This window comes from Leuresthes tenuis, unplaced genomic scaffold (assembly GCF_036924035.1).
Source record: "Leuresthes tenuis unplaced genomic scaffold, fLeuTen1.0.hap1 SCAF_1, whole genome shotgun sequence".
In the NCBI taxonomy this organism is placed as follows: domain Eukaryota; kingdom Metazoa; phylum Chordata; class Actinopteri; order Atheriniformes; family Atherinopsidae; genus Leuresthes; species Leuresthes tenuis.
In genome coordinates, this window is record NW_027325355.1 from 29,195,741 (window position 1) to 29,320,853 (window position 125,113).

At 45.6% G+C, this 125,113-nt stretch overlaps 6 protein-coding genes and 1 pseudogene across 11 annotated transcripts in view; 3 read left to right on the forward strand and 4 right to left on the reverse strand.

Annotated features, from left to right (window-relative positions):
• The window catches only part of ptprnb (protein tyrosine phosphatase receptor type Nb), a 39,180-nt gene extending 39,102 nt beyond the window's left edge, over positions 1-78 (forward strand). For all 4 annotated transcript variants that reach the window (XM_072378009.1, XM_072378012.1, XM_072378082.1 and 1 more), the window contains one exon: positions 1-78. This exon is cut by the window's left edge and continues 577 nt beyond it. The gene's annotated coding sequence lies outside the window, so the exon portion shown is untranslated.
• Positions 79-1,046: 968 nt separating this feature from the next.
• On the reverse strand, positions 1,047-4,183 carry LOC140284497 (tubulin alpha chain-like). Its single transcript, XM_072378401.1, has 4 exons — positions 4,089-4,183; positions 2,728-2,950; positions 2,342-2,490; positions 1,047-2,265 (listed from the first exon to the last, which is right to left on the reverse strand). The coding sequence occupies exons 1-4, from the start codon at positions 4,089-4,091 to the stop codon at positions 1,291-1,293; spliced, it is 1,350 nt and encodes a 449-aa protein (XP_072234502.1). The 5' UTR covers positions 4,092-4,183; the 3' UTR covers positions 1,047-1,290.
• A 6,965-nt stretch (positions 4,184-11,148) lies between these two features.
• On the reverse strand, positions 11,149-40,799 carry bin1b (bridging integrator 1b). Of its 2 annotated transcripts, XM_072377838.1 has the most exons (14): positions 40,380-40,799; positions 24,025-24,105; positions 23,887-23,941; positions 22,268-22,362; positions 20,910-21,005; positions 18,787-18,894; positions 16,866-16,951; positions 16,706-16,781; positions 16,571-16,626; positions 16,443-16,487; positions 15,911-15,953; positions 12,753-12,806; positions 12,564-12,665; positions 11,149-11,593 (listed from the first exon to the last, which is right to left on the reverse strand). In XM_072377838.1, exons 1-14 carry the CDS (start codon positions 40,458-40,460, stop codon positions 11,492-11,494), a joined length of 1,080 nt encoding a protein of 359 aa, XP_072233939.1. In that variant the 5' UTR covers positions 40,461-40,799; the 3' UTR covers positions 11,149-11,491. The 2 variants fall into 2 exon arrangements, with proteins under 2 accessions (XP_072233939.1, XP_072234018.1); XM_072377917.1 differs by lacking the exon at positions 16,443-16,487 and having other exon boundaries at positions 40,380-40,798.
• Positions 40,800-44,247: 3,448 nt separating this feature from the next.
• LOC140283258 (indian hedgehog B protein-like) lies at positions 44,248-64,078 on the reverse strand. Its single transcript, XM_072378005.1, has 3 exons — positions 63,005-64,078; positions 55,241-55,502; positions 44,248-45,893 (listed from the first exon to the last, which is right to left on the reverse strand). The coding sequence occupies exons 1-3, from the start codon at positions 63,302-63,304 to the stop codon at positions 45,214-45,216; spliced, it is 1,242 nt and encodes a 413-aa protein (XP_072234106.1). The 5' UTR covers positions 63,305-64,078; the 3' UTR covers positions 44,248-45,213.
• A 1,327-nt stretch (positions 64,079-65,405) lies between these two features.
• On the reverse strand, positions 65,406-98,961 carry nhej1 (nonhomologous end-joining factor 1). 2 transcript variants are annotated; one of them, XM_072378778.1, is made up of 8 exons: positions 98,887-98,961; positions 97,092-97,315; positions 96,797-97,006; positions 96,587-96,725; positions 95,268-95,326; positions 68,835-69,012; positions 66,549-66,640; positions 65,406-65,702 (listed from the first exon to the last, which is right to left on the reverse strand). In XM_072378778.1, exons 2-8 carry the CDS (start codon positions 97,278-97,280, stop codon positions 65,625-65,627), a joined length of 945 nt encoding a protein of 314 aa, XP_072234879.1. In that variant the 5' UTR covers positions 97,281-97,315; positions 98,887-98,961; the 3' UTR covers positions 65,406-65,624. The 2 variants fall into 2 exon arrangements, with proteins under 2 accessions (XP_072234879.1, XP_072234804.1); XM_072378703.1 differs by having other exon boundaries at positions 97,092-97,318; positions 98,887-98,955.
• Positions 98,945-102,963, forward strand: LOC140284929 (tyrosyl-DNA phosphodiesterase 2-like; annotated as a pseudogene).
• Positions 102,964-104,437: 1,474 nt separating this feature from the next.
• rpgrb (retinitis pigmentosa GTPase regulator b) lies at positions 104,438-118,215 on the forward strand. The gene is made up of 14 exons (XM_072378007.1): positions 104,438-104,545; positions 105,786-105,911; positions 109,307-109,399; positions 109,689-109,751; positions 109,822-109,980; positions 110,442-110,591; positions 112,307-112,465; positions 112,706-112,861; positions 112,936-113,060; positions 113,761-113,952; positions 114,034-114,217; positions 114,449-114,543; positions 114,646-114,705; positions 115,649-118,215. Exons 1-14 carry the CDS (start codon positions 104,515-104,517, stop codon positions 118,112-118,114), a joined length of 4,059 nt encoding a protein of 1,352 aa, XP_072234108.1. The 5' UTR covers positions 104,438-104,514; the 3' UTR covers positions 118,115-118,215.
• Positions 118,216-125,113: the final 6,898 nt, after the last annotated feature.

Here is a 125,113-nt window from a genome sequence, read left to right on the forward strand (position 1 = left end):
TGTGAAAAAAAAGAAAAAAAAAAGAAAGAAATAAATCTTTTGGTGTTTAAGTGCTGCAACAACTCGGTGACTTCTGTGACTTCCTGTGCTTTAAAGACCTGGTTTCAGTGCTGATGGGTATGAGCCTGATGCCAGGATTTCTCCAGAGTCGAGACGCATTTACAGCGTTTTCACATCACTGTAACCTGAATAAAGCTCATAATCGTGCACCTTAAAGGGGAACTCCAGTGTTTTTAGACCTTATTTCTGGCATGAAATACGTTCATCTGCTCACTGAGAACAGTTTGGTGAAAGTCTGCGTCCTTCGGGAGATATTTAGATAACTGGAGATCCATATAACTGAGTGAACGGGGCAGAAATCCCTCCGTTAGCTCTCCTTTAGCTGCAAGTAGCCACATAACAGCAGCTATGAGCTAACAGCAGCTATGAGCTAACAGAGCTATAGCACACGTTCATTCATTCATTCTTCTTAAAGTATTGGTGAAATAAAGACAGATAATGCCTTATTTAGAGGCTGCATCCTCTAAGCCCCGTTCACTCCGTTATATGGATCTCCAGTTATCTAAATATCTTCCGAAGGACGCCGACTTTCACCAAACTGTTCTCAGTGAGCAGATGAACGTATTTCATGCCAGAAATAAGGCTTAAAATGAGTTCCCCTTTAACATCCTACTGGGCTCTAAAGATCTGGTTGCTCCAGCCTTTTCCTTAACTTCAGGACTCCGGTTGGTGCCGAGCAGGAAGAAAGAAGGCAGCTTATCGTTAACTGAGCCATTCCCAACGCATCAGAAGTAGAATAGCGTTGCTGCTCATGTAAATACAGCCAAAGTTAGTGAAATTAAGCTTCTGTGAAGTGCTGTTTAGTTACCAGCTGAGGGCCAGAGACATTTAAGATCAGCCTGTTTTAGGAGTTTAAATAAGTTTAATCCTTCTGAAAGGATCCTTTAATGGAGAAATATACTGATTTAAAGCTTATTTTAATATGCTGACCAAGACAAATTCATACGGTTTTAGTCAGAACTCCAGAGAAAAAGAGTAGAAATGACTTCTGGTGACAGATTTATTCAAACAGACATGAAGACAAAGCAGAAACGCCCGAGTCGGTCAGGTTTACAGGCTAATGACAGTTTGCCTTCAGCATGATCTCAGCAAATACAAAATGTCCCCAGCCGCCGGGAGCTAAGATGGAGACAGAAACGACTGTAGGAAACAACACAAACATGGAGCTGCAGGGAGAAGGCCAACACTTCTTTGATTTGATGGAGCTACACTGCAGACAGAGGTTCAGACTCAGTACTCCTCGCCTTCATCCTCCTCTCCCAGGCTGTCGGTTCCCACCTCCTCGTAATCCTTCTCCAGAGCAGCCATGTCTTCTCTGGCCTCTGAGAACTCGCCCTCCTCCATCCCCTCCCCCACATACCAGTGGACGAAGGCCCTCTTGGCGTACATCAGGTCGAACTTATGGTCCAGACGGGCCCAGGCCTCGGCGATGGCGGTGGTGTTGCTCAGCATGCACACGGCCCTCTGCACCTTGGCCAGGTCTCCTCCAGGAACCACCGTGGGGGGCTGGTAGTTGATGCCCACCTTGAAGCCAGTGGGGCACCAGTCCACAAACTGGATGCTGCGCTTGGTCTTGATGGTGGCGATGGCGGAGTTGACGTCTTTGGGCACCACGTCTCCTCTGTACAGCAGGCAGCACGCCATGTACTTGCCGTGGCGAGGGTCACATTTCACCATCTGATTGGCTGGCTCAAAGCAGGCATTGGTGATGTCTGCCACGGATAGCTGCTCATGGTAGGCCTTCTCTGCCGAGATCACCGGGGCGTAGGTGGCCAGAGGGAAGTGGATGCGGGGGTAGGGCACCAGATTGGTCTGGAACTCCGTCAGGTCCACGTTCAAGGCGCCGTCAAAGCGCAGGGAGGCGGTGATGGACGACACGATCTGGCCAATCAGCCGGTTGAGATTGGTGTAGGTGGGGCGGTCGATGTCCAGGTTCCTGCGGCAGATGTCGTAGATGGCCTCGTTGTCCACCATGAAGGCGCAGTCCGAGTGCTCCAGGGTGGTGTGGGTGGTCAGGATGGAGTTGTAGGGCTCCACCACAGCTGTGGACACCTGGGGAGCTGGATAAACTGCAAACTCCAGCTTGGACTTCTTGCCGTAGTCCACAGAGAGACGCTCCATCAGCAGGGAGGTGAAGCCGGAGCCAGTTCCTCCGCCAAAGGAGTGGAAGATGAGGAAACCCTGCAGCCCTGTGCACTGGTCAGCCTGGATGGGACAGAACTTTGTTAAAGCTCAGCCTGGTTTAAAAGAGCTGCAGAACCCACTGTGCAAGTCAGCTCACCAGTTTACGGGTCCTGTCCAGAACCAGGTCGATGATCTCCTTGCCGACGGTGTAGTGGCCGCGGGCGTAGTTGTTGGCTGCGTCCTCTTTGCCGGTGATCAGCTGCTCAGGGTGGAAGAGCTGTCGGTAGGTTCCTGTACGGACTTCATCTGAGGAGGGAGCAGATTCAGCATCGTCAGGTGCAGCTCTTTATAGTCTTTCCACATTTCAATCAAAGTTCCTGCTTTATTCACTGAAAGATGCAGAAACTCTAAACTAACTGGAAACCCTGAGATTTCCCCACCTCCATGTCAGGTGTGGGAAACCGCTACTGGACCGCAAAACCCAATACAGTCGAGTTATCGCGCCTAAAGCACCAGAACCGGAGTTTCTAGAGTAGAACTTACCAATGACGGTGGGCTCCAGGTCCACAAAGACGGCTCTGGGAACATGTTTTCCAGCTCCGGTCTCACTGAAGAAGGTGTTGAAGGAGTCGTCTCCCCCACCGATCGTCTTGCCACTGGGCATCTGCCCGTCCGGCTGGATGCCGTGCTCCAAGCAGTAGAGCTCCCAGCATGCATTGCCCATCTGGGCGCCGGCCTGGCCGACATGCATAGAAATACACTCACGCTGCAGAGAGGGAAAAAAAAGAAAAACACATGGGTTGGACACGGCCTTGAAGCCCAGTATGTGCAGCTGTTTATGTGTACAGCTGCATTATCCAACAACGGCACCATGAGATCATAATGAAGGCATTTCCACAGCCACTCACTTCATTCCAGCTCATTCTGTAGGTAAAGAGCAGTCTGGACTGATGGGAGCTCGTTTAATAGTTCAGTGAAACTCATTAACATTACAGCAAACATTTCAGCTTTATTCAATAAGAGCTCAAAGGAGATGAAAACGTAACATCTATGATGTCACTGGTTTCATTTAATAGATTCTAGTCTTGTGGCATTATCTGCAGTTGTTTAGGAGTCATGTGCTCTTGGTTCAAGTCATTTAATTGCAAAAAAGGTTTATTTTTCCCACTGAAAGTACTGCGTTTTAAGCCCTCACGGCGTCCCGATGCGTTTCCAGGACATCTTGGCGGGTTATACCGGCAGACACGTTTTGCAGACCTGATGAATCATGCCCTTTCAGTCACGTGGCAGCTCGCGCCTCCCATCAGCGGATCAGTGGAAAATACACCAACCAGGGAGGAGATTATAGAAGAATGTGACCGCACACAGGAAGCGGAGCTCCTCCCCGCCCCCAGCTTTGTAACGTTCAGAGGCAGCGCCTTATCCAACGGCGCCTTCCAGCTCGCTCATTATTACTTTTAAATTCATTTTCAGTCCCACAACATACATTACGGTCCGTCACGCGTTCAGATGCGCAGCTGCGATTATCGTTAATTCCGTTAATATGCAAGTGGTGCGTCACAATGTTTAAAACGCAGTCATGTACGCTGTGAAATTGGGATTTTTCGCCGCATTTTTTATTTCAAACTGCGCCAGAAGCTCGGCCTTGTTCGACGCAGTCAGTTCACCTCGACACAAAACGAACCACGGTCAGCCAACAAAAAGCAGAGGCAACAAAACCCAATGCTATTTTCACTGCGTTTAACTTACATTATATATAATTGACGTTAACATTAAATATTTATTCACACAAAAATGAAAGTTCCCATAAAAATCTTCCTCTTTTTAAAACGGCAGTAAAATCCCGCATCTTCGTGTTAATGTTTTTCGATCTCGAACACAGCTACTCGGCCCTCGTTACTCACCATTTTTCTTGCAGTTTTTCCTCCTTTTTTCCCGACGTTGAAGTATCGGTTTCCGGAAGCAGTTTGATGAGGAAGCAGCGCAGCCGGTGCCTTTTATAGTTGCTGTTGTGGGGGCGGGGCTAACGGCGGTTTGAATTTCCTGTTGGCGGGAGCGAACGTTAAGTGGTGATGCGTTCAGGTCAGGCTCGAAATAATTAAATATATCTGTTCATCATGACAGTTCAACTACTTTTTCTCGAAACTAAGCCACGGGGCAACATTTATGTTCAATTTGAGCTTTTAACTTGTCACCATTGTCAATTTGCATTGTAGATGATATTCAGCTAACAAAATGTAATAAATACACGAGTCTAAAGTTTGATAAATGGGATGCAAAATGTTTGAAATTTGGACACTAAGTTTTAATGGTGGCTGATTACATATGGGGCTGTGGAAATATCAGGCCATTTAAAAAGCAGTATAATTCAAATGAATACAGTGGTTGCTCTATGTGAAGCCTTCCACTTACTGTGACAGTAACAACACATTCATTCATTCAGTTTCCCTTTTTACCTGTCAAATACCCCTCATTAAAAACCAAGATGGCGGCAAAGTATACCCTCTCATTAACGAAGACTGAAAACACACAAGGCAAAGCCTGATCCTGAGCTATTTCTGATGTAAGACTTACATATTTGTGGCTTGTCAAAGAGGAGAAGCGAGTTCACGAAGCATGAGATGTGCAGTGTGATCAGATACTGAGAAGGTCATCAGAAATGTGAGATGAGTTCATTGGTTCAAACAAAGACACAGCAAAGGAAATAACCCTGAAAACAGCAGACTATGAGGCAAAGCACAAGCTTTTGCTGTTATTTTCATGTTGTTACAGAGGTTACAGGAAATATTCACTGACACCTAACTGAGCCAAGCTGAATTTAAACTGCGCTGAATCTACATTTAAACAGGATGTGTGTTCACATTTGGTTGTAGTAACTTTTGAAAAAATGCTAAAAACTGTCCAAAAGCTGATCCTAATGAATCCCTTTTTTTTACCCGGAGTAGATAAAATGCTGCTCTAAGTTTAATTACCTTTATCACAAATCATCTGTGTAACTAAAAGCCAAACAAGCGTAGATTCTATCAGAATCTAAACTATAACAAAGCCTTCCTCACCATGTTTCTGCTGCTTGAAGGAGTGAATGGTGCCTGCCCTTCAGTTTTTACATGCTTGACTCAAGTAGTTTCAGCTGAAGCTGAAGACTCTTCAGCTATTTGAACTGCAGAAACATTTATTTGGCCACGGATCAAACTTAAATGGTGGTATTCAAATTAAAACTGGGTCATGATAACATGGTGCATTTGCAGCCTGAGTTCTTTAACCTCCCCAGTGTGAGCTGAATGGCCCTTTGTCACATATCACTGTTGCATCATCGCTTTGGTGAGGGTTAATTTCCAATGCAAAGTCTTCCAGCAGGCTGAAACATTGATGAATGAGCACAAAAAATGGATCAACTGGACTCATGCAGTATTCAAAGCAGGAGATTACCAAAGGATTATGATTACCCCTGAGGAATTCTCAGTCCTGATTGACTTAAAATCGTAACTATGAATGCATGACCTGAATATTTAGAAAGCCGGAAAACCTAAAAATTAGCAGAGTGACGAGCACAGTGGCTGTGGGCTGAGCCTTAACTCTGGTTAATCTCTTTCTCTCTTCATTCATGAATATTTGAGCGATCACCTTAAACCCTGATGTGGTGTCCATTGTTATGGTTGGAGCCTGAGCCGTAACATAATAATGTCCATTCATCGCTGGGTTTCTACCTGGTTATTCTGAGAGCAGTTTTTAGCTTTTCCCGGTTGAGGCTGGGGGGGCACCTGGTAGCATACGAGTGCATTAAGAGTTTCATGCTTGTGTGGATTTGTTTTCGTGGTCTGCAGTGGTGTTGCTAAGCGTGCACACAACACCTTCTTTGTGTTTTTACTCGTTGCCGATGGTGACGTGGGCAAAGTTGTTTTCCTTCCCAGTAATCTTGAATTGTTCCTTTCAGCCAATCTTGTAAATTGTATTAGCGAGAATCTACAGAAATGTGCTCATGTGCAGGCATGCTCTGCCACACACCAATAGCTGTTGGTCCTGCCCAAAGCTAATGTGTAACCCTGAGTCCGTACGACAGGCGGGTGACAAATATGTCCCATCTCCATGGAGATCCTGTTCTGTTGTGTTTTCTCTGTGACCTCCTGTTGTTTCAGAGCAATTCAAGGTCACATTACTGCTGCCGATGGAGCTAAAGAATAACTACTCTGCCACCTGGGTGTTAAATAAAGAGAAACCAGTTTAAAACTAAACTGGTTTCTACTGAGAGTAAAACTCCCTTTTTTGGGTGATGGCCGTTAAAGCTGCAGTTAAAACTCGCTGCCATTTCAGTTTGCTGTAACAAACAACTCAAAAGGACAAAACTGAAGAAAGGCCCAGAAGCTGGTGACATGAGGAAAAAACCCATGATGCAACAGTGAAGACAAAAGAGTGAATCAACACCTTTAACTTTGAGCAGGAAGCTACCGTATTAAGGTTTATTGGTCAAAAGTGTGAAAGGTAGGTACCAGTTCCATAAGAACACAGATATGGAAAGATTACAGGACCAAACAGTCTGTTTCCTCCTCCCCTTTAAATCTGAATGCATTCTTCCACTTCCTGTTTGTCAGTCCGGCCGGTCAGCTGGATTATTTTGGATAGGAGCTCCATAGTTTTTGGTAACTGCACTCACACTGCGCTGTGACATCATCCCTCGGACCATCCTGATATAAATACAGTACAAGTGACAGTCAGTGATGGTGATTAGCACGATGCTCGTGTGATCCCCCTCCATCTGTTTAAAAAGGATTTGGTTTGTTGGAAATAACAGATGTTTCTTTATGATACTTGGTTGAATAAGACTTTTCATATGAACATACATCAGTGAATTCAGTCATGAGTCTCGATCCCTCAACCTTTGAACTTCAGAGCCTTCTCCCAACAGTCTGAACTGTTCTTCCAGACGCCTGCAGGCGCTGTCTTAAAGCTTTTAACTCTGTACTGTGACGTGCCTTCTGACCAGTGTCCCGTGTAATGCACAACTTTAAATTTACAAATGGGCTTCTGCAAAAACATACCGATGTCTGTCCTTTGAGTGCAGGTGTGTAGAACCAGAGAAATAAAGCATGTAGATGGATGAAAGTCAGTTCCCATATCTCCGTAATCCTTCCCCAGGGTTGCCATGTCCCCTGTTGTGCATCAGGCCAAAGTTGTGGTCTGGTCAGGCTCAGGATATTCATTTATTGAAGGAATGATTGGAACTCTCTCTGGTCCCCTTCTTAAAATGTGAACCACCACCCTGGTCTGCCACCCCACAGGTGTTGTCCCAAACCTCCATGAGGCATTGAAGAGCCATCCAGAGCCTTCAGCATCTTGAACTCAGCCACCTCTGCTAAGATGATGGATGAGTCTCCTCCTGAGTCCTCAGACCCTCCCCAGTGGTGGAAATCCTGACCCAATTGTAAGTGCTAGTTAAGCAGTAATAATTTAAGTTAAAAACCGTTAAATATTAATGATGATAATTTCATTGTAATTCTATAGGTTTAGAGTATGTTGGTTTAAAATACACAATTAGTAATGTGTAAAAGGTTAAAAAATGTTTCTATGCTCTAATTTCTATGATGTGACGTCATTATATAACGTTAACTACGGTAGGCTAATTGACTTTAGTCTTTTGAGTCAGAACATGGTGGAAGCAACGCAGTCTTCTGGCCGTGCGTCAGATCTTGTAATTTGCTTTGTTGGTTTTAAGTAAACATTTTAAAAGACAAAGGAAGTTGTCGTGTCTCGTTTCTTTTTGACTGACTCGAGAAGAAGAAGAAAAGAAGAAATAAAGGAGGAAATAAAGGAGCGCCTTTACACCAATCAAAGTGCTCCTTATCCTGAGTTTGGGTCAACAGTTCTCCAGGCCAAGCACAACCCGTAATGGACCCTGCTTTCCCTTTCTGGGTTGTCAAATAGTTCACCAGAACCCGAGTTTTAGCTTCTGCAGCCTGGTACCAGTTCCATTTATGAATCACCTTATGCTCAAACATGGTGTTTTGTAACCACTCAGGTTGAGATCAGGGAGGCCGTCCCCCACAATCACACCCCTTTGGGTCACTCCATCATTGCCCACATTGGCACTGTGTCACAGTCGGCTATAGAAGTTTATGTTATGTCACAGTTTGTTTAATTATGGTTTCAGTTATGTTCTAGTCCTGTTTTTCCTGCCACCTCAGGTCACTCAGGTCGCCTGGTTAATTGTTCACAGCTGCACCTCATTCACTGATCACTCCCTCCACAGTATTTAGTCTTCTGGTTTCCTTTCAGTCACTGCAGAATCCTCACTATCCCTTCATGCTTCCACGTCATGCCGAGTCACAGAAAGATAAGTCTGGTTTTGCTTCATAGTCCTGTTCCTTTGTTTTTTCACAGTCTTGTTTCATAGTTAAGTATTTTTGATCCGGCTCTGCCGCGCTTTATGTTTTTGTCTTGTTTTATTTGGAATAAACCTTGTTTTGGAAGTTAAAAAACTGCATCTGGGTCCCTTCTCGCACCATGCATCGTGACACACTGAAATCCCCAGGGAGCACCGCCTCCAGCACATCCCCCAGAGATTTAAGAGGGGTGAGTAATCTGAGCTGCTGTTTGCTGCAGACACTCAAACAGTCAGAACTTCCCTCCTGCTGTTTGCAACCGCAGCAAGGAGAACGTCTGGCTCACCGGGGAGAGCTCCAGCATCTTGTCCATCAACCAGTTCAAACATGGTTAGCATCAGCAATGACCCTGCAGTGCCTGCCATCCCCTCAGTTTCTGCATGTTAGACTCAAGTTGTTTCACTGGGCTTCAAACAGGTAGAAGACATTTGTTTTCCCAATGATCAAACTTAGATGGTGCTATTCAAACTATTTAAAACTCGGTCATGATAACACGGTGCATCTACAGCCTGAGTTCAGGGCAAAGAAAACAGGCTTTTGTCACAAATCAGTGTTGCATCATCGCTTTGGTTAAGGTTCATTTGCAATGCAAAGGTGGACGACTGTCTGGGGAAATGCTGCAGAGGGGATGTGAGGTCAGTGGTTGTCTTCTAGCAGGTTGAAACACTGATGACTGAGCACAAAAGAAGGAGAACTGGGCATTTTTTAATAGGTTTACGACTCAGTAAGTCCTTATTAGTCTTGATATCCTGTGATGCTTCCAGCAGCAGTTGGTTCCAGGTCCACAGACGGCTCTGGGAACATGTTTTCCAGCTCCAGTCTCACTGAAGTGGGCACTGAAGGAGTGTTGGCATCTGTCCATAAAGCTGGATGCTGAGCTCCCAGCATGCACTGCCCACCTGGAATAGCATGTGTTAACTGACTGAAATCTTTAACTGTTCTTTTCAACAAATCTTTTGCATTAGTTTGTTTGTATGAATGTGAGAAGATTAGATCTCCTGCTGGTAATGTTTTGGATTTACAGAAGAAATCTGCCGTCAGGGTGTCGGTGAAGACTTCCTCTAAACTCTACATTAACAGAGCTTAGTTATTGATAAAAGAAACCTGGGTTATGCAGAGCGTAGAAGCCAAGCCATGTGCAGGCATGCCCTGCCAAACACCAATAACTCCTCGTCCTGCCCGAACGTAAAGTGTCGCCCTGGGTCCAGGCAACAGAGCACACAGTGGAGCGTTTCAGTGTTTGTGCAGCACAGAGGAATGAACTCAAGGCTCCAAAGATGTCACGTCTCCATGGAGATCCACCAAGGACCAACTCAAGGATGTTCAATGACTTTCCCAAATATTTGCTTCCAGACTCATTTTTGTAAAGCTGTGTCACAGCTCCTTTGTAGAAGTTCCAAGAATAGAAGGGGAATAAGTAGCTTTACTGAGAAAAAAGCTCACATAGAAACAGTTTATATTGTTTGTCAACTGATGATCGTGAAAGCTCATTTCAGTTTGCTGAATCAACAACTCCAGAGGAAAAAGAGCCCTTAAAAGACTGCCAAGTTGAAGTTAAGCAACAGAAAGAAATCGACAGGACAAATGACGTCTCATTCATCTTTAATGACACTGATTTGATCCAGCAGATGGTGCATTAGTTACATTAACCGGTTTCCTTTTAATCCACTTCACACAGTGTAAAAATATCCCATGCATGTTTAACTCTGGTTTCTTCAGCTTACAGGGAAAACAGGCTCGTTTCTACCTGAAGAAAAGGAGGCGAAACATTTCAAATATCAGCTGTCCGGTGCTGGCTGCAGTCAAAGCCTGATCCTATTTCTTTTCCAACTGGAAAAACTGCAGAAAGCTCATCTATGCAGCAGAAGAATCAGACTTAAAAACGTACTGTAAGGAGATGAAGTAAAGTCTGACAGGGAGGTTTAGCATTGCATCCCTCGAGGAGTAGAAGAGAAAAATGAAAACAAAACCAAGATTATCAGAAAATGTAAAAGCCACACATCGTGTCCTCAGAATGGCCAAAGACAGAAGTGAAAGGCTACTGTTCCCTCTGAACCAACAACAAACTGTTTGTAACTGCAGCGTTCACAGGGCTGCAGTCCAGCACGCCTGCATCTTCCCTCTCAGAACCACAGCCTCGTTTCACAGGTCAGCACCACTGCGGTTGCTGTGGCAACAGCGTGAGAAGCTTTGTGCAAACACTACTTTTAAAAAACAGAAAAACTCACCCATGACTTGCTATTCTTGTTTGAGGATGTGGTTTTGAGTTTATCGACATGATTACACCTCGTTTCCGTGTCCATGAATGTTCAGTCCAGGCTGCCATACGGCAAGCTTTTATTTTCAGAGGAAGAGGGGCTTGTTTTTAGCAGGTTCTTTCCATCCAGATTTATGCAGCGCTGCGTGGAATTACAGAGACAGAATAAAACTCACACTGAAGGGGAGAAAAGGTCTGCATTTATGCTGTTCACACACAAACATGCATGCAGTCTGTAGGCCAGCGTCAGATGTCTGTTGAAAGTGTGTCATCAGTTCGACTGTAAAGGTGGTTTTTCCACCTTTTCTGTGTATACGGAGCAGAAAGAAGCGGAAGCCAGAGTTTCACACACCGAAGGGTTGCCATAGGAATACATAAGTGGAAACGAGGTGTTGATTCTGGAATAACAAAGCAAAGCAAATACATTTGTGTGTTTTTATTTATTTTCTATTTTGGGTGCACAACTCGACCACAGTAAAACCAAATTCTTTCTAACTTTGCATCATTGCTAACAGGCACAGTTTTCAATCATTCGGTATCACTGGAGATGTGATGTTTCAGCGCACATTTATGGGTCTAATCATGGCGTTTGTAGGTAGACAGAAATCTGAGTCAGTCCCTGTTGACATGTCCGAGGAGTCTGGAGCGGAGGCGAGGGTTAGAATCTGGGACCTCAAACCTTCTGAGTGAAATTCTCAGGGAAAACGCCTTTGGTTGAAGTGTCTTTCTTCTGCATCCAGTCCGACTCCTTCAGTCCCAGGAGCCAGCCGTCATCCTGCACACAGACAGAGGAAAACATCTGGGTTCAACTATTACTCAGGAACGGAGGCTGCATCTGAAACATCTGGAAGGGAACAAATGATGCTCAGATTTATCGCCATCTGACATGTGACAGAGACCAGCTCTGAATGACGTGAAGCTGGAAGTTCAGCTTTTGGTTCATTAGCTGCTGTTACATGCGTCTCTGTGTCAGGGTGCTGCTCGTCTCACTTTGTTGTCTCTCGTCTTGTATTTTTCTATCCAGTTTTAGTTCTTTCAGGTTAGTTTTGGGTGATTCAGGTCAGCCCAAATCTGAAAAGCTCTCGCTTTTATCCAGCGCTCCAGCTCCCTGATGGACTCGGTTTGCATCAAACTTCCTTTGAAACATGGAACTTTACAGTGGTTCTGTATGTTATGGGTCCTTTGAGGCCAGATTTATGTCCATGCAAAGTGAAGCTGGTTGAGCTCACATCCATGCAGAGAAGAAGTGAGACACACCAACTGCGTTTACAAGCAGTCAGAAAGGATTTTTACACTGAGTGAGACTCTAAGAAGGTTCTTAATGAAGCTACAGTCTCCTCTTTACTCTCTCTCAGTTACAGACTTTATAACTGTGAATTCTAACAGAACACGAGCAAAGCTTTTAAACTTTAAAGCCCCAAATTTAAAAGTTAAACACGGTCTTTCACAGGAGTCCCAACCCTGCAGGAGGGGAGGGATTCATTTACTCCACTGGGGTAAAGTGGATCAGCCCAGGTCAGCCCAAATCTGAAAAGCTCTCGCTTTTATCCAGCGCTCCAGCTCCCTGATGGACTCGGTTTGCATCAAACTTCCTTTGAAACATGGAACCTTTACCGTGGTTCTGTATGTTATGGGTCCTCTGAGGCCAGGTTTATTTTAGGGACTGTAAAAGCTGCCTGTGTGTGGCCACATTAACACACACAGCATACAATCAAGGGGACATCTCAGTCCTTTGTGATGCTGACCTGCTCATCTGGGTTTTCAACGGCCAAAACCAGCACCGAGTCTCCAACCTTCAGCTCCAGTTCGTCGCCGTCAGTGGCAGTGTACTCATGTATCGCCTTTACCTGGAGCATCAAAGCAGAACTTCATTTACAGATGTGCACAAACTGGGGTCTCTGATGCCTGCTTTAATCAACATGAAGCGGACTCACTTTGTAGAGGAACCCTGGGGGGAGTTCGTCGTCCGAGCCATTGGTCACGGAGCTCTGTAGCAGGGAATGAACAGAGAAGCCCAGGTGTGTTAGTAAAGAAGTCTGATTATTAAAGAAACAGGGGGAGGAAATGTGGGTAAAGGAAGGAAAGTTCAGAAAGGGGGGTCTTGGTGTTTTTCCACCAAATTTAGAGGAATCCTGGTCTATTAAAGACCCGACTGAGACACCACCTGCATCTTCTATCCGTTCAACTCTACCTCCTCATTGGCCCAACCACCCGGTCCCACATCCATGCTGTCCTCCTCCCAGTTGGGTTCGGTGTACGACTGGGCCGTGTCGCCTGGGTCGTTGTTCCAGGCCTCCGGACCCTCAGCCGTGTCGGCATCATCCCAGCTGGGCTCAGCGCAGCTCTGCGTGTTGCTTTCACTGAGATCCCAGCCGCTTTGGGCCTCTTCTGAGTACTGGTCCTCATCCTGCTGGGGCACCTGCTCTGTGGTGGGCTGATCTTGCTACAAGGTCAAAGGTCGGGGAGCATCACAAGAGGAAGGGCGGAGGGGTTCGTGGGAGCAGCCATAGGAGCATTTGGGTTGAATGGAATAATAAAGGTCGAGACCAAGGGTTGCACAGGGCATTGAAAAGCCAAAGAAAGGAGGCTGGAGTTTATTTCTCTGTCCATAAGAATGGAAACAAGATAAGAAGAAGTGCCGACGTGGTTTTCTGGAGAGGCCAACTGTAATAAAACACGAAGCCATGCTTACCCACGAGTCCCACAATGGTTCCTACAACGAAGCGTCAGGGAACAAGATGAAAAGCCTCAGTGAGATTTACTCAACAGCAAACGTGGACATTTATCTGGTTTACAGGGACATTTGGTTTCTTTCAAATGATAATCAAGATCATTTAGGTTCTTTGCTTCTCATTTGTTCATTTAAAAGTTAAGAGTCAACGTGAGGATCAGAAAGAGTCAAAACTTTGCCTGCTTGTCCATGCAAAGTGAAGCTGGTTGAGCTCACATCCATGCAGAGAAGAAGTGAGACAGACACACAGCAACTGTGTTTACAAGCTGTCAGAAAGGATTTTTACACCGAGTGAGACTCAAAGAAGGTTCTTAATGAAGCTACAGTCTCCTCTTTACTCTCTCTCAGTTACAGACTTTATAACTGTGAATTCTGACAGACCACGAGCAAAGCTTTTAAACTTTAAAGCCCCAAATTTAAAAGTTAAACACGGTCTTTCACAGGAGTCCCAACCCTGCAGGAGGGGAGGGATTCATTTACTCCACTGGGGTGAAATTAGATTGGCCCACTCATAAAAGTGCTTGTAAACACAGTCGCTTCTGACAAAAATCCAGCAACGTGCACAGCAACGTGCACAGCAACGTGCACAGCAACGTGCACACACCCACCTTGGGTACTGGAAATGTAATGGGCTGTAATACCTCCACATCCCAGTCCAGCAGGTTCACCCCTGACTCACACTGCTTCACACACACATGCTAACGTTCAGAGGGTTCACTACTGAGACAAACATCTGCTGAATAAAACCTTCTTATAAATAACCCCCCCCCCCAGTGTTGTGATAAAACTGTCTGACAAATTAACTTTTACATATAAAGTTGTCAGTGACAGTAAATCTAAGATAACAGGGATTTTAAACCTATGGAGTTCCACAGGGTTCAATCCCCAGACCTCTTTTTTTCAACCACTTCCAGTTCAGATGAAACAAAACTGCTAAATATATTCTCAGCATTATGTTCGCATTAAACTCAGATGTGTCAAAATGTCACAAGATTTAACTTACGGATCAATCACTTTAACAAAACACTAGTCAGACTTTTATTTTGTAGGAATTAGCCACATTAGTGCAGAAGGTTCTGTATGGTCAGTCTGACCTGTGGCGTTATGCTAGTAGCATCTGTGTTAGCAACACCGTCCTCGAACAGGTGGACTTGCTCTGGCCTTGGATCCGGGGACGGTGTCAGTCTGGGCGGAGGCCGACTGGGTGGAGGACCAGGCTTCTGCACCACGAGCAGCGTTTAAGCCACAGCACACACGTGCACGCATGCAGACGAGGCAAGGAAGACAGAGATGTGTTAGTATTTACAGGAGAGCCACTGCTAGGCTGCTAGGTTAGATAACAGCTTCATACTTTTGTTCAGACATGGCAATGAGCTGTTGTTTCGAGTGGGGCAGCATCCACATCCATCATCATAATGATAAATGAACTCGAACCATGCGTTTCAACTCTTAACCCCAAACTATTCACAACTGAGCGTGAAGTAGAAAAGAAAAAGGCTGTCGGAGGCATTTAAGACGGATCCCGCTTGTGTGAGAGTCGGCCGGTCGTCCTCCAGCCTTCGCCGCCCATAAGGAAGCAAATCCACAGCGTGCAGCAGCGCGTCTTCATGGGAAGATGATGCAGCAGCGTCGTCACACAGTGACATCATTGTGTTGGGTGATGAACTGGTGCAACAAGGCTTTGCCAAACAGAAACGAGTGTAGAACAAAGACAATAAATGTCCTTTATTACGTCTTAGAGCGAGGGAAATATGACCTCAGGTCAACACATGACCGATTAGATGGAGTTATAGAAGCCGTGTGAATAAACTAAGTGAACCCTCACTGCTTCCTCAGGCAATAAGAGGGTCAGAAGCAGCCAGGAGATGCTGATCAAACATAACTGATCGTCAGTTAGTGTGAGCTCCTCTATAAAAGCTGAGGTGTTGTAACACGATGCCAAGGAGGAAAGACATCAGCTATGATCTGACAGATAAGACTGCTAACGTCACACAGAAAACCTCTACGTCACTTACTGCTGCTAACGTGCTTCTCCAAGCTGCGGGATCAGGGGTTCACTTAGTTTTTCCACACACTGCTTCAGTGTTTTTCACTGTTTTTGTTCATTAAAATAAAACCCAAAGTAACATTTCATGTGTGAATCTGAGGCTCTATTTTCCTAATATTAAAATCCCTGTGGCCACCAGCCTGATCCGTGCACTCTCCTGTGCAGGTTTAGTGCACGTTCAGATGGAATGAACACGTCTTTGTTTGTCTCTAAACACCTCAAGTTGCTCCAAACGACGTGATGAGCACGTTATTGAAGAGCCTGAACGTTTACATTTGATTCCTGTCCAAATCCTGAGGAAATGTTCTGTTTACCTTTGGTGCTGGACCGCCTGTTTCGCTGTGGTTGGCTTCCTCACTGAGAGGAGAGAGGGAGAAGAAATGAAGGAGGGAAGACAAAAAAAAGCGGATGAGATGAGAAAAAGATATGCAGGACACAAAGTAACCAGCAGTTCTCTGCTCCGTCCACATGGGGGCGCCAACAAGCTTCAAACAAACACCAGCGGACTGATACGGGCCAGGCGTTTCAACGCAAACAGGCACACAAAAACGGACCCACAACAAGTAGTCCGTCAAGAGATTAATATGAAGCTGATCTGTTTTCACATTTATTGATAGTTTGCGTCAATTGCCAAGCATAAATGAAAAAAAACCCACAAATTTATTGAGAAAACCACAAGGTTCAGTAACTCGACAACTTAGAAGAAAGTTTGGATCTTCTCAAGCGTGTTAAAGAAAAAAAAAGATTAATTATTAGTCACACAATCTGTGTGTCCAAACAAAAGTTATCAGTAATGCATTTAAAAAACGGAGTCCCTGCAGGCTGTGAACATGCAGCAGGTTGTACCTCTTCGCACCGTCGCCCGTCTTTGACGCCGCAGTTGCGTCTTTTCTGCAGCAGGAGGCGTCGTGAAGGACATTAGTTTCATTTGCTCTGCATGTTCATGCATCTTTAAAGAGTCTGACTGAACTTACTTGAACTGCCGCTGCTCCTCCAGCTTGGTCATGATGTCGTTCAGGTTTTGGCTGAGCTGCGGAGCGAGATGCAGACGTTACGCACGGATCCACGAATCTTTGTTTGATCGATTTTTAGTGATCGGTTTGACTTACTTTGCTCATTTCTTTGTGGAACTTCTCCTGATGACCCGCCAGGCTCTGGAATGTGTTAACATAGACGCCAACACGCCTGCACGCACGCACGCACGCACACAAACACACGCATTAACCGTCTGAGCGGCACCGGGCGCTCGGAGCACAGTTGGATTCTCACCTGTCCCACAGCGCCGGCAGCTCGTCTTGCAACTCCACGTTCAGCTCCTCAAATATCTTCTGAGCTCGGCCCAGATCCTCCTCTGCCTGCAAAACACAAGAATTCATGATACTCTTCTGAGATCAAATGTTCAGGTGAGACACGCGCACACAAGAATGCAGCCAACACGCAGGGTCTCACACTACAGGCTACAGGGACGGAGGGGCACTGTGACTGGGATCAAACTGGCTCTGCAAACACGATCAGCTGCGGAGGCGCGTGGTGGAGGCGGGTGATGGAAGCGGTTGGTGGAGGCGCGCGATGGAGGTAGGTGATGTGATGGAGGCGCGTGATGTGATGGAAGCGGGTGATGGAGGCGGGTGATGTGATGGAGGGTGGTGGGGGCGGGGTAACAGGTCGAGAAAGCACCACAAATAAGTAAGTATTGAAATATAAAGTGAAATATGAATGTGAAAGTAGATGAGAAACCGGTCTGCCCCCCCCCAGCTTTGTCCTGTTTTATTTGGACGGAGACAGCAGGATGGTGTTTGGGAGCAGAGCTGCTGAAATGAAGGAAAGTTTTCCTCTCGTCTCTACCGTACTATTCACAGAAAGTTTGAAAACGCTGATAATTTCCTTTCAGGAGAGTCCAAATGAAGCATTTGTAAAGCCACAGAACGCAGTGCGTTACCCGGGTTACCTGCAGCCTTTTACCTGGGCTGTACAGGACAGGATAGGTTGGTCAGAGATGATCCTGGGTTGGTTAATGGCAGCGTTACATACTGAGAGTCCTGATCCCTGTGCAGGAAACGGTTCCTTCCCTCTCGTTTTACCCTGGCTGTACATTAAATGAAGCTCTGAAGCTCTGAAGCTCCGAGGCTCTGAAGCTCTGAGGCTCTGAAGCTCTGAAGCTCTGAGGCATGTGTTGAGTGTGAGGAGAAGCTTCAGATGAGAAGGTTTGCATCATGTGAGCCCAACACATGGATTTCTGTTGCTACCTTTGCCCCAAGAATTTACTTTAAACCAATATTTCATTTGTAAACAGAGTTAGTGTTTTCATGATTTCAACTGAAATGGGTGCAAAAAGGAGGAAATATTCATAAATGAAGCTGAAATTAAATCAGTTACAGGGCGTTTGATGCTGATCATTTATCCTGCTTCAGGTTTGAAAAAGAAATGAATTTTAACCTCAAAAACTAAAAGCTGCAACCGAAATGTAGAGCAGGAGAAGACTGTATTTGTGAAATCACTACACCTCTCAGAGCGGAGCTGCTTCACGGTTTTTTGAGGGTGAGGAAGGGGAGATGGACCAGAGTGTCACCTGGTTGTAGGAGAGGTTAGTCTGAGCCACCTGGTGGGCTGATATCAAACCCTGAGCCCAGCTGGGAGCCGCCATCTCCAACAGGGCTGCTGGCTAACCACACACACCATGCAGGAGAAGAAGAAGAAGAAGAAGAAGAAGAAGAAGAGAGGAGGAGAAACAGCAAGACAGGAAGCAAACAGGAACAATTCAAGACAGATGCAAACACGTTCATTAGCATTTCAATGACTTTTTAAATCAATTAGCAGCAAATTAATGTCAAACTGTTCAGATAGTTTGATTTAAGGTGGTAATAAAAAGTCTCAGGACATTCAACATGTACGAAGAACAGATTCAACCTCAGTATTTGTGTCCAAAAAGGTTGTAAAAAGGAGTAAAAAGGAAATAAAAACGCAACGATCTAAAAAAACTAACGTTTTATTCACAACACAACTTAGAAAAGGTGCTGGAGGGAAGTCATTTAATCATTTAATGAACTTATTATTACCACAATAATGACTTAATGAGTGCTGTTTAGAATGACAGCACCGCCCATACCACCTTAAGTCAAACACTACCCTTTAAACCTGTATGAAACATGCTGAAACACGCTGCCAGTAAAACGCACACACGGCCGGTTACCTTGGCGATCTTGGCCTCGTCCTTCTTCTTGCCTTTCTGTAAGGAGCCGAAGTGATGGCGAGCGCTGTCAAAGTCCACCATCTTTCTGTCGCGCTTCGCTATACGAGCCTGTTTCACATCACAGCAACCACACGTGTTCACGTGCACATACATGTTCTGAAGTCTACTTATTCAGCACAAAAACAGTTGTTCCAAAATGGTAAACTTCAGGTTCACTAATCATTTAAAACACTGTAAGTTAACTCAGGATGAGTCCAAGGAAAGGAGAGGAAAGTTTGTGGTCTATATGTGTCTGTTTGTGTTCTTTTTGTGTCTGTTTGTGGTCTTTATGTGTCTGTTTGTGGTCTTTATGAGTCTGTTTGTGGTCTTTATGTGTCTGTTTGTGGTCTTTATGTGTCTGTTTGTGGTCTTTATGTGTCTGTTTGTGGTCTATATGCGTCTGTTTGTGGTCTTTATGCGTCTGTTTGTGGTCTTTATGTGTCTGTTTGTGGTCTTTTTGTGTCTGTTTGTGGTCTATATGTGTCTGTTTGTGGTCTTTATGTGTCTGTTTGTGGTCATTATGTGTCTGTTTGTGGTCTTTTTGTGTCTGTTTGTGGTCTTTATGTGTCTGTTTGTGGTCTCTATGTGTCTGTTTGTGTTCTTTATGTGTCTGTTTGTGTTCTTTATGTGTCTGTTTGTGGTCATTATGTGTCTGTTTGTGGTCTTTATGTGTCTGTTTGTGGTCTTTATGAGTCTGTTTGTGGTCTTTATGTGTCTGTTTGTGGTCTTTATGTGTCTGTTTGTGGTCTTTATGTGTCTGTTTGTGGTCTATATGCGTCTGTTTGTGGTCTTTATGCGTCTGTTTGTGGTCTTTATGTGTCTGTTTGTGGTCTTTTTGTGTCTGTTTGTGGTCATTATGTGTCTGTTTGTGGTCTTTATGTGTCTGTTTGTGGTCTTTATGTGTCTGTTTGTGGTCTATATGTGTCTGTTTGTGGTCTTTATGTGTCTGTTTGTGGTCATTATGTGTCTGTTTGTGGTCTTTTTGTGTCTGTTTGTGGTCTTTTTGTGTCTGTTTGTGGCGTTTATGTGTCTGTTTGTGGCGTTTATGTGTCTGTTTGTGGTCTTTTTGTGTCTGTTTGTGGCGTTTATGTGTCTGTTTGTGGTCTTTTTGTGTCTGTTTGTGGTCTATATGTGTCTGTTTGTGGTCTTTTTGTGTCTGTTTGTGGTCTATATGTGTCTGTTTGTGTTCTTTTTGTGTCTGTTTGTGGTCGTTATGTGTCTGTTTTGGTTCTTTATGTGTCTGTTTGTGGTCTTTATGTGTCTGTTTGTGGCGTTTATGTGTCTGTTTGTGGTCTTTTTGTGTCTGTTTGTGGTCTTTATGTGTCTATTTGTGGTCTTTATGTGTCTGTTTGTGGTCTTTATGTGTCTATTTGTGGTCTTTATGTGCCTGTTTTTGTTCTTTATGTGTCTGTTTGTGGTCTTTTTGTGTCTGTTTGTGGTCTTTATGTGTCTATTTGTGGTCTTTATGTGCCTGTTTTTGTTCTTTTTGTGTCTGTTTGTGGTCTTTTTGTGTCTGTTTGTGGTCTTTATGTGTCTGTTTGTGGCGTTTATGTGTCTGTTTGTGGTCTTTTTGTGTCTGTTTGTGGTCTCTATGTGTCTGTTTGTGTTCTTTATGTGTCTGTTTGTGGTCTTTATGTGTCTGTTTGTGGTCGTTATGTGTCTGTTTTGGTTCTTTATGTGTCTGTTTGTGGTCTGTTTGTGGTCTTTATGTGTCTGTTTGTGGTCTTTATGTGTCTTTTTTGGTTCTTTATGTGTCTGTTTGTGTTCTTTTTGTGTCTGTTTGTGGTCTTTATGTGTCTTTTTTGGTTCTTTATGTGTCTGTTTGTGTTCTTTTTGTGTCTGTTTGTGGTCTTTATGTGTCTTTTTTGGTTCTTTATGCGTCTGTTTGTGTTCTTTATGTGTCTTCTTTGGTTCTTTATGTGTCTGTTTGTGGCTGTTTGTGGTCTCTATGTGTCTGTTTGTGTTCTTTATGTGTCTTTTTTGGTTCTTTATGTGTCTGTTTGTGGTCATTTTGTGTCTTGATGAAAGTCTTTTATTTTGAAAAGCCGATGCCTGTGCTGTCTTTCCTGTGCCTGAGTTCTCACCTTGATTTCAGGGAACTGAGTCAGGTAGGTGTCCACGGTGAGCAGGGATTTGTCGGTGATGTTCTGGTCGTAGTCCAGCCACAGCGTGTCCGTGTCCTGAAACACACGATTTGACACATTTACCCATAAACACAGATGGAACTTCCCCAGTGAAACCTTTGAGTTTTCACACTGCCAGTTTCTGCCTCTTGTTTCGTCGCTTCTCTTGTTTATGGCCAATGATTGTTCTGAGGAACCTCCCCTTTAAGGTGAGACCTGAACCTGAACCTTTCTGAGCCGCTGATCCTTCTGTGCTGAGCTGCTTTAGATTTGGTGTCGCCTGGTGTTTCCTTCCCAGTAGCTCGGTGGTATTTTCTGTGGCTGTTTTATCTCATCTTGTGTTCATTTCCTATTGTTCTTTGTGTCTTTGTCTTAACATCTTTCCTTGTTTGCCGCCCTTTCGTGTTGCCTGACTCTTTGTGGTGGTTCTGCATCTCATCCTCACTTTGTGCATCTGTGCTTGTTGTGTGTCTCACTTTTGTCTCTTTAAGACATTTTATGTTCATTTGAGTTAGGTTTGCATACATCTGCAGTGGTTTTGTGCCTCTTTGGGGTAATGTTAAGCTATTTTTGCTGTCTTTAATGATATAAATGCAAAGGAAATAAGCTCCAGTGCCTCCTTTATTATCTCCTTTAACATAAGAAACACTTTTCCTTTGGAAAAGAAAGTAGATTAAATTTAATCTCAGACCTCTTTGTGGCCTTAACTTCATGCAACAATTTTCCTTTAATTATGTCGTGTATTTTATCTTTAACTGATATGACATCATTTCCATGTAACAATGACATCAGAGTGCAATGGACAAAGCATCTTCAGCACTTTTTGAAGAACACTTGTTGAACATTTGCAGACCCACATCCCAGCTTGGTCCTTCCCTTCAGCCCATGCCGGTGTGAACGGTGTTAATGCCCCACATAACTGCCCCACACCCTGTTCTGCCCTGCAGCTGCCTGTCGTCTGCAGAGAAAAGACGCTGGAAGCTCGTCAAACTGAACTAAGATCAACTCTCCTGACTGGCAGTGTGAAAATGAGCCGATAGCGACTCAGACAGCGTCCGACCCGCTGTTCTGCAGAGCTGCATCAGTGCGTCCCACGGCTGATCCGATCAGTGGGACACACTGAAGGCTTTCTGCACTTTACCTCCAGGTTATAGTCCAACTCCTTCTCTATCATCTCCTTCAGGGTGAAGCAAGACAGAAGCATGCGATTAGAGAAGAAACAGAGAGTCAGAAACAGAAGGAAAGCTCTGCAGAATGAGACAAACTCAGAGGACTCATTTGAACATGCAGCCATGCGCTCAGACCACACGCTGGATCACCTCGGCGAGCGCGTCCATCTCCTCCTTTCCAAACCAGTCGGGCTCGTACATGTCAGCGAGACAGTCCTGCAGCCGCCGTGACGCGTCGTGCATCGCTGCGACACAGAAACACAGTCAGAACCAGCGCCGTCAGACAGACCTGCTCAGAGCCGTGATTTACAGCAGAGTCTCTGTCTTCTGCTGCTTCTTTTTGCTGTTTTTCTCTCTAATTTTTGCTATTTTTTTTGTATATTTGTTGTCTTTTAGTTACTTTTCTTAAAATGTTGCCTCTTTTGTGCCCATCCAGCGGTTTCATGAGGTCACTTTTCTGTCTTTGCAGTCATTTTACACCTCAGCGTCTGTATCTTTTCGGGTCATTTTTGTCCCGTGATTATTTTTTAGTCATTTGTTCCTTGTCTCTTTTATACTTCTTTGCTTCTTCTTATGGTTAGTTTTACTCTCCTTGTTGCTGTTGTGGGTTTCTTTACAGTTCAGTTGTGTAACCTCAGGATTATGGGGACCAGAATCACTTTTACAAGCTGTTCAGACTCCCCCAGGACGGCACCTCGTCACGGATCCTGTTTGTGCCGTCAGGGAACAGGACGGGGAGCTGCTGTTTGGCTGTGACCTCAGGGTTACATCTCTGCGTTTTGCAGATGATTTGGTTCTGTTGACCTTCAGCTGCACGGAGCGGTTCATGAAAGTCGGCTCTTTATAATCCGAGGCCGTGGTTATCAACCAGGAAAAGGTGGCGCTCCCTCCAGGTTGAGTCTCTGATGGAGACGGACAGACGGCTTTGTGATAGTTAGCATTCATGGTCTCTCTGTGTTATTGAGTGTCTTTGTGCTGGTGTCAAAGAACAAAAGTTACTTGTTTCAGATATGTGTTATCCAGCTGTGCAGCCTCCTCAGAGGATAAGATAAACAGCTGAGCTGTAACACAAACAGAGTTATCTCCACACCGAAGTGTTCAGCATAAACCTGAGCGCTCACACTTCCATCAGCTGCTGCTGCTCCAGCTGCTGCAACAGCTGCTGCTAAAGCTGCTGCACCAGCTGTTGCCACAGCTGCTGCTACAGCTGCTGCTGCAGCTGCTGCTAAAGCTGCTGCTGCTCCAGCTGCTGCTCCAGCTGCTGCTAAAGCTGCTGCTCCAGCTGTTGCCACAGCTGCTGCTCCAGCTGCTGCTAAAGCTGCTGCTCCAGCTGTTGCCACAGCTGCTGCTCCAGCTGTTGCCACAGCTGCTGCTCCAGCTGCTGCTGCTACAGCTGCTGCTCCAGCTGCTGCTCCAGCTGCTGCTCCAGCTGCTGCTAAAGCTGCTGCTAAAGCTCCAGCTGCTGCTAAAGCTGCTGCTGCAACAGCTGCTGCTAAAGCTGCTGCTCCAGCTGCTGCTGCTACAGCTGCTGCTCCAGCTGTTGCCACAGCTGCTGCTCCAGCTGCTGCTAAAGCTGCTGCTCCAGCTGTTGCCACAGCTGCTGCTCCAGCTGCTGCTGCTACAGCTGCTGCTAAAACTGCTGCTACAGCTGCTACTAAAGCTGCTGCTAAAGCTGCTGCTACAGCTGCTACTAAAGCTGCTGCTAAAGCTGCTGCTCCAGCTGCTGCTGCACTTTGGAACCAACTTCACAATGACACAGGTGCACATACTTTTCACTGCTGTCAGGTAGGTCTTCAGGTCTTTCTGCAGTTTGGTTCCTTCTGCCTGAAACAGCAAACACAGCGAGTGAGGAAGCTGAGCAACAACACCGCAGCGAGGATTCGTGCAACTTCACAAAGGCTGCCGACCATCTGCTTGTTGAAGTTGGCCACCATCTCCTCAAAGGCGGCGTCCCGCGTCTCGTCTGCTTTACCGAGCTTCTGCAAGACCTGCGGGAAGGACCAGAGAAGGGCGTCACCATCACCTCATTTATCCGTCAAATCATCGCCTCATTTATCCGTCAAATCATCGCCTCATTTATCCGTCAAATCATCGCCTCATTTATCCGTCAAATCATCGCCTCATTTATCCGTCAAATCATCGCCTCATTTATCCGTCAAATCATCACCTCATCCACCCATCTGCAGTCACTCCAGATCTGTGTTGTTTACACACAGCTGACTATGAACCGGTTTGAGCATTCAAAATAGGCTTCAGGGTTCAGGTTCGAGTCCATTTGGGTTTGGATCAAGACCAGAGTTTGAAATGTTGTCATTTTACAAGGAACAGGAGCACCAGGGGCCAAGAGTCCGCCCAATCAACCCCCAACAGAACGCTCCTCTGTTTCTTCATCAGGACGAGCTGGAGGTCAGAGGTTAAGGCCTCTGTGACCAGATGACACATATTTCCTGCTTTACCCAAATCTTCACTCGTCTCCCATAATATTCTGTCTCAGATCTGATCCAGTAACTTCTTAAGACGGTTTTTTACGAGTCTAAACTGTTTAAATGAGTTTACAGAGAAAAAAAAAGTGACTCTGTCGCATCTAAAGGGTGCGTCAGAGTCTAAATAAAGCGGAACAACTCCAGAAAATCAGGACGTTTGTGTCTTTTTTACTGTTATTTTCTAACTTTTGTTGACATTTCAAATCTTTTAATATAAATATAGTGTTTTATTGATATTTTCTGCTACATTTTAGTGAGTTTTCAGGGTTTTTTGGTGTCTTGATGCTTCATTTTTATTTCCATCCATCGTAACTAATCATTAAAGTTTTGTGTTATTCTGTGACATTAATAACTATATATTTCTAACATGGTTTTTAGTCCTGATTTGTCTTTTAAACAATCTTTTTAATAGATTCACTTTGTTTCCAGAGCATCTTTATTCATCTTTTTTTTATCTCTTATTTGAAACAACTTTAGATTTTAAACTTTAAACTTAAATATTTTCTGCTTTCTTATTTATCTTTTATATTCTTTTGATCTTATTGTTTTATTTCTTCATTTTTCCAGAATATTGTCTTGTTTAAACTGTTACTTTTTTTTAAAATTAATTTTAACTTTACTTTTTATTTTTTATTAAATCAATTAATTTGAAATTATTCTCCGCACTATATTTTTTTTGTTGTTTTCACATTTATTTTGACAAAATTTCCAATATTATTTCCTTTTGAAGCGTAGTTAATTGAAATTATTTCATCATTTTAGTGTTTTTTTAATACTTTTCAAAGAATTATTTAAATTAAACAGTGAACTTTACATCAGAGGGTTTCTGGTTTGGTTGATTTATTTGATTAGAAAAAGATAAAAGATCAAATTAAAATACATGAGTAGTTTTGTTCAGACATTAGTTCACGTTTGGCCTCCATCTTTCTGATTTTACCTGCAGAAAATGGAGGTGAGGATGGGTCATAGACTGTCTCTTCTGTTGTTGTTAGCTGAATGAGGTCAGCAGCTAATCTGATCAGAAGACTGACTGCGAGCACATGGACGAGCCTCCACCTCCTCCACCTCCACCACCTGCCGTCCTAATCCTCTGATGGACACACAAACCAGTGACAACCCGACGGAGGGAACTTCCCCTCCGCTGCAGCCAGCGTTTGTTCATAACTCCTCACATTCAGATGAGATTTATGGACAAGTTTTACATCTTTACTATCGTTCAGCCGGCAGAAAACTGCTGCTGTTTGAAGGAAATCAGATCCACAGCTATTCCAGGACAACACAACTGTTGTATCAGTCACACAAATGTGCTGTGGTGTGTTCAGGGCACAGTGGGACGTTCTAGCACTATAAAGTCGGTGTAATGAAACTGTAACTGTGTGTGTGTGCTTGCTCTGGGTGAGGACCTGAGAGATTTCAGTGGGATATGAGGACGTCCTCACAAAGACAGAAGAACAAATATGTATCATAGCCATCGGTGTTCAGTTTCAACTCCCCCAAAAATACACCCAGGCAGTTTGTGGGGTATTAAGGGAGACGAGGAGGAGGTCTGCGGGGGTAAAAATAGATGCACACCCTCCTCTAAGCCCCGCCCTCAGCAGTGAGGCATGCTGGGAGTCAGTCCTGGGAAGAAGGGAGGGACAGGTGCTGAAGCCAAGAAGGGAAACTGGAAGGTTTGAGCCAACAGATTTAAAGTTTCCAAAGAAATGCACAAGTTTTTAAACAAAGCCTGAATGGGTTTAGATATCTGACCTTTGACTTGTGTCTGCTGTATTCAATGATCGTTATATTTCCTGAAAACACCTTAAATTATGGGACATGAGCTATATTTCGTCTCAGGGTTTGAATGAACCATCGTTCGCGTTTACTGATAAATCAGCCGAGGAAAACGAATAAACTTGTTCTCAGTCGTCATGGTGATTTGAACCGACTTTAACATCTGAGTTAACGTTACGTTGCTGTTCGGACAAAATACATCATAACAAGTTTATCAGGATTCTTTTTATGGAACGTGTGCTGGTTTAAAGGCTCTTAAACAGTCTATTTTTGCCCTTTTTTACATGTCTTCGTTGGCATGGATGGAAACGTGATGAGGTCAAGGAAAGATGGTGGAGGGATCGATAAGGACTTGCTCTACGGTCCATTTGCCTCAGAAGCTGAAGCTGGAAATCATCCCTAAGTTGACAAAATGCACGTCATCAGCTGCAGATCCAGTAGGATTTGTTCATTCTCAGCTATTAAAGGCAGTCCAGGTTAGTACCGACTCATGAAGCTGTGCACAAAACCAGCAGTAACATGTTCACTGATAAAGGTAAACCAGCAGTAACATGTTCACTGATAAAGGTAAACCAGCAGTAACATGTTCACTGATAAAGGTAAACCAGCAGTAACATGTTCACTGATAAAGGTAAACCAGCAGTAACATGTTCACTGATAAAGGTAAACCAGCAGTAACATGTTCACTAATAAAGGTAAACCAGCAGAAACATGTTCACTGATAAAGGTAAACCAGCAGTAACATGTTCACTAATAAAGGTAAACCAGCAGTAACATGTTCACTAATAAAGGTAAACCAGCAGTAACATGTTCACTGATAAAGGTAAACCAGCAGTAACATGTTCACCGATAAAGGTAAACCAGCAGTAACATGTTCACTAATAAAGGTAAACCAGCAGTAACATGTTCACTGATAAAGGTAAACCAGCAGTAACATGTTCACTAATAAAGGTAAACCAGCAGTAACATGTTCACCGATAAAGGTAAACCAGCAGTAACATGTTCACTGATAAAGGTAAACCAGCAGTAACATGTTCACTGATAAAGGTAAACCAGCAGTAACATGTTCACTAATAAAGGTAAACCAGCAGAAACATGTTCACTGATAAAGGTAAACCAGCAGTAACATGTTCACTAATAAAGGTAAACCAGCAGTAACATGTTCACTGATAAAGGTAAACCAGCAGTAACATGTTCACTAATAAAGGTAAACCAGCAGAAACATGTTCACTGATAAAGGTAAACCAGCAGTAACATGTTCACTAATAAAGGTAAACCAGCAGTAACATGTTCACTGATAAAGGTAAACCAGCAGTAACATGTTCACTAATAAAGGTAAACCAGCAGAAACATGTTCACTGATAAAGGTAAACCAGCAGTAACATGTTCACTAATAAAGGTAAACCAGCAGTAACATGTTCACTGATAAAGGTAAACCAGCAGTAACATGTTCACTAATAAAGGTAAACCAGCAGTAACATGTTCACTGATAAAGGTAAACCAGCAGTAACATGTTCACTGATAAAGGTAAACCAGCAGTAACATGTTCACTGATAAAGGTAAACCAGCAGTAACATGTTCACTAATAAAGGTAAACCAGCAGTAACATGTTCACCGATAAAGGTAAACCAGCAGTAACATGTTCACCGATAAAGGTAAACCAGCAGTAACATGTTCACTAATAAAGGTAAACCAGCAGTAACATGTTCACCGATAAAGGTAAACCAGCAGTAACATGTTCACTGATAAAGGTAAACCAGCAGTAACATGTTCACTAATAAAGGTAAACCAGCAGTAACATGTTCACTGATAAAGGTAAACCAGCAGTAACATGTTCACTGATAAAGGTAAACCAGCAGTAACATGTTCACTGATAAAGGTAAACCAGCAGTAACATGTTCACTGATAAAGGTAAACCAGCAGTAACATGTTCACTGATAAAGGTAAACCAGCAGTAACATGTTCACTAATAAAGGTAAACCAGCAGTAACATGTTCACTGATAAAGGTAAACCAGCAGTAACATGTTCACTGATAAAGGTAAACCAGCAGTAACATGTTCACTGATAAAGGTAAACCAGCAGTAACATGTTCACTGATAAAGGTAAACCAGCAGTAACATGTTCACTGATAAAGGTAAACCAGCAGTAACATGTTCACTAATAAAGGTAAACCAGCAGTAACATGTTCACTGATAAAGGTAAACCAGCAGTAACATGTTCACTGATAAAGGTAAACCAGCAGTAACATGTTCACTGATAAAGGTAAACCAGCAGTAACATGTTCACTAATAAAGGTAAACCAGCAGTAACATGTTCACTGATAAAGGTAAACCAGCAGTAACATGTTCACTGATAAAGGTAAACCAGCAGTAACATGTTCACTGATAAAGGTAAACCAGCAGTAACATGTTCACTGATAAAGGTAAACCAGCAGTAACATGTTCACCGATAAAGATAAACCAGCAGTAACATGTTCACTGATAAAGGTAAACCAGCAGTAACATGTTCACTAATAAAGGTAAACCAGCAGTAACATGTTCACTGGTAAAGGTAAACCAGCAGTAACATGTTCACTGATAAAGGTTAGTTAGGATCATGTGTGCCGCTGATTTGAGAGGACACAAGCTGACAAAAAGAGAAAAACAGCTTGTGCTGCACAGCCATGTTGGTCAGGGCTTCACTGACTGCCAAGTGGGAACTACTGGGAACTTCTGGGAACTACTGGGAACTAGTAGGAACTACTGGGAACTACTGGGAACTACTGGGAACTACTGGGAACTAGTAGGAACTACTGGGAAGTAGTAGGAACTACTGGGGACTACTGGGAACTACTGGGAAGTAGTAGGAACTACTGGAAATGACTGTGAACCACTGGGAACTACTAGGAACTACTGGGAACTTCTGGGAACTACTGGGAACTAGTAGGAACTACTGGGGACTACTGGGAACTTCTGGGAACTACTGGGAACTACTGGGAACTACTGGGAACTACTGGGAACTACTGGGAACTACGAAATCGTACAAATGGAGAGTGTGATTAGTAAAAGTGAGCTGAGGTGGGAGACGTACACAAAGGAGTGATTCTGACCCAAAGCTGGACTGAAGTGAACTCATCAGGCCTCGTACCGTGCTGCTTCCTGCAGGAAGTATAAATCCAAGCAACTCGGGGAAGACTGATTTAAAACTAACTGAACTGCCGCTGACCTTCACTTTGTGGGGTGCAGCTGCAAAGTTTGACATGAAGAAGGGTCACAACTTGCAGTTCTATGCAGTAATGCTGGTATTTCTGTTATTTCTGCACTGTCCCCTCTACTGTTTAACATCGAGTTTCACGGTTCCTACTATCATCTCCAATGATCCAACAACCACACAGTTACTGACCCTGCAACTACGATGCAGCCCAGTTTCACGGCTCAATAATCTATTCTTCCTCATAACTGAGAACCTGTAGCAGCGCTGTAACCCTCTGCTAAAGGATCACACTGGACCTTAAAGCACAAACAGGAGCAGTTTACGGCTTTATTAGACACTAAAGGTGTGTAATGCTCTGAAAACACCTGCAGAGCGAGTAAGAGCTGAGAGTTCCCCCGGGAACAGGGAAATAAACTGTAAAACACAGCACACACGTCCTCTGATATCTGTATTTTGGTATGTTGAGGAAGTTTATACCCCATAATAAGATAAAAAATGAGTTTAAACTCCTATATACTTCTTATTCTGCCGCTGTGGGGCAGGTTGGTTATCTGGTGGCTTTAGAACGGTTGTTACAGGACGGATTCAGGTGGGGCTGAAGGTGTGGTGGTGATGGGGGGGGGGTCCTGCCTCTTTGACTTCCTCACCTCACCGGGTCTCCGGCTGCCTTATAAAGGGCACCTCCCGATCCAAAGTCATCCTGATTCATCTGAGGGGAATTACCCAGCATGTTCTCCATAGCACAGCTGACTGGGTGACATTACATCACTATGGCAACCCCTTTGACACCCAGGAGAGTGGCGGTGTTGTGGTGTCAGCTGGTCCGAATCAAATGATTCCTTTCTTGATGAACAAGCACTATGAAGACAGACCTTAAAGCTGCTCACTCTAATCAGGTTTAGTCACTTTCAGCTCACTAATTACAGCTGTTTGTGGATATAAAGTCATCTCATTGTGCTACTGCTGAAGCAGAAAATATGTCCTCTGGTTTCAGTTGTGCTGTCTTTGCAGGAGTCTTTGTTTTGTGTTTAAACTCCTTTTTTTGTGTCAAATCGTATGTCCTGCAACAGAGGAGACAAACCAGCTACTGTAAGTGGTTGTGTAGCATGGCTAAATGTAGCATGGCTAAATGTAGCATGGCTACACAACGTTGTATTCCTGCTAGCTAAGATCCGACAGGTGTCTCCTGTTTGCCTGAATTAAATGTTCTTATCCAAGTGGAATATAATTCCTGGCGAAAAGCATCATGGTTGCAAATACCAACCCTTAAAAAAGTGCTACAGCCATCCTAATAACAGCTGGAGTTTGAATTGTTGAGCCTGAAAACTGTAGAAACATTTAAAGAGGTGGTTTACAGGACCTGGAGACACCTAGTGGCAAAGTTGCAGAGTGCAATCAGAGGGGAGCAGCTGTAATTAAGCTAGTTGTGGTCGCTAATCATGAGAAAAACCTGGGGGAAGATTATGCAAACGAAGCCAGTCTCTTTCACCAAGAAAAAGCTTTTTTTTGTGTGTGAAATAATGGACTTTTTCTCATTTTAAAGCCTAATTGTGGAACAAAATAAACCAAATAGTTTAGCTTTAATAAAAAACTAAGATGGAGTCACATCTTATGATGAAAGACTTTTTATGAGCGCCATAAAACCTACAAAGGCAGGTCAACCCGAGCACGCTCAGAGCAGCTTTCTGTCCTCTCCTTTTAGCATTTGTGGGTATGTTTAGATTTTTGTGATATTTTCAACAACCTCCTGTGAAGCTGACGGTGTGGAGCTGGCTGGGTTGAGGGGTGGAGGGCAGCCTGCCAGCAGACAGACAGCTGAAGCCAGCGACACCCCCTCCTTCTGCACCTCAGCTGGCCTTCGGAGGGAAGATGATACTCTGACCTTCCTCTTTTTACTCCCAGAGCCACAAGCCTGTCAGACTGGCCACAGCACGACTCTGCTCTGGGTTTCATCTCATCCATTCAGCTGCTTTTATAAAGATCTAAAGTGTAAAAGAAATCCTGGAGTTGGTCCTGGAGTTCAAGGCTTCCACACACATTTCAGTGTCTATTTTGGTAACACAACTGTAAGCTAACCTCCTAGCAACTTAAATTCCTGAAACATGTGCTGTGAATCACAGAATATTTGGGTGAATCTCTGTATACTCGAGATATAAATGGACAATTTGAAGTTTTAAGGAAGCAAAAAGACTAATTAGAAGAAATTTCCTTGAATATTTCAGTGAAAGACCTAATATTCTTCTTGAGATCCTCTTCCTTTATGTGTAATTTATGGAGTATATTTGTTAGAAAGCCCTTATCTTTGGGTTTCACATTGATCTAAGCAACCGTTTTAATACTTTAATACAAAACAAACAACTATACCTGGATTCTTTATCTTATTTTAACAAAGTCACATTTGAAAATCATCACTGTTTTTGCTAAATTGTTATGAATACTGATGACTGCTTTATGAATTAATGATCAAATACATAATTTCCCTAAACCCAACCCTGATTAACCCTAATAAACCTCAGTCTATAATACTCTTATGCTCAGGTTTTCTGGTAAATAGCCACAGATGTGGATTTGTTCTTCTCATCATCAGCGGTCTTTGACGAGCCAAATCAAGTCACCTTTAATCATATTTAAAAGGGCTTAAAGGAATAAAAATTCATCAAATAAAGCAACAACAAATACGTCAGAAACATAACAGTAAAATCTACTTTCAAAAGAAAAGCAGAGAAGAAGAGCAGCCACTGAAAAAGCTCCTCCACAAAAAGCCAGCGCTGAATATTCCCGTGAAGGTGATCCTCGTTCACACAAACATTCACTTTGTTCCCATAATCCAACAAGTTTAATGAAAACCCTTTTTCCAGTTCTAGGGAAATCTTAACAGACTGAACTGATAACGTTCGGCATCATTCTCTCTTCTGACAGATTCTGAACCTCTTTAACTGAGTTCTGAAAGTCGGCAGAAGAAGGAGATTCATCAAGTTTCCTTTGCATCCGAACTGCTCCTAAACAATCTGTAAAACACTGGGAACAGCGGCAGCTTAAAGGTCAGAATCCCCCTGATCAGGGGATTTCAGATCCCTCAGCTATTAGACAGATTGGCTTAATCTGAATCCACGTATTCATTCCTCTGGACCCAAAATTAACTTTAAATTCAGCACCATTAATATGGGCTCAGACAAGCAGCAGCTGGTTCTCCAAAGATGATATTCCTTTTTTCACGGTATGCGATACAACCGATAAAAAGAGGCCCAGCTGTTATACTCCCATTGCTCAGATGTGCTCCTTTCACAGAAGTGACAAAATGCTGAGTCATGCTGTGGGATGGAAAAAGGCCTTTTATCTGGTTAGGGCTCTGGACTGTCCTAAACTATACCTAAAACCCATTAAACATATAGTCACATTGGCTTCAGCTCCCTTAAACTACTGTATTCTCCGCACTATAAGGCTCACCTGATAATAAGGCGCACCTGATAATAAGGCTCACCTGATTATAAGGCTCACCTGATTATAAGGCTCACCTGATTATAAGGCTCATCTGATTATAAGGCTCACCTGATTATAAGGATCACCTGATTATAAGGCTCACCTGATTCTAAGGCTCACCTGATTATAAGGCTCACCCGATTATAAGGATCACCTGATTATAAGGCTCACCTGATTATAAGGCGCACCTGATTATAAGGATCACCTGATTATAAGGCTCATCTGATTATAAGGCTCATCTGATTATAAGGCTCATCTGATTATAAGGCTCATCTGATTATAAGGCGCACCTGATTATAAGGCTCAACTGATTATAAGGCTCACCTGATTATAAGGCTCACCCGATTATAAGGCTCACCCGATTATAAGGATCACCTGATTATAAGGCTCACCTGATTATAAGGCGCACCTGATTATAAGGATCACCTGATTATAAGGCTCATCTGATTATAAGGCTCATCTGATTATAAGGCTCACCTGATTATAAGGCTCACCTGATTATAAGGCTCACCTGATTATAAGGCTCACCTGATTATAAGGCTCAACTGATCATAAGGTGCACCTGATTATAAGGCTCACCTGATTATAAGGCGCACCTGATTATAAGGTGCACCTGATTATAAGGCTCACCTGATTATAAGGCGCACCTGATTATAAGGTGCACCTGATTATAAGGTGCACCTGATTATAAGGCTCACCTGATTATAAGGCGCACCTGATTATAAGGCGCACCTGATTATAAGGCTCACCTGATTATAAGGCTCATCTGATTATAAGGCTCACCTGATTATAAGGCTTACCTAATTATAAGGCTCAACTGATCATAAGGTGCACCTGATTATAAGGCTCACCTGATTATAAGGCGCACCTGATTATAAGGTGCACCTGATTATAAGGCGCACCTGATTATAAGGCGCACCTGATTATAAGGCTTACCTAATTATAAGGCTCAACTGATCATAAGGTGCACCTGATTATAAGGCTCACCTGATTATAAGGCGCACCTGATTATAAGGCGCACCTGATTATAAGGCTCACCTGATTATAAGGCTCATCTGATTATAAGTCTCACCTGATTATAAGGCTTACCTAATTATAAGGCTCAACTGATCATAAGGTGCACCTGATTATAAGGCGCACCTGATTATAAGGCGCACCTGATTATAAGGTGCACCTGATTATAAGGCGCACCTGATTATAAGGCTCATCTGATTATAAGGCTCATCTGATTATAAGGCGCACCTGATTATAAGGCTCATCTGATTATAAGGCTCACCTGATTATAAGGCTTACCTAATTATAAGGCTCATCTGATTATAAGGCGCACCTGATTATAAGGCTCATCTGATTATAAGGCGCACCTGATTATAAGGCTCACCTGATTATAAGGATCACCTGATTATAAGGCTCACCTGATTCTAAGGCTCACCTGATTATAAGGCTCACCCGATTATAAGGCTCACCCGATTATAAGGATCACCTGATTATAAGGCTCACCCGATTATAAGGATCACCTGATTATAAGGCTCACCTGATTATAAGGCGCACCTGATTATAAGGATCACCTGATTATAAGGCTCATCTGATTATAAGGCTCATCTGATTATAAGGCTCATCTGATTATAAGGCTCATCTGATTATAAGGCGCACCTGATTATAAGGCTCAACTGATTATAAGGCTCACCTGATTATAAGGCTCACCCGATTATAAGGCTCACCCGATTATAAGGATCACCTGATTATAAGGCTCACCTGATTATAAGGCGCACCTGATTATAAGGATCACCTGATTATAAGGCTCATCTGATTATAAGGCTCATCTGATTATAAGGCTCACCTGATTATAAGGCTCACCTGATTATAAGGCTCACCTGATTATAAGGCTCACCTGATTATAAGGCTCAACTGATCATAAGGTGCACCTGATTATAAGGCTCACCTGATTATAAGGCGCACCTGATTATAAGGTGCACCTGATTATAAGGCTCACCTGATTATAAGGCGCACCTGATTATAAGGTGCACCTGATTATAAGGTGCACCTGATTATAAGGCTCACCTGATTATAAGGCGCACCTGATTATAAGGCGCACCTGATTATAAGGCTCACCTGATTATAAGGCTCATCTGATTATAAGGCTCACCTGATTATAAGGCTTACCTAATTATAAGGCTCAACTGATCATAAGGTGCACCTGATTATAAGGCTCACCTGATTATAAGGCGCACCTGATTATAAGGTGCACCTGATTATAAGGCGCACCTGATTATAAGGCGCACCTGATTATAAGGCTTACCTAATTATAAGGCTCAACTGATCATAAGGTGCACCTGATTATAAGGCTCACCTGATTATAAGGCGCACCTGATTATAAGGCGCACCTGATTATAAGGCTCACCTGATTATAAGGCTCATCTGATTATAAGTCTCACCTGATTATAAGGCTTACCTAATTATAAGGCTCAACTGATCATAAGGTGCACCTGATTATAAGGCGCACCTGATTATAAGGCGCACCTGATTATAAGGTGCACCTGATTATAAGGCGCACCTGATTATAAGGCTCATCTGATTATAAGGCTCATCTGATTATAAGGCGCACCTGATTATAAGGCTCATCTGATTATAAGGCTCACCTGATTATAAGGCTTACCTAATTATAAGGCTCATCTGATTATAAGGCGCACCTGATTATAAGGCTCATCTGATTATAAGGCGCACCTGATTATAAGGCTCACCTGATTATAAGGCTCATCTGATTATAAGGCTCACCTGATTATAAGGCTTACCTAATTATAAGGCTCATCTGATTATAAGGCGCACCTGATTATAAGGCGCACCTGATTATAAGGCGCACCTGATTATAAGGCTCACCTGATTATAAGGCTCACCTGATTATAAGGCTCATCTGATTATAAGGCTCACCTGATTATAAGGCTTACCTTATTATAAGGCTCAACTGATCATAAGGTGCACCTGATTATAAGGCTCACCTGATTATAAGGCGCACCTGATTATAAGGCGCACCTGATTATAAGGCGCACCTGATTATAAGGCTTACCTAATTATAAGGCTCAACTGATCATAAGGTGCACCTGATTATAAGGCTCACCTGATTATAAGGCGCACCTGATTATAAGGCGCACCTGATTATAAGGCTCACCTGATTATAAGGCTCATCTGATTATAAGTCTCACCTGATTATAAGGCTTACCTAATTATAAGGCTCAACTGATCATAAGGTGCACCTGATTATAAGGCGCACCTGATTATAAGGCGCACCTGATTATAAGGTGCACCTGATTATAAGGCGCACCTGATTATAAGGCTCATCTGATTATAAGGCTCATCTGATTATAAGGCGCACCTGATTATAAGGCTCATCTGATTATAAGGCTCACCTGATTATAAGGCTTACCTAATTATAAGGCTCATCTGATTATAAGGCGCACCTGATTATAAGGCGCACCTGATTATAAGGCGCACCTGATTATAAGGCTCACCTGATTATAAGGCTCAACTGATCATAAGGTGCACCTGATTATAAGGCTCACCTGATTATAAGGCTTACCTAATTATAAGGCTCATCTGATTATAAGGCGCACCTGATTATAAGGCGCACCTGATTATAAGGCGCACCTGATTATAAGGCTCACCTGATTATAAGGCTCACCTGATTATAAGGCTCATCTGATTATAAGGCTCACCTGATTATAAGGCTTACCTAATTATAAGGCTCAACTGATCATAAGGTGCACCTGATTATAAGGCTCACCTGATTATAAGGCGCACCTGATTATAAGGCGCACCTGATTATAAGGCGCACCTGATTATAAGGCTTACCTAATTATAAGGCTCAACTGATCATAAGGTGCACCTGATTATAAGGCTCACCTGATTATAAGGCGCACCTGATTATAAGGCGCACCTGATTATAAGGCTCACCTGATTATAAGGCTCATCTGATTATAAGTCTCACCTGATTATAAGGCTTACCTAATTATAAGGCTCAACTGATCATAAGGTGCACCTGATTATAAGGCGCACCTGATTATAAGGCGCACCTGATTATAAGGTGCACCTGATTATAAGGCGCACCTGATTATAAGGCTCATCTGATTATAAGGCTCATCTGATTATAAGGCGCACCTGATTATAAGGCTCATCTGATTATAAGGCTCACCTGATTATAAGGCTTACCTAATTATAAGGCTCATCTGATTATAAGGCGCACCTGATTATAAGGCGCACCTGATTATAAGGCGCACCTGATTATAAGGCTCACCTGATTATAAGGCTCAACTGATCATAAGGTGCACCTGATTATAAGGCTCACCTGATTATAAGGCGCACCTGATTATAAGGCGCACCTAATTATAAGGCGCACCTGATTATAAGGCTCACCTGATTATAAGGCGCACCTGATTATAAGGCGCACCTAATTATAAGGTGCACCTGATTATAAGGCGCACCTGATTATAAGGCGCACCTGATTATAAGGCTCACCTGATTATAAGGCGCACCTGATTATAAGGCGCACCTAATTATAAGGTGCACCTGATTATAAGGCTCACCTGATTATAAGGCGCACCTGATTATAAGGCGCACCTAATTATAAGGCGCACCTGATTATAAGGCGCACCTGATTATAAGGCTCACCTGATTATAAGGCTCAACTGATCATAAGGTGCACCTGATTATAAGGCTCACCTGATTATAAGGCTTACCTAATTATAAGGCTCATCTGATTATAAGGCGCACCTGATTATAAGGCGCACCTGATTATAAGGCGCACCTGATTATAAGGCTCACCTGATAATAAGGCGCACCTGATTATAAGGCGCATCTGATTATAAGGCGCACCTGATTATAAGGCGCACCTGATTATAAGGCGCATCTGATTATAAGGCGCACCTGATTATAAGGCGCACCTGATTATAAGGCTCACCTGATTATAAGGCGCACCTGATTATAAGGCGCACCTAATTATAAGGTGCACCTGATTATAAGGCTCACCTGATTATAAGGCGCACCTGATTATAAGGCGCACCTAATTATAAGGCGCACCTGATTATAAGGCGCACCTGATTATAAGGCTCACCTGATTATAAGGCTCAACTGATCATAAGGTGCACCTGATTATAAGGCTCACCTGATTATAAGGCGCACCTGATTATAAGGCGCACCTAATTATAAGGTGCACCTGATTATAAGGCTCACCTGATCATAAGGCTCACATGATAATAAGGCGCATGCTAAAACATGGTCGTTTTTACACTTTATAAACTTATAAACTGCACATCGGTCTGCTTCACCCATCTCAGACTGAAGAACAGACTCTCACTGGGACATGAGCAGAAGCTTTAATGATGACACGATTCAATCGCTGAGTACCAGCTCCATACAATCTTCACCCCATTCAGAGTGAATGGCTCGGATCCGCCTGGATTCACACCGAACGCAAAGCGAGCGACGGAAGTGGCCAGTTTCCATTAATTTCCAATGTACAGAGCGAAGAGGCGGCTAAAGTGAACGTGGCGGTGAGCGGCGAGAAAGGAGAGCGGTGAGTGATGCAGAGGGGGCTTAATGCCCCGATGAATGCTCGGTGGTAAATTCAAAATGGCGGTATCCATGACACACATAAAGCGCACCGGATTATATGGTGCACGGCCGATTTTTGTGAAAATTTAAGGCTTTTAAGAGCCATTTCAACTGGATGGCGTCCAAACTGTTTGAACTGTTTGAATGGGGACTGTAGTGGTTTGATTGCCACCCTTCATGTGGGAAATCTGGGTTCAAATCCCCTGCATGAAAGGTACTGTCTCCAGTAGGGGTCCTTAGGCAAGACCCCCCCCCCCCCCTTACCCTATCTGCCTATCTGTAAGTCGCTTTGGATAAAAGCATAAACATAATCTATTGAAACGACTACTTACAGATATAAATCCTTAAGTGGAAGCTTTCTGAAACTCTGACAAAAGGAGCAGCAGATATTCACTTCTAAGTGGAAGAAAAAGCAGAAGCGAGAACAGGAGTAAGTGGTGAAAACTCTCTGTGCTGACGGAGTGACAGCACTCCTGGTGTGGCACCGAGGTGATTAGAGGGTAAAACCTCAGCAGGCTTAAGCAAGAAGAGTGATTAGTACGGACAATAATAACTCAGAGCCAAACACAGACCGATCTGGTTTCTTTTGGCCACTTTTAGGCCATTTTCTCCCCTGAACTCCTCTGAAAACATAAAAAAAATCCACCAAACTGGACAAGAATTCCACTCTCAATAACTTCCATTAGTTCAGGCATATCGCCTTAAACCCAAAGCACCTCCAGACTTCTGACTGCTACAGTGTCAAAGACCTTATTTCTTATTGAAGCACATGACTTTTCCCTTAGTTTCCACCACAACCGTGAGGAGCTTGTGCAACAAAAGGGCCTGTGGCCATAACCCTAACCTCCACAGGTCTAAAAGAGTTTCTATTACGTATTCCTAAAACAATCTATTAAAGGTACAGTATTTAAACTTAGAACAATGACTGAAGTTAAGGCTAAAATGGTGAAAAGCACCACTGAATTTCCCTGTAAACCACCTACAAACTACACATAAAACACTTCAGAGTTATTCCTTAAAATCCCCTTAAACAGGCCCTCGACCTGTTAAAGTATCTTAATACACGTGTCAAGTCTAGGATTTGAAAGTTATCCCCAAAACAAAAGCCATGACCCCCGAAACCAAACAAAAACAACAAGTTTCTACTTCAAATTAAACTTTAATTAATGGCTTCTTTGACCCCCCTTCAAAACTCCCCAAATGATCCTGAAAGGTACATAAAGGTGAAATAAGGGAGAGAACAACAAAGGAACCACATGACTCCTTTAATTTGCCTTAATGACCTATTTTGAGCAAAATGTTGGCTGAATTTAACATTAAACTGTACAGAAAATACCTTGAACAATGTCTCACTGCATTACATTTCTTAAATGAAAAGACTGGTATAAGTTTAAGGTACTTTAAGGTTTAAAGCAGCTCCAAAGCGGTCCAAAAACCATGGAAAATATCTCTGAGTTTAGACTTAAAGACACTGGATATTGGTCAAAAACCTCAACAGTCAGTCAGGTTTTTCAGAGGATTTTGTTGTATATTTCAACCCTTAAATCGGAACTCAGGGTTTATTTGTTCAGCTTCGTGTTGACACGCTTCTGGATGAAGAGGAGGACACTTTATTTCACATTGTGCTGTGACAGCCTCAGCTTCTACAGCCAAGTTAAAAGCACAAGTGCAGCTATCGGACGATACAAAGTGAAGGGCTCCAGTTTCACAGCAGAACACGCGAGCCTCCTACCTTTTCCTGCGCCCTGGTAAGTCTCTTCTGAACATTGATGGCCAGTTTCCCGGCGGTGACCCCTTTCCCCATCTCGGCCATGTCGCGCGGCGTGGAGGGCTCCCCAGTGAGGCGGTGTCAGGACCGGTGAAGAAGAGGAAAAGAAGAGGGACGAGGAGAGGCACAGGAAGAAATGTCGCTGAGGGATACAGACGGTGCGTAAAACCACTCCGGTGCGCGACCTGGCTCGCTGCGCGTAACTCTAATCCCGTTGACAGCTCCTTAAAGGCGCAATGCGTAATTTAATCCGGGTTAAGTGTGTGAGACGAAAAAGCGACAATAAGATGGTGGATTTCGGTGAACGGAGGAGAGCGACAGACTCAGATGTCCTCCCGTTATCGACTCTTTATGTTAATTGACGCAAACTTGCGCTCAATATGGAGAGATATTGGGTTTCCCCTCACTCATCTTCTTAAAGGGGCAGTGGGTTGTTATTATTAGCCGACAGCTGTTGCATTCATGCAACTGGTGCGCTACTGTCTTCACGCGCAGCCTTATTTATGCGCATAGCACCCTTTTGCTGTCAGATGTGAGGGCTAAATCAGTCCTGAATCCAGTCAGCGACACACAGAGCAGCGCTCACCTGCTCTCACCACGCAACAGCAGCAGGTGTCAGTAAAGGCTCGTGCACGGCAGGTAAAAATCCACCTTCATCATGTGACACACCTGACCTGTTTGAAAGAGGCGCAGCGCAGTGACGCACTCCGGGGGAGCCTCCAGCTGCGTCATGCAGACGTTTGGGTTGTTGTTTTATGTCACTTTGTGATTATTTTCTGTCTTTGGGTTCTCAGTTGGGTCATCACTTGTGTTTTTGATGATTTACTTCTCGTTGTGGTCATTTTGCTTAATTTTGTCACTTTAAACTTTTGGTGAATTCGTCTCTTTGAAGTCATTTAGCGTCACTAGCTTTTTAAAAAAAATCCTTCTTTGTGGCCAGTTTGCGTTATTCTGCCAATTTTTGCAGTCAAATCGAGTGATTTGGTCTCTTTTTGATCTCTTTGTAGGTATTTCATGTCATTGAAACTCACTTTGTGGTCATTTGTCCACTCTTTGTAGGTATTTCCTGTCATTGAAACTCACTTTGTGGTCATTTGTCCACTCTTTGTAGGTATTTCATGACATTGAAACTCACTTTGTGGTCATTTGTCCACTCTTTGTAGGTATTTCATGTCATTGAAACTCACTTTGTGGTCATTTGTCCACTCTTTGTAGGTATTTCATGTCATTGAAACTCACTTTGTGGTCATTTGTCCACTCTTTGTAGGTATTTCATGTCACTGAAACTCACTTTGTGGTCATTTGTCCACTCTTTGTAGGTATTTCATGTCATTGAAACTCACTTTGTGGTCATTTGTCCACTCTTTGTAGGTATTTCATGTCACTGAAACTCACTTTGTGGTCATTTGTCCACTCTTTGTAGGTATTTCCTGTCATTGAAACTCACTTTGTGGTCATTTGTCCACTCTTTGTAGGTATTTCCTGTCATTGAAACTCACTTTGTGGTCATTTGTTCACTCTTTGTAGGTATTTCCTGTCATTGAAACTCACTTTGTGGTCATTTGTCCACTCTTTGTAGGTATTTCATGCCATTGAAACTCACTTTGTGGTCTTTTGTCCACTCTTTGTAGGTATTTCATGTCATTGAAACTCACTTTGTGGTCATTTGTCCACTCTTTGTAGGTATTTCATGTCATTGAAACTCACTTTGTGGTCATTTATCCACTCTTTGTAGGTATTTCATGTCATTGAAACTCACTTTGTGGTCATTTGTCCACTCTTTGTAGGTATTTCATGTCATTGAAACTCACTTTGTGGTCATTTGTCCACTCTTTGTAGGTATTTCATGTCATTGAAACTCACTTTGTGGTCATTTGTCCACTCTTTGTAGGTATTTCATGTCACTGAAACTCACTTTGTGGTCATTTGTCCACTCTTTGTAGGTATTTCATGTCATTGAAACTCACTTTGTGGTCATTTGTCCACTCTTTGTAGGTATTTCCTGTCATTGAAACTCACTTTGTGGTCATTTGTCCACTCTTTGTAGGTATTTCCTGTCATTGAAACTCACTTTGTGGTCATTTGTCCACTCTTTGTAGGTATTTCATGTCACTGAAACTCACTTTGTGGTCATTTGTCCACTCTTTGTAGGTATTTCCTGTCATTGAAACTCACTTTGTGGTCATTTGTCCACTCTTTGTAGGTATTTCATGTCACTGAAACTCACTTTGTGGTCATTTGTCCACTCTTTGTAGGTATTTCATGTCATTGAAACTCACTTTGTGGTCATTTGTCCACTCTTTGTAGGTATTTCATGTCACTGAAACTCACTTTGTGGTCATTTGTCCACTCTTTGTAGGTATTTCATGTCATTGAAACTCACTTTGTGGTCATTTGTCCACTCTTTGTAGGTATTTCATGTCATTGAAACTCACTTTGTGGTCATTTGTCCACTCTTTGTAGGTATTTCATGTCATTGAAACTCACTTTGTGGTCATTTGTCCACTCTTTGTAGGTATTTCCTGTCATTGAAACTCACTTTGTGGTCATTTGTCCACTCTTTGTAGGTATTTCCTGTCATTGAAACTCACTTTGTGGTCATTTGTCCACTCTTTGTAGGTATTTCATGTCATTGAAACTCACTTTGTGGTCATTTGTCCACCCTTTGTAGGTATTTCATGTCATTGAAACTCACTTTGTGGTCATTTGTCCACTCTTTGTAGGTATTTCATGTCATTGAAACTCACTTTGTGGTCATTTGTCCACTCTTTGTAGGTATTTCATGTCATTGAAACTCACTTTGTGGTCATTTGTCCACTCTTTGTAGGTATTTCCTGTCATTGAAACTCACTTTGTGGTCATTTGTCCACTCTTTGTAGGTATTTCATGTCACTGAAACTCACTTTGTGGTCATTTGTCCACTCTTTGTAGGTATTTCCTGTCATTGAAACTCACTTTGTGGTCATTTGTCCACTCTTTGTAGGTATTTCCTGTCATTGAAACTCACTTTGTGGTCATTTGTCCACTCTTTGTAGGTATTTCATGTGATTGAAACTCACTTTGTGGTCATTTGTCCACTCTTTGTAGGTATTTCATGTCATTGAAACTCACTTTGTGGTCATTTGTCCACTCTTTGTAGGTATTTCCTGTCATTGAAACTCACTTTGTGGTCATTTGTCCACTCTTTGTAGGTATTTCCTGTCATTGAAACTCACTTTGTGGTCATTTGTCCACTCTTTGTAGGTATTTCATGTCATTGAAACTCACTTTGTGGTCATTTGTCCACTCTTTGTAGGTATTTCATGTCATTGAAACTCACTTTGTGGTCATTTGTCCACTCTTTGTAGGTATTTCATGACATTGAAACTCACTTTGTGGTCATTTGTCCACTCTTTGTAGGTATTTAATGTAATTGAAACTCACTTTGTGGTCATTTGTCCACTCTTTGTGGGTATTTCATGTCATTGAAACTCACTTTGTGGTCATTTGTCCACTCTTTGTAGGTATTTCATGACATTGAAACTCACTTTGTGGTCATTTGTCCACTCTTTGTAGGTATTTCATGACATTGAAACTCACTTTGTGCTCATTTGTCCACTCTTTGTGGGTATTTCATGACATTGAAACTCACTTTGTGGTCATTTGTCCACTCTTTGTAGGTATTTCATGTCATTGAAACTCACTTTGTGGTCATTTGTCCACTCTTTGTAGGTATTTCATGTCATTGAAACTCACTTTGTGGTCTTTTGTCCACTCTTTGTAGATCTTTCAGCGTCGCATGTTAAACTCTCTTCAACACAAACATGATGCAGTGACAAGCAGCTCGTTTCCATATAATTTAATTTAAAAAATAAATCTTTGTAATATCTCTTCACCCATAACAATAATAACTGCAGAAACATTGCTGGATCTTCTGTAAACAAACAATACACTTAAATACAATATCATTTATTCTAAAATCTCTGTATTAAAGCAGAAAGTCAAAGAACTTTTACAAACGGCACGACATCTGGATGGAGTTCAGTGTGAAACTAAACCCTCAAAGTCACTCCTTAAATCTCCACTTTACTGATGGTGGAATAGACTCGAATGTGTAAATGAATGATTTTGGCTCAGGTGCACATTGACTTTTGAATGGTGGCAAACCAAGATACCAATTAATTAATCATTTTATGTTGAACTCTGACTTTAAGTCCACCCTTTCTTTGCAGTATACCCTTAAAATGATGGTTTTCACACTGTAAATATTAAGGCAAATCTATTAATTCTATCTAATTAAAACTATTTATGTGTTATAAACCATTAAAGTAACCACTTAGAATCATCTTGAAACTTAAAATACGTTAAAAGTGCCTTAACTTTTCTCAAAGGGTAAAAAAAGCTGTTGTCTCGCAGCTTCATGTCTAATCTATGAAATGAGGCTCATTCCATTAATTTAGAACAAACGTGGCAGGAGTCTGATAAATACCAGAGTTAATATATATAAACGTGTTGCGGCCTGATATAAAACCACTCCTCAAAGCAACAGAAATGTATGATCAAGTGAAAATCCCATTCCATTTCAAACCGGCTTCATCTCTTTGTGAAAGTTTTAAAATGAAGGCGTTTTCAGACTGAATCGTGGAGTTTTTAAGGGATTATTGCTTCAGAGCGTTTTAAATATCACCATAAAAACATCTGTGTGTCTGCACAGTTTGTTGAACTCAAACATCTGGGCAGGACGTCCATCGTGGTCCCGTTCAGCTCTGCCTCTTTGGATTTGAGAGTTCAGGTTCGTTTGTTTTCCTTTGCTCCTTCCTCACCTGGCGCCCTGAGCCACGCCCAGTGGGTGGAGCCGTCCTGAGTCCAGCAGCTTCCTCCCCAGCCACAGTAAAAGCCGTGAGTACCAGTGCATCCCGTCACTGTGGCCTCCAGCGTTCCCAGTCCAGCTGTGCATCAGCCTCAGGGGGGCGAAGGCCCAGTGAGCCAGCCAGTGCTGGTCCACCACGGCGTAGCAGGACGCCACCACCCCGTCCACCACCACTGTCCCCCGCCAGGTCAGCGGTGCAAACGCCCCACGTCTCATATTCACGCTGACCCGGCTGATGCGAGACAGACGCCCCACTTTACCCTCTGACACCAGCAAACACTGTCCCGGCTCGGCTTGGCTGGCGTACACAGTTCTGAGGGCGCCGTGGGCTGGCTCCGCCCCCTCAGAGCAGTTCCCCTCTGACACAAAGATCAGGTGGGCGGCGGTGAGCGAGAGCTGTGCCCCGGCTTCAGTCTGCAGGGTGTAGAAGAGCCTCTGGGTGGTGGGGTCTCGGTCCAGGAAGGTCAGGACTTCGCTGAACACCAGCTCTCCGCCGCCGTCGCTGCCCGACGAGGCCAGGACCCGCTCGCCGGGGCGCAAGGCACTGATGGACTTCTGAACGCCGCTCTCCAACGTCACCGATGCGTTGCCGGGGAAACAGCCTCCAGACTTTGCTGCCACTGAGTGGTCTGAGGACGGAGACAAAGAGGAACAGGAGGGTGAAATAAGTTAGTAATCCATGTCAATTTTGATATTAAATCTCTTCAAATGTGATCATTATAACTCGTAAAGCTGATTTTAAATGGTTAAAACAAGACTCTTAAAGCTGATTTTAAACGGTTAAAACAAGACTCTTAAAGCTGATTTTAAATGGTTAAAACAAGACTCTTAAAGCTGATTTTAAATGGTTAAAACAAGACTCGTAAAGCTGATTTTAAACGGTTAAAACAAGACTCTTAAAGCTGATTTTAAACGGTTAAAACAAGACTCTTAAAGCTGATTTTAAACGGTTAAAACAAGACTCTTAAAGCTGATTTTAAATGGTTAAAACAAGACTCGTAAAGCTGATTTTAAACGGTTAAAACAAGACTCTTAAAGCTGATTTTAAATGGTTAAAACAAGACTCGTAAAGCTGATTTTAAACGGTTAAAACAAGACTCGTAAAGCTGATTTTAAACGGTTAAAACGAGACTCTTAAAGCTGATTTTAAACGGTTAAAACAAGACTCTTAAAGCTGATTTTAAATGGTTAAAACAAGACTCGTAAAGCTGATTTTAAACGGTTAAAACAAGACTCGTAAAGCTGATTTTAAACGGTTAAAACAAGACTCTTAAAGCTGATTTTAAACGGTTAAAACAAGACTCTTAAAGCTGATTTTAAACGGTTAAAACAAGACTCTTAAAGCTGATTTTAAATGGTTAAAACAAGACTCGTAAAGCTGATTTTAAACGGTTAAAACAAGACTCGTAAAGCTGATTTTAAACGGTTAAAACAAGACTCTTAAAGCTGATTTTAAACGGTTAAAACAAGACTCTTAAAGCTGATTTTAAACGGCAAAAACGAGACTCGTAAAGCTGATTTTAAACGGTAAAATCGAGACTCGTAAAGCTGATTTTAAACGGTAAAATCGAGACTCGTAAAGCTGATTTTAAACGTTAAAACGAGACTCGTAAAGCTGATTTTAAACGGTTAAAACGAGACTCGTAAAGCTGATTTTAAACGGTTAAAACGAGACTCGTAAAGCTGATTTTAAACGGTTAAAACGAGACTCGTAAAGCTGATTTTAAACGGTTAAAACGAGACTCGTAAAGCTGATTTTAAACGGTAAAAACGAGACTCGTAAAGCTGATTTTAAACGGTAAAAACGAGACTCGTAAAGCTGATTTTAAACGGTAAAAACGAGACTCGTAAAGCTGATTTTAAACGGTTAAAACGAGACTCGTAAAGCTGATTTTAAACGGTTAAAACGAGACTCTTAAAGCTGATTTTAAACGGTAAAAACGAGACTCGTAAAGCTGATTTTAAACGGTTAAAACGAGACTCGTAAAGCTGATTTTAAACGGTTAAAACAAGACTCGTAAAGCTGATTTTAAACGGTTAAAACGAGACTCTTAAAGCTGATTTTAAACGGCAAAAACGAGACTCGTAAAGCTGATTTTAAACGGTAAAATCGAGACTCGTAAAGCTGATTTTAAACGGTAAAATCGAGACTCGTAAAGCTGATTTTAAACGTTAAAACGAGACTCGTAAAGCTGATTTTAAACGGTTAAAACGAGACTCGTAAAGCTGATTTTAAACGGTTAAAACGAGACTCGTAAAGCTGATTTTAAACGGTTAAAACGAGACTCGTAAAGCTGATTTTAAACGGTTAAAACGAGACTCGTAAAGCTGATTTTAAACGGTAAAAACGAGACTCGTAAAGCTGATTTTAAACGGTAAAAACGAGACTCGTAAAGCTGATTTTAAACGGTAAAAACGAGACTCGTAAAGCTGATTTTAAACGGTAAAAACGAGACTCGTAAAGCTGATTTTAAACGGTTAAAACGAGACTCGTAAAGCTGATTTTAAACGGTTAAAACGAGACTCGTAAAGCTGATTTTAAACGGTTAAAACGAGACTCGTAAAGCTGATTTTAAACGGTTAAAACGAGACTCGTAAAGCTGATTTTAAACGGTTAAAACGAGACTCGTAAAGCTGATTTTAAACGGTTAAAACGAGACTCGTAAAGCTGATTTTAAACGGTTAAAACGAGACTCGTAAAGCTGATTTTAAACGGTTAAAACGAGACTCGTAAAGCTGATTTTAAACGGTTAAAACGAGACTCGTAAAGCTGATTTTAAACGGTTAAAACGAGACTCGTAAAGCTGATTTTAAACGGTTAAAACGAGACTCGTAAAGCTGATTTTAAACGGTTAAAACGAGACTCGTAAAGCTGATTTTAAACGGTTAAAACGTGACTCGTAAAGCTGATTTTAAACGGTTAAAACGAGACTCGTAAAGCTGATTTTAAACGGTTAAAACGAGACTCGTAAAGCTGATTTTAAACGGTTAAAACGAGACTCGTAAAGCTGATTTTAAACGGTTAAAACGAGACTCTTAAAGCTGATTTTAAACGGTTAAAACGAGACTCGTAAAGCTGATTTTAAACGGTTAAAACGAGACTCGTAAAGCTGATTTTAAACGGTTAAAACGAGACTCTTAAAGCTGATTTTAAACGGTTAAAACGAGACTCTTAAAGCTGATTTTAAACGGTTAAAACGAGACTCGTAAAGCTGATTTTAAACGGTTAAAACGAGACTCGTAAAGCTGATTTTAAACGGTTAAAACGAGACTCGTAAAGCTGATTTTAAACGGTTAAAACGAGACTCGTAAAGCTGATTTTAAACAGTTAAAACAGAGAACCGTTTTAAAGCACTTCAGCACTTCGAGTCAACATTTAGATTTAGAACGTAATGTGTGAATTGGGAGGCAGTGGAGGGAACCAGTGGAAACATGATTAACCTAAATGCTACAAACATTATCTCCTGCCAGCTCCCTGTTCAAAAGGTTCTGGCTGTCTGCAGCCAGCTGATGGTTTTGGGTGAAGAATTGGCGCCACCTGCAGTTAGTTTAGGTGAAACTGCTCATTCATCACAAACCATCAGCAGAAGGAAGCAGATTTACTAAACTTTGATGGAACACCAGCTAATGCTAATGCTAATCGGTGAGATAATGCTAAGGCTTATCTCACTGATTTTATTTGTCATTGTTCAGGATCTGAACAGGTCAGAATGAGATGAACGTTTGTATTTCATTGCTGCATTTAATCATGAGAGTTCATGTACTCCTGGCAGGACTAAAGTCGCTCCAACTCCCTTTCACTCAACACTTTTGAGTTTTCCCATTCGACTCTGGACTCGAAGAACAATAACCGCCAGATAAAGGCTTCTGTCTGCAGCCACGAACCAACGGGTTTACTCTGGTTCGCTCTGGCCGGTTTGACTCTGTGGCAATGAGTTCACGCACTTGAAAGTGACACTTGAGGAGGTCTCAAGGATAAACATTTGGAGGAGGGTAAGAAAGCCAAGGACAGGTGATAAGACACCTGAAGGAAGAGGGAGAAGAGCGGGAAAGTCAGCAGGTGGGTTAATCCTCGGACAGGAAGGGCCTCGATTGGCTGCAGAAACCTGCTTTGCTTTGAGTTTACTGGTCTGGTGTTGATCATAATCTGGTTCCATCAGGATCCAGATAAGAGCTGCACATTGCTATTGGACGATAGTTTACTCCTTCCTGGGTGCAGAGACGCCGCTCAGCATCATCTCTGCGAGTCACAGACTTCAGGTGGAAGGAAACGTGCAGCTGTGCTTTAACTCTACAGGTGTGCTTTAACGCTGCAGGTGTGCTTTAACACTGCAGCTGTGCTTTAACACTGCAGGTGTGCTTTAACACTGCAGGTGTGCTTTAACTCTACAGGTGTGCTTTAACACTTCAGGTGTGCTTTAACACTTCAGGTGTGCTTTAACACTACAGCTGTGCTTTAACACTGCAGGTGTGCTTTAACACTGCAGGTGTGCTTTAACACTGCAGGTGTGCTTTAACACTGCAGGTGTGCTTTAACACTACAGGTGTGCTTTAACACTGCAGGTGTGCTTTAACACTACAGGTGTGCTTTAACACTGCAGGTGTGCTTTAACACTTCAGGTGTGCTTTAACTCTGCAGGTGTGCTTTAACGCTGCAGGTGTGCTTTAACGCTGCAGGTGTGCTTTAACGCTGCAGGTGTGCTTTAACGCTGCAGGTGTGCTTTAACACTACAGGTGTGCTTTAACACTGCAGGTGTGCTTTAACACTACAGGTGTGCTTTAACGCTGCAGGTGTGCTTTAACGCTGCAGGTGTGCTTTAACACTACAGGTGTGCTTTAACACTGCAGGTGTGCTTTAACACTACAGGTGTGCTTTAACACTGCAGGTGTGCTTTAACACTTCAGGTGTGCTTTAACTCTACAGGTGTGCTTTAACGCTGCAGCTGTGCTTTAACACTGCAGGTGTGCTTTAACACTACAGGTGTGCTTTAACACTACAGGTGTGCTTTAACACTTCAGGTGTGCTTTAACACTACAGGTGTGCTTTAACACTACAGGTGTGCTTTAACTCTACAGGTGTGCTTTAACGCTACAGGTGTGCTTTAACACTGCAGGTGTGCTTTAACGCTGCAGGTGTGCTTTAACGCTGCAGGTGTGCTTTAACGCTGCAGGTGTGCTTTAACGCTGCAGGTGTGCTTTAACACTACAGGTGTGCTTTAACACTGCAGGTGTGCTTTAACACTACAGGTGTGCTTTAACGCTGCAGGTGTGCTTTAACGCTGCAGGTGTGCTTTAACACTACAGGTGTGCTTTAACACTGCAGGTGTGCTTTAACACTACAGGTGTGCTTTAACACTGCAGGTGTGCTTTAACACTTCAGGTGTGCTTTAACTCTACAGGTGTGCTTTAACGCTGCAGCTGTGCTTTAACACTGCAGGTGTGCTTTAACACTACAGGTGTGCTTTAACACTACAGGTGTGCTTTAACACTGCAGGTGTGCTTTAACACTTCAGGTGTGCTTTAACTCTACAGGTGTGCTTTAACGCTGCAGCTGTGCTTTAACACTGCAGGTGTGCTTTAACACTACAGGTGTGCTTTAACACTACAGGTGTGCTTTAACACTTCAGGTGTGCTTTAACACTACAGGTGTGCTTTAACACTACAGGTGTGCTTTAACTCTACAGCTGTGCTTTAACACTACAGGTGTGCTTTAACACTACAGGTGTGCTTTAACACTTCAGGTGTGCTTTAACACTACAGGTGTGCTTTAACACTACAGGTGTGCTTTAACTCTACAGGTGTGCTTTAACGCTACAGGTGTGCTTTAACGCTACAGGTGTGTTTTAACGCTGCAGGTGTGCTTTAACTCTACAGGTGTGCTTTAACACTGCAGGTGTGCTTTAACACTGCAGGTGTGCTTTAACTCTACAGGTGTGCTTTAACACTACAGGTGTGCTTTAACACTACAGGTGTGCTTTAACGCTGCAGGTGTGCCGCTCTTCCCCACCAGGTACAACACCTCAGATTAAACCATCTGAGCATTAGAACAGCTGCGATATGTACGAAATCACCACCAGCTGAAGCCAAACATGGCTGCTGGTATTTTGTTGGACCTTTTCCAGAGGGTCCAGCCTCCCAGAACTTCTGTAAAAGAGAATCAGAATCAGGCCGTGAAACTGGAAATCGGATTCAGGTGCACAGCTCAGTTGGTTTGCTGTGAAACGGTGTTGACAGAAGGTTAGTGGGACCTTCTGAAAGAAACATTAGGATGAACCGGGTTTTCACTTCTGACATTCGAGGGCTCGTGGATTTGATAAGAGATGAAGTGATCAGCAGAAGATCTGAGCCGTAAATGGTGGCTTGTTCATGATCACATGACCAGAATAAACGGCTGAAGCCCATCCTGATGCTTTGTGCATCTCCGGGTTTTCAACACTATTGTTCACAGCTGACATTTAAAGAGCTGGGACTAAATTATGGGATGGATGCCATGTGTGTAGCTCTGGAGTTGGTGCAGATCAGAACATTTGCCTCCCTGGAGCTTGTGCCCTCTTTTCTTAAACATAGTGAAGAAATATAAACTACTGTGGACATAACTTCATATATCTGTGACATTTCTCACGGTTTTTCTCGCTATCTGAAGCGGTCAAACACAACTCCCAGAAATGGCATAAAGAACAAATCTCAGAGAAAATATTACCTTCCTAACTGTCCTCCTGGATGGACCACAGGTGAAACTGAGCTGAAATGTGTTGGTGACTTAACACTCCCGAATAATCCCACTTCCTTTCTCCTTCATTTATCAGTCCGGGTGCTTTGCTGCCCCCTAGTGGTTGTTTCCTCTTGCTGACTACAGTCCAGCCTCCTGAGCGCCATTTCAGAGGGATTTGATGAAGAGTTCATGAGCTGCAGGATTTACCTTCCCACGGAGGAATTTCTTATTTGCCTTGTTTAGGTTTTTAAAGGAGAAGCAGAGGCTTTAAAAAAAGGAGAAATCATCAAAAATAAGAAAAAAAAATACCAACTTGATTGGTTGCCCTTCTGATCAAGTCAAGGACTGGGCCCTCGCAACCCGATCTGGGGGGGAAGAAGAGAGGAAAAGGAGGAAAAGGAAGGGAAAGGAGGGAAGAAGCAGGAAAAGGGAGAAATCTCAGTTACCACTCTGGAAAATGTGTCATGGGTGGGTGTTTTATTCTGATGCAGTTTAACAAGACGGCGAGACTTTCCGCACATCTGTGTGCACCTCTGGATGACACATCTGTGTTACTTCTCATGCTTGCTGCACATTTCAAACATCAACTCTGTGACCGGCAGCGAAGTCGCACCGTGATGAGAGTGCGAGAGCAGGAGGACGGGCTTTAAAAACCTCTCAGGATCGAGCTGAATAAACTAAAGCTCCCATGTTGATGTCTCACACCAGCTTTGGGCTTCTTTTGTCCTTTTTTCAACACAAACTGCTGCTGGTTTGGACTTGCTGGGGCAAAGTGGCACGAATGAAGCTGCATTCTTCTTCCAGTGAAGCAGGCCAGAATTGAATGAATCTTTTTAAACGGCGATGATGAAGATTTGGTTCTGTTGGACAGGAGGATCTCGCTCTCTCCTCCTGACAGAAGCATCTCTTGGTGTTACACCTGAAACTGTGTTTCTTCTGTGTCAAACAGCTAATTAAAGCCGAGGGAACAGGCCTGAAGCAGCACAGGGAGCTTTCTCCTTCATGATCCGACCTTCTGTGTGAAAATGCTGGAGGTTATATGTGTGGACGACTCAAAATTAGGGACAGATTAGCACGGAAACTTGAACATGAACAAGTTTTCATCCCAGATCCGGCTCAAAGATGGTTCCGGTTCAGCCTGAGCAGAGGTTATACAGTTTCAGACACGACAGCGGCCTCCAGCACCCTCAGGGAAAGTTGCTGTGCTCTCAGACGCTTTTTCTTAACGGTGCCTAACAGACGAGCTTCAGGACCTGCAGCTTCATTCATGCCAAGGAAACAGAGAGTTCTTAGTGACAGGAGAATATGTAACATCTTTAAACTGTTCGCTAAAAACTGAAAAACCTCCGTTTCCGACAGCAGTTACCTCGATAAAAACAGATAATTTCACTGCAAACACCTGCATCTGTGGTCAAACTGAGCTCCTCAGAAACCCCGATCCGAGGTTGTATTAAGTACAGAGGAGGCAAGCCCCCAAATCTGAGGAAACAGGAGGTGGCTAACAGCGGAGAGCCAAGGAAGAGCCGCTTTATGTTAGGTGTGAAGCAGAAAAGAGTTAGTGAGGAGGAGTAAAAGGGTGAAGCTAAAGAAAAGTTGGCAGAAGCAGTTTGAGATGTTGGACTCTCGCACAGTTAAATAATAGGAGCTCCAACAACATGAAGCAGTGGAGCATGACTTAAAAAGGTATTATTTCAAATGTTGTGAAACTCTGATTCCTGACGTTTGACATCAAGAAGACGTCTTTGTGGAATGTAAACAGGCCGTGATAAAAGCTGTTAGGGGAGACGTGCCTGAGCCACCTGACCTCCTCAAAGAATAAACTTTGCCACACACACACACAGCTTGTTAAACAGTTTAAGATTGTAAAGCTTTCCTCAGATTTGTAGGTTAGAAACTGGGTTAAGGTCTTACAAAACTGCCTGTTTGCCGTTCTCACAGAGAGAAAATGTCTCCGAGGCGGAGCTCACGGGTTTAACATGGGTGGAAAAGAGCATTTAGATCAATGACTTTCACCAGGACCACCGAGAGGACCTCCTCAGCTGATCCCAAATACGAGTCGGTTCTGGGAGGATGTGGTGAAATGGGCGAAACGAGCGTTCAACATGCAGCTCAGACCATAAATCATTCATGGAAAGATGGTGGTTTGGTTAAATATTGAACAGAAGCAGGCTGATAGTGCATACCTCCTTCACATCCAGGCTGGGAACTTTTTCCCACTCTAACAAGGCGCCTTGAGTTGCACGGAAGCACAAAAACACCGCATTTAGTGAGCAGATCGTTACGTTTAGCTGAGAAGAACAGCTCTGCTTTGGGCTTTCATGAGACTCGCCGGGGAGAATAACACCTGAAGCCACGTGGTTAGTCGGGATTATGTGTCTGCTAACAGCCGGGGTGGAGGGATGACAACTGGTCAGCTGGTTAGTTGGTCAGCTGGTTAGCTGGTGAGCTGGTCAGTTGGTGAGCTGGTCAGCTGGTTGGCTGGTCAGCTGGTTGGCTGGTCTGCTGGTTAGTTGGTCAGCTGGTTGGTTGGTCAGTTGGTGAGCTGGTTAGTTGGTCAGCTGGTTAGCTGGTCAGCTGGTTGGCTGGTTGGCTGGTCAGCTGGTTGGTTGGCTGGTCAGTTGGTTAGCTGGTCAGCTGGTTGGCTGGTCAGTTGGTCAGCTGGTTAGCTGGTCAGCTGGTTGGCTGGTTGGCTGGTCAGCTGGTTGGTTGGCTGGTCAGTTGGTTAGCTGGTCAGCTGGTTGGCTGGTCAGTTGGTTAGCTGGTTAGCAGTTACCCAAAAACTACAGAGCTGAATTTTGTGAAACTTTTTGCAGAGTTGGAGCTTATGTTTGGCTCTGGTGAAGAATTGAATTGTAAAATCTGTTTATTTGCAGGACTGCTCCACGCGTAGCGGTCAGATTTGCATGAAACTTTGTTGGGGTCTGGATCCGGGATCCTTTTGTTCGGCCTTGGCAGGGACACGAGCTCTCGGACTGCTGCTGTTTGTTCATGTGTTTTTCCCATCTGGCAGCTCTACATGTCTGCCACTAAAGGGTCAACCTGAGGAACCTTTGGAAAAAGACCACCAAAGAAAAGGAAAAGCTTCCAGTTTGATAACCCATTTCAGGTGGAAACATTTGGATTTCTGAAACACCTCGGTGAGCTTTAAAGGCATTGTTTAACTCTGTGAAACCTCTCCTGAATCCTGCTGAAACCCTTAACAGCCGACACCCCCCTCACCAACATGCCTTTGGGATTTCTTTCAGAATCAAAGCAGTCGCTCACCTGACTTAACGCTGCAGTGGATGTGGGCTTTGGACTCGTAGTAGACCCAGTCGAATCCGGCCTCCACCGCCAGCCGGGCCAGCATGGCGTACTTGTTTCTGTCCCGGTCCGAGGTGGTGATGTCCACCGCCCGGCCCTCGTAGTGCAGCGACTCCTCGGAGTGGTGGCCGTCTTCGTCCCAGCCCTCGGTGACCCGCAGCCGGACGCTGGGCCAGAGGTTCATCACAGAGATGGCCAGAGAGTTCAGCTTGTCTTTGCAGCGCTGCAGCAGAGGACACACAGCCAGCCTTTTCTTATTAACCTCACAACACAGAATCAGCACAAACGTCTCTCCTCTGGGTTCCAGGTGAGGAAAAAGGAGCTTTATTTAGCCACAAAGCTGAGGCACTTGTATACTTTGCTTAATTCCAGTTGTTGCTTCTTTACTACAGCCCACTATCGACTCTTTACACTCCACTGGATGTGATTCAGGTTAATAAAACAAACCATAACCAATTTAACTTTTACAATGATCAATTACTCTGAAATGTGCACTTACTGCGTTATGAAGAAAAAGAACAATTTTCTGCTAATTTCAGGGAGATCAAGTGAGAATTTGAGGGCGTAAACACATCTAAGCAGCAGTGTTGCTACTTCAGGAGAAGTTTTCTTCTTGGATTTCCTCCCTCGGGGGGGTGAACACACAACTTCATTTAATAACTACGTCCCTGCAGGACCAAACGCAGTATTTCAAATGAGGAGAGTAAGAGTTCTATGCAGACGATACATCACTGTTCATTGGGAAATAAATGCCAGCCTGCAGCTCTTCTATGTCTGGGTTAAATAAACTGAGCTTTTCTGTGTCTGGGTTAAATAAACTGAGCTTTTCTATGTCTGGGTTAAATAAAATTAGCTTTTCTGCGTCTGGGTTAAATAAACTGAGCTTTTCTACGTCTGGGTTAAATAAACTGAGCTTTTCTACGTCTGGGTTAAATAAACTGAGCTTTTCTACGTCTGGGTTAAATAAACTGAGCTTTTCTACGTCTGGGTTAAATAAACTGAGCTTTTCTACGTCTGGGTTAAATAAACTGAGCTTTTCTGTGTCTAGGTTAAATAAACTGAGCTTTTCTACGTCTGGGTTAAATAAACTGAGCTTTTCTGCGTCTGGGTTAAATAAACTGAGCTTTTCTGCGTCTGGGTTAAATAAACTGAGCTTTTCTGCGTCTGGGTTAAATAAACTGAGCTTTTCTGCGTCTGGGTTAAATAAACTGAGCTTTTCTGCGTCTGGGTTAAATAAACTGAGCTTTTCTGCGTCTGGGTTAAATAAACTGAGCTTTTCTGCGTCTGGGTTAAATAAACTGAGCTTTTCTGCGTCTGGGTTAAATAAACTGAGCTTTTCTGCGTCTGGGTTAAATAAACTGAGCTTTTCTGCGTCTGGGTTAAATAAACTGAGCTTTTCTACGTCTGGGTTAAATAAACTGAGCTTTTCTACGTCTGGTTTAAATAAAGTGAGCTTTTCTACGTCTGGGTTAAATAAACTCGGCTTTTCTGTGTCTGGGTTAAATAAACTGAGCTCTTCTGTGTCTGGGTTAAATAAACTGAGCTTTTCTGTGTCTGGGTTAAATAAACTGAGCTTTTCTATGTCTGGGTTAAATAAACTGAGCTTTTCTGTGTCTGGGTTAAATAAACTGAGCTTTTCTACGTCTGGGTTAAATAAACTGAGCTTTTCTACGTCTGGGTTAAATAAACTGAGCTTTTCTACGTCTGGGTTAAATAAACTGAGCTTTTCTACGTCTGGGTTAAATAAACTGAGCTTTTCGGTGTCTGGGTTAAATAAACTGAGCTTTTCTATGTCTGGGTTAAATAAACTGAGCTTTTCTGTGTCTGGGTTAAATAAACTGAGCTTTTCGATGTCTGGGTTAAATAAACTGAGCTCTTCTATGTCTGAGTTAAAAAAACTGAGCTTTTCTGTGTCTGGGTTAAATAAACTCGGCTTTTCTGTGTCTGGGTTAAATAAACTGAGCTTTTCGATGTCTGGGTTAAATAAACTGAGCTCTTCTATGTCTGAGTTAAAAAAACTGAGCTTTTCTGTGTCTGGGTTAAATAAACTGAGCTTTTCTGTGTCTGGGTTAAATAAACTGAGCTTTTCTGTGTCTGGGTTAAATAAACTCGGCTTTTCTGTGTCTGGGTTAAATAAACTGAGCTTTTCTGTGTCTGGGTTAAATAAACTGAGCTTTTCTGTGTCTGGGTTAAATAAACTGAGCTTTTCTGTGTCTGGGTTAAATAAACTGAGCTTTTCTACGTCTGGGTTAAATAAACTGAGCTTTTCTACGTCTGGGTTAAATAAACTGAGCTTTTCTGCGTCTGGGTTAAATAAACTGAGCTTTTCTGCGTCTGGGTTAAATAAACTGAGCTTTTCTGCGTCTGGGTTAAATAAACTGAGCTTTTCTGCGTCTGGGTTAAATAAACTGAGCTTTTCTGCGTCTGGGTTAAATAAACTGAGCTTTTCTGCGTCTGGGTTAAATAAACTGAGCTTTTCTGCGTCTGGGTTAAATAAACTGAGCTTTTCTGCGTCTGGGTTAAATAAACTGAGCTTTTCTGCGTCTGGGTTAAATAAACTGAGCTTTTCTGCGTCTGGGTTAAATAAACTGAGCTTTTCTGTGTCTGGGTTAAATAAACTGAGCTTTTCTACGTCTGGGTTAAATAAACTGAGCTTTTCTACGTCTGGGTTAAATAAACTGAGCTTTTCTGCGTCTGGGTTAAATAAACTGAGCTTTTCTGCGTCTGGGTTAAATAAACTGAGCTTTTCTGCGTCTGGGTTAAATAAACTGAGCTTTTCTGCGTCTGGGTTAAATAAACTGAGCTTTTCTGCGTCTGGGTTAAATAAACTGAGCTTTTCTGCGTCTGGGTTAAATAAACTGAGCTTTTCTGCGTCTGGGTTAAATAAACTGAGCTTTTCTGCGTCTGGGTTAAATAAACTGAGCTTTTCTGCGTCTGGGTTAAATAAACTGAGCTTTTCTGCGTCTGGGTTAAATAAACTGAGCTTTTCTACGTCTGGTTTAAATAAACTCGGCTTTTCTGTGTCTGGGTTAAATAAACTGAGCTTTTCTGTGTCTGGGTTAAATAAACTGAGCTTTTCTGTGTCTGGGTTAAATAAACTGAGCTTTTCTGTGTCTGGGTTAAATAAACTGAGCTTTTCTGCGTCTGGGTTAAATAAACTGAGCTTTTCTACGTCTGGGTTAAATAAACTGAGCTTTTCTGCGTCTGGGTTAAATAAACTGAGCTTTTCTGCGTCTGGGTTAAATAAACTGAGCTTTTCTGCGTCTGGGTTAAATAAACTGAGCTTTTTGGTGTCTGGGTTAAATAAACTGAGCTTTTCTTTTCTTCTACAGACTGACACCAAGTCTTTCCCCTGCAGTCAGCCTGGGTAAAGGCATCCAGATGAATTGTTCCCCTGGTTTCATCTTTCACACTTATGACTCCATGAATTGTATATAAAACACATGTCTGTGAGATGAAAATGTAAGAAGAAGCCATTGAAGCGCTCTCAGCTGCTGTTGGTTTAAATGATCATGATTTAGACGTTAAAGCCGTCCCTCTCCTCCTCCTTTTCCTCTTCTGCTGCACAACTTTAAAACCATTCAGAAATGCGTCGACTCTTCACAAAGACTCATTCTTCCTGCATCCATGGACTCCCCATCACCCTGGTCACCCACTCCCCCCACCCCTCTGTGGCTCCAGCCTCCCCACAATGGACCCCTGCTGTCCCAGCCCAGCCTGGTGTTTGCTCTCTGTGGTGAGGCGAGGGGAGCCAGGAGGCTATGTTAAGGATGGATGGAGGGATGAGGGGCAGAGAGGGGGCTGTGAGGTTATATGGGGTGGTTGAGTGAGTGGGGGGGTGACAGGAACATGAGGTCCTCAGTGTCCCTCTAAACCTGGAGCCTGGTTAGGGTGAGCAAACAAGAGGTGAGAGGGCCTATTGAAGGACTGGCTGAGCTCCGTCCTGCTCGGGCGGCTGGAAATAAATCCTCCAGTCTGCCGCGGTTATCTAATCAGGTGCATTGTCTGGGCGGCAGCACAAAGTCTCAGGTGACCTTTTCACAGAAATTACACGAGGAGTTCATGGAGAAAAACAACTTGGCTCCACTTCGAAACCCCAGTGATCCAATTTCTGAATTATTATTATTGTCTTTTCACGTTTTAAAGCCGTTATCAGCGTTTTTTTACGTGTGCATCGCTCCACGTTCAAAGGGATGAAGTCAACGCTTTGTTCTTTTAAAATGTGAAGCATACCTGAGAGTAAATATAGCATCAACTTTAAACTTATAACAACATAACAACAGGGTTTGGAATAAACCTGTATTAACTGCAATATAACGGTGCAAACGTCCGATTTCAAGTCATCACTGCAGTTGTGCAGATTGAATATTGTGAGAGCTGTGAGCCGACTCCACCCTTCTGATGCACTTCGGTTCCAGTTTAAAGCAGATCAGATCAAGTGTTCTGCAGCCGAGTCTCACATGAATGCAAATGCCTTCTGAAATGATACGAATGGGCACTAAATACCTGTTTGCATGTGTCGACGACAGAAAAAGTCGTGCGTGAAACCACTCTGGAGATTAGATGGAGGCAAACGAACAATCCTGATGTGGACGCTGCTGATTTGTGGAGGATATTTAGCTCTGTGGGACATGTTTGTCCAGCTTTAAGAGAAAACAGACGAGAGTTTGCTGTTTCAGCAGCTATTGTTTACAGAGCTACAGCAGGAAAGATTTGAACATCTGAACTGTTGTTGCCTGGTTCTGGGATGAAAAGGGACTCGAGTTCAAGACCATACAAGAACAAGAAGGAGCTGCTTTTATTTAAGTTTGTTTTATTGTTTTTGCATCAGAGATACTGGGTTATGGTCACTTTCCTGGTTTGGTTTACACACTTAAGGCTTTAAAAACAATCTTTTCTGACACTGATGACACCCATAGACAACAAAAAGTTGATCAGATTGAAAGTCTGTAGCACTCTAAAGGGTCTGAGTTGATGCTGCTGCCTGATATTGTCCAAATATTGTAGAAAACTCCGATGGGTCAGAAATTTCAGGAGTTATACGATCAAAGTAAAGTGAAATGTGTCATTCAGCCAGAAGTGGAAGTATTACATAAGTGGGCCACGTGGGGGGGCTGTTTGTTGTCGTCACAGTTTATTTAATATTTTAACTTCAACACTGGAATGTGACCAGAGAGCAAATGAAGGCTGAAAACTTTAAATGAGGAGGCGCTGGAAGGATGAGCTGCAGTGACAGAAACTGGCCAGTTGGGGGCGCTGATCCTCGCGGATAAATTTACAGTATTTCAGGTTCCAAACGGAGAATTTCTGATGGATTTTGTGTGAATGAGTGCAGAGCATGATCAGTGAGAAGGCTGTAAAAGGCTGTAAAACTGACACAGCTGGAGTGATGCTGATTTTACATGTTAACGTAAATAAATGTGAACTTTAGACACAAAAACTGAGAATTAGATGAACTTCAGAGAGTCTGTTTATAAGGGACGTTATTTCCTTATTCCGTCTGTAACACATTTTACAAACTAAAAACCAACGTGTGAACACAGATAAAGAGACGCTTCTTTAACATTTAAACTCAGCTCTGATTGGATAAAAACCTGCCGTTAGATAGTTAGATAGTTAGATCTTTTTTAATGAAATGAGGTCCGCGTGGTTGCAGGGCGTCCTGTCTGCTCCCCGCAGCCTCTGAAAGCGCCTCTCACTGATGCAGCATTTCATGAATCTCGGCCCATTAAGGCTGCAGACTGGGATTAAACCCTATAAATGTCTTTTTCCATGTTGGCTGTGATAAGAATAGCTCGCGGCTCGTCGCCACAGATGCCTTTTCACGGTGTTCAGTGTGGATTTTGAGCGTCTTGTGTTTTCTCTCTGCGGTCAGAGCAACGAGCTGGACTTCATAAATCAGACGATAGATTTTGTTGGTTTTCCTTTCAAGGTATACAGATCGACGGGGGTTTCTGTAGGAGCGGTTTAAGCACTAAACCGCTGGCTACACAAACATTAGAAGCGCATGACAACGTGCGCCTGTGCGCACCTTTGCGCTGCAAAAAGTGTCTCTGAACGGCTCGTTCAGACCTGTTGAGGCGCCTGAAAGGCCTCATTTCTTCAGAGGTTTGCTGAGAGAGGTAATTAAACTTTTTGTGGAGCAACGTTTACGCGGATTTTCCGCAACAAATCCCCGAATCTCGTGAAAAAGTGCGACTTTTTCCAAACTTTTAAAAAATGCAGTCGCACTTTTCACTTGGCTCCACATCCGTTCTGAAAGGAATATCTACACAGATTAAAACGGCTAATTTCCGCGCGAAGGGCAACTTTTTGCAGCGTGGCGTCACCCTAAACAGTCCCGTCTGTATGCAGCGCAGCAGCGCCCAGGAAAAGCGGATAAAAACTTAAGTATGACGGCGGGGGGAAAAAATCCGTATGATTAAAGCTTCAGCACAAGTGAAGCGGGCTATTTCTGCACTTGAGCGCTGCGAAAACAAACACAAAAGTAACACGGAATAGTAAAAGACTAACAGGAAGCTGTCTCCTGCGGCCTGGAGCCCATAAATTGTGAGCAGGTCGTTGACTCGGAGCGGCTCCGAGTGCGCGCTGCAAAAGAAAAGATGTTTCGCCTCGCGACATTAACTCAATCAAAAGCCCTGATTTGACTGATTAATACCTTTAATGCAACGTGGAGTCATTTTAGGAGGGAAAAGTGCAAAAAGTGGAAGGATTTTTATCATTAAAGCGTCTTACATGAGTTTAATTTTGCAAGAATGAATCTTACTTCTGTGCGCATGCAGAATCAGCCTGTTTTTTTAATTCATTCAACACTATAACTTTCTCTGTAGCAGTGAGTCTCTTTGGCGGATATTTCTTGTAGTGCGCGCAGCGAGGTGACAGCTCCAGACACGAGTGCGCGCCTCATTCCCCACGTGGGTCTGTAGACATAAACGCAGCCACTCGAGAGGAAGCCCGCGGTCACAAGAGCCAGATATAAATACTTTATTTCTGGGGAAATTGGGAGTCAAATAAATTCCACACGGGGCCACATCAATGACAATGTCGTAAAAAATTTTGACAGTCCAAAAGACGACTGTTAACTCTGACCAGTGGGGCTAAAAACGGTAAACATCGGGACACGCTTGACCCAGGCTCTAACCAAATACGACTTTTGGCTGTTTTTCCACCAAAAAACATGATGTGAGACAGAGGACATAGTGTTTTAATTAAGAGCGACCGCTATGCGTACATTTTTAGAAGGGTTGCCCTCTTTTACGCAGGAGCTGCCCACAGCTCTGAAACTTCAGCTGGTCACCTCCACAGCTCAGGCTTCACTGTGTCAACAAAACGCAAAGTTTTAAGCATTGACTGGAGAATGAGTTGCGCAAACAGGGTGATTTTGTAATCCATTGCAGCGGCGGAGGAAAAAAAAAACCTTTCAACCAATTTCTTGTGGGAAAAAAAGTTTGTTTTTAACAGAAATTAATTTACAGAAAGCTGCTTCTGTGACGTCAATCAACGCTGGATAAACAGCATTAAACAATAAACATTTGTAGATACAGGTTAAACCTAACTTTGTTTGCAAATCCTTTATTTTCTTTGCAGTAAAGAGCATCGAGTCCACAAAGCAGATAACAGCGTGCACGCGTTTAAAGACTGGGCAAAGTGCAGCAAACAACAGCGAATGCCTCCATAATAATCAGACTCTAGTCCTAAAAGGCTTAAAGGGGACCGGAGGCTTACCTGTGTCATCATGCGGTCCGCACCTGTGTTCTCCTCATCCTTGAAGATGATGTCGGGGTTGTAGTTAGGGGTGAGCTCCTTGAAGCGCTCAGAGTTCCGGGTTATTTTCCCTTCGTATCTTCCGCTGGCTCCCAGCGTTTTCTCGGCCACGTTGGGGCTGAACTGCTTGTAGGCGAGCGGCGCCAGCTTCCGCGTTGACCGCCTCTTGCCGTAGCCTCTCCCCGGTCCGCATCCCTCGCTGACCGGTGAGAGGAGAAAGGCGCACCCGGCGAGGCACGTCACCAGCGTCTGGAGCAGCATTCCGCCCCGCGGCAGGGTGTCACCCCCCGGCGGGAAGCCAAAATGTCACCGCTGTGTGTCGTTTGAAATATACCCCACCCCCCCACACTTCGTGTGGGCTCCCCTTTATAACTTTAGAGTGGAGGTAATGGCGCAGGACTCATCGCAGAGTCCCCATAAGTCGCCATTGCCGGCGCGTAAAAGTGTCCAATGCGCCGCTGGAGAGGAGCTGCAGTGAAGCTGTCCTCTGCGCGGCTGACACGCTCCTGTCCCAAGTGCACGCAGAGGCAGGGGTATAAATAGGCGAGGTGGGTTTATCTTGGCAGGCAGGTTCAAAGCTGCCCCTCTGTGTTGAAGCTGTGAGAAACGAGGAACAGACAGGCGCGCGGTGCGTAGGCCGGCTGCTGGGTACGGCGGTCAGAGGATGTCCCGCAGCGGTTTCTGCCTCTCGGCTTCACTCAATGCGTCGCTGTGGCGCAGCGCTGCTGGCAGGAAGGGAAATGGAAGAGATCCGACTACAGTACAGATGAGGTGTCGCGGGAGAAGAAGGAGACCGCGCCCTGCTGGACCTGCCCTCTGCACCGTCCTCTCCTTTCATCGGTGGCACAAGCCGCGCGGCCGACTTCATCTGTATATTGTCAACAAGGACGACGAGCTGCGAGGGCCTGCGCGTTCACTCTGTTCTTTGGACTCACGTCCTCATGTCAAGACGCAAGAGCAGAGGCGCAGGTGCCTGCGTAGAGACCTGCAAAACTTTATGACCTCCTCCAAGATGTGAAAGTCCTGCAGTGACATAACGCTGCCGGTGAATGAGGAAGACAACCTGCTTATCTGATTTATGTTTTATGACTGGCCCTCACTCAGAGGAGGTGCTGCAGGGGCCAAAATAAACCTTCAGTTACAACTATCCTGAGGTGACAAATCTTTAAAAAACTTAAAGAAAAGCAGAACCAGGAGCTGTTCTGTGAGCTGGTGGCATTCAGCAGATCCTTCATGGAACCACAGACTCAGGATCCAAGACCTCTACATGAGTTTTCAGCCAGTAAAACCGAGTAAAAAATGAAGTCCCGAGCCACCAAAAGTCTCTGCTGCAGCGGTTCCTCTACATCAGGGGACTGAGGCGTAAACCTGGCCACATTTGGACCTTTCCTTTTAGCCTTTCCTAATGATATGGAGTTGATACATCATCAATCACACAGTGTTACACGGCAACTGCAGAACCTTTGAAATGATCAGCAGCTCTCTGCAAAGGACCAGTTCAGTGCAGTTAATCATATGACCTGAACACCACCCTGGGACTTCATCCTGGCTCCTCCAGTGAAGACACGAGTCACTCAAACCTCAGAAAACAAAGACATTGAGGCGGTGGCACATCTTTGGAGATGAGACGGTGACAAATTATCAAACAATTTGTCCACTGGAGGGCTGATTAGGACTAAAACATCCATGAAAACCGTCCAGAGATCCTTCAAGTGAACAGCATGGTTGATGTTGTGAAAATGAGCCTCAGATCATAATGTTCTGCTTCGTTCTGTCCCTTCAGATCATGTGCTGAACGCTGTGATCATTTATTGCCCAAAAGAAGGAATTTCAGCGGCTTCCATGATAACACGCTGAGCTCTGATTGGTTGGGATAAAAACGTGTCCTGATTCTGATCCACTGAGGTGAACAGACACAATCTAAAAAAAGTCTAAAAAATATTGATTGATTTGAAGGATTTTTGTTCTTTTTCTGAAAGTAAAAAAAAAAACTAATATTTACTTTGGAGAAACAGCTGAAGAGAGTTCAAACGAGGCCAAATTTCAGAGACGTTTGTCACAGAAACACATGAAAGGCCGTGGAGCCGCCCGGGCAAACAGTGACTTCTCAACTAAAACTTCAATCACATTCCCGAGACGCTGCAACACCTTGAGTCAACATCTCAGTGTGCTCTGAAAAGAGGAGAGCGGCCCATTGTGCTCCGCCTGGAGAGCATCTCTGAGCCCAGACGCCAGAGCCGGTGGCGTCACCATAAAATCTCAGAGTCGCACTTAAAGGAGCTCCAACGACCAGATTTCCTTTCACTTAATGAGCAGAAAATGCACAGAAAAGCCAATACAAAAACAGCATTTAGACCTTTAATTGATATTTGGCTGAAGGTTAAAAAGCCAACAGGCTACCTGTCCCCGTTTAGCCTAAATTACACCACATGAAAGATTAAAAACAGAAACGGGGATCTATCTCATTTTAATCTCTAGTTAAAACCTGCTGTAAAAAGTCTTTCCTCAGAATTAAAGTTTAAAAGTGTCCCCATATGATGAAAAGGCCCTTTGGATGAACAGACTTCTGCACTGCTCAGGCTCATCTGAACAGTCCCGTCTTCTTCTTCTTTGGTTTCGAGGTGGATCGCTCTGCAGGGTCGGACATGACAGGCGGCGGCTGCAAGGAAAGAACGAGAGAGAATCTTTTTCACCTTTTCATTGAGCTCCTCTGGCTGCCCTTAGCATCAGATCCAAGTCCCTGATGTTAGCTACAAAGAGCTTAATGGAACGGCTCCATCTACTTGAATGCTCTTGCAAAGGCTTCTGTCCCAACTGGGTCCCTCCGTTGGTCCCAGGATTGTCGTCTAGCAGCTCCTACACCACGCCTAAGACAATCCAAACTCTGTTCATGTGTCGTCCCACGATGGTGGAATGACCTACCGAGCGCTACCAGAACAGGGGCGTCCCTGTCTATCTTCAAGAAGCTCCTGAAAACCCAGCTCTTCAGAGAGCATCTCCTATCCCAGCACTTACCTTGTGCTTCCCTACCCCCTCTATCTCTGCACTTTATCTTTCTGCTCTTCCTTCTATGCCTGCACCCTATCTCTACTCTGTCCCCTCTGACAGAGTCGGACTCCTGGGTTCCTTCTATGGAGCTTATTGTTAGCTTTTTGTTAGCTTATTGTTAGCTTTTTATAAAGCTGTTATATCTTCATTTGTAAGTCGCTTTGGATAAAAGCGTCTGATAAATACAGAAACAGAAACCTTCTGAGCCTGGTTTCCTGTTTTAAATGAAGATGCTACGGATAACCTCTACTTCATCATTTGTACCAGCAGCATTTAAGCAAACTTCCCTTTGAAAATGCTGTCGAATCGCTGCTTCGTGCTATTTTTGACAAACTTCTGTCACTGTAACTTTAACAAATGTAGAAGAGCTTCAGAACATCTCGTATAAAAGGTGAAAATGTGAGCAGAGTGTAGAAAGCGTGTTCTCCAGTCGTGTCGGTCCTCCTTGTTGTGGTACCTGCTGCTTCGTGGCTCTGGATGCTTCCACCTGCTCGCTGAGGTTCTGCTTCCTGTCCTCGCCTGCTGGATCGGTGCTGACAGATCCATCCTCTGATGGACAGCAAATAGAAGCAGGAAACAAAGGCTCAGATGGGGGTGGTGAAGTGTTTCATCGTCAGATATTTAGCATTAAACCTCCAAAAATAAACTTTAACTAGTGTTCAAAGACAGTTTGACAGTCAAAGACTTTATTAAAGCAACACTAGAGAAGTCTGTGAACCATAAAACGGCCTTTTTGCCTCAGCTTTAAGTACACTGACCTCTGTTATGCACATTCTCGGGCCTGAAACTGCCCTGGAGCGCCTGGGCGGCTGAGTTTATGACTTTGGTTTCCAGCCCTGCGCCACACGGTTTCGTTTTAACGCGCTCAACGCTGGCTTTTGATTGCGTCTTTGTGGAATCTTTAACATGACAACAACATTAACGTGCATGGCTGTGCGTGCACGGGGCTCACACTGAACTGTTTTTCAGAGGGTGGCCTTGCATCCGGAGACAAAAAGCAAAGAAATTGGCCAAAAGCTCTGGTGTTACCTGATGATGTCACATGATTCCAGCTGTTTGCAGCATCAATTAGCAAAATGAGCTGTTAAAGGTTGACCTTGATGAAATATTTACAGTTAAACGTACTTTTCCCCTTTGATGACCGTGCTCCAGTAGATGTCTACAGACAGAGGTGCTCGGCACATGCTAATCACGATTTAAAGGGGAACTCCGGTATTTTTAAACCAAGTGAAATATATAACGGAGTGAACGGGGCTTAGAGCCTCTAAATAAGGCATTATCTGTCTTTATTTCACCAATACTTTAAGAAGAATGAATGAATGAACGTGTGCTATAGCTCTGTTAGCTCATAGCTGCTGTTATGTGGCTACTTGCAGCTACAGGAGAGCTAACGGAGGGATTTCTACACAGGCACTCTACTGGGACCACTTCATCCACACGCCCCCCTGCAGCACAGTTTATTCACTCCGTGCTCTGTGACAGTCGGCTAACTTCACACAGAGTTTGCTGCTGATAGTTTGGTGCAACATGGCAGGATATTTATCAGATTCTGAGTAAGATGGACGTTCTTACCGGAGTGAATGAGCTGTGCTGCAGCCATGTGTCGATGAAGTGGTCCCAGTAGAGTGCCTGTGCAGAAAGCCCTCTATAAGCCCCCCGATAGCCGCCAATAGCAACAACACAGCAGCTATGAGCTAACAGAGCTATAGCACACGTTCATTCATTCGTTCTTCTTAAAGTATTGGTGAAATAAAGACAGATAATGCCTTATTTAGAGGCTGCATCCTCTAAGCCCCGTTCACTCCGTTATATGGATCTCCAGTTATCTAAATATCTTCTGAAGGACGCCGACTTTCACCAAACTGTTCTCAGTGAGCAGATGAAGGTATTTCATGCCAGAAATAAGGTCTAAAAACACCGGAGTTCCCCTTTAAGTCCAGGTCAGGTCTGCATGGCCACAGCGAGGCCGTTTAACCTCATCGTGTTCAGTGTCTCACGGCTGGAAATGAAGCCCAACCAGGGGCCGGACACATAAAAGATGCACAACGGGCCTTTATAAAGAACAGAACAGGACATACAGAGCAGTTCACAGGACTGATGCAGCCTTCCGGTTAGTTTTCAACTGCATGTGTTATAAATAACTGCAGCACGGTGTCAGGGTGGCTGCTCTGCTTTTGTTGGGAAACCTTGTTACTGCGATTTAAAGAGGGATCAGTCGGATTCTTCTGGCAGCTGCTCATGTGTCACTTCAGACTGCGCCGGACTCTGAGCATAACAGAGAACCGTGAATACGTTCATAAATCTAGCAAAAAGAACGTGTATTCATGATATATTCATGTGTGTTTATGCGCTGGTTGCTGATGGTTCAGACACTGAATGGAAATGCTGCTGTTCGGAACCTCATTTTCTGAGACTGGATGCTCTCAGCTAACTGGATGTTAACCACAACCAGCTGGAACACAGTGTGGATCCCACCACCAGCTCTGTTGGTAAAGTTGGAGCTTCTCCTTCATGACACCAGGCTGCATTTCTCTGCTTTCTATCAAACTGAACTGAACATATTGGACTGTGATGGATGCTTTTTACTGATTAATGACGCTCGACCATTTAAAGTGAACGAACCAATGTGTGCTTTCCTGACCCAAAACACTCAAATGTGTCTCTTTTGTTGGCTGCTTTAATCCGACATTCACAGCAAATGCATATGAATGTGTTGCTGTGGTTCACTTAAACTCTGGCTCACCGGGCGATGAGGCGAGGGCCAGGTCCTCAGCGGCTGGCGGCTTCTCCTCAACACGCCACTCCTCGGACACTTTGCGTTTTCGTGTATTCCTGTGAGAGACGGCGGTGGCGTACAGCTGCTGCAGCTCAGCGCCAAAGCCCAGAGCATCCGAGCTTTCAGACCAGAGCAGAGGAAGAGTCTGATGGGAGGAGAAACAGGTCGAGGGGAAAGTTATGCACCAAACTGTGGGAATATTGAGATTTTAAACGCTTTCTGGGCCCTAAAATACTGAGAGAAGAGGGCTAAGACGAGCTGATATTAGACTGAATGGAAATATATGTGCAAAAAGACACTGATCTATAACAGGAAATTGAGTTTAAAATGACCAACACGTCAGGGACCTTTTGGTTTTAGAGATTAAAGAAATGGACTCACTGGCAAATACAGTTGAATTTTGGTCAATCAGACGCAGTTTTCGTGCAAAAAAAACACATTTTTCATGCAAAAAAACAAAGAATTCCTAAAATAACAATGGTTATTTCACAGTAAACTAAGACAATATCCCAAAGGAAGAAGTGGGTTCAAAATGATCAGAATTTAGTCATTTATTCAGCCACACTGGACCCCTTTACTGGACCACCAGTCTACATAATAACTTCCCTGAAATATCAGAGTAATCTAAAGTTAAACATCAGCTGGTTTTCCAGAAAATGAGCTGAGAAACAGAGCTGGACCCTTATTAAAGAGAAGAGACGAACAGTTTCCTGACTGACCCTGTTGTACAACAAGGGAATAATAACATATATTTATTCTGATTATGAACCGGTGCTTTTTTACTGTTATAAAACCTAAAGTCTCAGTCGGGTCAGTTTTTGATTTAATCACATTACATCTAGTCAGGTCTGTGTTTTTCTTCAGTGTTAAAAGGATATCTTTAATTGTTTTACAGCATCGAAAAACAGCAGATTATCTGTCTGGAAATCTTCCATAAAATCTGTATTTATTTCAATCACTTTTCCTCTTGGCAGCACTTTAATGTGATTTAATGTCAACTTTCAGACCTCATGTGACAATAATCTGACATTCTAAAGGCAACAAATCCAGGACAGATGCTTTGCTCGTTTGTTTTTTACGGCCCGCTGCAGGAGTCACATGTCCGAGGTGCGCCGGCGCTGCGATAAGCCTCTAATCAAAGCTGCGTTATTGGCGCAGGCGGCCGCAGGCGGCAACAGGCGGCCGCAGGCGGCCGCAGGCGGCAACAGGCGGCAACAGGCGGCAACAGGCGGCCGCGGTCGCAGGCGGCAACAGGCGGCCGCAGGCGGCAGCAGCGGGCCGCAGGCGGCGAGGTGGGACGCAGCAACTTTAACGCCCGCCTCACAGATAAGGCGGCAGCTCAACTCGCGCGACATCATGCGAACGCACACAGAGATAAACACTCGCGATTCACTAAATCCCTCTTTTTCCCCTCTTCAACGGAGAGGACAAACTCTCCGAATTAGCTCCTCAAATATTGACCGGGAGAAATTGGTGGTCTCCTGCTCGCTGACAGGGCAGAGGGGCTCCTAAACACACCTCGGTCAGGTTCTGAGGTTTCGCATTGATTTATTTTTATTTGTTTGTTTAAATATCGTAAAAATAAATGTATGCTCTGGTGAGGCTTGGTTCTGCTTTGGGCACAGAGAAACCAATGTGCTGGGAGGCAGCAGAAAGCCAACCTTATTCTCTCTTTATTCACTTTTTCCCTCCTCCTTCTTGGCTGCAAACGAGCTCACTTCAGATCATTTGATGTGAAATGTTGAGCTCAATTTGTTGGATCCGGCTGCCCTGAAGTGCCATGCAGAGGATACTTTAATGGCAGGTTTCGGGCTGTTTATAGTCTGAGGCTGTTAGTAAGAAAGTATTTTGTAATAATCTCTTTATGTGGCAGAGTTTAATGGTGCTGGATTCAGAGAAAAAGAATCAGATGCAGCTAAACTAAGTGGTTGCTTCACATTAAAAACACCCGGCAGGCTCTAAATAAAGGTTCATCTGAACGAGGAAACGTCTCAAACATGCATCTCCAGCTCCAGCAGAACAGCAGCTTCTCTGTATCCTTCTGAGAAGCTGCATATTGTACTTCCTGCACCTGGATCCTGTGTTTGGGAGCAGCAACAAACAGTGAAAGGTGCGCTGAATGGAGCATCACATCCGGTCTCATCTCGCTATTTGAAGCACGTAAGATGAGAAAAGTTAGTTTTTTTTTAATGGGAGCGTGTCAGAAACAGCTCCTTTAGGAAATCTGCTCTTTAAGGTACTTCCCCGGGTCAAAAAACTTTAGTTTGTTCATGTTTTAGGGTTCTGTTCAGTCACCTGTCCAGGATCCTCACCTCCCCTTCAGGTATTCTCACCCTGTCAGGTCTGCTTTGTGTTTATTTCATAGTTTAGTTTTGGTGGATTCCTGCTTTTTGTTTTTACATCCATCTGCCAGCCTCTAAGAGAAATATCTGCTAAAACCTCCACTTTGTCCACCAGGACCCCTCCAACAGGCCAAATCCAACAGGCCAGAGCTGGAAAAGTGAGTCAGGCTCCATCATATCTTAAAGATTTAATTGTAAGGTATTTTCCTAACAGAGCACTTCGCTCCCAAACTGCAGATTTACTTGTGGTTCCCAGAGTTTCTAAAAGCAGAATGGGAGGCAGAGCCTTCAGCTATCAGGCCCCTAAAAGCAGAATGGGAGGCAGAGCCTTCAGCTATCAGGCCCCTAAAAGCAGAATGGGAGGCAGAGCCTTCAGTTATCAGGCCCCTAAAAGCAGAATGGGAGGCAGAGCCTTCAGTTATCAGGCCCCTAAAAGCAGAATGGGAGGCAGAGCCTTCAGTTATCAGGCCCCTAAAAGCAGAATGGGAGGCAGAGCCTTCAGTTATCAGGCCCCTAAAAGCAGAATGGGAGGCAGAGCCTTCAGTTATCAGGCCCCTAAAAGCAGAACGGGAGGCAGAGCCTTCAGTTATCAGGCCCCTAAAAGCAGAATGGGAGGCAGAGCCTTCAGTTATCAGGCCCCTAAAAGCAGAATGGGAGGCAGAGCCTTCAGTTATCAGGCCCCTAAAAGCAGAATGGGAGGCAGAGCCTTCAGTTATCAGGCCCCTAAAAGCAGAATGGGAGGCAGAGCCTTCAGTTATCAGGCCCCTAAAAGCAGAATGGGAGGCAGAGCCTTCAGTTATCAGGCCCCTAAAAGCAGAACGGGAGGCAGAGCCTTCAGTTATCAGGCCCCTAAAAGCAGAACGGGAGGCAGAGCCTTCAGTTATCAGGCCCCTAAAAGCAGAACGGGAGGCAGAGCCTTCAGTTATCAGGCCCCTAAAAGCAGAACGGGAGGCAGAGCCTTCAGTTATCAGGCCCCTAAAAGCAGAATGGGAGGCAGAGCCTTCAGTTATCAGGCCCCTAAAAGCAGAATGGGAGGCAGAGCCTTCAGTTATCAGGCCCCTAAAAGCAGAATGGGAGGCAGAGCCTTCAGTTATCAGGCCCCTAAAAGCAGAATGGGAGGCAGAGCCTTCAGTTATCAGGCCCCTAAAAGCAGAATGGGAGGCAGAGCCTTCAGTTATCAGGCCCCTAAAAGCAGAATGGGAGGCAGAGCCTTCAGTTATCAGGCCCCTAAAAGCAGAATGGGAGGCAGAGCCTTCAGTTATCAGGCCCCTAAAAGCAGAATGGGAGGCAGAGCCTTCAGTTATCAGGCCCCTAAAAGCAGAATGGGAGGCAGAGCCTTCAGTTATCAGGCCCCTAAAAGCAGAATGGGAGGCAGAGCCTTCAGTTATTAGGCCCCTAAAAGCAGAATGGGAGGCAGAGCCTTCAGTTATCAGGCCCCTAAAAGCAGAATGGGAGGCAGAGCCTTCAGTTATCAGGCCCCTAAAAGCAGAATGGGAGGTAGAGCCTTCAGTTATCAGGCCCCTCTCTTGTGGAATAAGCTGCCAGTAAATGTCCAGGAAGCAGACACCCTTTCCACTTTTAAGATTAGGCTTAAAACTTTTCTTTTCGATAAAGCTTATAGTTAGGGATGGCTCATCTGTCACACCTTTCCTCACTTTGCTCTCTTTTTCCTCCTGATTAATTTCTTAAATGATTTTATGTCCATGTGACATTATTGTGGTTATTAACTTGTGTTTCCCTGTTCCAGCAGGTATCCTTTGAATGGTGTTATGGTGTTTTTCCCCCCTCTTTTCCCTCTTTTCTGTCTTCTCAAACCCCAGCTGGTCGAGGCGGATAGCCACCCTTCCTGGTTCTGGTTCTGCCAGAGGTTTCTTCCTCAGTCTGGTTCTGCCAGAGGTTTCTTCCTGTTAAAGGGAGTCGTTCCTTTCCACAGTCCCTCAGGCTCAGGACAGGAGATTGGACTGAAGACAAGTTTCGGTCCAATCTGTTGGTTTCCTTAGCTCGGATATTATTTTTTGAATTGGCTCCATATGAATTAATTGGATTATGATTACAATGAATTGAATTCCAATTGGCTTGAATTGGACTATATTACTTAAGTGCCTTGAGATGATAATTGTTGTAATCTGGCGCTATATAAATAAAGTTGAATTGAATTGAATTGAATTAAACAACGAGCTGAAATCGACTGAAGCTGTGGAAAGCTGCACCTGCAGCCGGGAGGCCTCTGCAGATCTCCATTAAAATAGAAACCAAAGCTGCTCTGTGTAGCTGCGTCTCTCCTGGGCAGAGATGGGCTTCCATGCCTCTCTGTATTTTAGGAACATTACAAAAGAGGCCTCAGGTGACGAGTGGGTAGTTAGAGGCTGCTGACCGGAAAGGAAACACCAGACGGGGAATAAAAAGGTGATTACGGCGGGTCAATAACGTCTCGCTGAGCAACGTCCTGGAAAAGTTCCTCCTGGTCCAAAAACAGAGGGAGGAGGAGGCTCACCTGGAGGCCACGCCCCCACACCCTGCCCGGCCCGCAGTAAAGCATCATGTGGGAAGGAAGGTGATGGCAGAGCTGGTGTTTCTGTAGTATTAGCAGGTAAACAGCCTGGTTTCAGACCAGCTGCCGTTTCTCATCCTCTGCATCCTCACTTCTGCCGCTGACCTTTACTCCTTCACCCCGTTTCTCTCACCGTGACCTCAGCTTCCCGTCCTTACCTACGAAGGAACTTCCTCACAGACTAAAGCCAAGTTAGACCCGCTCCACACAGGAAGAACCGCAGAAAAGCCACAAACGGACCAGATCTGCTCGGGGCCCTGCGCCTGTTGGCTGGACGTTGGCACGGTAACGTAAGGGAATGTGATTGGTCCTTACTGAAGAGGTAAAAAAAAACAACCTGTTGAAGTCGTTTTCTCTTCGTAGGAAACATGGACGGCTTTTACAAAGAAATCCAGCTTTATCTTTGGAAAGAGACCCCCGAGCTCATCTGATTCTTATGAAATGTAGTTTGTAATAAAGTTGGAGTTTCTATTAAATAGCCTCATATTGGCAAAAAATACTTCATTCATAAAATGTAAATAGTGGGATAAACGTAAACCCAAACAGGCGCAGATCTGGTACCACACCGGACCTCAAAGTCAGCTCCTTGCTGTAGAACAGGGGTCGGGAACCTATGGCTCGCCAGCCAGATGTGGCTCTTTTGATGACTGCATCTGGCTCGCAGATAAAACTAAATATTCTCACTTGTTTTAATCCATCCATCGATTTTTCATGTCCTGCTCAGGGCTGCAGGAGCAACTGTCCATGATTTTAATTGGATGATACTGGACTACGTTGGCCGTTGTAAAACAGGTAAACGCCCCCTTTTGAATCAGTCTGCTCGGTCATTAGCTCAAAGCTAACCCTTCGACCGAGAAGATGGCGAAAAGAAAAAAAGATGACGAGTATCGTACATTTCAGGCCGAATGGACTGAAGAATTCGCCTTTGTGGAGAGAGCAAATTCTGCGGTGTGTCTAATTTGCAAAGACAGAATTACATCGATGAAACGGTCGAATGTAAAGCGGCACTTCGACACGCGCCATGCTACCTTTGCATCAAAATACCCGGCAGGAGACAGCAGAAAGAAAGCGTGCCGAGAGCTACTGAGCAGGGTACAAGCTAGAGCTACTGAGCAGGGTACAAGCTAGAGCTACTGAGCAGGGTACAAGCTAGTGCTACTGAGCAGGGTACAAGCTAGAGCTACTGAGCAGGGTACAAGCTAGAGCTACTGAGCAGGGTACAAGCCAGAGCTACTGAGCAGGGTACAAGCTAGAGCTACTGAGCAGGGTACAAGCTAGAGCTACTGAGCAGGGTACAAGCTAGAGCTACTGAGCAGGGTACAAGCAAGAGCTACTGAGCAGGGTACAAGCTAGAGCTACTGAGCAGGGTACAAGCAAGAGCTACTGAGCAGGGTACAAGCTAGAGCTACTGAGCAGGATACAAGCTAGAGCTACTGAGCAGGGTACAAGCTAGAGCTACTGAGCAGGGTACAAGCTAGAGCTACTGAGCAGGGTACAAGCTAGTGCTACTGAGCAGGGTACAAGCTAGAGCTACTGAGCAGGGTACAAGCCAGAGCTACTGAGCAGGGTACAAGCTAGAGCTACTGAGCAGGGTACAAGCTAGAGCTACTGAGCAGGGTACAAGCTAGAGCTACTGAGCAGGGTACAAGCAAGAGCTACTGAGCAGGGTACAAGCTAGAGCTACTGAGCAGGGTACAAGCTAGAGCTACTGAGCAGGGTACAAGCTAGAGCTACTGAGCAGGATACAAGCTAGAGCTACTGAGCAGGGTACAAGCGAGCCAGCAGCAACTTGGACCCGGCAAGGTGGCTATAATTCTGCTAGCTTAGCTGAAACCATTGAAAACCATTCACAGATGGCGAGTATGCTAATAAATAATATGCTAATATATGCTAATATAATATGCTAATAAATTCAGAGGCTTATTATACTGACAATTAGTTGAATTCACTTTTAAAATATATTATATGGCTCTCATTGAAATAAATTTCCAAATTTTTTGCTTTCGTGGCTCTCTTAGTCCAAAAGGTTCCCGACCCCTGGGGTAAGGTCATCACGACTGGAAATGACGGCATAACCTCTGAAAGACACGATTTGATTGACTGGTTTGCAACTTTCTGGACATGGTTTTAAAAAGTGAGGGGAGAGAAACTGGGTCAGTTTGGGCCGTTTAAGGTGATTCTTTCAGTGGTTTAAATGTTTAATGGCACCAGGCATCATGGCTGCTGTTTTCTGATCAGATGTCAGCAAATGATTTCATGTCCCAGTCGACAGCATCTCTCACGCTTTTCAGTCGCTCCTCACAACAGGAGGATGGATTCATTCTCAGTATTCACTTACTTTTCAGTCACTAAAATTCGATTTTCTGGACTTTTCTTTCTGTTTTCAGGCATGAAATATTACTGATTATACCAAGAAAAACCAGAAGGAAACACTCGATCTCCACGGAAAGTGGAATCTAAGGAAGTTTGTGCACCCTTAAAGCAAGCTCAGGAGCTTCGGGAAGTTTGTGCACCCTTAAAGCAAACTCAGGAGCTTCGGGAAGTTTGTGCACCCTTAAAGCAAACTCAGGAGCTTCGGGAAGTTTGTGCACCCTTAAAGCAAGCTCAGGAGCTTCTGGAGGCTAAGGAAGTTTGTGCACCCTTAAAGCAAGCCCAGGAGCTTCTGGAGGCTAAGGAAGTTTGTGCACCCTTAAAGCAGGCTCAGGAGCTTCTGGAGGCTAAGGAAGTTTGTGCACCCTTAAAGCAAGCTTCTGGAGGCTAAGGAAGTTTGTGCACCCTTAAAGCAAGCTCAGGAGCTTCAGGAGGCTAAGGAAGTTTGTGCACCCTTAAAGCAAGCTTCTGGAGGCTAAGGAAGTTTGTGCACCCTTAAAGCAAACTCAGGAACTTCAGGAAGTTTGTGCATCCTTAAAGCAAGCTCAGGAGCTTCAGGAAGTTTGTGCACCCTTAAAGCAAACTCAGTAGCTTCTGGAGGCTAAGGAAGTTTGTGCACCCTTAAAGCAAGCTCAGGAGCTTCTGGAGGCTAAGGAAGTTTGTGCACCCTTAAAGCAAGCTTCTGGAGGCTAAGGAAGTTTGTGCACCCTTAAAGCAAACTCAGGAACTTCAGGAAGTTTGTGCATCCTTAAAGCAAGCTCAGGAGCTTCTGGAGGCTAAGGAAGTTTGTGCACCTTTAAAGCAAACTCAGGAGCTTCAGGAAGTTTGTGCACCCTTAAAGAAAGCTGAGCTTCTGGAGGCTAAGGAAGTTTGTGCACCCTTAAAGCAAACTCAGTAGCTTCTGGAGGCTAAGGAAGTTTGTGCACCTTTAAAGCAAGCTCAGGAGCTTCTGGAGGCTAAGGAAGTTTGTGCACCCTTAAAGCAAGTTCAGGAGCTTCAGGAAGTTTGTGCACCCTTAAAGCAAGCTCAGGAGCTTCAGGAAGTTTGTGCACCCTTAAAGCAAGCTCAGGAGCTTCAGGAAGTTTGTGCACCTTTAAAGCAAGCTCAGGAGCTTCTGGAGGCTAAGGAAGTTTGTGCACCCTTAAAGCAAGCTCAGTAGCTTCTGGAGGATAAGGAAGTTTGTGCACCCTTAAAGAAAGCTCAGGAGCTTCTGGAGGATAAGGAAGTTTGTGCACCTTTAAAGCAAGCTCAGGAGCTTGTGAAGGCTAAGGAAGTTTGTGCACCCTTAAAGCAAGCTCAGGAGCTTCTGGAGGATAAAGAAGTTTGTGCACCTTTAAAGCAAACTCAGGAGCTTCAGGAAGTTTGTGCACCCTTAAAGCAAACTCAAGAGCTTCAGGAAGTTTGTGCACCCTTAAAGCAAGCTCAGGAGCTTCAGGAAGTTTGTGCACCCTTAAAGCAGACTCAGGAGCTTCAGGAAGTTTGTGCACCTTTAAAGCAGGCTCAGGAGCTTCAGGAAGTTTGTGCACCTTTAAAGCAAGCTCAGGAGCTTCTGGAGGATAAGGAAGTTTGTGCACCTTTAAAGCAAACTCAGGAGCTTCGGGAAGTTTGTGCACCCTTAAAGCAAACTCAGGAGCTTCAGGAAGTTTGTGCACCCTTAAAGCAGGCTCAGGAGCTTCAGGAAGTTTGTGCACCTTTAAAGCAGGCTCAGGAGCTTCTGGAGGCTAAGGAAGTTTGTGCACCTTTAAAGCAAACTCAGGAGCTTCAGGAAGTTTGTGCACCCTTAAAGCAGGCTCAGGAGCTTCAGGAAGTTTGTGCACCTTTAAAGCAGGCTCAGGAGCTCCTGGGGGCTAAGGAAGTTTGTGCACCCTTAAAGCAAGCTCAGGAGCTTCTGGAGGCTAAGGAAGTTTGTGCACCTTTAAAGCAAACTCAGGAGCTTCAGGAAGTCTGTGCACCCTTAAAGCAAGCTCAGGAGCTTCTGGAGGCTAAGGAAGTTTGTGCACCCTTAAAGCAAGCTCCTGGAGGCTAAGGAAGTTTGTGCACCCTTAAAGCAAGCTCAGGAGCTTCAGGAAGTTTGTGCACCCTTAAAGCAAGCTCAGGAGCTTCAGGAAGTTTGTGCACCCTTAAAGCAGGCTCAGGAGCTTCAGGAAGTTTGTGCACCCTTAAAGCAGGCTCAGGAGCTTCAGGAAGTTTGTGCACCTTTAAAGCAGGCTCAGGAGCTTCAGGAAGTTTGTGCACCCTTAAAGCAAACTCAGGAGCTTCAGGAAGTCTGTGCACCCTTAAAGCAAGCTCAGGAGCTCCTGGAGGCTAAGGAAGTTTGTGCACCCTTAAAGCAAGCTCAGGAGCTTCTGGAGGCTAAGGAAGTTTGTGCACCCTTAAAGCAAGCTCAGGAGCTCCTGGAGGCTAAGGAAGTTTGTGCACCTTTAAAGCAAGCTCAGGAGCTTCAGGACGTTTTTGCACCCTTAAAGCAGGCTCAGGAGCTTCAGGAAGTTTGTGCACCCTTAAAGCAAGCTCAGGAGCTTCTGGAGGCTAAGGAAGTTTGTGCACCCTTAAAGCAAGCTCAGGAGCTTCTGGAGGCTAAGGAAGTTTGTGCACCCTTAAAGCAAGCTCCTGGAGGCTAAGGAAGTTTGTGCACCTTTAAAGAAAACTCAGGAGCTTCAGGAAGTTTGTGCACCTTTAAAGCAAACTCAGGAGCTTCAGGAAGTTTGTGCACCCTTAAAGCAAACTCAGGAGCTTCAGGAAGTTTGTGCACCCTTAAAGCAAGCTCAGGAGCTTCAGGACGTTTGTGCACCTTTAAAGCAGGCTCAGGAGCTCCTGGAGGCTAAGGAAGTTTGTGCACCTTTAAAGAAAACTCAGGAGCTTCAGGAAGTTTGTGCACCTTTAAAGCAAACTCAGGAGCTTCAGGAAGTTTGTGCACCCTTAAAGCAAGCTCAGGAGCTTCAGGAAGTTTGTGCACCCTTAAAGCAAGCTCAGGAACTTCAGGAAGTTTGTGCATCCTTAAAGCAGGCTCAGGAGCTCCTGGAGGCTAAGGAAGTTTGTGCACCCTTAAAGCAGGCTCAGGAGCTTCTGGAGGCTAAGGAAGTTTGTGCACCCTTAAAGCAGGCTCAGGAGCTTCAGGAAGTTTGTGCACCCTTAAAGCAGGCTCAGGAGCTTCAGGACGTTTGTGCACCCTTAAAGCAAGCTCAGGAGCTTCAGGAAGTTTGTGCACCCTTAAAGCAGGCTCAGGAGCTTCAGGAAGTTTGTGCACCTTTAAAGCAAACTCAGGAGCTTCAGGAAGTTTGTGCACCCTTAAAGCAAACTCAGGAGCTTCAGGGAGTTTGTGCACCCTTAAAGCAAGCTCAGGAGCTTCAGGACGTTTGTGCACCTTTAAAGCAGGCTCAGGAGCTTCAGGAAGTTTGTGCACCCTTAAAGCAGGCTCAGGAGCTTCAGGAAGTTTGTGCACCCTTAAAGCAGGCTCAGGAGCTTCAGGAAGTTTGTGCACCCTTAAAGCAAGCTCAGGAGCTTCAGGACGTTTGTGCACCTTTAAAGCAGGCTCAGGAGCTTCAGGACGTTTGTGCACCCTTAAAGCAAGCTCAGGAGCTTCAGGAAGTTTGTGCACCCTTAAAGCAGGCTCAGGAGCTTCAGGAAGTTTGTGCACCTTTAAAGCAAACTCAGGAGCTTCAGGAAGTTTGTGCACCCTTAAAGCAAACTCAGGAGCTTCAGGAAGTTTGTGCACCCTTAAAGCAAGCTCAGGAGCTTCAGGACGTTTGTGCACCTTTAAAGCAGGCTCAGGAGCTTCAGGAAGTTTGTGCACCCTTAAAGCAGGCTCAGGAGCTTCAGGAAGTTTGTGCACCCTTAAAGCAGGCTCAGGAGCTTCAGGAAGTTTGTGCACCCTTAAAGCAGGCTCAGGAGCTTCAGGAAGTTTGTGCACCCTTAAAGCAGGCTCAGGAGCTTCAGGAAGTTTGTGCACCTTTAAAGCAAACTCAGGAGCTTCAGGAAGTTTGTGCACCCTTAAAGCAAACTCAGGAGCTTCAGGAAGTTTGTGCACCCTTAAAGCAAGCTCAGGAGCTTCAGGACCTTTGTGCACCTTTAAAGCAGGCTCAGGAGCTTCAGGAAGTTTGTGCACCCTTAAAGCAGGCTCAGGAGCTTCAGGAAGTTTGTGCACCCTTAAAGCAGGCTCAGGAGCTTCAGGAAGTTTGTGCACCCTTAAAGCAGGCTCAGGAGCTTCAGGAAGTTTGTGCACCCTTAAAGCAAGCTCAGGAGCTTCAGGACGTTTGTGCACCCTTAAAGCAGGCTCAGGAGCTTCAGGAAGTTTGTGCACCCTTAAAGCAAACTCAGGAGCTTCAGGAAGTTTGTGCACCTTTAAAGTAGGCTCAGGAGCTTCAGGAAGTTTGTGCACCCTTAAAGCAGGCTCAGGAGCTTCAGGAAGTTTGTGCACCCTTAAAGCAGGCTCAGGAGCTTCAGGAAGTTTGTGCACCCTTAAAGCAGGCTCAGGAGCTTCAGGAAGTTTGTGCACCCTTAAAGCAAGCTCAGGAGCTTCAGGACGTTTGTGCCCCTTTAAAGCAGGCTCAGGAGCTTCAGGAAGTTTGTGCACCCTTAAAGCAGGCTCAGGAGCTTCAGGAAGTTTGTGCACCCTTAAAGCAGGCTCAGGAGCTTCAGGAAGTTTGTGCACCCTTAAAGCAAGCTCAGGAACTTCAGGAAGTTTGTGCATCCTTAAAGCAGGCTCAGGAGCTCCTGGAGGCTAAGGAAGTTTGTGCACCCTTAAAGCAAGCTCAGGAGCTTCTGGAGGCTAAGGAAGTTTGTGCACCCTTAAAGCAAGCTCAGGAGCTTCAGGAAGTTTGTGCACCCTTAAAGCAAGCTCAGGAGCTTCAGGAAGTTTGTGCACCCTTAAAGCAAGCTCAGGAGCTTCAGGAAGTTTGTGCACCCTTAAAGCAAGCTCAGGAACTTCAGGAAGTTTGTGCATCCTTAAAGCAGGCTCAGGAGCTTCAGGAAGTTTGTGCACCCTTAAAGCAGGCTCAGGAGCTCCTGGAGGCTAAGGAAGTTTGTGCACCCTTAAAGCAAGCTCAGGAGCTTCAGGAAGTTTGTGCACCCTTAAAGCAAGCTCAGGAACTTCAGGAAGTTTGTGCATCCTTAAAGCAGGCTCAGGAGCTCCTGGAGGCTAAGGAAGTTTGTGCACCCTTAAAGCAGGCTCAGGAGCTTCAGGAAGTTTGTGCACCCTTAAAGCAGGCTCAGGAGCTTCAGGAAGTTTGTGCACCCTTAAAGCAAGCTCAGGAGCTTCAGGAAGTTTGTGCACCCTTAAAGCAAGCTCCTGGAGGCTAAGGAAGTTTGTGCACCCTTAAAGCAAGCTCAGGAGCTTCAGGAAGTTTGTGCACCCTTAAAGCAGGCTCAGGAGCTCCTGGAGGCTCCGGTGAAGTGAGGGAATGAACCCACACATGGCTTCACCTCAGATGAGACCCAGAGGCAGCAGCAGGTACCCATGCAGCGTATGACAGCACTCAGTTGGCTGAGCGCGACACTTTTAACGCCACATAATACACATGCTGATGGGACAAGCCGGGCAGCCATGACACTATTTTTAAATTGAAACCAGCTTCTGTGGATCATTGCTTCCTTAACGCTGCGCTGCCCGGCGCGTTAATCGTTGAAGGACGGCTGCAGGATTACTGACCCCACGCCGGAGTGATGACAGTGATTTAACGCGCCCACACAACGCTGTCATGACGTAAGGAGACACCGCGCTGCCTGTCATAAAACAAACTGGGGGAGGGCTTTAAATAAGGGCTTTAAATAAGTCCCAGGATCCTCTCTGCTCTGGCGTCATCCACACCTTGGCTTCATTTACCTTTCACCTGCTCCGACTGACCGCTCGCTGTCGTCACGTCTCCCTTCAGGCCGATGACACAGAAAGCTGCTAATCTGAGCCCCGATGCCCCTGCAGCGCTCACAATAACGTCCCAGTTACAGCGACCACACGCTGTGGCCCCCACCCTGAAAGCCCCAGACTGCTCCAACCGCAAAACAGAGCCGGAGTAAAACTCCTGCAGAGTCAGAGCTCACACTGAAAGCTGCAGGAGGCCATGTTGACACCCTGCCGCCGAGCGCCGCTGCTCACGCCTCATGATGTCTCTGCGGGGCGCCGCACTCGGCCCGTCCAGACTGGGACTCGGCCCAGAGGCCAGCAGCTGAAGAGAGGGAGCAGCCAGGCCACAGAGCACCTAATTACAGAGCCGGAGCAGGGACAACCCTGTGGAAACTGTGCCGCTGACACAGGGCGCAGGAGAGAAGGAAATACTGCATGCAAGAGGATTTTGTTTTGCTTTTACTCTGCGAAAAAGTCCAGAAAATGTCAAACACATTGCAGCAAAAAAAAAAAAAACAGATGCTTCTAAATATAAAGTGATGCCCCAAAGCCAAAGATCGGTTTCCAGCTTCTGGGAAAGCAAAGCTCGATCCACTGGCTGTGACTAACAAAACCGACTTCTGCTGCGTTTCTACCAACCGGGACGCAAGCTGCAGGTTAAAAATGTTTCAACGTCGCCTCGGCCAATCAGCTTTGAGATTCTTCCTCCTTTCGTCACCAGCAGCGAGATATGATGCATGCAGACGGGTTCAGCTTTACTCCGGACTGAGACAACGTTTCTCACTTATTCTTGATGGGGGAGAAACACGTGATGAGGGTCACGGTTACCATGGATACAATGCTGCATGATGCATCAAAAAAGGGTGCACATGGTGAATTTTGTGACTAATCTCATTGGATATCTACTTTTGACACTGAGAAAAAGTCCTGATCCAGGTTCTGTTGAAGCGGTCTTTCAGAGATTTCCAGATCCAAGTCCAAGATGAGTCTAAGATTTAGGTCTGAAAGACCCAAAGACAGCCTCATTTCTGCCAGACTTTCCTGTGACCTTCAAAGTGTCCTGATCAACAGTTCTGCAGCTTTCTGAAACCTTTAAAGTGTCCTGATCAATAGTTCTGCAGCTTTCTGAAACCTTTAAAGTGTCCTGATCAACAGTTCTGCAGCTTTCTGAAACCTTTAAAGTGTCCTGATCAATAGTTCTGCAGCTTTCTGAAACCTTTAAAGTGTCCTGATCAACAGTTCTGCAGCTTTCTGAAACCTTTAAAGTGTCCTGATCAATAGTTCTGCAGCTTTCTGAGACCTTTAAAGTGTCCTGATCAACAGTTCTGCAGCTTTCTGAAACCTTTAAAGTGTCCTGATCAACAGTTCTGCAGCTTTCTGAAACCTTTAAAGTGTCCTGATCAATAGTTCTGCAGCTTTCTGAAACCTTTAAAGTGTCCTGATCAACAGTTCTGCAGCTTTCTGAAACCTTTAAAGTGTCCTGATCAACAGTTCTGCAGCTTTCTGAAACCTTTAAAGTGTCCTGATCAATAGTTCTGCAGCTTTCTGAACCCTTTAAAGTGTCCTGATCAACAGTTCTGCAGCTTTCTGAAACCTTTAAAGTGTCCTGATCAATAGTTCTGCAGCTTTCTGAAACCTTTAAAGTGTCCTGATCAACAGTTCTGCAGCTTTCTGAAACCTTTAAAGTGTCCTGATCAACAGTTCTGCAGCTTTCTGAAACCTTTAAAGTGTCCTGATCAATAGTTCTGCAGCTTTCTGAAACCTTTAAAGTGTCCTGATCAACAGTTCTGCAGCTTTCTGAAACCTTTAAAGTGTCCTGATCAACAGTTCTGCAGCTTTCTGAAACCTTTAAAGTGTCCTGATCAACAGTTCTGCAGCTTTCTGAAACCTTTAAAGTGTCCTGATCAACAGTTCTGCAGCTTTCTGAAACCTTTAAAGTGTCCTGATCAATAGTTCTGCAGCTTTCTGAAACCTTTAAAGTGTCCTGATCAACAGTTCTGCAGCTTTCTGAAACCTTTAAAGTGTCCTGATCAATAGTTCTGCAGCTTTCTGAGACCTTTAAAGTGTCCTGATCAACAGTTCTGCAGCTTTCTGAAACCTTTAAAGTGTCCTGATCAACAGTTCTGCAGCTTTCTGAAACCTTTAAAGTGTCCTGATCAATAGTTCTGCAGCTTTCTGAAACCTTTAAAGTGTCCTGATCAACAGTTCTGCAGCTTTCTGAAACCTTTAAAGTGTCCTGATCAACAGTTCTGCAGCTTTCTGAAACCTTTAAAGTGTCCTGATCAACAGTTCTGCAGCTTTCTGAAACCTTTAAAGTGTCCTGATCAACAGTTCTGCAGCTTTCTGAAACCTTTAAAGTGTCCTGATCAATAGTTCTGCAGCTTTCTGAAACCTTTAAAGTGTCCTGATCAACAGTTCTGCAGCTTTCTGTAACCTTTAAAGTGTCCTGATCAACAGTTCTGCAGCTTTCTGAAACCTTTAAAGTGTCCTGATCAATAGTTCTGCAGCTTTCTGAACCCTTTAAAGTGTCCTGATCAACAGTTCTGCAGCTTTCTGAAACCTTTAAAGTGTCCTGATCCACAGTTCTGCAGCTTTCTGAAACCTTTAAAGTGTCCTGATCAACAGTTCTGCAGCTTTCTGAAACCTTTAAAGTGTCCTGATCAATAGTTCTGCAGCTTTCTGAACCCTTTAAAGTGTCCTGATCAATAGTTCTGCAGCTTTCTGAACCCTTTAAAGTGTCCTGATCAACAGTTCTGCAGCTTTCTGAAACCTTTAAAGTGTCCTGATCCACAGTTCTGCAGCTTTCTGAAACCTTTAAAGTGTCCTGATCAACAGTTCTGCAGCTTTCTGAAACCTTTAAAGTGTCCTGATCAACAGTTCTGCAGCTTTCTGAAACATTTAAAGTGTCCTGATCAATAGTTCTGCAGCTTTCTGAGACCTTTAAAGTGTCCTGATCAACAGTTCTGCAGCTTTCTGAAACCTTTAAAGTGTCCTGATCAACAGTTCTGCAGCTTTCTGAAACCTTTAAAGTGTCCTGATCAATAGTTCTGCAGCTTTCTGAAACCTTTAAAGTGTCCTGATCAACAGTTCTGCAGCTTTCTGAAACCTTTAAAGTGTCCTGATCAACAGTTCTGCAGCTTTCTGAAACCTTTAAAGTGTCCTGATCAACAGTTCTGCAGCTTTCTGAAGCTCCTTCACAGTTTTTCTTTGGACATTTTCTGCTTCTTCCCTCATTTTCAGTCCTTGTTCCTGAGCATTTTCAGTGTTTTTTCTTTGTTCAGCCACTGAACTCTGACCTTTGAACCATTCAGGCAGAAAAAAGGCTCCTAACTCAAGGGATGAACCAGTGTTGTGTCGACACAGAACAGACAACTTAGCAAAGAAGCCATTTTAAACTGGATCTTTAGGCTCTTTGTCACAAAGACACATCATTTGTTCCCATTTCTTTAGCTGCATCTATGAAAAACAGCAAAGAAAACACAGTTTGACAGACAGAAAATAGGATTTCTGCAGCAACAAGGTGATTCCCAAAGAGCTATTAGCTGAAAACTTGGCATATCTCAGCATGGTGTGCAGTGTGTCCTTAAAACATTTGAGGAAACTGGACAAGTGGAGGACAAAAGAAGAAGAGTCAGGCCTAAAAAACTATCTACAGCAGATGAACAGGATCTGAAAGTGATGTCCTTAAGAAAGAGGAAAAAATCCAGCTGTGACCTGACAGGACCTGAGAGATGCATCTGGACCTTCAGCTGATCCATCTACTGTTGGCCCAAGCCTCATCAGAAATGGTCTCCATGGAAGGGTGGCTGTCAAGAAGCCGTTCTTAAGGAAGGGAAACAGGGAGAAAAGGCTGAGCTGTGCCAAATGACACAAGAAGTGGACTGAAAATCAGTGGCAACAGGTCTTATGGAGGGATGAATCCTCCCCAGAGCCCGGACCTCAACATTATTGAAGCAGTGTGGGATCATCTGACAGAGAACGGAACAAAAGGCAGCCCACATCCAAAGAAGAGCTTTGGGATGTCCTTCAAGAAGCCTGGAGAACTATTCCTGAAGACTCCTTAAAGAAATGACACAAAGCTGGTCTCAGAGGGTTCAGGCTGTGTTGGAGAATAAAGGAGCTCAGAGCAGATATTCACTTTAAAGCTGCTGAGAACTGATAAAAAACTCTGTATTTAGATTCATGGAGATGTCTCCACTATTTCCTGACAATATGTAAAGTAATGAGGGGGGGGTTGAGACTTTTGTGGACCTGTAAATTCATGGGATGCCCCTGCAGATTGTGCCATGAGGCTTATTTTACATGTTGCTCTTGATGTGGTTCTGATTAGTGTCCTTAGCTTCATTCTTTCCTTTTCTTTCTCCACAGACTCCCATCGCTCCACAGCACTGAGAGAAAATACAGGATTTCATCACCTTCTCAGCCTGCTGGAAGTCAACAAGATTCCCAGCTGTCACACCGTGTCACAGAAGATTTTGGTCTCTGCGCTTCACTGACACGTTGATGCAGATTTTACCCCCGCCGTAAATCAAACTACACCTGCCCAGCTGCAGCGATCCTCAAAGTCACAGCTCTGCCATGGCGGCTCCAGTCCTGGGATTCAGATCAAATATAGCAGCAGCAATTAAAGGCCTTTCTGAAGCTAACTTCAGTTGTCACACATTAGGAGCTAAACATGTTTTCAGGGCTTTAAATACCCTCGTTCAAGACGGTTGAATACTGTGTCCAGGAAGCGAAATGCCTTGGTGCTGCTGGTACTCCCCTCTGGGATCAGCCCCTCCTTTACCACCTCAGCCCCGAATTCCTCAGGTACGTGAGATAAAGAGCCGGTCGCTGCTGTTTACGAGCGCAGCGGTCAATGATTTACTGAAGAAGAAAAAGCTTTCTCACCTTTCTCTTCTCATTCAAATCCTTTTTTCTTCCATTTCTTCCCAATCGAACAATAATTCCTTCGTTTTTCTGCTCTCACACAGTTTGCTGCAACAACAAACCGGTTTTCTGTCTTTCCACAAAAGGACACGTCTTCTGGTTCTTTTATGTGAACATAAACTATAATTCCTGTCCGCTGAAGTACATTTTATCAAGCTGAGAGGAGCTCAGCGACGAGTTTGTCTCCCTTTAGGTGTCTTATATTCCCATTTTTCTGCGTAAGATCAGGCTAAATACAACAAAAAGTAGAAAAATGAGTTCTTAATGAGCGTCTGAAAGTTATTTCCACTTCATATATTTGCTCACCTCTCTTGCTTTTTCATCCATTTCAGGTTGATGGAATTTTCCTTAGTACTGAAATCACATCTTGTGGTAATTTTGCACTTTTAGCTGTATCTTAAAGGGGAACTCCGGTATTTTTAAACCTTATTTCTGGCCTGAAATACGTTCATCTGCTCACTGAGAACAGTTTGGTGAAAGTCGGCGTCCTTCAGAAGATATTTAGATAACTGGAGATCCATATAACGGAGAGAACGGGGCTTAGAGGATGCAGCCTCTAAATAAGGCATTATCTGTCTTTATTTCACCAATACTTTAAGAAGGATGAATGAATGAACGTGTGCTATAGCTCTGTTAGCTCATAGCTGCTGTTATGTGGCTACTTGCAGCTATAGGAGAGCTAACGGAGGGATTTCTACACAGGCACTCTACTGGGACCACTTCATCCACACGCCCCCCTGCAGCACAGCTTATTCACTCCGGTAAGAACGTCCATCTTACTCAAAATCTGATAAATATCCTGCCATGTTGCACAAAACTATCAGCAGCAAACTCTGTGTGAAGTTAGCCGACTGTCACAGAGCACGGAGTGAATAAACTGAATTTTAAGCTAATTTTAAAGCCGCAGTGTAATGCGAAGTTGTTTGATTATCTGGTCTCCCTGCTCAGATCTTCAGTCTTTCTAAGCCGAATCCACTTTAAACTCTGACCAAGTTTGAGCGAATGCGGTCACATCGATGGACAGACGAGAGCTTTTAAATCGATCAATAAACGATGCTTAAGAAGCTGTGACCCAAGTACAGGCTCCACCTGAGAGGGAATGACTGGAAAAGACTTCATCAGGCATGGTTCTTTGCTGGTTTTCGTGCCGATTTAAACCCAGCCTGAGCAGTAAATACAGCCCTTTATGTAGCATTAACGTGTTAAACTGACACAAAGTGAGTGTTTTTACACATGTTGGATCACTGTTACGGTTCATATCATCATGACAGGCAGGCTCAATGAACAATGTTACTGAATGAGGATTTATTTGAACTACAGAAGCATCTCTCAGTTAGAGACGACTCTGAGGACAGAGTTTAGCATATGAAGCTAACATCTACGTCTCTGTGGCTGGAACAGCTGATGCTGCTGCAGCCGGCAGCTTTGCTTCTTTGCTTTATTCGTCTGTTTTCTACTTCTTTAACATCGTCTTTGAACGCTGAGCCAATGAACGAGCCGGTCCAAGTCAATCTGACCTCACAGGGAGAGGTCGCTCATTTCCATCTGAACTGGCTGTTTCAGCATCATCTCCATCACAGTGCTACAACACTATCATCTCCTCCAGCTTTTAGTGTCCAGCCAGGCTGCTCAGACGGGCCTTTTTCTTTGTTCTGGTCACTTCTGTCTAACTGGGATGCTCTGAAAAGCACACTGGGTGCACTGGTTTCCCTCAAGCTGGACGCATGCATTCTCTCCTTCATGGGAACAACTGAAAAGTGTGTGTTTGGTGTGTTGAGGTAGCAACAGAATAATGGAGAGCGGTGAGTGAAAGGGGCAGAAATCCCCTGAACCATCATCTGAAGTGTTTCTATCAAGGTTTAACTGCTCATAACAGGAAGTTCTGACTCAGGTCCTCACATGATCCCTTCACTGTGTTTCTAAAGGATAAACATGGCCAATACATGACAGAATAATCCCATCCGTAAAGTAAAGGCTCTGGAAGAATGAAAAACCTTACATTTATGGCTTCTGCTTGAACTGAAACATCAGTTCACAGTTTTCTGCTGTCGGTACGGAGCTTTAAATGTAAATATGATGTTTAAAACTTGAACAAACCCGTGTTGAACTTCTTTATTGATCCGAGGATTTGAGGGACAGACGAGGGGCAAAGGTTGGGACATTCAGATGTGGTGACATCTGGTGGCACAAACTGTAAATTAACCGAATACCCTCCATGAAATTTCCCAGCTAAACTACGATCAATAACAACCAATCACATCCCCTTTAGCTTTGGCTTCAAGTTTTGACACTAATAAGAAACTAAAATTTATTTTAAAGCTGTTGCTCATCTTTTATGAATTTCTGTGATGAATTTTCGTTAAAGAGCTTGAAGTTGTGTATTTTTTGGGCTTCCTTCCTCAGCAGAAGGTCTGTTCGGCTGATTCAGTGCATGGTGAAAGGAATTAAACATTTCAGAGCCGCCCTCCGGTTCAAATCACAGATATTAGGACCCGACTTGTCCCACACAGAGCTTCCTACAAAGCATTTAAGGAGAACTTTCCACCCATTTGAACACCTAATCACCCAAGTTCTTTAACTGGAGATGGATAACTACACACATCTACCCTCTAAAGAAGAGAAATGCTTTCTCGCTGATTGTTTTTAAGCACACCCCCTAAAAAAAAACTCCAACTGAAGCAAGAAAAGCAGGAAATTAGCAGTGAGGAATGCCACATTTGAAAGCCACAGCATTTCAGCTCAATTATGTGATTCTATGAAGCTCAAGTGAGGTGTTTTGGTCAGAAGTGGCCACTAATTGTCAGATGCTGTCATACTCCGGCACTGTTGCCATGGCGCCGTGAAGCCGCCGTCTCCTGAAACAGGAAGCGGGTGACAGTTTAGTTCAGAGCTGACAGCCGTGATGCTGCTGCTGCTGCTGCCATGCGTCACCACAGAAGCACGCGCTCCTGCAGATAAAACCCAAAAGGATGCGTCACCGTCTGCTCCGTGTGGGCGAGCGGAGGACGCCAGCATCACCGAATAAGCTGGTCACAGAAATCCATCCGCATGACAGGAAACATCAGTGATGGCTGCCACACTGGCCCCCGTCCAAACTACCACCTGATACCAGAGCGTAACCTGTGTGCCGTCCCTCTGCTTTAAACTTAGCCGCGGTTGCTAACTGGAAACAAAACTTGGCAGGAGACACAAACGCAGCTATGTGCCTGTGTGTGACCCCTGGAGTTAAAATCACTCATCTTGGGCCTGATTCTGACTGGACAGAAACTGTCCAATCTCATAGGAAACACTTCCCCCTGCAGCTCCAGGCTCTTAAAGCCTCTTCCAGCCAGTTTCACATTTATTTTAGAGGGTGACAAAGCTATTCTCCCAACAAATAACAGTACCGCACATGTTCAAACCCTTTCTCACTCTAATTTTCACACTTAAGATCAAGTAAAACTGGGCTAAAATGCCGGCCCATGGCTTACCTGCAGTAAAGTGAGAGCTATTCGGAAAGCTAACCCTGTAGGTGCAACCAGAACTGACAAATGTTTGACTACACAGAAGAAATATGCACAAAATGAGTGCATTTCTTATGGACTGGTTCGACCTTTCCTGTCCAAATTGAATAACAATTCCCCGTAAAATCCTTTTTTGCTGGTTATTGCAGCTTGTTAGCGCTCCTGTAGCCTCGGGCCGGACTTATAAGAGAGAAAAGGTGAAGCGTTACAAATGGCTGCTGGCTCATTTGAAATGATTCAACAGCAATCTGAGGGCACATTTGGAAGAAAGGGTGTTTTTAAGCTAAAAGTCTAACAGAACCGGGTTGTTGGCCGGCCCAGGTTTCCTGTCCCTTGGTGCCTGGTGTAACCCCTCTTTGGCATTTGCTGTGCAGTCACACTTTAATCCTGTGGTGTGTATTTATGGCAGATTCCTTTCAGAGGAAAGGGGATTATCTAAATGAATCATGCAGACTTATTTATTAACCTTTCTGCTTGCAACGCACAACAGATTCTGCAGTAATTTACAACTGGAAGAAACATTTCTTAAATTCTGTGGTTGTCACGGTTACGTAAGGCGCTGAGAGGAGCAGGCGCAGATGTTTGTATCGAGGAAAAGATTCTCCGTAGGTTTATTTGAAATGCAATAAGAAGACATCAGAGCATCGATTTAATTAACTGAAGGGATTAACAAAGACTCTTTCAGTAGATGGAAGCATGAAACTCTGCAGCTCGTCTCGGTTTCTTCCTGCAATAACTTGTGATGATAACTGAGAGCTAAAGATCCTAAAACCTTGAGCTGAACAGGAGCAGATGTCTGGTACTGTTGATCAACTTCAGGCTCGTCAGCACCAGCGTGAGCTGCTTTCTTCAGCTGTTGTTACGTCTGTGCTGGCGGATCAGTGCAGTTTCAGGAGGAACCCGCAGAACTGGACCGTAGCCTACAGCACAGAGAAGGTCTGAAACACAAGAGGAGCCACACACAGACGTCTAATCTGGAAGGCATCCACAGGTTCCAGCCCAGCACTCAGCCTGCCTCTGACCGGTCCTCACTTTTAACAGCACGGTCCTCACAAAGACACACGCATAAGAACACACACACACTCCAAATTTAGGTCCAAGGGGAAGCCGATGTGATCCTGACACACTCTTTTTTTCATCCTTCAGCTCCGGGGCCAGCTTTAGCCCAACCTAAATCCAAGTGTGTGTCTGTGTGTGTCTCAGTGGGAAGTGCAGACTAATTCCACCCATGCAAATGTTGACCTGAGCTGGGCGGGGTGTTTGTGTGGTGACCCGGTGGGGAGGGGCTCCTCATGGAAACCTGCAGCAGAAAATAAAAGCTGCTGCTCCTGTCATCATCGCCTCTCCCTCACTGTCCCTCTGCCCTTCGCTCGCCTTGCTGTGGCCAGCGAAGGCCACATGCAAACACACACTTTTGGAAATGCTTAAAGAGGGGGTGACTGAAAGGACAGTTTTTTGAGGGAGAAGATACTCTGCTGGCACATAAATAACCATGAAAGCTGAAACTGAAGCGGGTTGTTTTCCAGGAGCCACACAGTGTTGTACCTGCAGCTCAATTTAAAGGAAGAAACGCTGCAAAAGGGGCCCAATGACCCAGAGTTTAGCAAAGTTAAATACACTTTCATACAGATTCTCAATGGGAAACACAGCACAAAGAAAACAAAAGGCAGCTATAATGCAGAATATAATGCTGTTCTGTGTCGTATCCCACCCGATTGGACCTGGTCTATCGTTCAATCACCAGAAAATTACTTCAAGTATCACCAGAAAAGCCTTCAAGTCAATGCAGTAAGAACAGCTACAATAAACCGGTGAGAAATGAAGAAGAAAACCTATTTCTGTTGTCTGCATGTAAGAAAAGAACAACAGAAGCTTTCATCCTTGAGCTAAATAACATTTTAGAAAGTATGGACCCTAAAAAGTGGGATTTTCCAGTTCTGAAGCTGAAAGTGAAACTAGTTGAATTTGTTAAAACTTTTGTGAACGTTGATTTTATTCGTGTTAAACAAATGAAAAAGTATTTAAATAACTATTTAAAATCACAGAAATCCCACAATTTAACTGGGAGGATCCAACTAAGAGAAATCCAAACGCTAAAAAGGTATTTTGAGTGGAGCTTTTGGAGAAATGTGTGACATGAACTGTGAGGGTTCAGCCACTTTATCTCAGTAGAAACAGACGCAGGACTGCGGTGTCAGTGGAGAAATCTGCTTCCTTTAGGTCACAGCAACTTATCAGGATAAACAGACAGGAAGAAATGTGGCGCTTTGTTAGCATCACGAGGGGTTTAAAGGGTTAAGAGGTCGACTCTGGCCACGTTTCACCGAGTTTAAAAGGCTCAAAATGTGCTGTTCATCAAAGCTTTTCTGTGCTCACTGCATATTTCCAGGATAGCGCTGAAGTGGACATCATTCTCCGTCATTTAGATTATTTACTCATCTGTAATTAGCTGAGGATGAGGGAGAGCTTTCTCCTCCTCTGGGGGAGGAATCCAGATCCTGAATATCACAGTCAGCAGCACCATGAACCGTCCCGGCTGCAGAAGGACCTCAGAACCTGCTTCTGAGCCGTAAATGGATTCTTTCAGCTGTTTGCTGGATAATTCCAATCATTTACGAACACAAAGCTGCACATGGCGCTGAAAGGCGTCGCCCCGAACCCTCGTCAGTAACACGTGTGTCAGGATTATTATGGATTATATTGACAAAGTCCGGGTTTAAAGTCACATTTCGGGGAGCAGAACTCGATGTTGCAACACACAACCGCGATATAGCAAAGATCTGATCATAGGCAGGGTCCAAGGTGCACGTGAGCTCGCTGAAACATCCACAGCAGCACGGCAGGAAGGGCCGAACACTCCTGGTTAAAGGTGTAAGCCGCTCAAAACAAGTCTTACGCCAACCCAGGAAAGGTTTGACCTGCGTGACGCAGCCCGATGACCGGCGCGAGCCCCGAGCCGGGCGGGCGCCTCTCACAGGTGTGTATTCAGAAAAAGGGATTTTATGACTCTACCAACAACGCCTGAGCACCAGAATGACTGACAAACGTTGTCACGGCGACAGCCGGAGATGGCCACACAAACAGAAAGCCGGCGGGTCCTGCCCCGACGGATAAATACTGCACGCTCCTGCTAAACGCCGCTCCGCTCCACACACACAGCTCCATCCAGGGTGTGATGCTCCGGCTGACGCATCCCAGACACATTTTATTTCACTTCGGACTTTGGTCTGAGGGCGGCCTCCACGCCGCCCGGTGGAATTTGCCACAGGAGAGAAGACTTTGATCCACGGCAGCATTTCTCTTCGTGTTCCACTTCTTCTTCTTCTGTGGTTCTGCTCCCCCGTGCCACCCAATGACGTGATCATCCAGCAGCAAAAAACAGAGGCACCACTGTGCTTTTCCATGGATATTTGTACCTGAGCTGGAGCTTTTCCAACACCTGAAGATGTGATTCTTTCCCTGTTTGTCCTTTCAGACCAACAGCTTTCTGCCCCCTGAAAACCACCAGGCCATGTCACCGATGAGTCGAACTGAGCGGCTCTGTGCTGAAGCCTCTTCCTACCCGAGAGGAAATTTCCCTGAAGAAGAAGTCTTTGAGAACAATGCAAGCTAATAAGAAAGTACTTTAATCCGTCAGCACTTGACTGAAGAGACCATTTAAATGTTTATCTTGGCTGAGGATACATGAGCAGCCTGTGATCCATGATCTCTCCTCTGACTCCTCTGTTGCTTTTTCCTTCACAACGGATGGAATATCCCTCCTGATGAGTTACTCTCTGTGAGGAACCAAAGACTTTGGCTGGTGCATGGGTTTGTGAGGGTGTGGATAAAACTCCTGCTGAGGCAAAGATTTTCATTTCTCAGATGGTAGTGTAACTGGGAGCTAATCAAGGATCTTTGGAGCTCTTTTCGAGGAGACTTTGTTCCTGCAGGGTGACTTGAAGCCTTCACTGATTAGTCCCAGCTGGGTTAGGGACAGGATCTACCCGATTCTGCTCAGAACTCACAAACCGAGGCTTCATCTCAAAGTGTTGTTGTGTCCGTTTGATTTATAACAAACACAAAGCGTCGGAGTCAGAGGTCAACGCAACCATCCATCCATCCATCATCTGGGGTCGAGTCGGGGGGGCAGCAGCTTGAGCAGAGAAACCCAGACCTTCCCGTCCCCGGCCACTTCCTCCAGCTCTTCCGGGGGACCCCGAGGCGTTCCCAGGCCATAGTCTCTCCAGCGTGTCCTGGGTCTTCCCCGGGTCTCCTCCCAGTGGGACGGGCCCAGAACACCTCCCCAGGGAGGCGTCCAGGAGGCATCCTAACCAGATGCCACCTCATCTGACTCCTCTCAATGCAGAGGAGCAGCGGTTCTACTCCGAGCCCCTCCCGGATGACTGAGCTTCTCACCCTATCTCTAAGGGAGAGCCCAGACACCCTGCGGAGGAAACCCATTTCAGCCGCTTGTATCTGTGATCTTGTTCTTTCGGTCCCTACCCACAGCTGGTGACCATCGGTGAGGATGGGAACATAGACTGACCAGTAAACAGAGAGCTTCTCCTTCTGGCTCAGCTCCTTCTTCACAGCGACGGGTCGCTGCAGAGCAACACTGCAGACGCTGCACCGATCCGCCGTCAATCTCCCCTCCATTCGTCCCTCACTGTGAACAAGACCCTGAGATACTGGAACTCCTCCACTTGGGGAAGGACCATAGAGGAGAAATTCCACACCTGAACGCACTCAGACAGGAAATGAGGAGACAGCCCTTTGTCTCGATTGGCTGACAGCAACATACAGTGTTTCAGAACCTGCTTTCCTCAAAGTTTGTCACAGGAAGTGAAGCGGAGGACAAAAACAGAGTGTGAGTTGCTGAGTTCTCACCTTTGCCATGAAGCTCTCTCTGTAGGTTTGCTCCTCAAAGGCATCGGTCTGCAGGCGCTCTGGGTTCAAACAAACACACCTGAATCATTACAGAGGTAAAGCTCCACTGCGTCTGACTCCAAAGACCTGCGGTGCTCCTGGAATCAGTCTGAAGCCCCCCCCCGTTAACAGGAACCTGAACGCAGGCATCACTCAGGAGCAGAGGATCCGGTCCGACCCTGGGATCGTGGAGCTGCTCGCTGACTTTAACGGTTTGTTGTGATGCTGCACTTTGCTCTAAGCTTAAATAACCCCGATTCGTGGTTTTTTCTTCATATTCTAACCTTTCTCACGTCTTCTCTTACTTTTTTCATGAAGCAGCTTTTGTTCTGTTGGTGATTTGAGAACCGTGAGCCCAAATAAAACCGACTCCATGAATATGTTTCCATCACGACGACCTAATGACCACGAAGGAGCGCTTTGGATTCATTTATTCCATTTTCCTTCTAAAATAAATCGGAAAACAGTTTGTTGCAGTCTTCTTTTTAAACTATCTTGAAAGTGGAACGATGTGGTGTCATGTTGTGTTTATGTGTTTCTGTATTTATCAGACGCTTTTATCCAAAGATGAAGATATAACAGCTTTATAAAAAGCTAACAATAAGCTCCATAGAAGGAACCCAGGAGTCCGACTCTGTCAGAGGGGACAGAGTAGAGATAGGGTGCAGGCATAGAAGGAAGTGCAGAAAGACTTTATTATTCACGTTTTAGCAGTTATTTGGTTAATTTAAGTGCAGATGTTGTCATAAAGGCGCATCATCAACCACATCATTGTGAAATGTTGGTTGACAAATCCATTTTTAGACAAAATGTGACCTTTTCTTGTAGAATTTTGGCTAATTTTCGGGTCCTACTTGCACCGAGGATTTTCTTTTGGGTGCCAGGATTCTCAATATTGACCTAAAAGTCAGAGTAAAACTGAAATAACTGCAGAAAAATGTGTTATGAACTATTCGGTCAAGCATAGAGTTTATGTTTCTGTATTTATCAGAAGCTTTTATCCAAAGCGACTTACAAATGAAGATATAACAGCTTTATAAAAAGCTAACAATAAGCTCCATAGAAGGAACCCAGGAGTCCGACTCTGTCAGAGGGGACAGAGCAGAGATAGGGTGCAGGCATAGAAGGAAGAGCAGAAAGATAAAGAGCAGAGATAGAGGGGGTAGGTAGGTATGTTGTGCTGTGTCCTTGTGGGAAACCATGACTTTGTGCACAGAGTCATTTCATGTCCTGCTTGTGTCATGCATGCATGAGTTCTATCGGTTTCTTGGCTTCTGTACCTCTGCTGAGTGTGGCTCCGTTCTCTTTGTAGTCCTGGATCTCTGCGTCCTTCCTCACCATCAGACGTCCCAACTGCTCCACCTGCTGCTGCAGCAGGCGGCTCATCACCAGCAGGGGGCGCACCAGCTGGAGGCACACCTGAGACGCAGAGATGAGCACGTTTAGGTTTAAACCCACAGTGTCCTGAAGGGTTCGGATGTGAGCCGTACCAGAGCAACGGGGGCGGGTTTGCAGTGGAACTCCCAGTGGAAGGGCAGCCCTGCCAGCTCGCTCTTCAGCCGCACACTGATGCCACCGTCCTGCTGTCGCTTCAGGGAGACCTGAGCGTCACCGCCACCTCCTGCCAGGCAGGGCTGAGCCACCTCGCGCAGATGGGAGAAAAAAGCTTCCACTGACGCTCGCAAACGCCGGTTCAGCTCCTGCAGGAATGGAGTGAGATTTACTGATTAAAAGCAGGATGGTTCCTTCCTTTCGGTCCATTCCTTCATGGCAGCGCAGGCGTACCCGTGCTCGGCTCTGGATGTCCGCGGCGTCCATCCTCTCCTCCCACACACAGTGCGTGTCGGTCAGCAGGATGCGGTACGCCGTCTCACCAAACCAGCTCTTGGCGAGGAGGTGGCAGCCGCTGATGCTCACAGGAAGCCACGGGCGCTGGAGGAGGACATCTTCAGAGGGGGCGCCGCTGGCCTCCATCCCAGCAGATGGGACCAGAAAGACTCAGGAACCAGCTGCTGCAAAGCATCACACATGCTGACTGAAAAGTGTCTCAGGCACGCCTGCTTTGAGACTTTAGATTCCAGCGCAACGCCTCTGACACGAGGGTAGAAATGTTCACTATTTAATGTAAAAAAGGAGCATTTCCAGAGCGAACAGATGGACTATTTACAGCTTAAAGAAGCCAAAAGCATCTTAAGGAGAAGAGAGGGAACTGAAACCAACTGACTGGAGAAAAACTCCTCCGACCTGGTTTTTGTGATGTTCTTCTTGCTTTAATAGAGCTAAAGGTCGGCTGTTGTTCTTATCTGGCCCCTGATGAACTGCTAAGCATCTGATGCAATGTAATCAGAGGAAGAAATCAGTAACTTAAGCCGGGATTTTTTTAAGAATTTCTTCAAAAGGTGAAGCAACTTTATATTTTACAGCAGTTTGCACGTGAGGCACTGTTCTCCTGTCAAATACAGCCAGTGGAAACTGTGGTAGACATCAACTTAAGGCCAGGCTGTGTGTTTACAGCTCATCTGACTTTGAAGCACGATTACAAGTGGTAAAAAAATACGAGTTCCAATATTTGCAGTCGGGATACAGGGCTAAGGTAAGCCATTTTATGCTCACGAGTCCTAAAGATAAGAGAAAATGAGGTGGAAGCAAATTACAGGGTGTGTCTTATCAGGTCAAATAATCAGAAATAATCTATGACAAAGAGTTACAGAATCATGGCTTCTTAGAAGGAGCAAAAATACGTGTTCCTGCGGCTCAATTTGCCCCAAGTTAGAGGTAAGTCAATCCTTCTTCTTCTTCTTTTTATAGAAATGATGGGTGCTTCCAACATGAATGGTCACATAAGTTATAAAAGACAATAAAAGTTCATGGTTGCCAAGATACAGAGGGAGGCTCAACTTAACCTCTGGCTTATTTCACCCCACTCTTCCTTAGTAGCTGTGATCTAACTGTTGTTATGGAAACAGACCTGGTTAACATCATGATGCTGTCTCAGCTCGCACATCCAATCATTGTTATTCAGACTAAAACCAGAATTCTAAAGTGGATGTTGATGGTTAGTTCAACCAAAATCCATCTTGGCGCAGAATGGTGAGCATTACATCCCACCTCTTACTTTGCTGGTGCATAAAATCAGCTAAAGATGCACCTAAACGCACCTTAAGGCACAAAAAAAGTCCACATGTGCACCGTTGAAGTGGGCATCGGGTTCACATGAAAGACACTTGGAATTATGATCGTGAACAATCACTTTTCCTCATTATGTCGTTTTCTCGACCTCATAAGAAGGCTTTTATTTGTGTTGTTGGAGGAAAAAGGAAGCATGAATTGTTTTGTGTATGAAAGGGATCCTGTTGTTTTGAGAGGTAAACTCACCAACTTATGCAATAGCCTCCAATGGTGAGATAATAAAGGACAGTTGTTTAGTGTTTCTTTTTTTTCTCTCACAGTAAAAACGCAGAAAACAACCGTAGTTATTTTGTGGGTAAAGTGCGGGCAGAAGCTGCTGTTTCTGGAAGTGGATGCCAGTCAACACCCACGCTCCAACCAGAAGGTGTAATTTTCCTTCTAATTTACTCACCTCGCAGATATGCGCCTCCAAAGCCTGGTCTGAGATCAGTTGGCGCCGCCTTTTACAGATGCCAAAGAGACGGCCGCATAATCACCAGCATACAGGAGGCACACCGCAGCGACAGCTCCTGTTTTCGGGGAAAGAAACGAGGTATTTCTCGTTAGAAACTAGGGAACGTTACAACGACTGACTCATGATGATTTGGATATAAACACACCAAATCAGGGACTTTATGACAACAATATACACAAACGAGTCTGGGTGCAGACGCCAGCGGTTAAAAGGAAGAACGTATACCGGAAAAACTAGAAACCACACCGGAGTTTCATTTAAAAATGCGCAATTCGTACAGATTCCTTTGTTGAAACAAAAATTAAATAAATGAGTAGCTAACAATTACAATCTAAGAGATAATTATGTCGTACTCTTTCATTCGGCGATAATGTCACCGATATTACACCCACATATGGCGCTATAACATCATCTTTTTGTTCTGAATTTCAAGAGTTTACTTTGCTTCGAACGTCGTTAAGTTACCTTTTCTGTTGCTGTAAACGGTCAAAATGAGCTTCAGCGGCCTGTAGGCCTGTCGTCAGTGGTTATAAAATACCTAAATCCGTGATAAAATGCTTTAAAGCGCTTTAAAAGCACCAAATCTGTGACAAGAGGAGCTGCTCCTCAGCCGGATGTTGTGGACAGTTAAGAATTCTGACACCGACGTCAAACAAGGCATTTCTAAGGTTCCGCTTATGCTCAAGAAAAATAATTTTATTAAATGAAATTAGATACATTTGTTCACTGTGAACATATATTTTCAGTGTCACAGATTTTTAAAATGCATTTAGTATTTACTCTTTGTGTTTTGTTTTTCAACTAACTTTTCAACTAATTTGAGTATCTAATTGATATTTTATGTAATTTTAAAAATAAAAACAGCACCTAACAGAAATACCTAACAGACAGTTGGGCTCCAGTTTGTTCAAAAGGGAAAACATTTCTTCAGCTCTGCAGGGTGATTGCGGGTCAAAAAGGAACACATTCAGTATGTTTGACCAAAGTGAAGATTTTGCTCCACTTTATGACTTTATAATGATGATTTTACCATCACACAGTCCCTACAATTTGGTTATTCTATCGAAGCAGCCTGTCTAATTATAATTTCATCATTTCAGTAATTAAACGATAATCACACATACTTTTGAGGGTTGAACACACCTGTGTTGGTTTGACTGCTGTTTCAGTTGCAAGTTGAAAACCAGTTAATGTGTCAGGCTGCATTCAGTGGTGGAGATGGAACATGACTCCAGCTGATGACTTTTTATCATCAGGCCACACAGATTAAAAACAACCAAACCAGCCCACAGAATGTTTAATTCCTCAGAATAATCTTAATTTCCATTGTCACACCTTGCAGAAATGCTGCAGTGCTACTTTTAAATGATCCCGTTTGTTGGTTACCAGCAGTTTTAGGGTTGATTTCAAAGCCCACTGTTGACTGGCATCTGGTTACACCGCTGCAGCTCTCTGAACGGTTCCTGTGAACTCACTCATCCCAAAGACCAAAGAAGCCTTTCATAGTGCAGTGAAAAGGACAAAATTAAGATTACAGAGAAGCCGGTGGAAGCTTTTCAACTGAACAATCGCACCTTTTAAAACACTGCGTGATTAAAAAGCTCAGGTCATGTTGGAAGTATTTTCTAACTCACAAAGCTCTCAGTCTTTATTCTTATTTATCCCGTGAGGTCATACATTTATTTATAGTCGTCCGGAACGTTGCCAGCGTCGACGTGACGTCTTCCATTGAGCATTCGCAGTTCTGCGTCGAGGGAACACGTTTCTCTGCAGTTCACCGCCACGCCGCTAGGTGGTGTGTTTGTGTGGTTTCATGTAGCCGAATCCTTGCTTTGTCTTCCGGTCACAGTTAACGGCAGTAAACAATGGCAGCCGAGCTGGAGCAGCTGTATTTGCAGCTGGAGCTCATCAATATTGAACAACAAATGCTTTTATGTTGCAAATGTTGAGGTCCATTGTTTACTGATCCAAAACAACTTTAAAAATGGCGGTGTAGAAAGAAAAAAAATAGAAGAAAGACCGGAAAAGGCAACTGCCGGAAATGACGTTCTGAGCGGACCAATCACAGCCCTTACGGCTCCGTGTAGGTAGAATTTTTGGGAGGTGCACGTCAGGCTACGGCGGAGGGGTCAACGACGTCGTTACTAAGTAGCAGAAACTTCTGTGAAACTCTTTCATGTTGACATGGAGGGAGAGTCACCGGAGAAAAAGGCCCCCAGCTCCTCAACAAGCAGAGCAGAAGAAAGTGCGGGCAACAGGTAACCGAGGCTCTGCGGCGGTCCTTATGCCTGTCGCGGTGAAGGTCTGATGAGGCTGTTCTCTGCAGGGAGGACACAGCGGGACTCAAAGAGGACAACAAGCTGTTCCTGCTCACCTGGCACGTGGATGGACTCGATGGAGAGGAGCAGCCACAGAGAGCCAGGAGCCTCTGCTCATATCTGATATCGTGAGTCAGTGCTTCCAAAGTGCTTTAAAGGGTCGGTTCATGGTCATTTTTAGACATTTTGAAATGAATCCCCTCAGATACTCCCCAGACGTGGTGCTTCTCCAGGAACTCGTCCAGCCCTACATGCGCTTCATGCACAAACGTCTGGCTGCCACCTACACCTTCATTGTCACGCTGACAGGTGGTGAGACGGGCTGCTTCACTGCGGTGCTGCTGAAGAAGTCTCGGCTCACGCTGTTGGACACTGAGGTCGTCGCCTTTCCAGACACTCGCATGATGAGGAACCTGCTCATCGCTCAGGTTTGAGCTCAGACTGCATTAACCAGCCTACATTTCACGTTCTCTGCTTGGACATTTAGCTATTCTCGGTACTTTTTCTTTCTTAACAGTCCCAGGCACAGAACACTAGGAAGTATTTTGAATCTGCCTTCTCAAACTAAGGTGCTGTTCAGAGGCCAGAAGTTGTGCCTGATGACGTCCCACTTTGAGAGTTGTAAAGACAACGCAGAGGAGAGGATGAGGCAGCTGCGGCTGGTGATGAAGAGGATGAGATGGGCTCCTGATGATGTGACGGTGCTGTTTGGAGGGGACACCAACTTGGGGGATGCTGAGGTTTGACTCAGATCTTGTGCCGGCTTCCTCTGCCCTGGAATCTGAAGCTGCTGCTCGTCTCTGACACTTTCAGCGCTTTAGTCTGAGAGATTTCTGGATAGCGTAGTGGTATGATTGCCACCTTCCATGGAGACTTGAGTTCAAATCCCCTGCATGAAAGGTTCTACCTCCAGTAGGGCTCCTTAGGCAAGGCCCCCTTACCCTACCTGCCTACCTGTAAGCTGCTTTGGATAAAAGCTTCTGCTAAATGCATAAACATCTTCGGTTTCTTCTCATCTCTGTCATGAAAACAGTCAAAATAACGTGTAGCTTTGTGGCTGTTATTCCAGGTGGGAATTCCCAGCAGCATCTGCGACGTGTGGGAGCAGCTGGGAGAGCCGGAGAAGTGCCGCTACACATGGGACACCCGCTTCGACCGGGTGTACGTCCGCTGGGCCGCCGTGGACGGGGTCCCGCGGCTGGACCCCCACAGCATGGCGTTGGTCGGGCTGGAGAAGCTCCAGTGTGGTGCTACACCAGCGATCACCGGGGGATCTACTGCAGGCTCTCTGCTGAGTGCAGATTCAAAGAAACTGTTTCCTTCTGGGGGCGGCACGGTGGTGTGGTGGTTAGCACCGTCATCTCCAGGTTCGATCCCTGACTGGAGTCTGCATGTTCTCCCCGTGGGTTCTCTCTGGGTTCTCTGGCTTCCTCCCACCATCCAAAAACATGCATGTCAGGTTAACTGGTGACTCTAAATTGTCCGTAGGAGTGAGCGTGCATTTGTCTCGTTTGTCTCTGTGTGGCCCTGTGATGGACTGGCGACCCGTCCAGACCCCGCCTTTCGCCCGATGACTGCTGGGATAGGCTCCACCCACTACCCGCTACCCAACTGACGTATTGACGGTATAGAAAATGGATGGATGGATGTTTCCTTCTGTCACAGTTTAGTCATCCCACTCAGCCACACACACCTCATCAGTTAACGGCAGATATCAGCCCAGCAGATAGTCACCAGCTCCACACTCTGTCCTTTGCCAGATTGTTCTTTGTCTTTCCAGCGGTCTCCTGCCAGCTTTACCGGTACCGGTACCTGCCCCTGATTCCCTGCTTCGTCTGCCTCCTGGTAATTCGACCCGGCCTTCTGTCCCTGACCAAGAACTTTGCCTCTCCTCTCCTCTCCTGATTCCTGTTTCTAAACCGTTTGTCTGTCTGCCAGAGTCTCAGTAAAGCCTTGAACTTTTTACCACTGTCTTCTGACTCCTTTGTGCTGCAGTTGGGTCCAAACACCCCCCGTTACACCTTCTGTGTGTCTTGAAAAGGAAAACTCTTTTCTCTCATTGGTCTGTGAAGCTGCACCTAAGGTCTCTGTTTTGCAAGATGACTCTTCAGATGCTAAAATTCAGAACTATTGAGCTGAAGTTATGGAAAGTCATGGGCTGCTGGATTATGAAACCACACAGAACAAAGTTTCCTTTTAATTGTCTTTTTATTTGTTGTGTGATTTATTAAGGCTTAGATGAAGATAAAAAGGGGAGTCTCTGCATCTTCCGGGCTGGAGCATTGTGCTTATATGTTCAGCTTTTAATGGATCAAACAGACTTTTGTTTTACTTTATCACTCTGGTACGTTGATGAAACTTTAGTTTGCTTTAAGGATGAATAAAGTGGGATCAATATTTATGTTAACACACTTTCCACCACTACAAGCATATGATGTAGTGCAACTTATATATTAACAGCTTCATTGGTTTAAGAAAAATTCAAGTGTTAAAGGTTATTTTGCGCTTCAGGTGATTAAATGAAGGCTAACGCTAGATGTCGGATGACTTTGGGATGCCGTGATGTGAAGGTAGGATGATCAATGCTGTGGATAAACGTTTGCTGTTGTGGAGTGCTGATATTGCTATGCCTTTAAATCAAAATGAATAGTAGAAATATTAGAAACTGGCTGTACAAATAAAACTTCTGTTCTTTTTTTCCCTCAAGGTGCTTGTCTTTGATTACTAACTGAACAATGATTTTACCTCAACGTGTTGTTAAATGTTCATTTGTGCAGAGGCTGAACCTGTTTTATTTTGTTGTGTATTAATTAATATGTTTGTACAGTTTTACACAACTTTCACTGGTTCATTTCTTGCTGGGATGGGTGCCTGGTGGGACTGAGAGGTCCCCTAGAGTCAGTTTTTCCTTGGGACCCCTAAAATTCCCTGGTATTCCCTAAACCAGTCTTAGTTACAACTGAGCTGTAATTTTCAATTCATAAAACATCTCCAAATGTCATTGTAAATGCTCGTTTCTTTATCAAAAACCTTGTGCTTCTTCAGCTTAAATCGGTTAGTTAAATTGTTAACCTGCAAGTGGCTGTTTCAGCTGATTCAAAGAAATATGCACTGTCCCTTTAAGGGTCACGTGACCGGCGCCGTAGCCTAGGAGACGTTTTGTTTACATCCGGGTTGTTTCTGTGGGAAACAGAGGGGCACCAATACGCCCTCAACATCGAGCAAAGCGGATTAAAGTCCCGCAGAAATGGCAGGGGAGACTGAGGACGAAATACCGGGTAAATATACGTGATTATATTCTGATTTTATTTCTGTGCTTTTTAATAACGGAGCGTGTTTGTTAGCTTCTTTAGCTTCTGTCGCCGTCCGGTTAATTAACGGTGCAGCGAGTTCATTTTAGCTTTAGCTTGTTAGCTAATGGAAGATAAACATTTAAACACGGACTTTCTCCGCTGAAACCTGTCTGATATCTTTCCGTTCTGCTTCTTTCAGTCTCACAAATGCTTTAAATGACCAGTTCTTGTTCATTTTTCTCCGTCTCCAGTGTCTCATCATTATGAAGCACTTGACAACTTAAAAGTTATTAAATATTGGTCTTATTAGCTCTCATATGCTGGTGTTAGCTTTTAATCTGGTGATTTAATTAGCATACACCCAGCACTGAATCATTTCCATCGCATATAAACTGCTTGCGTTGTGTGTGATGCATTTTTTTAAACCAGTTTAAACCATGAAACTAAATGAAAAGAGAAAACAAACATGTTAAAACATTCAAATTAACATAAAAGCAATTAAAAAAAAACATTGGAACTCTTCATAGCTAACATTGTAAACCAGATTAGCTGAGAAAACGGCGTCCTGCTACTGAAATTGTGCTTGTATAACCCCAATTAAAGAAAAAAGAGTTGTGACGCTGCATAAAATGTTAATAAAAGCAGAAAATCTCCTGGAAGCAGGATTTTATTCACAATAGACGGAGTGGGAAATGATGATATTTATCATGAAACAGTAAAATGTCTCTACATTTGGCATGCTGTCTTTACTCTACTGTGAATAAAATATTGATTTATGAGATTATCACTGCTCTCTATTTTAATTTACATTTTACGCATCGTCCCAACTTTTTTGGAATCAAGTTTGTAATTAGTATTTTTATTAGATTTGACTCATTCTGTGATGTTTTCTGGGACCAACTGCACGACACGGCTTCAAATAATCCTTTTTATGGTTTATATATTTTCCACCAAACTTAAAATATGTTTGTTTTTGCAGCCGAACCTTCTTTTTCTTCCCTTTGTTGCCTGTGTGACCCTCACTAAGCTGTGTTTCATGTTTATCCCTTAAATCTGACTAGATTATATTCTTTTACACTTCTCTTGGAGGCTATTCCTGAAAATACAGAGCTGCCTTAATTCTCTCTTGGTGAGAACCCACCCAGATGTGCTTGAGTTAATTTGAGGCGGTGCGTGCACACTCGGCGATATCGGTGCCTGAATGATTTGTGTGCTTTTCTTCCAGAATCGGGGGCAGTTTTCACCTTTGGAAAGAGCAAGTTTGCAGACAACATCCCCAGCAAATTCTGGTTTAAAAACGACGTCCCTCGCAAAATAGCTTGTGGGGACGAGCACACGGCACTGATAACAGGTAGGAGCGTCACATGCTTACATTCAGTTTATTAGGCTTTTAACTAAAAAGAAACGACCTTGAATAGGTGTAAAGAAAGATGGAAACGAGCTTCCGATGCTTTAAAAGTTCTGTCTAATGTTTTATTTGGTGAAGAAAAACCCCGAGTGACCCCTTAGAAAACTGGACACCTCGGTCTGATGCTGTGTTGTGTTCAGGTGCAGCAGCTTTATTTCCTGTGCACACGTGCACAGTGTGCATGGAGTTAGCTCTCTACATGTTTCCAGGCTGAAGCAACACAAGCTGTGCGTCTCAGCATTTATGTGGACTGTGAAAAGCAGCTTGAATGATTGGACAGAGCAGGTCAGACTTTGTTTTTGAATGCTTTTTTATTGGATTCTTTTGAACGGATGCATGAACTCTGCTTATTCTTGAGTGTGCGATCTGGCAGGTGTGCCTCCCACTTTTGTGTGACTGTGAATATATTCTGACTTTCTGCTGGAGAAAACAAACACACGAGCAGTGACCATATCTGATATGTTCACCGCCGGCGTGCTTGCTGTCTGCTGAGGTTGTGTTGAAAGCTTTTGGTGCCTGAACTCTGAGGACTGGTTGGAAACAACTGTTTTCCCCTCGTTTCCAGCCGGTGATAATGTGAATTTAACAGATATCTGCAGCTATATTCAGACCCAGATGGCGGGAGACGCGGCAGCAGATGGATGTTCCAGCTAATCGGAGGACTTTCTGCAGAAGAATGAAAACATCCTGCTGACCCACCTTCTCCACTTGGGCTTTTTCTTCATGGTTAACTCTTGCTCTGTCATTAGAAGTGCACTTTGGGATTCTTTGTAATTGCTTCTCAGCAGCTCCACCTTTAACATGAGCATCTCGATTTCCGCCTGCTGTGTCAGGAGCTGCGTTCTTTGCTCTTCCCACAGTTCATTTGCGGCGGCCTTTATCACGTCCTGCAGCTCGCTGACTTTGCAGCGGACTGCGTTTTCCTCCGGTGCGTTTTGAGACTCCTCCTTTTCAACAACACGGTCAGTCCCGATCTCATCCATGTGGATCTGAAGATCCTCTTTGCTTGGGTAACATCTGTTCTTCTTGTTGCTGCTTGGTCCAAAGTTCTGGGAGCAGCTCGACCTGCTTTCTGTGACGCTCTCCGTGACCTCGGCCCCTGCCGCCTGCAGCTTGGAAGCCAAATCCCTGTTTATGCTGCGCTCCAGACTCAGTTTGACGACAGAGGCGATCTGATCGGTCTCAATCTGATGTTGCAGATGATGGATCTCCTCCAGAGCCCTCAGCTGCCTGCTGCGATAATCCTCCAACTGCATCTTGAGATCCTTGATGATTTTCTGTTGTGCAAGCAGGCTCTCATCATTGTAACACAGCTGCGTTTTAGCTTCATATATCATCAGTTTGAGGTCCTCAATGTTTTCCCTCCTGCTGCGTTTGTCAGCTTGTGTTTGTCTCCCGTTGAGAAAGTCGATGGCAGCGCACATCGCGTCCAGGTCTCTTTTGAGTTTGTCTTTTGTTTTATGGGTCGATCCAACGATGAGTTGCAGCTTGGCTTTTGTGATCGACTTTAAAAGGGACATCTCCCATTTGTCAATGTAGACCTCCACGCGGGGGTCCAAACTGCTGTTGTCCCCTGAAGCCATCCTCTTTTCCTTTTTGCTTCTCTTTGCGTGTGCTCGACGTTGTGCATTAAATGTGAAAACCCCTTTACTCTGCATCGTGTCCTCAGAACAGAGCGGGGACCATCTATATGACTGAAGCACCTTCTATTCTAAGGTTCTGTGGGGCCAAGTTAGAGAAATTCTGTGACATCGGAGCCTTTATGACGTCATCAACTGAGTGTGCTTTTGATCCGTGGTTACCGCGGTAACCGGGGTGTGTCACACGCCTAAATTCCATGCAGGCTGAGGAGCTGCAGAAGGTGACTTTCTGTATGAGTGTTGAATACCGATCTGTGCTGCCTCAGGTGGTTTAACTTGTGATCATCCTCCTCTAAGTAGCTGAATCTGCTGCAGGAAGGATGTAAATATTCCTTCAGTCCCAGGGTTTCAGAGGTCAGGATGTGATATTCATAAGAAATAATCTACCCCTGACCAGGTGTTAAACTGAGGTCAATCCAGCCTCAGTTAGTCCTTCTGGTGCTGAGCTGAACTTTTTAAACAGAAAGTAAAAAAAGAAGATCTCTTATCCTAAAGTTGTCACATTCAGGCCTTAAATCTGGATGATTTTCACTGGTTTGCTGAGAGAGTTTTTCTAAAAACACAGCAGCACCGACTCTTTGCCTTGTTTGGGGCAGATGGTGGAGTTATGGAGCCCAACCGGACCGGCAGCAGTGTTGTGATCGCCATAGTTTGTGTAGCGTCATGTAAATGGTAAACGGTCCCTGTTCAGCACTTTTCTGGTCCAGATGAGCCCTCGAAGAGCTTTCACACTACATGCCACATGTGGGTCATTTGAGAAAGAACCCACAACAACACCTGAACTGGTGGAAATAATAAAAACTGGGGTTTGCTCAGTCAGAAAAGTTCAGCACTGTTGGGTCCACTCTGAAAGATCCAGGTTCTGTACCACCCTGTGCTGTGAGTAGGGGATAAATCCGCCTGGTTCTGTATTTAGCACCTGGTTCCTGATGGGATGCATCACTGGAGCTGCTGATCTTATTCCAACAGAACACAGGAACTTGATGATTTTACTTTTTCCGTTTCAAAATGCTCCACATTCCACTCGCTCCTTTTGCTCTTTGGGCATTTTGGTCACACAGTGTCCAACAAATATCTGTAAAACTGATCGGTCTGACCACAGCACACGCTTCCACCGTGCGATGGTCCCCCACAGATGACCCCGAGCCCAGAGAAGGGGACTCAGTAATCCCTTTTCCATGTGGTTCTGTCAGCTGCTGATTTTCAGGTGAATGTAGGAATCACAGCTTTGTTATTATGTGTTGTTATTAAAATGCTGCAGCTCCTCACAAGAAGAAATCACTTTGTGATTGGGTGAAATGGGCCGTGATGTCACAGCAGCAGATTTAATCCCTCAGATTAGGAGGGAAGAATCCCAGGAGGGCCTTTTGTTGCACCCATATGAGCGTTTGCTTGGCCTTCAGGCCCTGAGGCAGGTGTGATCATTAAGCACACGCTGCTGTGCTGCAGCCCGGCTGAAGGTCGTGTTCAAACTCCACTGCTGCAGCTGAAGGAAATACAGCTCAGAGCAGCGGGATGAATGATTTACTTCAGAGTTATTCCACAGAAGCTCTGCAGACTCCAGCATGATCCCATCAAACTGGGAGCAGCAGATTCGGTGCTCATTAGTGAAGAGTCAGAAGAAATGTTATCGACACTGAAAAGCTGAACTGTTATTTCTGGTTTGATTCAGCTGTATCTTTATCTTTGTCTTCACAGAAAACGGGAAGCTCTTCATGTTTGGCAGCAACAACTGGGGCCAGCTGGGCCTGGGCTCCAAACTGACAGTGAACAAGCCCACTTGTGTCAAAGGTGGGTCTTTAGATGTCCCATCCTCACTGTTTGAGTGCAGAAAGGTAGTGAGTGGGTGGGCGCTGACAGCTGATTGAAGACAGAATAAATCTGGGATTACAGCGTGAACAAATGGAGGGTCCATAATCTGCTTTAATCTGGAGAAACAGACTTTTAGTTTAACATCGTGTGAACATGTGAGGCAGTGGATGGCGTCACAAAACACCGCCAGACAAACCTAAACTAATTCCAACTGAAGACTCAGGAAACATATTTGCAGATATATTAAAGTTTGTTTGTGGTATTTCAGGCCTGAAATCGGAGAAAGTTCAGCTGGTGGCCTGCGGACGGAACCACACGCTCATCTGCACAGGTCAGAATCTGATCCTCAGCCTGCTTTGGATTCACTTCCACATGAGCTCATTCTGCTCCTTCGCTTGCAGCTCAGGGAAAGGTCTACGCCAGCGGCGGGAACAGCGAGGGTCAGCTGGGCCTCGGGGACTTCGAGGAGAGGACGGCTTTCCAGAGGGTCAATTTCTTTGACTCACACGGACCAATCAAAATGCTCGCTGCCGGTTCAAACACCTCCGCTGCGCTAACAGGTGACGTCAGGGCTGCCCGTGGTGGCCTGGGAGCGTCCTTTGGTTTATTTCAAACTCAAAGGGATGTGAATTTGCTTTTAAAAGCTTCAGCATCTCATAAAAATGTAGATAATTCTAAGTTTTTTAATTAGATGTAAGTTTAAACTGATCAACCTGAACTGATTGTTTTCAGTGAACTTTTTCACTTTTGGTGGTAAATTAGCTTTAAATAAGAAAGTTTTAAATAGATTAAACAGGTTCATTTATTTATTTTTAATGAAGTTTAAATGTTAGATACAATTCATGTACTTTTATTTATATTTAAAAACTAGGAAATGTGGTAATTAAGCAAAACTCATGTTTTACATAAAGCAAAGAAACACATTAGAGAAGAAAATGAAGAGCTAACAAAAAGAATAAGTTCTGAAGTGAATTGAAGACGATGTGAATGATGCTGTTGTTCATTGGTGTGTTTGCTGCAGCGAGCGGTAAACTGTTCATGTGGGGCGACAACACCGAGGGTCAGATCGGGTCGGGGAAGGAGAACCAGGCCTCCTCACCTCAGGAAGTCAGCGTGGGACGGCCCATCAGCTGGGTGTCCTGTGGGTACTACCACTCTGCTTTAGTGACGGGTGAGCCGACATACAGCCGGAAACACAGCCGGAAACACAGCCGACATACAGCTGCAAACACAGCCGACATACAGCCGGAAACACAGCTGACATACAGCCGGAAACACAGCCGACATACAGCCGGAAACTCAGCCGACATACAGCCGGAAACTCAGCCGACATACATCCGCAAACACAGCCGACATACAGCCGGAAACTCAGCCGACATACATCCGCAAACACAGCCGACATACAGCCGCAAACACAGCCGACATACAGCCGCAAACACAGCCGACACACAGCCGGAAACTCAGCCGACATACATCCGCAAACACAGCCGACATACAGCCGGAAACTCAGCCGACATACATCCGCAAACACAGCCGACATACAGCCGCAAACACAGCCGACATACAGCCGGAAACTCAGCCGACATACAGCCGCAAACACAGCCGACATACAGCCGCAAACACAGCCGACATACAGCCGGAAACTCAGCCGACATACAGCTGCAAACACAGCCGGAAACACAGCCGACACACAGCTGCAAACACAGCCGACACACAGCCGGAAACACAGCCGACACACAGCTGCAAACACAGCCGACATACAGCCGGAAACTCAGCCGACATACAGCTGCAAACACAGCCGACATACAGCCGCAAACACAGCCGACATACAGCCGGAAACACAGCTGACATACAGCCGGAAACACAGCCGACATACAGCCGGAAACTCAGCCGACATACATCCGCAAACACAGCCGACATACAGCCGCAAACACAGCCGACATACAGCCGGAAACTCAGCCGACATACAGCCGCAAACACAGCCGACATACAGCCGCAAACACAGCCGACATACAGCCGGAAACTCAGCCGACATACAGCCGCAAACACAGCCGACATACAGCCGCAAACACAGCCGACATACAGCCGGAAACTCAGCCGACATACATCCGCAAACACAGCCGACATACAGCCGCAAACACAGCCGACATACAGCCGGAAACTCAGCCGACATACATCCGCAAACACAGCCGACATACAGCCGCAAACACAGCCGACATACAGCCGCAAACACAGCCGACACACAGCCGGAAACTCAGCCGACATACATCCGCAAACACAGCCGACATACAGCCGGAAACTCAGCCGACATACATCCGCAAACACAGCCGACATACAGCCGCAAACACAGCCGACATACAGCCGCAAACACAGCCGACATACAGCCGGAAACTCAGCCGACATACAGCCGCAAACACAGCCGACATACAGCCGCAAACACAGCCGGAAACACAGCCGGAAACACAGCCGGAAACTCAGCCGACATACAGCCGGAAACACATCCGCAAACACAGCCGGAAACACAGCCACAAAAACGGCCGCAAACAGGGAGGCCTTGGAGGTAGCGGCAGTCTAATGTGGAAAACCAACAACTTGAGTTTTCACTCGTCTTCACTTTGGACAGAGTGAGCAAAGTCTGCATCTGTGTTTAGGATTTTATTTTTTATAATCGTCACCTTCGGTGCAGAAATGTGTAAAATGTTCAGTCATCGTGTAACGAACATAAGCAGCGACTCGCAACAGAACAAGCGAACCAGCCCTGGAGCTCCAGCAGAAATGTGAGAAGTCCTGCTCGTTAAAGGCTGAAATGTTGTTGAACTTCACTTCGATGAAATGCTGCTCGTGTTCAGGCATCTCAGTTTATCCTCAGTTTATTCTGTGTCTCAGTGGACGGCGCTCTGTACACATTTGGCGAGCGGGACAGCGGTAAACTGGGTCTGGGCACCGAGCAGCTGTCTGGACATCGAGCGCCTCAGCGGGTGAAGAGCATCAAGGAGCCGGTGCGGCAGGTGGCGTGCGGGGGCGGGCACACGGTGGCGCTTACAGGTAAACCACGAACACAACATCTGAGTGATTCACGTGATGAGAACGTAGTTTTGTCCCTCAGTCCTGGTGCAAGCGACAGGTTTAGATTTAGGCTTTTCTTGACTTTGCTCAGGTGCAACTCCCAGGTAAAGAAAGTTGATTCTGTGTAAACTGCAGAAACTTTCCCATTAAATAAACAATCTGTTAAAAACTGCGTGGCAGCTTTGCTTTTTGCTGATCCTCGGCCTTCTTCTCTTTCAGAGGAGGACGTGTTCACGTTCGGACTCGGCCAGTTCGGGCAGCTCGGTCACGGGACGTTCATATTCGAGTCCCGCCTGCCGCGTTTAGTCGAGCACTTCAAGAAGGGGCGAGTGTGTCGGGTGTCCTGTGGGGAGAACCACACGGCTGTCATCACAGGTGAGCACCACCTGCTTTACACCGCTGCTGCCCCCCCACCGCTGTGATGACTGAAAACCTGAATCTCTCCTCAGAGGGCGGCTTGCTCTACACGTTTGGAGACGGCAGACACGGTAAACTGGGCCTGGGAGAAGAGAACTTCACCAACCAGTTTAAGCCGACGCTATGTCCGCGATTCCTGAAGTACGACGTTCAGGCAGTAGGTGTTTCTCACATTCACCGTGTTCTCTTCATCATTGTTGTTCTGGGATTCAGCGGAAGTTTGTGGATTTGGTTCCTCAGGTTTCTGTATTTATCAGACGCTTTTATCCAAAGCGACTTACAAATGAAGATATAACAGCTTTATAAAAAGCTAACAATAAGCTCCATAGAAGGAACCCAGGAGTCCGACTCTGTCAGAGGGGACAGAGTAGAGATAGGGTGCAGGCATAAAAGGAAGAGCAGAAAGATAAAGTGCAGAGATAGAGGGGGGAGGGAAGTACAAGGTAAGTGCTGGGATAGGAGATGCTCTCTGAAGAGCTGGGTTTTCAGGAGCTTCTTGAAGATAGACAGGGACGCCCCTGTTCTGGTAGCGCTCGGTAGGTCATTCCACCATCGTGGGACGACACATGAACAGAGTTTGGATTGTCTTAGGCGTGGTGTAGGAGCTGCTAGACGACAATCCTGGGACCAACGGAGGGACCCAGTTGGGACAGAAGCCTTTGCAAGAGCATTCAAGTAGATGGAGCCGTTCCATTCAGCTCTTTGTAGCTAACATCAGGGACTTGGATCTGATGCTAAGGGCAGCCAGAGGAGCTCAATGAACAGAGGGGGGGCGTGTTCTTTTAGGCTGATTCTGGACCATCTGCAGAGGTTTCGAATGTTGCTGCCGTCATTTAAATGTTTTTCTCTGTGTCAAGACGACATGTGGCGGCTGTCACATGGTGGTGTTGGCTCGGCCGCGGGATCCAGCCTGCGCTGACGTGACTCTGGAGGACGACGACGTGACGGAGGACTTCCTGGAGAAACCCTTGGTGGAGCTGCTGGGCAGCACAAACGACTCCTCCGCCCTGCAGAGGAGCCTCTCTGCCCGGGTTCGGAGGAGGGAGAGGGTGGGTGCTGCCACTGAACGCGCTTCTCCTTAATCCAGTTACGGGCTGATAAAAGTTGTTCACCCCTTCGCTCCCCTGCAGGAGCGATCTCCAGACCAGTTTGGCGCCATGTTCCGCACGCTGCCTGCCATGACGCCCGGCTTTCTCCAGCCACCACTTCCTGTGTCCAGCCAGACCATCCCACCCAGACTGCCTCCACCTGAGCTGAGCCACAGAAAGGTGCTGAACGGCACTCACCAACACGAGAGCGGAGGGTCACTCCAGGGTACCTACCTCACCTCCGCCTCCTCCTGTTCTCTGACGGAGAAGCAGATCTGTGTTTTTAAATGTCTTTTGCCACTCAGTCTGTCAGGAGGTTTGCTGTAGCTGCAGCTGTGAAGAAATCCTGTTTTTTCCCACCAGTCTTCCTTGAATAAGACGTTGAAGCGTTATTTTGCTGTCTTATGAGTTGTCAGCGCAGAGCATGGCGGAGTCATGCTGTCCTGTGTTCTTATAGAGCAGACCGAGGGCGAGGCAGACAGCGTCGTGGAGAGCCTAACTGACTCTGACAGCGTTAGAGGCCTGGGAGAAACCACAGACTTCCTCAACATGGTAAGAGTTCCCCGAGTTACCCCTAAACATTCCTGCTGTGACACATCGAAGTGAGAAAATGCAGATTTTCCAGCTCATTGGCTGTTTTTTCCTTCCTGAAAGACGCATATGATGAAGATGGACCCCAGCGATAAAACACTCGCTCTGTCTCCACTGCAGAAGGTAATTCCCTCTCTGGGCTTCTTTAAATCTGTCAGATCTTTCAGGTGAGGCACTGCAGGAAGTTTGGCCTTTAAATCCAAGTCTTTCCCTCCACTTTTTCTTTTAGCTCCATCAGGATGGTGTCTCAGGTTGTTTTTGGTTTCTTTCTGGTCCAATAAAACATTTTAAAAGTCAGATTTAATTTGTAGTTTCTGGGCGTCCCGATTCCTGAAGACTTACAGTGCAGGATAAGGAACAAAACTCATAATAATGATTAATGAATAAGGCTTTATCCGTTCTGCTGATCTAACCAGGGATGAGCCGCAGTTGGTGAGTGGGACATGTGACCGAGTGGTTAGAAAACGTCACTTTCACATTAAACATTTGAGAGGCTTGAACCATCGCCTCGGCTCTGATCTCAGGGCCCATGTCTGCTCCCACAAACTGGCTTTTCTTTCCTGATTCCCACGGTGACAGTTTCTGCCAACGTGATTGGCTGCCTGAAAAAGCAGGCATGATGTCACCAGCACCCGGTGGTCACCTCTTGAGGTTTTCAGCTCTGTGCACTCAGAGCTCTGTGCACGGTTCAAAGCTTTAATGCGGCAGCATGAGCTCTCTTCTCATTGGAAGAAATTCTAAGAAAAGGTGAGAATGATGCGGACATGGCCCCCCCACTGGGTTAGGGGTGGTGACATCTAAGCAGTAAAATAAGCTCCACCTACCGTTGAACTACGGTGGTTTCGGACAAAACGCTAAATATGAGAAAAGGCCGCTGCAGCTAACATATGTGAGATGAATATAAAGTATTACTTTCTGTAAATCCTCCTGTTTTTTATCTTCAGGGCATCAGAAACAAGCTGACACACCACCCCAATGAATCCTCTTTCTGTATTCTGCATGTCTCTTTTCTTTCTAATGCATGCCTCTTTGTCATCTTCTTCTTGCTTTCCTGCGCCGACGGTAGAGGAAGGGTAAGCATGCAAATGTCAAAGAGCAGAGTGAAGGAAAGGAGGAAAAGCTCTCGAAGCAGAGCAGTTTCTCCTCAGCTTCTCCATCTCGTAAGAGCGACGCTGTCTCTCCTCGCCGGGCGTTGCCCACCGAGCTCCTGAGGAGCAGCAGCACTCGCTCTCTGGCCTCTCGGAGTCCGCAGAGACAGAGGAAGACCAGCCAGAATAAAGAGAATCTGATCATGGCTGTGGAGGAGCTGCAGAGGAGACCCGGTAAAAACAAACCTCCCAGTGTTGACGACATCAGGAAGGTGGCGTCCAAACAGCGTCCCAAAGCAGCTCAGGGCAAACGCCAGCTGACAGGCGTCAGCAGGAAACCAGCAGCAGACTGGAAACAGAGTCCAGAAAGCCGGCCGCCAGTTCCCAGCGTCGGCTCTGAACCTGCGGCGGCTCAAGTTAAGCAGTCTGTGAGGGTGAGAAGCAAACCGACAGTAGTTCAAAGTCACATGGGCTCAGCCGGCTCTGACCAGAGCGACGCCGTGGAGGAGGAGAGTCTCTGTGGGCCGGGTCCAGAGATGAACAGGAGCTCCAAAGCTAAAGAAAATGCTGAGGTGTCCAAAAAATCCAAGAATGAGATGAACAAAAAACATTCTCATGGCACAAAAGAGTCGAAAGAGTCGAACCTGGGCCTCGGTCGGCTCGCTGGGGCGGCTTCACTCGCAGCAGCAGCTTTAATCCACGACATGGCAACAAGGAGCCACTCGAGCTCCCCGGCGCCATCAGAGAGCAGCCGCCACGGCACGAGATCAAGGGGCGACGACCCTGAATCACAAGCTGCAGATTTCAGCAACAAATCCGTGGTCAGCATCAACATCATCCCTGCACCTGAGAGTCCTGAAGAGAGAACAAGTCGGGACGAAAAGGACACGAGTCTGGATGAAAGTGAGGAGCTCACAGACTCTGCTGCAGCCGAGGGTGAAGAGGAGGAGGAGCAGGAGGAGGAGGAGGAGGAGGAGGAGCAGGAGGAGCAGGAGGAGGAGGAGGAGCAGGAGGAGGAGGAGGATGCTAGTCACAGTACGACTAAAGCAACAGAAGAAGAAGAGAGCGACACTCTTCAACCAGAAGATGAGTCTCAAACTGATGAAGATGAGGAGCAAAGCAGGGGAAAAGACAGAGATGAGAGTAGTGCTGAGGAAGATGAGGAGGAGGAGGAGGAGGAGGAGACTGCAAGTGGGGCGACAGAGAGTGAAAATGATACAGAAGGAAAAGAAAGCAAGTATGGAGATGTGGAGGGGGAGGAGGAGGAGGAGGAGGAGGAGGAAGGGTCGGGTCAGGAGACGGAGAGCAAAGAAGAGGAGACTGAAAACGAGGAGGAGCAGGATGAGGAAGAAGAGGGAGATTCAGAGAGCAAGGGTGAGGAAGAAGAGGGAGAGTCAGAGAGCAAGGGTGAGGAAGAAGAGGGAGATTCAGAGAGCAAGGGTGAGGAAGAAGAGGAAGATTCAGAGAGCAAGGGTGAGGAAGAAGAGGGAGAGTCAGAGAGCAAGGGTGAGGAAGAAGAGGGAGAGTCAGAGAGCAAGGATGAGGAAGAAGAGGGAGAGTCAGAGAGCAAGGATGAGGAAGAAGAGGGAGATTCAGAGAGCAAGGGTGAGGAAGAAGAGGAAGATTCAGAGAGCAGGGGTGAGGAAGAAGAGGGAGATTCAGAGAGCAAGGGTGAGGAAGAAGAGGGAGAGTCAGAGAGCAGGGGTGAGGAAGAAGAGGGAGATTCAGAGAGCAAGGGTGAGGAAGAAGAGGGAGATGAAAGTGAGACTTTGAAGTCTTCAGAGGAGAAAGAAGAGAGTGAAACAGAAGAAGAGGAGGAAGAAGAGGAGGAAGAAGAGGCTGGAAAAGAGAGTAGTGCTGAGGAGGAAGAAGAGGGGGGAAGTAGTGAGGAAGAGGAGAGTGAAAATGAGGAGGAAGAAGAGGAAGAAGCCGTGGATGAAGAAAGCGAAGAAAAAGAGGAGGAGGAAGAAAGTGAAGTGGAAAAGGAAGAAGAGGAGGAGGAAGAAGAAAGTGAAGAGGAGGAAGAAAATGTGGAGGAAAAGGAAGAAGAAGAAAGCAACAATGAACAAGAGGAAGAAGAGGACAAATATGAGAATGAAGAGGAGGAGGAGGAAGAGGAGAAAGAAGAGGAAGAGGAGGAGGAAGAGGAAGAGGAGGAAGAAGAGGAAGAGGAGGAGGAAGAAGAGGAGAAAGAAGCGGAAGAGGAGGAGGAAGAGGAGAAAGAAGAGGAAGAGGAGGGGGAAGAAGAAGAGGAGGAGGAGGAGAAAGAAGAGGAGGAGGAGGAAGAGGAGGTTGTGAAAAAGAAAAAGTCTTCAGAAGCAAAAAGTCGGGGTGTTAAATCCGCAGCTGGAGACAAACGAAGGTCAGGAGGTAAAGGTGCGGCGGCAGGTGAGGAAGAGGAGTTCTGGGGCGATGTTTTACCCCGATACCTCAACCTGAAATAACCCATCAGCTTTCCTCCGTCCATTCTGACCACGAGCTGCCGCCTCCTTCCACTTTCATGTCTGTTCAGCTTCAGAAGTTCAACTTTTCTGAAGCTGAAGTTTAACTTTTCTGAAGCTGAAGTTTAACTTTTCTGAAGCTGAAGTTTAACTTTTCTGAAGCTGAAGTTTAACTTTTCTGAAGCTGAAGTTTAACTTTTCTGAAGCTGAAGTTTAACTTTTCTGAAGCTGAAGTTTAACTTTTCTGAAGCTGAAGACGTTCCAACTCTTTTATCTGATCCTGGAAAGTCTTTCTCACAGATTTTTACTCGTATATTTGCATTTTTATTTAGATTTTCTACATTTCCAGTCCAAAGGACTGTGGTTCCACCAAAGTTCCCATTTTAAAGGAATTAAACACAAACATGCATCAGTGTTTTATTCACATATTTTGGATATTTTAAAGGTTTTCAATACTTATTATTGTTAATGTCACTTATTACTTCTTTATTTCATTATTTTTTTCATATTCTCTCTGAATTTTGTCTCTTTTTACTCATTTTTGTGCTTCTTTAATCTCCTGCCCAAACTTTTCACACTAAACTCAGTAAACTCAGTTTTATGCTTAAATGCACTTCTTTCCAAGTTTTACCCAAACGTTGAGTCCTGTTTGATCCAAATGTCAGCGGCTGGAGGACCTGCTGCTGTAGTTTCTCAGCCACTGTGCCTTTCTCCTTTCAGTAAGAACTGCTTTGACACATTCATGTTAATCTGTCTTTATTTAAAAACTTCAGCTTTTATTCTTCACACAATCTGCCTTAATTTCGGGCAAATAAAAAGATGGATAGTTTTATCTTAAGTTATTTATATGCAACCTCTTGTTTCCGTTCTTATTTGTGTTTGTAATAAATTATTGTGTTTTATCTCCTTTAAGCTGTTTTTGTGGTTTTTTTCTGTTATTTCTGTTATTATAAAATGTACTTAGAGAAAAGACTCGATATCCTCCCCTGTGTTTCCCCCAGTGTTTCCCCCTGTGTTTCCCCCTGTGTTTCCCCCTGTGTTTCCCCCTGTGTTTCCCCCTGTGTTTCCCCCTGTGTTTCCCCCTGTGTTTCCCCCCTGTTTCCCCCTGTGTTTCCCCCTGTGTTTCCCCTGTGTTTCCCCTGTGTTTCCCCCTGTGTTTCCCCCTGTGTTTCCCCCCGTGTTTCCCCCTGTGTTTCCCCCTGTGTTTCCCCTGTTTCCCCCTGTGTTTCCCCTGTTTCCCCCTGTGTTTCCCCCTGTGTTTCCCCCTGTGTTTCCCCCTGTGTTTCCCCTGTTTCCCCCTGTGTTTCCCCCTGTGTTTCCCCCCGTGTTTCCCCCTGTGTTTCCCCCTGTGTTTCCCCCTGTGTTTCCCCCTGTGTTTCCCCCCTGTTTCCCCCTGTGTTTCCCCCCTGTGTTTCCCCCCTGTGTTTCCCCCCTGTGTTTCCCCCTGTGTTTCCCCCTGTGTTTCCCCCTGTGTTTCCCCCCTGTTTCCCCCCTGTTTCCCCCTGTGTTTCCCCCCTGTGTTTCCCCCCTGTGTTTCCCCCCTGTTTCCCCTGTGTTTCCCCCCTGTGTTTCCCCTGTGTTTCCCCTGTGTTCCCCTGTGTTTCCCCCTGTGTTTCCCCCTGTGTTTCCCCTGTTTCCCCCTGTGTTTCCCCCTGTGTTTCCCCCTGTGTTTCCCCCCGTGTTTCCCCCTGTGTTTCCCCCCTGTTTCCCCCTGTGTTTCCCCTGTGTTTCCCCCTGTGTTTCCCCCTGTGTTTCCCCCTGTGTTTCCCCCTGTGTTTCCCCTGTGTTTCCCCCTGTGTTTCCCCCTGTGTTTCCCCCTGTGTTTCCCCCTGTGTTTCCCCTGTTTCCCCCTGTGTTTCCCCCTGTGTTTCCCCCTGTGTTTCCCCCCTGTTTCCCCCTGTGTTTCCCCCCTGTGTTTCCCCCCTGTTTCCCCCTGTGTTTCCCCTGTGTTTCCCCCCTGTGTTTCCCCTGTGTTTCCCCCTGTGTTTCCCCCCTGTGTTCCCCCCGTGTTTCCCCCTGTGTTTCCCCCTGTGTTTCCCCCTGCGTTTCCCCCTGCGTTTCCCCCTGCGTTTCCCCCCTGTTTCCCCCTGCGTTTCCCCCCGTGTTTCCCCCCTGTGTTTCCCCCCTGTTTCCCCCTGTGTTTCCCCTGTGTTTCCCCCTGTGTTTCCCCCTGTGTTTCCCCCTGTTTCCCCCTGTGTTTCCCCCCTGTGTTTCCCCCCTGTTTCCCCCTGTGTTTCCCCTGTGTTTCCCCCTGTGTTTCCCCCTGTTTCCCCCTGTGTTTCCCCCCGTGTTTCCCCCTGTGTTTCCCCCCTGTTTCCCCCTGTGTTTCCCCCTGTGTTTCCCCCTGTGTTTCCCCCCTGTGTTTCCCCCCTGTTTCCCCCTGTGTTTCCCCCTGTGTTTCCCCCTGTGTTTCCCCCCTGTTTCCCCCTGTGTTTCCCCTGTTTCCCCTGTTTCCCCCCGTGTTTCCCCCCGTGTTTCCCCCCTGTGTTTCCCCCCTGTTTCCCCCTGTGTTTCCCCCCTGTGTTTCCCCTGTGTTTCCCCCTGTGTTTCCCCCCTGTGTTTCCCCCCGTGTTTCCCCCCCTGTTTCCCCCTGTGTTTCCCCCCTGTGTTTCCCCCCTGTTTCCCCTGTGTTTCCCCCCTGTGTTTCCCCTGTGTTTCCCCTGTGTTCCCCTGTGTTTCCCCCTGTGTTTCCCCCTGTGTTTCCCCCTGTGTTTCCCCTGTTTCCCCCTGTGTTTCCCCCTGTGTTTCCCCCTGTGTTTCCCCCCGTGTTTCCCCCCGTGTTTCCCCCTGTGTTTCCCCCTGTGTTTCCCCCTGTGTTTCCCCCCTGTTTCCCCCTGTGTTTCCCCCCTGTGTTTCCCCCCTGTTTCCCCCTGTGTTTCCCCTGTGTTTCCCCTGTGTTTCCCCCCTGTGTTTCCCCCTGTGTTTCCCCTGTGTTCCCCTGTTTCCCCCTGTTTCCCCCTGTGTTCCCCTGTTTCCCCCTGTTTCCCCCTGTGTTTCCCCCTGTGTTTCCCCCTGTGTTTCCCCCTGTGTTTCCCCTGTGTTTCCCCTGTGTTCCCCTGTTTCCCCCCGTGTTTCCCCCCGTGTTTCCCCCTGTGTTTCCCCCCTGTTTCCCCCTGTGTTTCCCCCCTGTGTTTCCCCCCTGTTTCCCCCTGTGTTTCCCCTGTTTCCCCTGTTTCCCCCCGTGTTTCCCCCCGTGTTTCCCCCCGTGTTTCCCCCCGTGTTTCCCCCCGTGTTTCCCCCCGTGTTTCCCCCCCTGTTTCCCCCTGTTTCCCCCTGTGTTTCCCCTGTGTTTCCCCCTGTTTCCCCTGTGTTTCCCCCTGTGTTTCCCCTGTGTTTCCCCCTGTGTTTCCCCTGTGTTTCCCCCTGTGTTTCCCCTGTGTTTCCCCCTGTTTCCCCTGTGTTTCCCCCTGTGTTTCCCCTGTGTTTCCCCCTGTGTTTCCCCCCTGTGTTTCCCCCCGTGTTTCCCCCCGTGTTTCCCCCTGTGTTTCCCCCTGTGTTTCCCCCTGTTTCCCCCCTGTTTCCCCCTGTGTTTCCCCCCTGTGTTTCCCCCCGTGTTTCCCCCCGTGTTTCCCCCTGTGTTTCCCCCTGTGTTTCCCCCTGTGTTTCCCCTGTGTTTCCCCCTGTTTCCCCTGTGTTTCCCCCTGTGTTTCCCCTGTGTTTCCCCCTGTGTTTCCCCCCTGTGTTTCCCCCCGTGTTTCCCCCCGTGTTTCCCCCTGTGTTTCCCCCTGTGTTTCCCCCTGTTTCCCCCTGTGTTTCCCCCCTGTGTTTCCCCCCGTGTTTCCCCCCGTGTTTCCCCCTGTGTTTCCCCCCTGTTTCCCCCTGTGTTTCCCCTGTTTCCCCTGTTTCCCCCTGTGTTTCCCCCTGTGTTTCCCCCTGTGTTTCCCCCCGTGTTTCCCCCTGTGTTTCCCCCCTGTTTCCCCCTGTGTTTCCCCCCTGTGTTTCCCCCCTGTTTCCCCCTGTGTTTCCCCTGTTTCCCCTGTTTCCCCCTGTGTTTCCCCCTGTGTTTCCCCCTGTGTTTCCCCCTGTGTTTCCCCCCGTGTTTCCCCCTGTGTTTCCCCCCTGTTTCCCCCCGTGTTTCCCCCTGTGTTTCCCCCCGTGTTTCCCCCTGTGTTTCCCCCCTGTTTCCCCCTGTGTTTCCCCCCTGTGTTTCCCCCCTGTTTCCCCTGTGTTTCCCCCTGTGTTTCCCCCTGTGTTTCCCCCTGTGTTTCCCCCCGTGTTTCCCCCTGTGTTTCCCCCTGTGTTTCCCCCCTGTGTTTCCCCCTGTGTTTCCCCTGTTTCCCCTGTTTCCCCCCGTGTTTCCCCCCGTGTTTCCCCCCGTGTTTCCCCCCGTGTTTCCCCCCGTGTTTCCCCCTGTGTTTCCCCTGTGTTTCCCCCTGTTTCCCCTGTGTTTCCCCCTGTGTTTCCCCTGTGTTTCCCCTGTGTTTCCCCTTGTGTTTCCCCCTGTGTTTTCCCCTGTGTTTCCCCCGCGTTTCCCCCCTGTTTCCCCCTGCGTTTCCCCCGCGTTTCCCCCCTGTTTCCCCCTGTGTTTCCCCCTGTGTTTCCCCCTGTGTTTCCCCCTGTGTTTCCCCCTGTGTTTCCCCCCTGTTTCCCCCTGTGTTTCCCCCCCGTGTTTCCCCCTGCGTTTCCCCCTGCGTTTCCCCCGCGTTTCCCCCCTGTTTCCCCCCTGTTTCCCCCCTGTGTTTCCCCCTGTGTTTCCCCCTGCGTTTCCCCCCTGTTTCCCCCCTGTTTCCCCCTGTGTTTCCCCCTGCGTTTCCCCCCTGTTTCCCCCCTGTTTCCCCCTGTGTTTCCCCCTGTGTTTCCCCCCGTGTTTCCCCCCTGTGTTTCCCCCCTGTGTTTCCCCCTGTGTTTCCCCCTGTGTTTCCCCCTGCGTTTCCCCCTGCGTTTCCCCCGCGTTTCCCCCCTGTTTCCCCCCTGTTTCCCCCCTGTGTTTCCCCCCTGTGTTTCCCCCCTGTTTCCCCCTGTGTTTCCCCTGTTTCCCCTGTTTCCCCTGTTTCCCCCTGTGTTTCCCCCTGCGTTTCCCCCCTGTTTCCCCCCTGTTTCCCCCTGTGTTTCCCCCTGCGTTTCCCCCCTGTTTCCCCCCTGTGTTTCCCCCTGTGTTTCCCCCTGTGTTTCCCCCTGTGTTTCCCCCTGTGTTTCCCCCCGTGTTTCCCCCTGTGTTTCCCCCCGTGTTTCCCCCCTGTGTTTCCCCCCTGTTTCCCCCCTGTTTCCCCCCTGTGTTTCCCCCTGTGTTTCCCCCTGCGTTTCCCCCCGCGTTTCCCCCCTGTTTCCCCCCTGTTTCCCCCCTGTTTCCCCCCTGTGTTTCCCCCTGTGTTTCCCCCTGCGTTTCCCCCGCGTTTCCCCCCTGTTTCCCCCCTGTTTCCCCCCTGTGTTTCCCCCTGTGTTTCCCCCTGCGTTTCCCCCCTGTTTCCCCCCTGTTTCCCCCTGCGTTTCCCCCTGCGTTTCCCCCGCGTTTCCCCCCTGTTTCCCCCCTGTTTCCCCCCTGTGTTTCCCCCTGTGTTTCCCCCTGCGTTTCCCCCCTGTTTCCCCCCTGTTTCCCCCTGTGTTTCCCCCCGTGTTTCCCCCCTGTGTTTCCCCCCTGTGTTTCCCCCCGTGTTTCCCCCTGTGTTTCCCCCGTGTTTCCCCCTGTTTCCCCCTGTGTTTCCCCCTGTGTTTCCCCCTGTGTTTCCCCCCTGTTTCCCCCTGTGTTTCCCCCCTGTGTTTCCCCCCTGTTTCCCCCGTGTTTCCCCCCTGTGTTTCCCCTGTGTTTCCCCTGTGTTCCCCTGTGTTCCCCTGTGTTTCCCCCTGTGTTTCCCCCTGTGTTTCCCCCTGTGTTTCCCCCTGTGTTTCCCCCTGTGTTTCCCCCTGTGTTTCCCCCTGTGCTTCCCCCCTGTTTCCCCCTGTGTTTCCCCCCTGTGTTTCCCCCCTGTTTCCCCCTGTGTTTCCCCCCTGTTTCCCCCTGTGTTTCCCCCCTGTGTTTCCCCTGTGTTTCCCCCTGTGCTTCCCCCCTGTTTCCCCCTGTGTTTCCCCCCTGTGTTTCCCCCCTGTTTCCCCCTGTGTTTCCCCCCTGTTTCCCCCCTGTTTCCCCCTGTGTTTCCCCCCTGTTTCCCCCTGTGTTTCCCCCCGTGTTTCCCCCTGTGTTTCCCCCCTGTTTCCCCCTGTGTTTCCCCCCGTGTTTCCCCCTGTGTTTCCCCCCTGTTTCCCCCTGTGTTTCCCCCCTGTGTTTCCCCCTGTGTTTCCCCCTGTGTTTCCCCTGTTTCCCCTGTTTCCCCCCGTGTTTCCCCCCGTGTTTCCCCCCGTGTTTCCCCCCGTGTTCCCCCTGTGTTTCCCCCCTGTGTTTCCCCCCTGTTTCCCCCTGTGTTTCCCCTGTTTCCCCTGTTTCCCCCCGTGTTTCCCCCCGTGTTTCCCCCCGTGTTTCCCCCCGTGTTTCCCCCCGTGTTCCCCCCGTGTTTCCCCCCCTGTTTCCCCCTGTTTTTCCCCTGTGTTTCCCCCTGTTTCCCCTGTGTTTCCCCCTGTGTTTCCCCTGTGTTTCCCCCTGTGTTTCCCCTGTGTTTCCCCCTGTGTTTCCCCTGTGTTTCCCCCTGTTTCCCCTGTGTTTCCCCCTGTGTTTCCCCTGTGTTTCCCCCTGTGTTTCCCCTGTGTTTCCCCCTGTGTTTCCCCCCTGTGTTTCCCCCCGTGTTTCCCCCCGTGTTTCCCCCTGTGTTTCCCCCTGTGTTTCCCCCTGTTTCCCCCCTGTTTCCCCCTGTGTTTCCCCCCTGTGTTTCCCCCCGTGTTTCCCCCCGTGTTTCCCCCTGTGTTTCCCCCTGTGTTTCCCCCCTGTGTTTCCCCCCTGTGTTTCCCCCCTGTTTCCCCCTGTGTTTCCCCTGTTTCCCCTGTTTCCCCCTGTGTTTCCCCCTGTGTTTCCCCCTGTGTTTCCCCCTGTGTTTCCCCCTGTGTTTCCCCCCGTGTTTCCCCCTGTGTTTCCCCCCTGTTTCCCCCTGTGTTTCCCCCCTGTGTTTCCCCCCTGTTTCCCCCTGTGTTTCCCCT

What these genes read in the sequence shown, in the direction of transcription:
- LOC140284497 (XM_072378401.1), bottom strand. An exon ending in CCTGGAGCCCACCGTCATTG is followed by an intron (nt 2,491 to 2,727) that starts GTAAGTTCTACT and finishes CTCCCTCCTCAG; the next exon opens with ATGAAGTCCGTACAGGAACC. An exon ending in TGGACAGGACCCGTAAACTG is followed by an intron (nt 2,266 to 2,341) that starts GTGAGCTGACTT and finishes TGTCCCATCCAG; the next exon opens with GCTGACCAGTGCACAGGGCT.
- bin1b (XM_072377838.1), bottom strand. Translation starts at nt 40,460, where the DNA reads ATGGCCGAGATGGGGAAAGGGGTCACCGCCGGGAAACTGGCCATCAAT. An exon ending in CTCAGTTCCCTGAAATCAAG is followed by an intron (nt 18,895 to 20,909) that starts GTGAGAACTCAG and finishes GATGTGAAACAG; the next exon opens with GCTCGTATAGCGAAGCGCGA. An exon ending in TCCACAAAGAAATGAGCAAA is followed by an intron (nt 16,627 to 16,705) that starts GTAAGTCAAACC and finishes CTCGCTCCGCAG; the next exon opens with CTCAGCCAAAACCTGAACGA.
- nhej1 (XM_072378778.1), bottom strand. Translation starts at nt 97,280, where the DNA reads ATGGAGGCCAGCGGCGCCCCCTCTGAAGATGTCCTCCTCCAGCGCCCG. An exon ending in GAGAGAGCTTCATGGCAAAG is followed by an intron (nt 69,013 to 95,267) that starts GTGAGAACTCAG and finishes TCCTCCCATCAG; the next exon opens with ACTCTTCCTCTGCTCTGGTC. An exon ending in GGCCCTCGCCTCATCGCCCG is followed by an intron (nt 66,641 to 68,834) that starts GTGAGCCAGAGT and finishes GCTGTCCATCAG; the next exon opens with AGGATGGATCTGTCAGCACC.
- LOC140283258 (XM_072378005.1), bottom strand. Translation starts at nt 63,304, where the DNA reads ATGCTGCTCCAGACGCTGGTGACGTGCCTCGCCGGGTGCGCCTTTCTC. An exon ending in CGGACCGCATGATGACACAG is followed by an intron (nt 55,503 to 63,004) that starts GTAAGCCTCCGG and finishes CCTCTGCTGCAG; the next exon opens with CGCTGCAAAGACAAGCTGAA. An exon ending in CCACTGCAGCGTTAAGTCAG is followed by an intron (nt 45,894 to 55,240) that starts GTGAGCGACTGC and finishes CTCCGTCCTCAG; the next exon opens with ACCACTCAGTGGCAGCAAAG.
- rpgrb (XM_072378007.1), top strand. Translation starts at nt 104,515, where the DNA reads ATGGCAGGGGAGACTGAGGACGAAATACCGG. An exon ending in TGAAGTACGACGTTCAGGCA is followed by an intron (nt 113,061 to 113,760) that starts GTAGGTGTTTCT and finishes CTCTGTGTCAAG; the next exon opens with ACGACATGTGGCGGCTGTCA. An exon ending in CCACAGACTTCCTCAACATG is followed by an intron (nt 114,544 to 114,645) that starts GTAAGAGTTCCC and finishes CCTTCCTGAAAG; the next exon opens with ACGCATATGATGAAGATGGA.